This window comes from Aythya ferina, assembly GCF_964211825.1.
Source record: "Aythya ferina genome assembly, chromosome: 2".
In the NCBI taxonomy this organism is placed as follows: domain Eukaryota; kingdom Metazoa; phylum Chordata; class Aves; order Anseriformes; family Anatidae; genus Aythya; species Aythya ferina.
In genome coordinates, this window is record NC_140297.1 from 51,806,625 (window position 1) to 51,914,844 (window position 108,220).

Here is a 108,220-nt window from a genome sequence, read left to right on the forward strand (position 1 = left end):
TTACTAGCTTACGAGTCTTACTTGACTGTCTATAACTAGAACACTCTGTTAAAACTGTTTTATTGAATTTCTTAAATTATCTTACATATAAGTATATCCAAGAAAGCTTCCAGGGGGGTGGAATCCCTAAAATATGGAGACCTACAAGAGAGTCTTTTTTGATGTATAAAATGAAAACATGTATGTAAGTTTTTCCCAGTATATTTCCAAAAAGTCTGCTCAGCAGTAGAAGCATATCCCTTGTGAAACTCAAAAAGCTGTTGGGCTCTAACAAAGCAGTCCTTATTTAGAGATTCCAAGACAACTTCTTAAGTATCAATGAGTTTTTCTAAACAAGCCAAGTTTGAAATTTCTATCTTTGGTCATTATCTAAGCATCGTATTTCTTAATAAAAGCTCTGAGAAAATTGTTGGAAGGTTTTTATCCTCATATAAAGAAATCTACTAATTTCACTCTAGAAATCTTTGGCCTGAGACAGGGGATGAAAAGCACGATCTTAAAAGGATTTTGTATTAGAAAGGAAAAGAATGACTGACAGAGATTACAGTGAAAAACAGATCTCAAATTTTTAAGTGGAAGGGACTGCAACACAACCACCTGCTGCGGTACCAGAGAAGAGAGCAGTCAAAAGCTGGTTTCATTTTCCTGTTGTGGAAACACAGTTGATTTCTGTCCACTTGCCTATCTTCAAGCAAATATGAAGATAATATCCAGTTTCTCTTAAGTTTATTCAAGTAAAAAAATATGTACATTTTAAACTTCTCTTTGGACTTTATTTTCTGCTATGTTACTGGACAGACAACCATACTTATCATTTAGCATCATTAAAGCACTGCAGAAACATCAGTTACTGTAACCCTTAGTGCCTTCCTTTGAGATAAGTAACCCCATGTGCCATTAAAAAATAACCAGTTACTGAAAGGCCACCTTGACCATCTCCCGTAGTTCTATGATAAATACTGCAGAGGAGTACTTATGCTCTAGCGTGAGAGATATTTACTTATTGACAAGTGGTTTTGGAGGCAGGTACTCCCACCCTCACTGTAACACAAGGACAAGAGATGCAGAGTTGGATCCCTAGCTGTATTCGACACAGCTGCCATGACTGCAGAGAAATTACGGTGAGGTATGTGGCCATGGAGATTTGTGGCCAGCTGCAGTAAAAATCCAAATTTCCATCACTTCCTAGAATTTTAGGACTGGATCTTTAGACATTCATAGCCCAATATTCTGAAGGGCTGAACGCCTCTGACTCATAGGGAATAGACAGTTGTGACTTTTGTTCTCCAAAGGAGTCATCTGTAGACACTGTCAATCTAACATTAATAGCCAAAAAAAGCGAAGTTTGTCTCAGTGGTTAAAGGCCACAGGGAGAAGTGGTAACAGAGCCTGGGAGGGTTGTACATGTGCCACACACCCCAGCTCCTGTGCAGCACCCAACCCTGCCAAAGCCTGGTATTCTCCCCTGGGCGCTTCCTGCACACCAGCCACATGCCAACAGAGAACAAGGATGGATGGTGAGAGTGGTGAGGACGAAGGCTGATACTAACATGCACCACATCACATAGATGGAGCTCAAGAGGGTGGACTTACAACTACATTGATTTAGAAGAGTCAAAAGCAGCCAGAGTCCCATTTCTAGTTTTGTTTGTTTGTTTTTCTTCCCTAATTTCTGTTCATATTTTGCACGGCACTTGCCATGCTTGCGCCATGCTTGCAATAAATTTCTTATAAAGTGTGTTGTTGTTGCTTTAAAAAATAATAATAATAAATAAACCCTGTAAAAACATTCTTGCTAAAATGGTTCTTTGGAAACCCCGTGCCTATGACCAGTTGGGGCAAAATAGTTGCTTGCTGGAAAACAAGGCAACAGTACCCTACTGCTCCTGACACTTCAGCACAGGTACAGCTCTACCCTGCAGAGTTAGTGCATCCTTATGAGCTGGCCAGGTCACAGTCTAGTTAGAGCACATGCTCAGGCATCTCAGTAAGTTAATCCTCCTAAGATTTCGAGTTTAAGCTCTAAAGTAGTTCTGGAGCTTCCTTCTTGATCTAATTGCTTCATCTACACAGCCAAAGGAAGGAGTGCCTGTAGTTCATGCTTCTTTATCCAGCTTTTGGGTAAAGACCCCCAGCTAATATCTGGGCACACAGGCTCCTTAAATGCCTAGATTGGCATTCTGGCTCTTAGGTTGCCCAAACATCCAGGTACTAAACTTCTACTGCTTCTGGTACACCCACCAGACACCTAAACTGGCACAAGCAATACAAAGTGCACACAGAAACGGCACATCTTCCTTCTGCTCCATAGATATTAGTCTTTGAAAGAAGTTACGCTGCACTCAAACGGAGAAGTTAATAAAAACAGACAGAAAAGTGTTGCTTTCACAGAGTTTGTAGCTATGCACGTGTGCACTGCTTTTATAAAACATTATCCTTCAAACCACTGAAACAAATTGCTATTTTCTGGAGAGAGCTACATTAACTTCACACAGCATTTAAAGAACTAAACAAGGTGGAATTTGTTTTGAGACACCACGAGACACCTTCATTCCATTGGGCATTTTAGCAAAAACTACAAATGAAAGAGGAAGGTGACAAAGAAAGAAACTGGGCCAGCAGAAGGTGTATTGAAGACCACAAAACATGAGGAAGAAAAAAAAAAAGAAGTTTAACATGCAAAGGGTATTATTACTTGCTGGTTATGGTTAAAGAGACCATACAGCTCCTGTATCTTTTTCCTTGAGGCTTCCATAAAGTAAGACTCTCAACTGCAAGTTCCTCAATAAGCTGGAAATGGCAGTAGGGCCATAAAAAAGTAGGTAGAAAAATAGTATCAAGCCAAGGGCTAGATACCTTGATCTGTCACAAGTGCCCCCAAGCACAACCATTACTGCTGTGAAAGAAAATGCATACAGAAAACATTCTCTACTTATTATAAATCGTAGTTGTCTGCATTGCACTCTGCATTTAAAATGTACTGACTACCTTTCTGCTTCCCTTAGAAGCCGTGGATGGAGAATAAATATAGCCTTTCAAATTGGCAAGCGCTGCCTGCCCTCCAGTCACGACTAGTAGCGAAGTCAGATAGCATTTGTAAGAGAAATCGATTAAAAAGTAAAACAGACAACATCATTTAAGGCCTTTGTCCCTGCTAGTCTGCTCAACAGACCACGCTTTCTTAAAATAAGAAAATCTACCACTTCTGTTACAGTCAACAGAGGGGGAAGTTAAACAAAAAAGGTCACATTTATGGCTGCCAAGAAGGCAAAGTTCCTGAGGCTCAGCCAAACGTAACAGAAAAGAGGTTCTTTGCAGCATTCTTCTGGTGCTTCAAATTGCGTGCATGGAGGAGGGTAGGACCGAGGAGGAAAAGCCTGACATGATGCTCAGGTTGAGCATCCCATTTAAAACTTGCAGCCCTTACTGCAAGGGGGTTGGAATTAAAACTGATTAAATAGTGCAAACTCATATCAGTTCCCACAGATATAAAATGCACTGCAAGTCCAGAACAAAAGCTGGCCAGGGTTTTGAGGATCACCGGCCATTAAGGAAACAAATGCACAGAGCAGAGTCTGAACTCAGCTTCTCCTGGGTGAGCCTGAAGTAACTCCAGCTCTTCAGGGAGGTTTCAGTGAATTTATACAGGTGTAACTGATACCAGGGTCTAAAGCAGTTTAATGGTGAGGCACCAAATGAAAATGAAGGGTGTATTAAATGACAGGCTTTCATATTGAGAGTAACTAAAAATGAGCTGTAACAAAGTTTGTTAACCTTGAGTGGGAAAGAAGAATTAATCACCAATGGATGGAGCCTACATTTAAACAGCATTTCTCAAGTATTCACTTCAGCAGGTCCGTAACATTCAAGAGAGGGTTTTGGTTTAACCTGTTCTGAGTAGCATTTTACAGGGTTCTTGCTGCTACCCCATGTAAACTGCTGAAAAAATATACTGACTGCCTGGAAAATAAATTGTGCATTATGTACTCGGTATATCCACACATGAGGTCACTGTATAAACGCACAGCCAAGATCCCAGTACTGCACAAAATAGGAGCCTTTTCTAAAACACCAGATTCCTGGTGACTTTACTACACACGTGTTACTGACAAAAGGCATGCCCAAGAGCAGGGAAATATGCTTAGTCCTTGTATTTCAAGGTAGGTACATCACGTTTGATCTGAAATAAGCATCTACTTTCCCAAGCTAGTCCAGTCTCTTAAGAGAGAGTTCTGTCTTACAAACAGTTTTGTTGGTTTTTACTTCTGTAATTGAGATCAGTAGTATGAATCCCATTGATTTCAATGCTGAAGGAAATGCCATGGCAGCCAGTTGACAGGAAACTGTCAATATATTTTCTTAACAGTTTTTTACTTCTAATGGGACACAAGCTAGCAGGCAGAAGACCCTTATCAAGCTTTTCCCTGTTATAAAATACCCAAAACTTTCTGAGAAATCCGACAGTCACCAAGAACCAACAGAAAGCATGACAGTAACAGTTGGGTCTGCAAAGGCAGAATGATACTGCAGGATCAACTCATGCAGCTGATGGAAGATGGCAATCTTCTAGCAATCTCAAGAGCTGGCTCATACGTAAGGGTATGAACTACCAAATGGCGTCCTGTTTTTCTTTTAGAAAGCAAAAAACCTATACCATATGTACTGTACTATTATCTAGACTTTTTCCACACTGCAACTTGTAAGTGATAGAGTAGCCTGTAGAGAATAGGCACTTATCCCAAGAATTGGCAAAAAAAAAGGAGCATTATTTGGTAGGTATGGCACCAAAATACAACCATTGTGCTTTCTCACAAACATATGCTGTACAGACAGAGGCTCAAACAGACACAGAGTTAGGTTGCTGGCAGACTGTGTTTTTTCTTTTTGCTTCGGCAAGATTTGCAAATGCAGCAGATGATGCATGGAGATGCCACAAGCAGCAAGGGAGAGGTCACCAATGCTATGATACCTAGTCCAACGAGGATCCCTACAACCTGAAAGACATAGTAGGAAAAAATATGTATTTAGCTAATGTGGAAAATAAAATATATGTGTGCATGCACAAGCATGGAGTAAGCCACAAAAATAGTTGAAAGCATGAGAATAATCATCTTGGTCCTTCACTGAAGGGTAAAATCTCTGCTTAACATATGCATGATTGCTCTGCTCAGCTGGCTAGAAACACACCTGCGTCCTGTTCCACATCACCGAAGCACGTGAGTGGCCTAGCTTGTTTCTGCAAGGGCCTTTGTCGTAATGTCTTAAGAAGATGTCGTTCTGAAAAACAAAAGAAGAAGCTGTAAGAGAAGGTTACAGTATGGGGACACGCAGGGACATGTTCAAGACTGGACTGGAAATACAACTTCCCTGACACTGCTGTAAAATTACCTGCTGCTGGCAGGGAAATCCACCTACCTTCCAAATAATTATCTAGAAAAACTTCTTGCAGTTCCGAAAAGTGTAGTGTATTTGGGATCCAAACTATTGTATAGCATCTTCCCTCCCCCACTTTTAAAAAGCTTTGGACAACTATATCTGCATTGCATTTTTGACAAAATTACCTAGTCTGTAATTTGGTGATGCTAAAGGGGCCTGTAATCAAGACATTTCTGAAAGTTTGCCATGTCAGGTATCATATTCCTGAGGTACTTCTACCTTCTGTTCTGCTGTCCCTTCAGGTCATTTTTCTTCCTAGGCTTAACAGTAAAATTGAAAATAAAGTAAAATAAAGTAAAATAAAGTAAAATAAAGTAAAATAGGAAATCCCTGTTTCTTTTTGTTTTTATAAAAAATAGAAATCGCCATTTCTTTTTGTTTTTCCCAATATTACTAAATTATCCGTTTTTAATTTAGAAAATGACTAATGCTCCACATTACTCTACCCTTGCCAGCTGTGCTGTGACCTAATGCTGCTTCCTCTTTCATTCTTCAGCCTTACTCTTCAGCTCTGCAGTTATTACCTACAACCAAATCTGGATTTCCTTTAACCCTGCTCATTCAGAAAAACAACATTTGAATCGGACAGCTATGGTTTCTTTTTCCTTTGTCCTCTTGAACAGACTAAAACTTTGTAAGGACATGTCTGCAGAAAGGGAGAATCTGATAGTCTTCCAGTTCAGCAAAGTTTTAAGCATTCATTGTGTACTCTGAGGCAAGCCATAAGGCTGATGTCGAAAAAGCTCACTCCTGCATCCAAAAATGGGACATAACGTTAAGTGAAACTTGCTACGCATTCTGAAAAAAGGAAGGCTGAAGAATGAGGAAGTCTCATTGTTTGCTAGCTGATGAGTACAAAAAAAAAAAGAAGAAAAGTCGTGCGTCTTCGGATATTTTATTTCAAGTGCTGGTGAAGTTATTTTCAAATTCTCACCATTGTTATTAATGACTATGCCAAAAAGGGAAGCAGTCATATGCACGAGTACGTTACTTCTTGTACTCTTAATCCTACTAGAAAACTTAAGGTCCACAAAAGTTGAGACTAGTTGGTATCACATGAGAGATAATTAGCCACATGCATTTCATAACCCATGTTGATAACACAATAGTTTTACCCTCAAGCCTACTAACTAATCATTCTCTTCAGCAACACAGCACTAGAGATGGACTAGTAAAGAAGACCAAGTTTATAAGAGCTCTTAATGCACCCTCCTACGAAACAACTGCCTTCACCCAGTACCATACCATTTTTTGGACAGGCTGTGATCCTTGCAGTTGGAGCAGGCACAAGAAACTTATTTCCCTAACTCCCAAACAAACTATTTTGGGCTTCTGCATGGGAAGAGGGAATCAGTGAAAGTCAGTTCTATAATGGACCTCCAGAAAGTAACCAATCTGTCCCAGTTCCCTCAAAGAGCTACCGTGGGACCTCTGGATATGGCTATAATCCTTTATGGAAGAAGGATGTTGATATAAATAAAAGCAGTATTAGTGAGAAGAAAATAATGAAGTGAATGAAGTTCCTTTGACTGGTGGAAGGGGTCCCTGCCCATGGCAGGGGGGTTGGAATTAGATGATCTTTAAGGTCTTTTCCAACCCAAAGCATTCTACGTTTCTAAGTTACAATCTGAAATGAGCCAAGAAATTCACTAGAATATCAAGGAGTTGTTGGGAAGCTTCTATGAGGCCTCAGACTAACCTCAGCTCCCAGTTACCCTTTATCTAATTTTAATCTGCAGCACTTACATCCAAGTTCTGTAGACAGTACCAGCAAAATGTGTGTTTGCAGTTCTTGCACATCATCTGAGCACAGCCCTCGTTCCTCTCAATGTAGATCCGACAAACTGGGCACTGCTTAATTGGTGCCTCTGTCTCTGTTCCAATAAGTGATCTAGAAGAGTAGGGAAACATTAGAATCGCATGTAAATATAATTATAGGTGATGTTCAGATTCACTGCCTAATGTGTATTGTACTTACTATTCAGAGCATCTAATGTTATTGTCTTAATGCACTTAATGTGTGAGGCTTATTATATTCAGAATACACCAAAGTATAAGCAGTAATAAGTGAAGGATTTTATAGCATGTAAAGTTGAAAGGCTATTCTCTTGGTCTTTTATGCTAAATAAAGCCAACACTGACTACACCCACCAACATATCACCTACAGCATTAAATATCAGCACTTGGTAAGAATGCTTTCACAACGTATTAACAGAACTGGGTTATGCAACTCATGGCATTGTCCTTGCCTAAACAGAATAACTTAAACTCCACCAAAGCCAAGGATCAAACCTGGGTGAGAGAAATTATGGTGAGACATCTTTGGCAACTCGTATCTGATGAAGTCTCTAGCAAGCAGAATCTTTAGGTTTTAAGTCTTTAATTTCTTACAAAAAGCAAAAGGAAACTTTGAACATACACGACTGAATTTTATCTGATGCAGAAAACAAAGACGGATGGCCACAGACATTATATAATCTAAGCAAGTAAGTGTTTTCCTTCCGTAGATTGATGCCTTATGCAACCTGACCTGTAGGTTGTTTGCACCTATGTAAAATTAACATAAATCATATTTCTCCCACCAAATGGGACACTGCACACCCACTCTTCATAGAAGTTAAGATTTTTCTATGTAGAAATTCTGTAAATATAAAGCAGAGGTAATTCCTTAATCACAGTACAAGCAAAGTTTGGACCCCAGAATACTACTGTACTGGATGTTTTGTACAGGTACACGTTATAATTCTAGCATGAAAACAAGGCCTTTAGGAGGAGTGAAAGCCCCGGTGGATTTCATGTTTCAGAAGTGTCAGTGGCATCCCAAAATTTGGTAAGAACCCAAATAACATTAAGAATCTTTTTAAAAAGAAAATGTATAATTTAAAGTAATCATTAGATTGGAATTATATTTAGGGAACACCAGCAGAGATGGACCTAAGAAACCAGACGGAAACAGTTCCATGAAACTGATGTTAGACACAGAGTGCGCACTTCATGCCAAAACGAACTAAAAGATCACGCAGCTCCTGTGGCTTCCCCTCTTACCCCTGCTCGGTTGGTACCAGAGTAGTTTGGTTTTCTGGGCACAGGCGCTGTGGGTGCCACGTCTCCTTGCAAGAGGAGCAGAACGTCAGGTGGCAAGCCGGACACTCCACCGGCACCGGCACTCCTGGCTCGCTCGGCCCAATGTAGCACACCGTCTGGCAGTCAGCCGCAGGGCACCATGTTCTCTTGGGGTCCAAATGGACTTCTGAAACACAACAAAGGCAGAAATAAACCAGTCATATGGTCCCCTTCTCATTCCAGTGACACGTCTAGGTATGCAAGACCCAGTTCTGCATGGGCATGGGGAAGTTGAGGCCCTCTGCACCTGTGCTTGTGGGCTTTTGGGCCTATTTTTCTTCAGGCAGGTCTGAAATGGTATTCTGCAACAGCAGCTGCACTGGAAGCATCACAATAACAGCAACACACTACAAGGGACATATTCTTTGCCTTTATAGGAGGGTACAAAAGATGAAGACAACTAATGCTTTCTGAGAAGCATGTACCATTTTGTCTTTCACATGTGGAAACCATGTCACATCTCTCATGTAAATTGCAGGAGAACTGTCATTAATTTAACATCAAGTCATTTTCTGTGCCTTATTTCCCCCACGCACTTTTAAGTGATTAATATTCACCTTATTATATGATGAGCGTTTGTCAGGTGTCCAACTATAACAATAGTTAATGTAAGGTCACGAGTGGAAGCATTGGCACATGGTAGCAAATGATAAATGTTGATTCTTTCTCTTGCTCCCCAGCCTTTATCTGAGGACTTTGGACTTGCAGCAGAAACCCAGATGGATCACATCCACTGTTAGGGTTGTCCACTGTGTGGACACTTTACACTGCCCGAGTCAATGCAGCCCAGCCAAACACTCCCACCCTGCATCTCCTCCCTCCCTGGGAGCTCTCTGGGACCACGAATGAAAATGGATGGAGGGATGCCTCAGTACAGCGTGGAAATCCCTGACTGTGAGATCTCAAAAGCCATTACAGAGTTCATCTCTATTTCCAGCAGGTAAAAGCAAACAAAAGGCCACACAAGGGCCCCTGACATATGTTCTCTGGCAAATTTTGCTGAAACAGTTGAAGGCATTTCCTGCTATGCACGCTGCTGTCTGCATTGCTTCTTTGCAGGAGGTTGCTGGTAGCCCACATTGCAGGGGGCTGGTGGATGGATATCTAGCAGATGCTCCAGCCAGCATGATAAACAATAGTATCAATTCAGCATCCAGACATCTAGAAACTAGAAACCATACAACTAGAATTGTGTTCAAAGAAGTAAAACAGTAGATACATAAACAGTAGAAAAATAAAACATAAGCAGTAAATAGATAAAAGTACATGTGCATCAACGCCTGGGGAAGACATCCCACAACCTTCATAACCTAATGTACTTTAGAAACTGAGTTCTTTTCTAGTTTGCCAAACATCTGTGTTCGGCTTGAAAACTTCCAGCTTCTTCACAGGTGGCCTGTGTGAACCACATGAAGTTCAGGAAGGCCAAGTACAAGATCCTGCACTTGGGTTGGGGCAATCCCGAACACAAATACAGGCTGGGCAGAGAATGGATTGAGAGCAGCCCTGAGGAGAAGGACCTGGGGGTGTTGAGGGAGGTGATTCTCCCCCTCTACTCTAGTGAGACCCCAGCCTGAGCACTGCATTCAGCTCTGGGGACCCCAGCACAAGAAGGACATGGACATATTAGAACAAGTCCAGAGGAGGGCCACAAAGATGATCAAGGGGCTGGAGCACCTCTCCTATGAAGACAGGCTGAGGGAGTTCACACTGTCCAGCCTGGAGAAGAGAAGGCTCCAGGGAGACCTTACAGTGGCCTTCCAGTGCCTAAAGGGGGCCTACAGGAAAGCTGGGGAGGGACTCTCTGTCAGGGGGTGCAGTGATAGGACAAGGGGGAATGGCTTTAAACTAGAAGAGGGTAGGTTTAGATTAGATATAAGGAATAAATTCTTTACTCAGAGGTTGGTGAGGCACTGGAGCAAGTTGCCCAGAGAAGCAGTGGACGCCCCATCCCTGGAGGTGTTTAAGACCAGGTTGGATGGGGCTTTGGGCAACCTCCCTACCTGACTGAAACAAACTAACTTCAGCATAATCCACTGGTAGCTGAGAGTTTCCTGCTAGTTTTGGAAGTGTCATTTGGGGTGAACAGTAAACTCACATCAAAATACAAGTTGGTTTATCCTAAAACTATTCACACATTCAGGGTGATTCTTGACAGATACTTAGAGAAAAAGCCACTTTTTAATGATCGTGATAGGAAAGCCACCAGCAGAGGAGTAACCACTAACACCTTTTTTCTATTTAATATTTGAGAGCAAGCATGTAGGAGAGAGTTTCATTCAACTCCACTGCTCAAGACAAGCTGAGCCCCTTTCCTTTCTGAAGGTGTCCACTGGGTCAGGCTATCACACAGTCCTGTGTTTGGCTTTCAGTTTCCATTGATGCTACTTCAATCTGGATGCACAGTGGTGGCAGGGATACTCACCTGGGCCATGAGCTGACTACCAGGCAAGGCGGTCAAGAGACATGCGTTTGAACCTCTTTCAACAAAGACTAGCACATAGTCTCCCATATTTAAAGTAGGCATATTGGTCACTGTCATACAGGAGACTGTCAGGGGCTTTGCTATGTTCACCTATTTTCCATCCCTCCATGTAGTTACTGCAACTGCAGGTAATATATTAATCTGTGTCAGACGACTCTGACAGATGGGGAAACTTTCCGCACCCATAGCAAAGGCTTTAATCTATAATTTAGGCAGTGCCAGACACCTGTATCATCTACCTTCTTTTCCATCCATTTCATGAATCTAGTTCCCTTCTTTCCCCTTATTATCTTACACATGCTTTCTCTACCACCAAAAGCAAATAAACATTTTGCTTTAATTGAATAAAAGCCAGAAAAAAGACAGTTCGTAGCTTCATTTGTGAGGAGAAGAAAGAGACGGATGGACAAGCCATCCAAGCATTTTTAAATAGCATCCTGGCTGAGAAATCATTATTTCTGTAGCTTCCTTCAGAGATGATGCTCTGAGCTGGGTAAGACCATGCCCTATTATTGACTATTGCATTTAAGTCTTCCCACAGTAGGTTCCACACGTTTTCTGTTGATAAACAACAGCTAAAATGAGAAAAAAAAATGCAGTTCCTGCAGATAGCACACTCAACTTTGGAAACCTAAATTCTCCTATCCTTGTTTTGGATGAAAGACAGGATGTCTGGTTTTGACATCCACTGGGCAAAGGGTTGTAAGTCTTATTGATTTTTACAAGTTTTTTTGCAGTAAGATGTGATGCATAAAATGAAACTCCCTCCTCTCCCACTTCCTCCATTTTACAAAGAACCTACAGATGGTGTTTTGCAATCCATGCTGTCTCATACTGTTTGCTTTACCATGGAGTACAAGTGAAACCAGAAAAAAATAAAAATAAAAAAGGAGCAGCCAAAAAAAAAAAGGAAAGAAGCTATTATTTTACTCTGATGATGTTCAATCTTTTGGTTAGGGCTATTTCTCTCTTGAGCCTTTTCCCTGCTTCCTCACAGCCAGTTCAGTCACGCTCACTCCACTCTCAGGAGGAAAGCTTCCCCAGACCGTGCCAGTAACAGGCAGGGATCTGGCCAGTTTTCACAAAACACACAAGCAAGCAGGTGAGATGTGGGATGCAAGCAGGGGAAATGCAGAACTCTGAAGAATGAAGAATTTCTGGCTTAGAAGAGGTACCTACCGAAAAGGTGGCCCCGTGCACTCCACAAAATATTAGGAACACCTATCTTTTAATGCACTGCTTTTCAGTCAGGCAGAAAAAGGAGGTTCTCACCATCTTTCACTAGGCCTATTGGGCAACTGTCAGAGAAACAGAAATACACTGCGTGTGTCCTAACCACATCCTATCCCACTATTTTGTTATTTCTGATGGCCACAACAACCCCATCCTAAGCAGACATACATCAATTCCTGTTTCTTCTATTAAGACAGATTGCACAGAAGCCCTGTGACTAGGTCCAGATAAGTTATAGATGTAGGAAAGCTTGGTTTAAAGCCTGGAAACATTTGCATATTAAGAACACAAAGAACACAAGAGGACTGAATATTTTCAGTGCTTTCATTATCAGACTATGCAATTGCATATAGACATTAAATTGTATGCCGGTTACTTCTCACAGCCTTTTAACTCAATATTATCTGTCCAATTTCTTAGAAATAAGGTAATAGGATATATATTGTATTAAAGCAGCTAGCAAAGATGGAGAAAACAGCTTTTGGAGGTCTAAGTTCATCTCTTCAAAATTTTTCTCAAAATTAATCTCTTAACAAAAAATATCTGTAAGGATGAGAAGCACTGGCTTTAGCAATCACTTGAAGACTGTTGAGAAAAGACTACAGAGTAGGAGCAGAAAGGCTTGCCCATGCAGGTGGTTACTTATGTCCAGCATTTCTAGTAAAGCAGAGGGGAAACCGAAGCAAGACGGAGGACGGACAGCCCATATCTCAACAGAATACAGCTGAGAGCAGAAGGGTCTAAATACAGCAAGTGGGAGGGTTTGAATATTGGGTTTTGTTGATCAGAACAAAAGTAACAAAGGACCGTCTAGTACCTGCCTATTTTAAGAATCAGAATTTGGCCTATTGTATTTGCAAATGTGGAAAAGAGGACAGCACACTTCAGACAGCAACATCTGGAAAACACATTTCTTTCTCTTTCTTTCCCTTACCATGCAGCAAAAAACAACCCTAGCTAACTCCAGCTAGCCTTCCCCGAGTGCCTGATATGAAGAAAAGAACTGAGAACTGGGAAGAAAAGGGAGCTCAAAATATTTCATATGTAAAGTTTTTCTTCGTTTTTAAATGAACTTGAAAGGCTGACTACAGTAATGCTACTATTACACTGTATTTCAGTTCTTTGAGGTATTCTCTGTCATCACATAGCTCCAATGAATCTGTGGTCCTCTGAAGGTGTACTTGGCTTGGCTGACATCAGCTCTGGCCATTGAGCTGCATCCTGGCTGGAGTTCACATGTTTTTAGGGAAAGGCCGACGTCTGAAAGCAAAGACCGATGGACTACATTTGCTGTTAGGTCAAGGAGCTGCAGCTGAGTTTGCCTTAGGGCTGGTGTGAAAATAGATTGTGAGGCTATGCAGTGGTTGTGGTTGGCAGGAGTCTGTGGGAGAGGCAAGAGCGAGGCAGTTGCAGCCTGGGCTTTGTGTAGCACGAGGTTTGGAAAGGGCTGGGTTGCACTTATGCTGACAGAGGCACAAGCTGTGCATCAGATCTCATTCGTCAGGAGTCCCTGAGTAGTCCCTGGTTAGAAATTGGACCCAGCAGCTGCCATCATCAAGGTTTATTGCTAGACTCACAAAAGGACCATCAAGCCGGCATTGCTGCTGGTCTGGGCAGGGAAGCATTGCTGGGCTGTGGTCAGGTCTGAGAACAGAGCTTGAGCCAGTAGAGGCCCACAAGCCAGGTTCAACCGGTAAGCGTGGAAAGGTCAGCCTTAGGGGGCAATGCTAACCCTGGGACAGGCGAAAGGTCCTGGCTGGGGTGGCATTAGTGCTGGTGTCCAGGACACCACTTGAGTTAGCAGGTTGTGTTCCCGGGCTTCGGTAAGTTCACTTTATTGCTGGGGCACGCGAGGTCAAAAGTCTCAGTTTAAGCCTGCTGCCTGGATGCCAGTTTTACTCATCATAGAGGAGAAAGGACAGATCTAAAAATATCATGAAAAAAGGCAGTGGAGGTGGAGGAGGATTTGCAAGACTTAGGCAAGAAGGAAAAGGGAAGGAGGACTTAAAAACAGACAAGTTCCAGGTTTCTGTGAGTGGGAGGCAGTAAAAAAAAAAGTAACAGGGAGTTGGACAAAAGATCATGAGTTCAGCTTTGGCTACTTGTAGAGGAAGAGATACCAGGAAATCATTAGTTTCACAGTCTTCAGTTAAAAAAAGGTTTTTATGTAAAAGAGATTAATGTATTGCAAGAATGCCTCACTTTCTTGACCCCTTAATATGTTATTTAACAAGCTGTGATTTCTACTTTCTAGGACTGTAGACAAGCCACTGCTTGGGTTATGAACTCGAGGGACTTCCTAAGGAATTAAGGCTAAGCAAGAAGAAGGTAGAATAGGAGAAAGAAATCAAAAATGAAAGCCGAGTTTGAGATTTTTTTGTTTTCTTTGTCCTGAGTACCTGCAAACCACAGCTACAATCTGCATCTGCCCATGACCTCGGGGGCACACTTGGGTGTACTGATTTTGTTGGTTTTGTACTTCATGGTCATCTCACTGAACTTCAGTCCAGATGAGATTCAGTAAAAACCCATATATTCTTCTATCTGACCATTTTTTTAAGTGCATTAATAAACCTAACTTTTATAAACCTCTGCATTTTCATTCTTATTCCCAATTCCTCTGCATCTAAGCATGCATATAAAGCAGAGCACAAATACAGACTTCAGAGGAAAGCTTGAAGACAGAGTTAGAGCTGATCAGTCCCAGATACCCTACTCTGCAAGCTACCACAATGCAAATTCTTTGACAAATACTACAACTTCCAGCTGGGCTTTCAAGTTGGTGTCAGTCTTCAAAATCAGCATGGGATCTCATCTTTCTGACTATCAAGTGTCTTCTTCAGCCTTGGCAAGGAATCATCTCCTGAAGAAGAATGCTGACCTCTGACATACCAAGGCTTGGCACCAGTAAGATCTTCAGTTTCAAGCTTCCTTACTACTATGCCTTACTCAGTAATGAGGGGTCCAATTATCCCTCAGGAAAAAAAAAATATACTAGAAGAATACACACAAGAAAAAAAAATAAATATAATAGAAGAATACACACAAGGCTTCTCCGTGAGAAAAACTCTCTTCTAGGGATGCTTGCAGAAGTTTCTATCAGACAGCATGGTCAGTATCTCCTAGAAGTTTTGAAGATCCTTATGGATGTATATTTCAAAACAATGACATCTTCTCCATCTCTTCCTTAACTCACCCAGCACGCTTTGTCTTAAGGCAGAGTGCTCTGCAATATGTAATATTGCTGCCTCTACTGACACTTTAAAAATTGAGGTAATAGAAACCAAAAGGGCTCATACCGCGTTCAAACTTCAGCCTCTTGTATAACTGAAACTGGTCAACAGGCACCAAACAGGCAATCTGAAATGAGAAATAAAAAGAAAAATCATTAGGAACAATTAGAGACTTGAGGAAATTTAATAAGCACCCTGCTCTACTTGTCTGTTCTCCTAAGCCAGCTCTCAAATCCACCTTCTTTTTCTGCATACCACCGCATACACCACCGCATTTCTCCATACCTAGACTTCCTTCTCCAAAGTTTAAAGTAGTTCCTGGTCTCTCCTATTTCGACCACATGGCAGAGTAGTTCAGCCCAAGTCCTTCTTACCATGCAGAGAAAAGCCTTCTTTTGGGGTTCTGTATTTACTTCAACCTCTTTGTTTTATTTCATGTTTGTTTAATGTAATGAAGGGTGACAGCTAGCCAAGCTTGGAAACTGAAGTCTGTTGTTCATGCAAAAGAATACAGTCCAAACAAACGATTGCTCATTCATGTCTCCCAGTCTTTACGGTAGGAGCCAGTTAGCTCTCGGGAACAAAAAAGCCAGTCTGGTTTCCATTTTTTATTCATGTAAGAAATGCATTATTCTTCCTTTTTTTTTGTTTTTCTGGACTAAGATGGTTAATGCCACTGCTATTGGAATTTGCCTTAGACATGCACAAGGCCACTGGGAACAGAAGTTAACAATCTAGTTGGCATAGACAATCAGGCTTTGTCAATACATTTTGGGCATTACCATAATTAAGCTAACTTAGTCTAAATGGATAAATGCTCTGCTCTCCAGTCCTTGTAAAATAACCAAGTATTTAAAACTAATAACCAAACCTGCATACAGTGTAAGGAGGGGTTCAAATGAAACTTGTCAGATAGCTGAGAAGCCAAATGTTTGTTGAATTCAAAATATGAGATAATTCTCTTATTTGATCCATTCATAACATTGCAGAGCGTAGATCAGATCAGCACTGAAAAAATTTCTATGCCTACCGAAAAAACTTACTCTTTTCCTAAAAATAAACCTGGACTAATACCAGTAGAAGACCTGATCATTCGAAGCCCTGTGAGACAACACAGAACTGACAGCTTTGAAATGAAGGTGTTCTCAACCCTTATATCCAGGAGACCACCGTGGACCTTCAGATTACTGTAAAGGCAAAATTTTGCTCTCACTGGAGTAGAAGTTGGCCCTTGCTACCCTTCTGGGTTGTGTTGCAAGGCACTCATGGGAAGAAATACAAAGACAGAAAAATTCAATATATATTCAGCCTCATGTTGCAAATACCTCTGCTTTTGCAGTTGGAAAAAATAATAGCAGAGAATATATCCATTTGGAAGATAACGAATCGCTTTATTAAGATCTCAAATCAAATGAAATTAACATTGCATTTTGAAGCAGATTTTTGGATCAATTTTTGAGCTAAACAAATGTCATACAAAAAACAATGCCACTGTTGTCCAGATGTAAGTGTTTGAAGGTACTTAAAAGACTTAAAGGTGCTTTTAATTGAAGAAATCAGAGGATTTTTCAGCTAACTGGGAAACACTGACAAATCTTTACAAAGCATACTCATAATCTAGTGAATCAGTTCTGTGGTTAAAGTACTGTCCTCATTCAGCTTCTGAATTCAGGGTGTTAAGTATTTTTAATATGAAAGTAATTTCATGGAATACACAATACTTTAGTATGACCGTTACACAGCGAGTTTCCTGGAAAACTCTTCACCTGTTGATCAGAAGTTAGCTGAAACACTCTTGGAAAACAAATAACAACTTAATCAAACGAGTCAAAAAGAGTGAAGTTCAGCAGCTTCAGCAAAGAATGAAGCCAACCAACAGAATTACACAAAACCCACAAGACATCATTTCAGTATTGCCCAGTCTCCCCAAGGCAGCTTAAAATCTAAACAGAGTTCTGAAAACAAAGAGAGTCATCTGCTTTTCTCTAGCTGGGTGAGCATTGGCAACTACTTTAAATTTTACTTCATTATGACTAAATTAAAACAGCGAGTCTCAATGCTGTAAGGGTAAGAGCCACTTGAGTGAATTGTGTTATTGTCTGAGGCCTTTTTGTGCCTGCTCTTGCTTTTAACAAACCATTTTTCAAGAGCAGCTCTATTGAGCCCAGAATTTCCCATGTATTAAAAATCGGCCTTTTTGATGACAGTGGGAGCAAAGTTAGGAGTTTTATCGCAGATTTCAATAGACAGCAGAGTTGGTGCTGAAAGCATCCCTTTCTTCTATTGAAAACCTGACCTCACCGTGCCAGCCTTCCCCACTGGCTTCCTCCAGCCCTGCTCTTCCTCCTTTGCAGCCTCTTTGCAGCCCAGGTCCGGCACCCTGCACACAGCTCCAGGCACACGCAGCCTGCCCCTTTTGCTGCTAATTTCATTTATGCTCAATGGTAAGACAGCTTTTGGACAGCATGGTTGGGCAATAAGGTGCTTATCTCCTCCTACCTGGCATCAGAGTCTAAATGCTCATCACCATGCAATTTTTTTAGCCCCATCTGGGAGCCCATCCCAAACATCCCTGTCCTGCCCGACCGCACACACCCATGGGTTTGGCACAGGATGGAGACCTGGGGAGGAAGCAAACTGGCAACACGGCAGGTGGCAAAGGGCCAAAAGAGAAAGAGCACAGGCATGCCAGAAAGCAAGACATTTCTTACTCTAGGGTAAGAAACTGTTCAATTATTCAATGCAACAAGAAATGCTACGGGACAAGTTTGGGGTGTTTTTTCTTTTTTAAAAAAACACCAGGTTAAGGTTACAATAAAAACCTCTGAACAAAATGAGAATCTAGGACTCTCCTCTCATGAAAAGACATTGGTTTGAGACTTATCAGACTGGTAGGAGTTGAAGTAAGTCTTCTGGTTTTCTATGCATCACAGGCAACTACTTCATTTAAAGTACTCTTGTCGTAGAGCACATGAATACTGGCAGGTCTCACTAAGAACAGCAGCTTTCACCTGAAGTAAAAAAATCCATAGAAAAAAAAAATTTTTTTGAAAGCTCGCTACCACAAAAGGCTCCAGCAGGAGCCTTGCCAAGTGTCCCAAAAGATTGCCCACTGTGGTACAATAACCGGGGGTGCTATTGCTATGCGAGACAAAAGAGCAAAGGAAGGAAAATGAAAGAGTTGGAAATAATTGAGTTCAGTTTACACAGGGGCAGACTGTTCCTTGTAACTTGGGCAGTGCAGTAACCAGGAGCCAAGGAAGAACAACTCCCCTGTTTTTAAACACTGGCTACCACAGTGGAAAGGGAAAATCACCGCTCCACCTATTCTCAGGCTTTCAAAGGAGATGCAAGGAGGCAATCAGGAGAACTGAATAGGCCTTACTTCCTTTCACACCCATATGAATCAAGTCTTGATACCGCCTGGAGAGGAAAGTTCATCAGCACAAGTCCTTCTCCCTTTCTCTCTTCAGCAGACACACAGCAAGCGGAGGTCCTGCACTGGCAGCACCAATAGCAAAGGGTTGCGCTGCCTGGCTCTGCTGAAGTCCCAGTCACAGAGGCAGTGCCTGATTTTGCAAGCAGTGCAAAGCAGTTTTAACTTGGGCTGTGCTTTGTTATGCTCAGTAGTTTAATCACGAAACATTAATGTATTAGTTTTCTCTATCAGGGAGCTCTTCCCTTATTTAATCACACACACAAACACACACAAAAGACTTGCATTTATTTGCCTCAGATTTAAGAACAAGTAAATAACAAGAACTTTTTTAATTTTGAACCTGAAAAAAGTAGGTTGGCCTGCAACATGTTCCCACCTTCCTCCCCATTTTACCATTTCAATCTGCCCCTAGCAAAATGTAAACCAATTTTCAAATTAAAAATAAAACCAGTATTTTAAAACAACTCCCCGAGGGCTTTTTGCTCAGCTATGTATGGAATACAACACAGTAAAGAATTCGAAGATCTGGGTCACTGTCCCATTTCATCAGCTCTTTGCAAAGTGCTGACAACCCTCTGCCAGGTTAGCACTGGTGCAGATCAGGTATTTACACAGACGGAGGGGGCAATAAGCAGAAACCGCACGGAGTGCAAAGGGAAACTTCTTGCTGAACTCCGGAGGCATAAGGAAAGCCCAAATGATGCTCGCTCTTCGTGCTCCCTGCACAACTGTAATTCAAATCAGATTACATACATCACTGTGCCTCGTTGGCATCAGCTCTACAAGCTTCAGAACAATGCAGACATTAGAAACAGCACAGCACAACCCCCTAGAAATCATCCAAGCGAGTACTACATTGGAAGTCCTTATATGCACTTGAGACTTACCCCGATTCACAGCTTACACTGGTGATTGCATTTGCACCACGTAAAACCATTTCGAATCATAATAAATTACCCTCTATTTAGGTTAGGGATATTAACTGTTCCAATTAAATCAATGGAGCAAATCCCCAAGAGAGACAGGAATATTCTAGACGGGAGAAGTCTGCACAGTTGAAGAGAGCTGCATTAGCATAAGATGTTCCTTCTACCTTCTGCTACCAGGAACAAATCCAAAGCGTTTTTGTTTATTGTACTATTAGAGTGCGAAAGGACAAACATCTTGTTTAATGAGATGGCTTTTAAACTTTCCTTTTCTGTGTAACCAGCTATTTGAAACAGAGCCTGTAGCCAAAAACATTGCCTTCTCATCACTAACATCCATTTATTTCTGTTTTAAAACAAGCTACACTTAAAGCAGCTGATATCTTGATGTAACAGGTCAAGATATGATCTAGGCTTAGACTTGATTTCATGCACTGTAGTTGAACAGTTCCTTCTATTCAAGTACGCTGCTTGTCAAAACCAAAAACAAGCAGGGAAAGTACCAGTTTCAACTAGCTTTTGTTAATGTAAAAACAAAAAAGGGGGGGGTCAGAAAACATATTTGTACTGAAAGGTACAATTTTCTAGTTCCAATTACCTATGTTAATTTTTTTTAAGAATACAAAACCTGTAACATTTTCTTCTGAGGTCCAGAGAGACACAATGTTCTAGTTCACCTAAGTTAAGCCTTAACTCCCAACATCTCCTGTGCTCTGTGAATAAGCAGTTTACTCCCCAAACACCAATGAAATATTTAGAGACAAATGCCTACTATTCAGACTTGCTAATTTCTTAATGACAAATATAGGAAGAAATTCTATCACACATTTACAATGTTAACCTGAGTTTTTGCCCTCCCCACTGCCAAAAGCAACACAGGAAGCACATGTGTCAGAATCGAGTCCAGAGCAGTGAAAAAGCTCTAATAATTTAGTACCGAACAGCAGTAACACTGAGGGGTTTTACTGAGAAGACAAAACATACTTTCTTCACAGAGAAGACAAGTAGGTCACTGGTAAGTACCGAAGAAATGTTACACACCTTGAATAAAGACCTTGACAGAAGTAGATGAACTTTCATCAATGTTACATATCCTAAGTTACTTATAAGCTTTATTATTAATTGTTCAGGTCTCCTATTGAACAGGACCCAATCCAAAATGCACCGAAGTCAATGGCAAGGCTTTTCTTCACTTCAAATTATGTCTAAGTTCACCTTATCTCCCCTGTGCAGGCTAGGGCAAAAGGCATTTAAAAAGCAAACAAGACAACTGTGCTAGCTAACGTAATTAGACACAATTTAGCCCAAAGTAGAGGAACCTATTTAACACCACATTCGTGAGAAAGACAGTTCGAACTGCTGCTTTTTTCTCCAAACCCTAACAGTGCCTGCTAAACATTAGTTACAGCAGGGTCTGAAATGGACATGACCTGAAAAATACACTATTTCAAAATCCTGATGCCAAAAAAGGACCGATGTATTTTTCCCCCCAGGAGAGGTAGCACTTACATAATTTTCAGAAAAAAAATAAAAATATAAATAAAAACATGAAAAAGTCTACACGCCTATTTTATTGAATGTTTACCAGAAGACAAATTTTTAAATGCACAAGCATAAATATCTTTAAGTTAGATGCTACTGAATGGTTGAGAAAGTGTTGCCAGAGGTATGACATTTCTCATGGCGCTGTTGTGGTGAGGAACATTTTCCTGCTGGAGGCCAGAGAGCAAACAACCAGCCCTCCTGGAGGCGAGGAGGCTGATGTTTCCACACCTGGAGTTTCAGAGCGTGTAATGAATAAACTGTAAGGCTAAATAGTACTTCCATGCCAAACAATAGTCATATGTAAGGACATTCTCTCCCATCTGAATAAGGTTCTATTTTTTAAATAGTAGCTTTTAAAGGCCACATTTTCACATGGAACAGCCTTTATAGAAAAGAAAAGAAAAATAGAATACAGAGTGCTCATACATAATCTGTGGTTTATTTACTAATCCTACAGATTATTAATAGAGACAGGCTATTAATTCTATTGTTCATGTTTTGTTTTGACTTATTTTTTTCATTAAAAAAAATAAGTATTTGGTAAAATACACAAGCAGTTCATTTTAATGAGGTTGGGAGCTTGTCTGCTTTTCAAGCAGAGGGTTTGTGTTTTAAGTGCATCACCAAGAGGGAGTGTCAGAATATTCATTCATCCACCAGACACTAATGCACATCTTGGGCTGTTTAGTCATTCTGCCTTTAGCCCCAAAAAGCACACAAGGATTAAGTTAATGGTCCATTAATACATGCCCTCCAGTGCCCTTTTGCTTACTAATGGGAAATACATCCTTACAGTTCCTATAGCATCATAACCCGAATTTAACAGTGCAGAATTCTTCCTGCTATTTGCTAATTTTCTTTTAAAACAGCATTTTCAATAAATGTTATTTGTCTTCAGTCTGGTGCTACAGGTGGGAGGGACAGCGCTACACCTTCTCTGCATCTATGCAGAAGAAAAGAGGAAAGGAAACAGCTAACTTCTTTCCACAACGGCTGGATTCAGCCAAAGAAAAGCTCCACCATATCCCATATATTAAAAATAATAATAATTGCAACTCCCAGACCCTGATTCAGCTAAGCACTGTGTCTCAAATTCATGCTGGAGAGGAGATCATGATTTTTTGGGGCAGAAATGTAATTCTTGGTAACTCTCTCCAGTTCTGTGTGAGGTGTTTTATATCTGCTTTCCCTTATGCAAGCAGAGCCACTGCAACTCAGTTGCACTCCTTCCCCGGTTAGAGGTGATCTGTGATTAGAGGTGATCCCCTCAATGAATGCCATCTTCCCAGCCCTGTGGCAGAGCAGAGAGGAGAAGTACAGTTGCCAGTGTCAGTGGAACAAAGGAGGTCCCTCATTTTCAGTCAAAACTTTTGCCTCCCAGTGAGTCCATCTCTCACATGCCTGCTTGGAGGAAAATCCCATTCCATAATGAATGGAATTGAGTTTACTTCTTAATACAGAGTTAATATTGAGTTTACTCCTTTCTCCCCAGCAGAAAATAACCACACACAAAAAATTTGTGACAAATGGCATGACTGCATTTGAATACGATTACACACCTCTAGCACAGTTATGTCATCTGTATAAACAGGGGTTAAGGAAAGCCAGAAGATAAATAAATAAACTGCTTTTCTGTAGTTCCGGATGGAGGTCTGATTCTCCTTGACATTGTTCCTGCACACAAACGCTAAGAGAATGCGCTGAATGAGCCAAAATCCTTTAGCCACCTTTTTTTTTTTTTTTTTTTTTTTTATCTCTGCTTATGTTCCTGTGCCCAGCAGTGGCTCACCTGGCTCACAGAGGGAGCAAGCAAGCAAGAATAGCCTCAGGGTGAAATTGGATTTGCCCACGGTTTTCCATGGCTTTCTAGATGCACAGAATAGCTGGCATGCATAAAGGTTCCAGCCACGCTGCCAGCAGCTCCTCCCCGTGTCATGGGTTTGGAGCTAAGCCCAATTCAGAAACTTTACACCAGCCCTAGGTCAGCCTGGAGGCTGCTGGAGCTCTGCTGGGAGGCCACCAGGCAGCCTGGTGGGAGCCACTGACAGCCCCCTTGAGCCCCTTTGTCCCAGGCAGTGTAAGGAGGTCTAGGAGCTACATTTTCCCTCTGGTTTCTCTGCTTCCAGCTTTCAAATTGAACATTCATGTTACTCTGGGGGATTGTGCATGTGCCAGATGTGCAAACAGCTGTGCCCAAGCCTCGTTTAGCTTCTGAGTTCTCAATCTCTCCCATCTCTGCCCTGGGAACTAAGCCACTTTTCTCTTAAGACCTACTTCCACCCAGTGCTGTGCAGATACCTTTCTTTGAATACAATTATATGGTCTCATATGTTTACACAGGCTGCAAATTGGTTGCTGAAGCCCAATATAAACATGGAGGAAGAAGTTCTGGCTTTGCATACAATCAGTTTGTGTTCTTGCTCTTGGGTTTAAAGAGGTGCTGGAATTTCAGTGTTTATAGTCATATCAAAGCTGTTTTAATTGACAGCACTAAGGGAGGCTCAGCAATTCTAGGATACAAGGTGTTCTGGTTAAGTCACCTGCACGGGTAATTCAGAAGTTGTCTGGATGCCAAGTAAGCCCTTCCTCAAGGCACAGAGAAGGAAAAAAGGAGCAAAACCCTTGAAAAACATCTGCTTATTTCTAGTTCCTCTTGTTAGTCAGGCTTCTTGCCAAAAGCTCATTAAAGGTAATTAAAGGGAGGAAAAAGTACATGATCATATTTATTATGTAGATGAAGAAAAGTACTTGGGGGGTTTTATGTTAAAAAAGAGGAAGAAAGAAGTGTTGATACCTCTGCTTCTTGTAGGGTCCCATGGTTCAAGCATACCATGTCTGGACAAGTGATAGGAGATCCACAACCTTCTTGAATTGCCAGCTGCATGTACTGTTTTAGGCACTAGGAAGAAGGAAAGAAAAAAAAAAGTTACAGCCCACATGTTGGGAACACACAGACGCTGAAGATACTACACAGCTACCACCTCCACTGCCTTAATTGGCTGTCCTGAAGCTCCAGCACACAGAAAACATCAATTATTGCAAGCGTGAATGTTACAAGTCATTACATTGGAAAGAATGCAACAAAGAACAATTAATTATGCATGACTTCATCTGCTGAGCATTGTGTTTACCCGAGTCAGCAAGTCAGACCCTTCAGTGCTAACAGCCCCTATGCTCTGCTCAACTGGCTTGGGTAGATTATGGGGAGGGGGGGGACGACATCTTTCATCCTAATTAAACAGGCTTCTTTCTTTTGTCTTTCCTTCTGCATTCTTAATTCAGACTCTGAGGCAGCAGTCCCCATTGTAGGAGACCTCATTTACGAGAAGGAGGCTACTGTTCTCGGCTCCATAAAAAGGGGAGGGCTAGGAGGTTAGAGGAGGTTATAATCTGTCCTACAAGATGTGCAGCTATCAGGGCTCTCCTCCCTCTCAAGGCCCCACAGAGATCAGGTAATTTCCACGATTTACCTTAATTTATGATCAGCCTCTAGGCTATTGAGCAAGAGTTCAAGGTCCATTTCCAGCATGGAAACCTTCTTACGAATGTTTCCGAATTGTTTCATCACCCAAAAATGGCAGGCCTCTCCTTTCCAAAAAATAAGCCCTTTGCTCCCCCTCACATTTTATTTAGCATGCCGGTTTCAAATGTATCTGGCTTGGATTTTAGGGATCCACAATTCTTTCGTCTATTTAACACTTACTACGCAGTCTTCAGTAAAGTCATGAAATAAAACTGGGGCAATGGACTGAAGAGCACTGTTCTAATTTTAACTCCAAAGTACACAGGCAAGTAAGTGGACTCACTCCTAAATAAAATAAAGCAAACCTTGAAAAGGTAAAGCAAACCTCCTTGAAAACGCTCAAAAAGCATACAGTAAATTGCAAATCACTCTAAAAAATAAAAAGACATGGATTTCTGGCAGATTTTGGTATCAGCTTGCATAGTTTACTGTAAATGAAAAGCAACACATTTTATGAGCAGCAGGACTAAGGAAGCTTTTTTCTCTTCAGCTTTGTATTACGTGCCCACATGGTAAGCCTGTCCTCCTCCTCAGTGCTGCTGACTGCTTCCCCTGATGCCCCCGCTCCCCTTCTCCTCCCTGCTCCCAGCCCCAAAGGCCAGCAGCAGCACTGGGTGCCTCTGAGGACAGCTAACAGGTTAAACACTACCTGCCCATCCCTCATTTGGGCATCTAATTTGGGTTTCCCTGGCTAAATGCCTGTCAGTTTTCAAGAAGTATGTCAAAGTGTGAGGTCCCCGAGACCTCTGCCTCTCTGCCAGCCTCAGGAACGGGCGCCGAGTCCAGAAGCCACCAAGTGGGATATGGGGAAATCAGAGCGTGAAGTCCCAGGCCCCTTCACAAAGTGCTTTTCCAGTATTTATGGGCATTTAACATTCAAGCTTGCATTAGTCTGGGCTGTTCTGAGAAGCTTTGCGTAACGGGCTCCAATTAAAAGAAATTTCCTCGTTTGTATTTTTATTGGAAAGCTGGTATCCTCCTAAATGTCAGGCTACCCAGGAGTTCAAAAAACGGAAACGAGGTTTCCTCCTCATTCTGTCCCTCCACTGAAATGTCCCCGTCCACACCTTCCTGGTTAATTCGGATGAACTACACACTTCAAGCAAGTAGAAGCACATTAACTTAGTGGCATTTTAAGCAAATTTACATCTGATTTCTAAATATCTCAGTAGTATTCATTTAGAAGAATACAGGGACATAACCTACTGGCAAGCTTTAAATATCTAGCCCATTAAGCACTAATGGGTTCAGATCCAGCACACATTCCTGTAAGAAAGCAGCAGAGCAGGCTGTAAGGAAGAGATGGTACACAAGCAATACGTGGGAGGTGAGGGAGATATTCACAGGTCAAGGGGGAAAAAGAAATCAGTAATTGAAGATGCTATGAACCACCTAAAAAGCATCAGTCCAGATTTACCCGGGAGCTACTCTTTTGTTATTCAAACAGCAGACTCCGTGCCTGCTCCCATCCACTTGTCCACCTTCCCTGAAGGCATTTAGGTACAGTGCTCATGAACAGTCAGTGTAACCACCACACCAGTCACCCCGTTAAAACCCACAGCTCCACCACAGAGCGGTAAGCAGAAAACCAGGCACAGCCACGGCGGTGCCAAAACAGTGTCCCCAGATCCCAGGGCAGCTCCCAGCCCCACTGCTGATGTGGATGGAGACCAGGGGCCCACACCCTTCAGATCATACAGCAGGAGAAACGGGGCACCAGGCATCGACTCCCGACACGGCTTCCCTCCTGATTTGTGCCCGTGCTCTCCACCATGAGCGATGCTCAGCCCTCTGAGCCCCATCCCCAAAGCCTGCATGAGCTGCAACGTGCAACATTTGAAGAAGGGGGAAAGTTCCCCTCCTGCCAAAAACTTTCGTCCGCCTTAGTTTATCAGCAAGCATGGGAGAACAACCTTTTACTTTCGCTGAGATCCTGGCTGCTGTCTCCTCGGTGGTGCTGCCTGATATTTAGTAATTTGTTTTGACAGCGTGGTACAGAGGATTTGTATGCTGGGGGCAGCTCAGGTCAGCCAGTTACAGAGTGAGGACAAAGCCTGAGAAGTTCCTGCAGGCCTAGCAGCAGCCCAGAGGCTTGTTCTTAATTTAGACTTCCAGGACAGAAGCTCAGAGAGCTGGCAATTGCCCTCCCCTGACACCATGGGCAGGGAGCGCTTAAGGAGCTTCCATCCACAGCACAGATTTTGATTTCAGCTTTTACATGCACTAGCTGAACCATTAGGGATACCGAGGCAGGAGAGCAGAGGTTGCTGAGGATTATTAATGCATCTGGATTCTCCTTCTCGTCTCACTCACCACCTGATCATGGGTGAGGACAGCGAGTTGAGCCTTTCCACGGTACTTTTAGAGGGCACTGTGCTTTTAGGGGGTGACCCAGGGAGATTTTGTAATAGGTTTGTGCAGTGCCACAGAGCTTCAAATGCTTCACCACCTCCATGTTAAACAGCTTTGATAGCTATTAAACATTTTGCCTTGATTTTCTGAGCTTGGAGAATGTGTTCTGGGTGCAATTCAAGAAAGTGATAGAAGGACTTAAAGGAAGCCTTTACATTTATCGCTGAAGGATTAAGCTTTTTACCTCAGTCTGTACATGAATGAAGATGTGAACTTCTTGTTCCCTCTTTCACAAGTTAGCAGCAAAGAAGAGATTGTGGAAAATTATTAAAATTTTCAAATACACCTCCACATTAACAGCAAGACTGTTTTTAAAGAAGTTTTACTATTATTTACAGCTCAGCTACTAATCTAGCTACTTCCTTTAAAAGTGGCAAATAAAAGTATCTGAAGAGATGTAAAAGCTGCAAATGTGACAAGAAGAGGATTCACTGTTTACACAATGCATCATGATTCATTTTCCCAGCAGTATGTTCTCCTACACAATAAAGAATTCATTATAAAGACATAAGACTTTTTTTTTCTCTATGATTTTTGTCTACACAAAATCAAGAATATCTCAGTAAGGAAAATCGCTATTTGTTTATTACACATGCTATTTAGTCACTCTGCAAAGTGAAGGCAAGATCAAGATATTCAGCATTTTGTGACACCAAAGTTCCTTGAAAGGATCTTAACTTTGACACCTAATAAACCACCAGGCTGTGACACCCGTGGGCTTCACAACACCTTCCAATTTCCCCCAGTGCAGTGATTTACAAGCATGGGGAGCAGTCAGTGGCTGCAAAAGCTGCACCAGAGGACCAGTGGCTTTCAGTGGCAGCCATAGCACAGGCTTGCTCTCCAGAGTCATCAACAGTGCCCTTCCTAGCAGCAAGCGAGGTGTCCACAAATGCCTCACCCAGTCGAGGCACAACGATCAAGACAACGGACTAAAAACCTTCTGAGGTCTCCCTCAATGGGTCTGAATCCTGCTGCCTACAAATGAAATCAGAGGATTAGCTCCCCTACATTTGCTCCTCAAATAAATGGTAGAAGTCAACCAAGGGAATTTTAACTACCATGCCTGCAACTGTACCCTGAACACTTTACACTCAACTGAGGTTCTGCCCACCAAGCAGCTATACCACGTAGCTAGTTGTGTTCTGGAAGGCATTGGGTAATCCTGATGCAACCAAGGAAGAGAGATACATTACAATGTGGCAATACCACTCCACTAGTAAAAATCAGTACACCTGACAGAAGGTTTTGGTGCCAATCTAACGTCGACAAACAACTTTTGCTCCTGCTGGACTACTGTCAACTTCAGTGAAAATAGTACTGCAAATATTTTTTTCTTCTACCTGAGATTCAAAATGCATAATGAGACTTTTTCTTCAAATAATTTTCTTTCTATGCATTCGGGGTCAACAATTTGTTTTTGACAATAACATGTTTTTGTCTTTCAAGCCATCACCTTCTGCTGTTTAATAAAGACAGGTGTCTCTTTACCTACTTCAGAAAATGCTACTCATGAGTATCTAATAAGTTAAGGCCTGTAAAGTATTCGGATCATATTCTCATAGAACATGCAATATATATGCATTTATTTTTGGTTTACAGGACTTGTAAAAGAGGTTACGATTTAGGCAAATATTTGCATATACCCAAGCACACATTCCTCTCCTGGAGCTAAAGCTTTGTTAAAAGTGTAAGTTGCAACGTGAAAGAAGACTCTTTAAAAAAAGCACTGAAAATCCCAACCCAGCAATGCACAAATGAGTAACAACAAATCCTTTTTTCAGTAATAAACACTTCCTGTATTTTTCAAGAGTGTTTGCTATGGTCAGCTGTGAACTCCAGGAACTGAAAATTCTGTTCAGACTACTCACGGATTCTTCATTTCAGCACTTCTTGGACACATTGCACTAACTTCAACTTTTTTTCTCTCTCTTTTCCCAAATCATATTGTATGGCGGGGATTTTTAATATGCTGACCCAAAAAAAAAAAAAAAAAGGAAGTCTGTTTGGTTTGGCAACATCTTTAATCTGCAGAAGGACCATAACAGTTCTGCATTTCAATTTAAGAATGAGTTCAAAGTATAATTTTGGTATTATGTTGCTGGGTAATGATGTAACAAAGGCATTATATCCTTCTCCCTGGGAAATCTTATGCTTCTGGTCAAAGGCATTTTCAGGTCATCTCTATACCAGAGAGAAAAGATGGATCCCAGTCATTCCTACATGATGCCTTTCCAAGTACTTTGACATATTCCATTACCCTGCTCTTTAGCTCCCTAAATTCAGCCTCATAGTTTTGGATGTGAAAGCATAAAAAGGAATCTACAAATGTGATACAGCAAATTTGAACAGGTAATATTCAAGAGAGGTGGAGGGCTGGCTAGGAAAAAAGGAGGAAACTGAAGGAGCTGGCCTATTTTCCTTTCAAGTGCTACAGGTAGTGCTGCTGACTGACCACTGTGTAGCAGTTGATCCAGAACAAGTAAGGGTATCTTTCTTTAATTAAACATGATAACTGTGGAAATTAGGGGAAAAAAACAGGTCCACACTATTTCCCAACCACTCCTAGAGTATGATCTACATTAAACAAAATATGTTTTAAAGTATTCTGCCAAAGAAGAAAGTCTTTCTTCCTAGTGTGTAACTTGAAGACAATTTCCATTTCAGAAAATTTAAGAAAACCTCAGGCCCACATTTTAATATCCACATTAAAACGTTAAATCTCTTTCTCAAAGTCCTCAAAACTGTATTGAGTTTGGGGTCATTTTTTTTCAGTGTTTATTTTTTTAGCCCTAGCCTTTCACAAACTCAAAATCTGAGGGTTGAAATAAACAGACTACATATGGAGAGAAGACAACTTTTTGATTGGCATTCCAGAGGCCACGTGCCTCTCTGTCTTACGATCCAGAACAGATTAAGTTTAGTTTTCACTTCAGTTCTCTGTAGTGTTCATGTACTTTTTATTATGTAAGACATGTCTCTCATTACTTTCTTATTTACAAATGTTCCCTGCTCTTCAGTGCATATACATCACAAGGTAGTAGCTGTGAAGTTTTATATGTAGTATTAGTAACTTGTCAGAACACTACATTTTCACTCCAGTGGCTGCCAGATCCACTCAATAATTAATCAATTGTGTACTCAATTAAATGTAAAAAAAAAAAAAAAAATTGAAATAGGGAACAGTACCCAGCAGTTATGGCAGATCTGCATCATTCAATGTGTAGTAACTGAACTCCTGGAATGTGTCAAGCATTTCCCAGCAGGTCTTAAAACCAGATGAATTAAGCCTACTGTCGATTAGCTTGGAGGTATCTGCACTTTGCCTGAAGAAAAATGTGGGGCTTTTCCAACCCAAAAAAAAAGAAGTTTTCTTAAAAGAACAACAAAAGCACACCAATAAAACATGTACTTGTATTGCCTGATCTGTATTTTAACTGCTAAGGACCAGATGCAGTGATAAATGAAGTTACCTTTAAATGGATAAAAGATCAGACCACACAAAAGCCTTAAGGAGGAAGATGCTTAAAAGAAAGTGAAAAAATTCCCTTAGCCTCAGATGACAAATTGTAGCTGAGTAGATGGGGAGGAGAAACATGACTAACAAGCATCTTCCTTTGTTATGACCAAGTGAAAATATCAACAAGGAAAGATGACAGTGGACTAGAATAAGTGGCCTCTTGCTGCTCCCCAAGCCAGGATTTTTAAGGGATCTTTTAAGGAAGACTGAGAAATCTGTCAGCTTTGTCTCAACAGATCTACATCCAATGGTGCTAGAAGCTGCTCAGGTGCACAGTCTAAAACCAATTTACACATGGCCCTGCACATGATGGATGCCTTTCAGAAAAGTCAGGGTAGGTTCCTGGCAATCTTTGCCATGAAATGGCACCACAAAACTAAAAATGACCAGAAATGCATGTGAGAAGTTTTCAAACCCTCTAAATTACTATAAAATTGCTACGTGTTCAGTACCGCTCTTAGCAGGCGTGGGAATTTTCTTTTTTATAACTTTAAAACAAAGCTATTCTGCAACATTTCAAATGTCAAGCTGGGGGGAAAAAAAAAATCTGAAACGTCAAAATTTGACAGGTTTCTACCTGTGGGTGGAAACAGAAAACAGTCTGAGGTGAGCTTACATAAAGTAAGTGGGGCATCGCAGCACAAGGGCTATTTAGGAAAAGGAGAACAGAGTGTTCTGGTGCAGCCACGAGCACATACAGATGTCTCCTAGGATGGAGAAAAGAGGTGGAAGAGAGGATCAAGAAATCTCCTCCTGAAAATTAGCAGAAAGAAACAGAAGAGAGATTAAAACCCAGAGTTTGCTAGACAAAGGCAAATCCAAATTTTCCCTTACTCCTAAGTTTTACTAAGTAGTCTTTCACTGTAGTATTTGTGCATATTTGCTTTATTTCGCAGACATCCCACGTTCTTTGTCATCTGCCTTCCCCTTGTCTTTGATCTGCTCAATCTCCTCAGCTCTGCGGCTTTCCTTCAAATGCTTTTTGCTGATGCTGATCCTTCACATCAGTTTGTCTACAGTTCTCCAACTCTCCCCTGCACAAGCAGCCAAAGACTGCACAGTACTAAGGACAGAATGTCAATATTTGGCCACCCGAAGAAGGAAGTAGGGCAGCGCACAGCTGCTCCTGAAAGGCACAAGGAAAGCAGAGGAGCCTTAGAGCGTCTTGCTGGCCAAGCACAACAGAAACTCCTGTTTCTGTGGAAGGGTTTTCCCTTCCCCTCTAGCAAAAATAGCTGGCAGCAGCACGCAAGCTCCTCTTTCACAGGCTGCAGCTTCCTCACCAGGCAGGCAAGAGCTGCCCAGGGCACTAGGCTGTCAACAGCAGGAAAAAAACCTTTTTTGCCCATGCCTACAGCCCTGGCCTTGCTGTCACACATAGCTACAGCAGAAAATCTTGTTCTCCCAAACACCATGGGATCACCTTCTACTTGTAGAATACTCAAGGCAGAAGCTACCTGTGCTCCTATTCAACGTTGCACGTTGACTTCTCCTTTTAAGGTTGCAGGAAGTTTAATCTCACTTAGACTGGGTTCTGTGGACCAAAATAACAAACAGGTGATCATCACGGTATTTGTTTTGTATGTTTTGTAACTCAGTTACCTCACATGCTTCTCAGAAATACAAGACCTAACAAAGAATTTGCTTGGAAAAAAAAACGAAGGGTGATTCATGCTGGTCCTGCATAAACATGTGCTGACAACACAGGAGCAAAGACATAGAAGTATCTTTTGTGTTCAGAGTTTGTTGTATGTTGTTTTTTGCATCTCAAACCCTATTCCAGTAAACAACACACAAGATGGATAAAAGCTGCTGCTTGACGTAAATAGCAGCGCCGCTATAGTGAGTGATTGCTCGCCTGGCTCATGTCAGGGACCTGAAATGCCCAGAAAGTGGGGGGGAAAAAGAGCAAAGGCAAAACCAAGCAGAACTGGTGTGGGGGAAAAAGCCGATACCAGCATGCTCACACATTTAAAGGACCCCCCAAACCATGTTCTCCTTAACAGCAATGTTGTTAACAGTAAGTAACCCAGCAGAGCACTCCTGATGTTTGCCCAAGTAAGGCAAAATAAAACTTTGTAAGTGTATTAATCAGGGTATAATAAATATTAGTTTGCTTTGGACCCAGAGAGAAGTGCACTAAAATACCATATTTCTTAACACTCTGATGGCTTAGCCAGACATGGAATATAATCATTTTATATATATATATGAGCAGTGTGACCACCTGTGTAGAGGCACATGTGTGTGCCATCCAAGGACAAAGAGGTTGCAAGACAAAGCAAGCACAAGGTACTGCAGATAAGAAGGACATCTTGCCAAATATGTGTGAATGATGACTGGAGAGATGAAAAAAACAAGATAAACAGCATAGGGAACAGACAAGACACTCCCTACCCCCCTTTTCTGAATGGGACAAGTAGCATAAAACCATGTGGTACAAGCAACACATATTGTTGAATGTCTATACATATTTTCATTTACAATACTGTACATCACTGCAAAGGTTTTATGGATATAGTCAATGACCAGAGTCACATGAAGTACAGTCAACCAAAGTTTTGCAGAGAAAATATACCTCACCATTTCCCTGCCCAGCCCTCTTCAGAGATCAGTCTTTCATTTGAAACTAATATAAACCAAACACATCAAACCCAAGCCATGATGTGCATTACAGCCATTTCCAAATTCTTGGGATGTGTAAATGTGTGCTTCATCTCACATCTCAGTGGAGTCTTATGCCAACCACAGCAAATGTGGAGAAATACAAGGTTGATGACTCTTCAGACCTGACTGGGCTACCAAATAAGACATCAAGCGTGTTCCACAAAGCCATCTGCTATTCCTTCTCTGAACAGACAGAGTAAAACTCTGTAGTAGTTGAAAAGCTCCTGTCTTAACAGCAACTTTCCACCAAAATTCAAGCACACACCTTCTTAAACAGAGTTTACTTACTTTGGCTAGAATGCAGCTTTTAGGAGATATATAAGGTGAGTATCTTAAGCTGAAAACACAGCTGTATACAATCTGAATGAAAAGGAGATATGATCTCCCCCTGCACATGCCTAAACAGTAACAATTTCCAGTTATTTCCACAGCTAAAAATGCTGTAGTAAAAAAGAGTCACAGAGAAGCATCATTACAGCTGTCATGTAAAAAGGCCTCACACATGTAATAGAACAAAAAGTTAGCCAAACCAGTGGCTTCAACTTAGAATACACTATGCCCATGTCAAGTCCTTTTCTATTAAATTTCAAATGTAATACTGCTCTTGAATCTATAGAATTAACCTTAGTGATAAAAGATAAGAATAAGCTATGCAAGCTGAAAGCATTGCTAGCTCAAAAACTAATATGGGCTTGATCCCATAGCTCAAGGTTGACATTCTCACTGCAATCTCTGTCTTAAAGGCAGCATGAAGGTATCTAAGAGCCTTATCATGGGTGGGAAGAAAGTTATGGTGTTGCATACCAGAGCAGTTAACTGCAGGTTCTGCCCTGAGCAATGCCCAGTGCAAGCCCTGGCACCGAGGCACTCTGTGGTGAGGTGCTTCTGCCACTGCTCTTTGGAGGCTGCCTAAAGGTATTGGTGCAACTTAGCTTCCCAGAAACTGCTCTGGGTTCGAGATGGAAAAGCATTTAGGCAGGTTAAAAGTTTGCAGAGCCCTCTTTGTTACAGGATGGAAGATCCACGTGTTTGTAATGCATCAGCACAGAAGCGTATTGGGAGGGTGCTCAGACACAGATTACCATTCAGATCTGTGCTACAGGTACCAATCAACCTTCCTCTGTTACATATCTCACCTTTAAAAGAAGTGCCTTATAACTCCCTTTCTCTTTATAACCACCACAAAACGTCTCAGTGCTTTTTGAGACCCTTGATCTCCAGAGGAGCCTTCCTGAGCCCACGCCACAGCAGCAGTAGGTAGAACTGAGCTTCGTCGTGGGCACAGAGGGACCACAGGGAGCAAAGACGTGTAGAAAGCTGTGCTGCTGCCAGCCCTGCTCGTATTTGTTTCCATCTCAGCACACGTGGTGAGCAACAGGAAAGGGAGCAGGAAAGTGCAGAGGACTCTGCAGGCAGTGACTCAGCCCCTGTCCAACCTTTCACACTGGCAGCTGCAGAAATAAGGAGATGGCAGCCTCTCCTCACAGACAGCCTGGTGAGAAAGGAGCTGTTCCTTACCTGCCCCTGATATCACAGCCAGGCAAGGCGCTTGCAGGACAAGTGAGAAGTGACCGTGAAAGACAGAGGTAAGCAGGCAACAACAGCCAAAGGGTAGACACAGAGCATAAGCACAACCGAGGCATATTAGGCACACTGAGATAAATAGAGCTTGTTGAAAGACTTCTCCCAGCTGCATTCAGTACTCACCCAAGGCTGGCTCTAGCCTTAGACAAAGGCAGCAAAGATGCACAGATGCAAAGCACCCATGACTGCACTTCCCAATTTTTTGCAGTGGCACTAGAGAGCCAAGCTCAGAGCAGATGCTTGTCATGCTGCTGGCCAGGTAAGGGCCGTACACAGGACCACAACCACACACAGGCATCGCTGACATCTCCCTTTAGCCAGGGCCCTGGCGGATTGGAGAGCACAGCTCTGCCTGGCACAGTCCTCAGCAGTCCTCCCTTCCCCAGGGGGAAAGGAATTACTCTGCCCAGCTAACACTGAAGTCAGAGTCATGTGCTATGAATGATACTAAATCAGTCATTGAATTCTTGGAGAAGAGTGGGACCACTTTAAATGAATCCACGTTTCCAAATTTTTAAATCTGAAGTTGTATCCTTCATATCTACCTGTTAGGCATGTTCTCTTAAAACCTACGTTACAAACTAAAGAGTGGAAATGTTTTGTGGAAGTCATCAAGGAAAAGACACTACATGAAGTTCAGGTTGAAAATGCCATTAGCCAATCTTACGCTACTTTCTTGAAACACATAACTACATTCTTGTCCCTCTTAAGCTGCCCTTAACTCAGTGTAAATGAGGATACTCTGACTCAAGCAGGCTTGACAAATATCTCATTTTTTCCATGAGTTCAAACAATCAAGCACAAAACTTAAAAGTACAAAACTTAAAAGTACTTGTTTGATGCTCATCCACAAGTTGTTAAAAAAAAAAAAAAAAACACATATATGTAATGTTTATTCTGGAATTTTTAAAAAAGCAAAACAAAACAAAAAAACGCTCTGTACACTGGCTTCTGACCTACTTCCAATGTCTGTTAGTCAAGTACATCAGTCACTATTGCCAGAGAGTCTGGGTTCATTTTCCCATGCTGACAAAGAAACCAGAAGAGCACTAATATCTGTAGGGCTTTCATGAGCTCACTCAACCTCAGCCTTTATCACTTCCAGCAGCTTTATTTGATCTGAATTTGCAGGATAGAAAGTCCTCACTGACAACTATAGGCAATGCATGACCTGGGCAATTTCTCTGCAGCGTAGACTGCAGAGACAAAGGTTAATAGGCCAAGGTTAATTTTTGTTTAGGTTTTCAGATTGCCTTGAAAAATACATACAAGACTTAAAAAAAAAAAAAAAAAAAAAAAAAAAAAAGGCCTCTAACTACTCAGAAAATAACAGGGAAACAAAACCTAACAAAATCTCACAGTCACTGAGACTGTATATAGATGGCTTATGTTCTCTAACAGTCTTAAAATGCATATTTTCCCCATTTAATACTAGAATTTATTATTATTTGCTATGTAAATATCTCTTAGAGTTACACATTATCAAAAACCGAATGGCAGATAAGTCTCTAGATAAGGCAAGATAGACTAATATCAAATGTTCTTTAGGAAAGCATCCTATATCAATGTGGATAACATCCTTCAAGCAATCCCAAGCAACCCTATCTCACAGCTCTGTCTATCCCCCATTACTGTAACCTAAAGGTGCTGCTAGATCTTACCGATGTACAAAAGATGCAGCTGCATTCCTGAAGAGTGGTCATCTTATCCAGGGAATATTCACAGAGACATAGCTTGCAAGTGAGCAGCGGCTCCAGAGCCAAGTCTCCAGCTTCTGACTTGTCAGCTGCCATGGTGAGGGGGCAAGCCTTCCCAGCAGAGCCCATCCTCTCACCAATTGTCCACTCTGCCTGAAAAGAGAAATCAACAGCTGAAACATCCCACAGGCCACATATTCACTTCTCACTGATCTAAGAATTTACAGCTCGGATCCATAAAAGCCCCCGCACACCCAAATGTACCACTTCAGCATCTCAGTGCCAGTCTCGTGCTTCAGGATGTTCAAAATTTACCAAGAAGATGCTTGAGAGCTCAGCTTCCCAAAAGGCCTGAACTGGATTGCATTCTCAGTGAATATTTACCTCATTGGCATGAAACACGTCAGTCAGGCCACTTATCAAATTTAAAAAAAAAAATAAAAAAATCACATAGATGAGATATTATCTATGTTGTATGCAACAGAACACCAGTCAAAGCCCTCACCAAAGTCCTAGGAGCAGGGATCTGACTTGGGACAATGAATTCTATATTTGAAAAAATGCTTATATATGTACACATCACTTTGCTCCCTCAAAGGAGTTTCAGAGCCATACCCCTCCCGTCCCTGTGAATCCCGCAGTCATTGATGCACCCACACAGTTTCAGCTCCACTCCCACCTTCCATTTGACCTGGGGGCTCTCCTGGGCAGTGCAAGACGACTGCAAGTACAGACTCCCACTCCATAGGCGAGCACTTCAAACATTTAGCCTCTAATATAAGCGGCAGGTACCATGAACTGCACCTTCTCTTTGAGTTGTCACTGAGACAGTGAGCTAGCAGTCCCTACCAAGACGGGTAGCAAAGGCATCTAAACCCAGGAAAGCCTTTCACATTGCATGTCCTACGTGATACAGGGCTGAAACTTAAACCCAAAGAAGTAAGAGTGCTTCATGGATAGTTCTTTCTGAATTCCCTTGACTATGGTGGACAGCTGCCTGCTCAGGTCTGTAGCTTTTTGGTATCCCGCTCCCTGGCATCCAACTCTTCAATCTACATCACAGGGTTCTTAGGCATATAAACGAGGTTTGTGAACCGTAAACTAAGTGCACTAGCACTTTGACATAGGGATACTCAAAATAGTCATGTTTCTACCACGCGTTGTGTCACACCAGTGCTTGGTGAAGAAATGTTTATCCCTTGAGAAGGAGCAATGGATTGGAATCTGATTCCATTATACGTCGAGATAACAAGCTCATATATATAATGTTCTCTGACCTAAGCATTTGAAAACACTGCACCATAACCATTAAAAAAAAATCAAGATCCCCATTCTTACCCACTTACACTGAAAGAGAAATTAAAGAAAATGATCTCATGCTTAAACTGAAATAACAGTGAGCAAGTTTGCAGATTTTGTTCACCTCAAAATAGACAGTGGGTTTTGGTGCAGTATTTAGGGCACAGGAAAATCCATCGCCATCTCCAAGAAACATGGCCTGAATTCCAGACTTGCTTCTGAATATACTTTGCTGATGCCAAGAGGACCTTCCCACACATTTCTTTTAAGGAGAGACACGGTGGCCAGCCGCACATGGCCACTTGCACCAGCACAAAGCGAGAGCACGGCACTACTAAATCTAAAAGGCCTCATTACAAACGGAGGCTACAGGACCGTGAAAACTGCAGGGGATCAAGACCTGTCACCTGTCCCTTTGCATGTCTTTCCTTTAAGCACCCAGTCTGAGAGACACAAAAGTCACAGCCAAGATTCCAGCAACCAACTTCCTTGTGGCTAACCCAAAGCAAATTCTGCTGTTAATGGCTTGCTATCTCTTCTTCAAAACATATGCCACGCCTGCATTATTCTTGGCTCAGTCCCCGCCGGCTGCCACGCAGACCCCCACGACTCGCCCCATATGGCTGCTGAGCTGGGCCGCCCGCATGGCCAAGAGCCTTGGAGCAAAGCCTCCCTCTGAGTCAGAAACTGCAACACTCTTCTGTAATTACTGCAACAGGGGGAAAAAGGGAGTGAGTCACTGGAAACGCTGCGGCAGATCAAGAACTACCTGTTATTTAGAACATGCTAGACATGATCTCAATATTTAGCAGGATTATAACGCATTTACTCAGGTATGCTTTTCAACATCAGCTGCATCCGTAGGGGTAAGCTACTCAGCTCCATGAGCAGTGCACCCAGCAGACAGCACCACACGAACCTGGCTGACCAGAGAATCCTGCCCCCAGTGCAGGCTGGGCTGCCTCACCTCACCACAACCTCGTTCACCCCAGTGGGGTTCAGCAAAAAAAAGCAGCCGTGACCACAGCCGTGGGCACAGCACACAGAGGAGGCACCATGGCTACCACAGGCAGCGCTCTCGCCATGCCCCCTGAGGAGCTGGCTTGTCCATAAGCACTTCTCCAGGTCAGGTGCAGGTAAAACCACCCTGTTAGTACCTGACAACCTGCCCATCAAAGAGGAAGAGGGTGCATGGCCTGCTTCTTTTCCTGGAGCAACCCAACCCACTGGTCTCTGCTTCTGCCCACCGGAACAGCTACTTGTGCTGCCAGTGCCAAGGAAAGCACACAGGGAGAAGAGTTAATGGTCATGGAGAGGGATAGCCCCAGCCAGTGGGGAGAGAAACTGGGCCGGGGAAACACAGTAGGGGTTGGAAGGGACCTCAAGAGCTCATCGGGTCCAACCCCCTGCCAAAGCAGGTTCCCTAGAGCAGGCTGCTCAGGTAGGCGTCCAGACGTCCTTCTACTCCTTTCCCAACACTTCAAGGTCCATTGTCCTCTCACGAGCTCTCAAGCCATCTCCTCAACTTTACTCCCCCTGGCAGAACTGCCTTTTCCATCCACTGCAGAGCAGCTGTGAACTTCCAACTCATACGCTCCAAATTTTTATGGCTTTCACTTTGCCTGGCCTAGTCCCACCGACTGTCATTAGTTAATTATATATCCATTAGCTCTCTTTATAGTGGATTAGAATTCCTACTTTAATTACAAGTTGCCAAGAGTTTAGGCTGAAAACAAAACATCTTGGATGTATGCGTCCTGCAGGGGAAGAGGGAATCACTGAAGAACGAGTTGGGGACAAAGAGGACGGTATTCCATATCTGATGGTGCTAGTAAAAATGACCTAAAAAAAAGGAACCTCATATAGGCAGGATACATCTGTAAGCACTGAGATCTTCCTTTTCTTCTTTTTCATACTCACACACACAGATACCCCAATTATGACAGAATCCCATATAAAGCAATATATGCCTCATGGAAACCCAAATACAGCACATAATTTCTCACAAAATCCTCCACTGAACAACAACAAAGGTTGCATGAGATGTTGTAGCACAAGGATACACACATCTCAGGGATGCTCAAACCCGGAGGAACACATTAGACTAAATTCTGTACCAGCATAAATCAGTCAAACTGGGTCAAACTGGCCAAACTGGCCCCAGTCAGCACAAACACTCCTGTCTAAGGGCCCAAGATGCAAGTCTTTTTACTTGCATCTGTCAGCCAACGTACTCACATGCACACACACGCAGACTGTGTTCCTTTTACATGATATGGAATTTCCAGGAAATGGGATGTATTTCCGCAAATTGTGTGCTGCAAGGCTTATAAGGAAGAGGACCTGTTGGGGACATTCATCCTTCCCCGGCTCTGACGCTAGTGGTGTCAGTGCTCTAGGATAAGGCATGATGAGAAAGCCTGAACGAATGTGAGTGAGCTGGATGGGGTCAGTGCTAGGAGGGGGTAAACTGCACAGTCACCAGGAGCACAGTTTGCTGACCCGTCCACCCTGCTGCTTCCTTCAGCAGCCTGCCGGCACTTTTGCTATGCCTTACGGAGGTGACAAAGCTTCCACGTAGAACTGAAATGTCTCAACGCCTTCCATAAGCAAGAAAACATACAGGCACGCTCAAAGTGAGTGAGAAGGGACTCAAGAGGGGCAGGAGGATAAGTAAAAACAGAAACACTAACACAAAACCGGTGGAGGGTTTGAGCAAAGTAAGAAAAACACAACAGCAAAAGCACAGGAGGAAAGTGTACAGAACTCGTCTGCCTTCAGGGCCTCCTGACACCACAGACCACCAGCATCTGGCTTTGAAAACTACTTCACTACAGCAAATATCCACTTTACCTACTCCTGGACAGGTACCATTGCAAATCTTGATATTAACAAGATTTAGATCGGTATTTCCTGAAGTGGAAACTATTAACCACCACAGTATGCTGAATTGGCTATGTTTACTCCTGTGGGTATGGAGCAGAACAGATTATAGCATTTATCACGTTTTGTGGCCTCCAGATCAAGAGCCAGGGCAGACTCTGCAGACACATCTCCCCTGGGAAGGTTGTCCAGGGTCTATACCATTAGATCCCATCAAGGTGTTCTCCTCACACATCTACAGGATAGACATTTCAAATTGCGCCCTCAAGTGTGTATTGCAGAAGGTTAAAAAAAGCATGAGAAGCAACCCAGTAAGCACCGAGGTCAGAGGAGAAGGAAAGAGAAGAGGCACTCCAGGCACTGGAGCAGAGATTCCCCTACAGCCCCTGGAAAGACCACCATGGAGCAGGAATTTCCCTGCAGCTTGTGACAAGGACCACACCAGGTTTGTCCTGAAGGGCTGCAGCTTGCAGAGAGTCCACGCAGGAGCAGGGGAAACCATGGGGAGGGAGGAGCTGGTACGGGCTGGCCATAACACCTCCGTTCCCCAACCCTTGTACCATTTGTGGGAAGAGGCAGGGGATCTGGGAATGAAGGCCTGAAGTTGAGCCTAGGAAAAATGGGAGGCTGGGGAGGTGTTGTGTTAATTTGGGGGTCAGTTTTTCACCATCCAAATCTATTCTAATTGCCAAGAAACTAATCTTCCCCGAGTAGAGTCTGTTTTGCCTGTGCTGGTACCTGGCAAGCGATCTCCTTGCCTTTACCTTAACCCGTTGAGTTTTCCCTCTGACGTCCCTCCGTGTCCTGTTGAGGAGGGGGAGTGAGAGCACAGCTGGGTGGGCGTCGGGCAGCCAGCCAAGGTCAAGCCAGCACAGCTCCACAGAGGTGTTAAAAATCGATGCAAGCGAGGGCTGAAACTTTCCCCTGTGAGCACGCACTGTAAGGTAACATCCTTGTCACGGTCATACAAAGGCTCGCTTAAGCCTGCCCAGGTGCCTCAAACCCAGATTACCGGGCTCAAGGAACAAAAGTTGCTCTGTGTATGTGACAGAGCAAACAAGCCAGGCAGTCTGCTAAGCTGCAACATCAGAAGGACATTGTCTGTGTGCCTGCAATCAACTCACTGTATTTAGCTTAAAAAAAAAATGTGTCTGGGTGTGACTTTCACCTCTTAGAAACATCACATAAAATCATGAAAGCCTTCTGCGCTGATGCTGGAGGAGAATGAATGGATTACATTCAGCACCATAAGTCATCCTTTCATTTCTCCCACGCTGCATCCAATAACAACAGGGTTCTTAGAGAAGCCACGTCGAGCCTCCTGTTTACAAACAATTCTGCTGGAGTTAGTAGTTCTACGCTTTTAGCTCAATTCTGAGTTTAAAAGGAGTCAAGAAATGTATAAAAATGTACAAACTACTCCAAGAAATACTTACAGGATAAAAGGGGCCCTTCATGTGTTTTTTGGGCAGGTGGCCCATCCTGTGGGACAGGGTAAGCCCTCATGTCCCCTCTACCCCAGCATCCTCCCATGGCTTACGACCGACCAGCACCCAGGCATGGACCTGCATGAACATGGGATCATGAACAGGTCTGGGATTAGGCTTATGGTCATGTGCTGCCCTAACACATAACATAGCACCTTCCCATTTTACAAAAAAAACTTTCAGTATCAGAATGAACGTACTGACAGCACCTGCCCGAAGTTCCCATTTAGTGTACCAGGTAATCACCAAGCTTTGCTAAAGAAGAACTTGCAAAGAAGAATTTGCAAGTGCTGTATTGTTTCTCATGCCCTAGAGATTTTTGAACTACTCCACCCATTACAAAATTACCTCAATGCCACATAAAAACCTGTTTTGACGTTGTTAACTCAGCATTTGGTTGTTTCCTGTAACTAAGGTTCTCCTCCTAAATAATAATAGTAATTCCTGAAAAATACAAGTGTGCAAAAGCAATCCTAAAAATCAGGCCCTTGGGGAAAAAGAGTAATTATAGAAATATGTCAAAAATATAACAGAGTGGTATTAAGGTAATGGGGTAAGATCACAGCAGATAAAAACCCAGCTGTGAAATTAGGACACGTGAAGGCAGACGTCAGAAACCTATGTGTTTGTAAGATCAGCTTCAACAACACTCTATCCTCTTTACCAGCTTTGGTTACAACTCCTGAGACAACTGTCCCAGTTCTCTCAGGACAATGTTATTCAAATCACAGAAAGGCTTGGGTTGGAAGGGACTTTAAAGACCTTAAAGACTACCCAGTGCCAACCCCCTGCCACGGGCAGGGACACCTCCCACCAGACCAGGCTGCCCAAAGCCCCATCCAACCTGGCCTTGGGCACCTTCAGGGATGGGGTTTTATTTTTTTAGTTTAAAGCCATTCCCCCTCATCCTATCATTATCTGCCAAAGCAAAAAGTTGCTCTCCATCTTTTTTATAAGCCCCCTTGAAGTACTGAGAAGCTGCAGTGAGGTCTCCCCAGAGCCTTCAATTCTGCAGGCTGAACAGCCCCAGCTCTCTCAGCCTTTCTTCACAGGAGAGGTGCTCCAGCCCTCTGAGCATCTTCTGGACCTCCTCTGGACCTGCTCTAACAGCCCCACATCCCTCTTGTGCTGTTCTTCAAAATCCACGTTTAAGGCAGGTTTTATAAACTCAACGGTTCTGCACAAGGTATTGGTGTGAATCAAGCCAGCTATTATTCCTGTGGTCTATTAAACTCGCCACTAACCCACAATGCATTAATTTCTTCTTTTGACATGCACTGCCTACTCAGAGCTGCCAATCTCGTCCATACGGCATTACTTACGAAGTACTGGTTCGGTAAGGCTGTAAAACATGTGATTAAAGCTCCCGTTCAGGAAAGCCTTCATCTTCAAGGAGGACACTTAATCATATGCTTAAGTGTTCCCATGTATCAAAGCCTAGGTATTTTGCTTTATTACGATGAGATTATTAACAAGTTAAACAAGTACTTAGATTTTTCGAAATTCTGCTGTCCAAAAAAGCAACCATGAATGAAATGTCTAATTTAAAATCAATGTTAATATATTCAGGATTACTGTATTACACCTGTGCCTTAATGCAAGCAAGCCGATGACTTGATTACATGTCTAAGGAAAAGCCATTTTTGGACTACCATAATATGCCACCAAGCTGAAGTATCAGAAATTATATCAATATCTGTTCTGTTTGAGCAGAGCTTAAGAAAAATAGATGTGTAATACTTCATGCACTGTAAAAATTGTATTTTAAGAAAACATCTTTAAGGAACCAGCAGTTGAAGTAAACGTGCTGTCTGGTACATGAGAACACACTGAAGGCAATTTCTCTCACTTGTTTTTGGAGTATTTGCATATCATGCTAGCAACCAAGAAATAAATATATAAAATATTTTGGAAATGAATGTAGTAATCAGGAAGCCTCTTGCACAGACACACAACAAAAAAAGTAAGGGACAGAGTGCATTAATTAAGAATATCATCCAGCTTCCTGCCAGGTATTTTTATACCAGCATTTTAGGACGACTAAAGCACACGTCGAACAGCTTCCCAAATCCCACATGAACCCAGTAATATCAAATCATTTTAATAAATCAAACCGTCATTAGGGCACTGTAAATCATGACACTCCACAACTCTTCGTGGGCATATTTTTTGGGGTAACACTGCATCTCTACTGTAATACTCTACTGTAAAACTGTAAGGTAAGAATAACTTGGAGATTTTAGAACAGTTTTTCACTGTAACTTTTAGCAACCCTATATTGGTATGTCCTCAGGGAATTCTTTTGTGCTACAGGCTGGGAGAGGAATGGTTGGAAAGCTGCCAGGCAGAGAAGGACCTGGGAGTGATGGTGGACAGTCGGCTGAATATGAGCCAGCAGTGTGCTCAGGTGGCCAAGAAGGCCAACGGCATCCTGGCTTGTATTAGGAACAGCGTGACCAGCAGGGCTAGGGAGGTGATCGTCCCCCTGTACTCAGCTCTGGTGAGGCCGCACCTCGAGTACTGTGTTCAGTTTTGGGCCCCTCGCTACAAGAAGGACATCGAGGTGCTTGAGCGGGTGCAGAGAAGGGCGACGAAGCTGGTGAGGGGCCTGGAGAACAAGTCCTACGAGGAGCGGCTTAGGGAGCTGGGCTTGTTCAGCCTGGAGAAGAGGAGGCTCAGGGGTGACCTTATTGCTCTTTACAGATACCTTAAAGGAGGCTGTAGAGAGGTGGGGGTTGGCCTGTTCTCCCACGTGCGTGGTGACAGGACGAGGGGGAATGGGCTTAAGTTGAGCCAGGGGAGTTTTAGGTTAGATGTTAGAAAGAACTTCTTTACAGAAAGGGTTGTGAGGCATTGGAACAGGCTGCCCAGGGAAGTGGTGGAGTCACCATCCCTGGAAGTCTTCAAAAGATGCTTAGATGTACAGCTTAGGGATATGGTTTAGTGGAGGGCTGTTAGCGTTAGGTTGGAGGTTGGACTCGATGACCTTGAGGTCTCTTCCAACCTAGAAAATTCTGTGATTCTGTGATTCTGTGATGATTGTGGATATTAATTGAATATAACAAACCTCTATTTTTTTCCAAAATATATGTGATTCATTGCACTTCTGGGAATTCTTTGTGTTTTCTTGTAATGCTGCTTTAGAATAAGGTAGGGGGAAAAACGTGGGCTTTTCCCCCTTCCATTCCTAAAAAGCTGAGGAGTCCAAGAAAAGGGAATCCAACAGCTAACAGTGAAATAATCACTGCTACTCCTAGCTGATAGGCAGCTAGGAAAAGCATTTTCCAAACACTTATAAAGACTGAAACAGAAACAATGCACCCTGATGCTAAACTGCAGTGCACAATCCAAGCAGGGTCTTCATCTCTCCTCAGCACTGACAGCAGCCACAGCACAGCAGTATTGACCGACTCCATGAGGACAGACGGGAGCCTTTCTGGGAAGCCGTCAGATCATTGTATCACAGAAGCCACCACCTTCAGACAGTTCTGCTGGAACTGGACTTGAACTGGGACATCCCGACACTCAGGATGCAGCTCCGTCAATGTCAGCAGATCTACTGCCCACAGGTCCTGTGGGCATCACGTTGGGGACGAGCCAGATGAACCAAGCTTGCTCTGCCCGAGCAGCGTGGTGGTGCTCCGGTCCTGCAGATGGTCAGTATCTGGATTCTCTTAAAGTTTTATGTTCACCCTGGCAGTCACGGAGCTGTAGGAAGTTATCAGCACAAAATGCAGTGGAACTGGCAAACTGCAGCTAGATGATAGCACCGGTGTATTTTGACATCAAACATTTCCAAATATTTCCACAACACATCCAAACAACAAAATTGTACCAACTGGAATTTCAAGTATTAGTTACCAAGGTGAGATTAGACTCTAAAGCTTATCTAAATAACACTCCCTTTTCTTAATGATACCATGCAATGCCTGCCAATGCTAAGCTACGAGGAATTTCCATCCTAACTAGTTTGGTGTACTTTATTTTTAACTTCCTGTTGACAAGAGGTAATATACCACTACTAAAAAAAACTCCACTCTTCGTGACATTAATGGCAAAAGCAAATGATAGGTCTTCCTCTTTGATCACATGAAGGCTTTTGGTAACTGCAGCATAGTAAGTAAAAAGGAATTAAGCCCTTGGGATGTCAAGTGGGTTGATAACTCAGCTAGCTGTCTCAGCCGAAACAGGAATAGGAAGTGAAATGTAACAATTTGCCTTTGACATAGAAAAAAAATGTTTGTTTTTGCTAATCAGATAACAAAACCTTGGGATCTGTTAACTCCTTGAACTAGATTGTTTGTAGTTTAGATAGGATATTTTCAGAACATATTTGTGACATTGGCCTGTTCCAGCGTCAAGGATTTCTGGAACGTATTTGTAAACTCACGTCGTTAAAGTGAAAGCGGTGGCACTGTACTTGACAGAGGGGCCAACTTGATCTGTTTGCTCAGGAGACACTAACTGGGCCAGCGGGCTCCTCTGGCTGCTCATGCTTCCTTCTTCAGAGCAGCGTCCCAACTGCAAGGCAAGCAGTCGAAGGCAAGCAGAGACATGACCCAGAGCCAGGCCTCGAACGTGACAGCAAAACACTTCTTACTGCCAAGATAAGCATGCAGAACTTTCCAGAAGCCAAAAACCAACCGAGCTGACCAAAACAATGAAAGAGATCCTCCACTGACTTCTGTAAAAACACCGTATACTACAGAAATTAACTGAACTCCATATATTGAAGAAAACAACACCCATTTAGTTGTTTATTTTTAGAAGAGATTATCTGAGTAACATTTTTTTCAGAGTTTACAATAACATCTCCTTTAACATCTCTGTCCTTTCATTCTGCCAGGCCAAGGAGTCTGCAAACTTGCAAGATTGTGGTCCTACGGTCCTGTTTCCTGCAAGCATCAAGAAGCACTTTCACACAATTTTGGACTGACATCAACAGGAATCAAAGAACAAGTTCATTTTCCTTTTACAACAGTTTTTGCGTGGCTGCTCAGTGAATAAAACTAACAAGTACAATGGTTTAGGTTGCCCTTATCTCATCTTTCAGTCAAATATGCTGCCCATTATTATTATTAAAACATGCTGTTCAAGGTAATCAAGATAAAAAAGGCAAAATATTGAAAAATGCCTTTGATCCAAACAAGTCTCAATGACTTCGAATGCTGGGAGGGGTGACCCTGGGGTAAGGCTGAGAGTCAAGTCTGAAGATGAGACCTTGGGGAAGTCACTGTAGCTAATGTAACACTTTGCATTACACAAACGACGTGGATAACTACTGACAGTGCTAGAGCTCAGTAAGAAATAATACAGAGTCATTAAGAAGCAAGAGCAGAGGTTTGGACCCTGACATGAGCAGCTTGTTTTGAAACGAACACTTGCATTTATTGAAGCAACTGCCACCGCTTCTCACAGCTGGCTATGAAACTAGTATCCCTAAACTGTATCCCTAAACTCCTCTGCCAGGTCCTCAGATGAGGAAAGGGCAGAGCGCTGTACTTGATCCGAGCCATAAAATCAAAGCCCTGCCAAAAGGAGTGCTTCCAAGGGCTCCAAGGGGGTCTGCTTATGTGTGCATAGACACCAGAAATAATTAAAGGAAGCTGCCCTTCCAAAGCCTCCCGAACACTCAGAAAAATGAACATCTGGAGCACAGGACTGATGGACCTCGTAGCCTTGCTATAATGACGATCTCACAGAAGTCTTTCTAAGGATGTCTTTCTGGAGGCTGGTCTCTTAATTATGACCACGAGAACCAACACCTCTCAAAGAGTAATGAGGAAAAAGAACTACAGTAAGTATTCTCAAGTCCTTGTCTACTCCTCTCCCCACAAGTGCTTGTGTCCTTCATTTGTTGGCCCATCATGTCAAAATGTGGGAAGCCAGGTCAACAAGGGGGCTGAAAATGGTCAAGCCATGTATGCTACTTGGGTATTTGCAATAAAAACATTGACCAGTCCAAAAAACACATGTCCTTAAAGTAGCATCAGCTAAATTATATGTATACATATGACTTTTACTCCACTTCAGGCAAAGGCTATGATTTTCTTTCCCACAAATCCTCCCTGGAGAGCATGATGGAGACTCCCCAGCACCGAACTCATCGATACAACTGCAAAGAGGTCAGGAGGGTGCAAGATTGCATCCTCTCAGTTGTGCAAACCTTCACCAAGCAAGTCCTTGCTGGCCCTGTGCATGTTATCTTAGCCCTATACTGGGGAACCTCCACCAGGAAAGGCTCCAGGATCAGTGATCAGCCAACAGCCCACTGCTTGAGGAAGCTTCAAGTGAGTGCACCGTCAGATAGCCCACAAGCTCAGCTAGTTTTCCCCACTGACATCTTTGTAACTTTTCCTTTTGGGGACAAGACAGGACAGGGGAACACACCAGCTATTTTTCCATCGTCTTCTCCCCACCTCCACCCATCAAATGCTTCCAAAATTAAGCAGAGCCATGATCATTCCCATCTACAGCTCAGACGTAACCAGTGTCAGCCTGCACGTCACAGCCTCTAGTTAACGCTGGAATTTTCTTTGCATGCAAATGATTAGCCTATTTGCTAGCTGTCATGAAATGTGTTTTTCCTTCTATGTACACAGGGCTTTAGAGCATTTAATTTTGACTGATTTCTGGCTATATATTCATGAGCAAGGAATTCTGCTCTAAGCCACAGTAATATATAATACATAAAAGTGCAAGTAAACATGGCCATGAAGGACCTGTTTCAGCCCCTGAACGCAGGGAGATAGCTCTTCTGTTGCAATGTTTTTTCCTTTTTGTAGACACACAGAGCACATAAAGGTTCTCAGATCTGCACATTTACTTGCTGGAAGTCTGGGGATACAACATTTTGTATAATCTAGCCCGAATATCAAAGCTGCTGTTAGACACCCAGACAGCGTCCATGCTTTGAATGACTCGTGTCTTATATTTGCCCTTCTCTCCTCATTATTGCAGCAAAGCAAAAGCCAGAAAAGCTTGCAACAGACACAAATAAATAGCAATGTTCTCAATTAAAGGGGAGGAAGATGTGCATGATGGTAAAATGCGTTGTTTTTTTTTCCCTTCCAGTAAAAAGTAATTCTGTACTCTGTCTCTTAATCAGCATCTCTTGTCTCTCCATCAGGCAAAAAGCATGTAGGACGACTCTCCATGACTGCTGTGTCTACAACAAGAAACCCCATACAAGAGATGTGCTCTAGCACGCACAAAACCCCCCACACAAGCTGGAGTTTTGCACAGTAATACACTGGCCAAGGTTTTCATGACCAGCACATCATGACTTCATCTCCTTCACTGGTTACAGCTCCAGACCAAAATCAAAGCACACTCTTATCAAGTCCCAGTTCTGGAGCCACGCTTCGGTCCCACCCTGACTCACTTAACTGCCCTTGTTTATGGGTTTTGAAGTCTGTCAGAAGGGTACAGAATTTCTCATTAGGTTTTACACAAACATAATTTAATAGGCAGTCCCTTGGCTACGGTGTGTCTGAGACTGCCTCAGTTGAGGGAGGTTAGCTATTCTGCAGCAAAAGCCAACCTCCAGCAGCCCAGATTGCTGTGTCTGGTGCTGGCAGGGACTGCAGAGATCTCAACCAAGGGAAACCTGAGGCACAAGGATGCTCACAGGTCCCAGGACTGTGTGGCCCAAACTCCACCGAAGCCAAAACTACACTTGTGGGCACTAGGGACATTCAGAGAATCAGATGGCATTTATAACCGATGCACCATCTGACTCCAATCTGTGTTTAAGCATAGGGGTGCTTAAACAATGCATTTTACTGTGGAGCCTGAGCAAATTCCCCTAGAAATACAGCAAAAAACACCCAGACCTTGGGCAACCCACCTCTTTTCTGTATTAAAATAGAATAAGAGGAACCAGAAATGGGGAACACATGTCATTGTGTGCAAGCAGCTACACATACAAAGAGATCTAGGAAACAGCATCAACAAAATATTATTTTATACAGCTACATTTTATATTTGAAAGTGTGTTTGCAATGCAGTTAACCTAGTCATGCTATCAAGCCTTCACTCAGCACCTCTGCTCCTCCCTGGAAGATGAGGAGTTGGAAAAGTCCCACTTCAGTAGGAAGTACAATTTGAGATGCTATCTTTTTTATTTTTTTAAAAGAGCATTTTAATATCTGCCAGTAATGATCTACTTCATGAATGTAATGCCCACTCAGTTCCCACCAAGTTGAAAACGTTTACGAGACAGAAAAAAGATTACTGAACACTATTTTCTTACTGATCAGCACAATGCTATTTGGCACAGGCACCTCTGTAAATATTTGTCCAGCACTGGGTAAATTTGCAGTGTATGATGGCCCTCCGACCCGTACTTCTCTCTGTCAGGTTAGAAGGCTCACAGTCGAGCACCGGAGCTCAGCTTGGGCAGAAATACAACACGATGGAGGCAGACCTTAGTGTCACTGCTGTCCTTCCCTTACGATCTGTTCCTTTTGGGTTCGTTCAGCGTTCCCCTTCACAAGCAAAAAGATTAATTTTGAGGTGGAGTGATTATAAGGTTATTCCTGGGTGTTGTGTAATGAAGGGAATTTGTTCAGTGCATTACACCGGGCCAGCCTTTGGCACGGGGAAGCCAGAGGAGGGAACTGTACCCATCCTCCGTGAGCATGTGGAAGAGAAGGGCAGACCCAGCCTCACCAAGCTGGAGGCAGTGTCTCCTCTGCTGTGTGCCAGGAGGTCCGATGGACTCGGTTCACGGCGACACTGGCAGCCCGCCACGGTATTTTGTTCACATGTGCTTGTGATCATGGGCCTGGAGCTGTAATTACAGTCTCAGATTTCACAATACTACCAGCCCAGGAGATATTTATGGATCTGATATGTAGGATCTATCAGCATCGTGGAGTCTCACAAATATTCAGGAAAACTCCCCGCTCACAAAGAGGGTCAGCAAGTCTGCCACAGTTTCTTTAAACCACACATTCAAGCAATACCCTTCACTGGCTCACACCACTAAAAGGCACTGCAACATCTGGACCAAGCAGATTACAGGCACAGGGCTCCTATGACAGATATTATCACCAGTGTACTAATGAACGGGGAACCAGGTTAAGTATTAGTGCTGCTTGTTCTGCTGTAAAGCGACTTGCTGCTTTCCATAGTTGCATTTTAAACTGAAGATGTTAATAAGGTCAAGTACATACTTTCCCCCTCCAACAGAAGAGAAAGGTCAGATAGCCACTTCCACATTGTTCATTTGTTTTTACAAAGCTTATGCAGCATTTAGAGAACAGTGTAATCCAAGAACTGAGCTAAAGAGGAACAACTCCGTATCGCTGGCTATTTATATTATTCACTTCTGCTCCAAAGTACACCACTGCACAGACAAAATCACCAAAATGTCACCATATGCAGGGAAGAAGAGTGCCTGTCGGCGAGGAGTGCACAGGATACAGTGAGACATGGGGAACAGAAACAATCAAGTTGCCAAATGCTGTTCCTACATGAAGCGTAGGGAGGTTTCCATGTCCTTATGTAAGTCAACAGTGCCGTGTGTTAAATACCCCCACCAGACAGTAAGAAGCCTGGCAGAAAAGGAGTCTGAGTCTCATCATCCTGGCTTGGCTCTGGAATAGCTCCAGCTTCTTCTGAAGGAATACTTCCCACTTCACCACGGCTCTAGATGCTCTGCAAACACATCCTCCCTAATCCATAACGTAAAGCATTGCTTTCAGGATCATCACTACAGCCATCCCCTTTCCAGCGTGCTGTATTTTTTCCAAGGCTCCCTGTGAGAAGGGCTTCAGCCACTTTCATGCTGTGACAACAACCCGTACACCCACTCACATTTTCAGGCATGGACAAGCCCTAAACAGGAGGAGGATCAGGCCAATATATTTGTTCTGGAAAATATTTAAGGACAAGGTTTTGAAACTTCTGTTTCCAGACTTAATGCTATTCCAGCCCCTGTGCTTGCCCTTAACAAAGACCACTTGCCCTTCAGGCTGAGGGCAGCAAAACAGATCACGTTACTGTGCCTGCTCATGGCCAGCTCCAAAGCGGCACCGGGGTATTTCAGTCACAGCCTCTCTCTCTGCTCAAATGTACTTCTTAAAAGCATTTGCTGTTTTTACAGAGGATAGGAAGTCACCCTGTAATGTTTCCTTAACTATCGCCATCCTAAATATTTTACTACTTGCAGTACTCTCTACAAGGAGCATATTTGATATTGCCATACAGAGTTGGGAAGCAGAGTGCCTTTTTATTACAGAAAATACAGAGCCTTATAATAAGCCTGAGTGAAACATCTTCATTACCAAAGCAGCTTTGTACCGAGAAAGCCTGCCACTGGAAAAGAGAAAGCACTACAAACATACTAAGAAATGCTATTTGCTGTTTAGTGCAAAAGAAAAAGAAACAGAAAAACTTAATGCATACTAGCAAACAGATCTATTGCACATTTAGTATATGTTTACCTAAACTACATAACCCTAGACCCTGAACAGTTTAGACCTGTACATTAAAATACAGATAAGTATATTTTTTCCTTCCTGACAGCAGCCGTACCATACTGTGACATAAGGAACAGCTTTAAACCAGGAGGAAACCTGAATTTTAAACTCGGGCTCCCTCCGACCTAATCTGATGTGTCTTCAGCATGAAGTGAGTTCTTGTATGTAAGGTACAGCCGATATGACACGGTGTGCCATCTTAGCAACTGCTTCCCACACAGCTACATGTCCTAATACTGCTGCATTTTCAACCTCCTCGTAGAGATATTCCTTTAAAAGTTCCACGGTCAGAAGTAATTTCACCCTCCTGGGCAGTACCTCACATCTATTTCGTTTTCTGTGCCTTTAATCGTCCAGACTCCAAGACTGCCTTTTTGCCTCAGTCCTATGCACCACACAGCTCAGTTTTAGCCAAACCAGGAATAATATTTATTCTAGCTCTTCAATCATTCTATTCCTCACCTTTTCTGCCAGCTAGACCTTTTCTGTCTTCTACAAGCAAATGTCAGTTTTCTGTTCCTTCATTATTTTTGCTAAGGAAAAAAAAAAAAGAGGCAGAAAGCTATATTCCAACATACCTTGAAAGCAGAGCAGTCTTCACTCCCAGCTCTTTGACTTTTCAATAGCTTCACTCACACTTCAGCGCTCCCAAGAATCATAATGTCACAACCACTGTAGCTCGCAATCAGAGGCAGAGGCAGATCTCTCTCTCTCGCACACCCTTCCTCCCCTCCGTCTCTCTGACAGCTGTGCACTTTTTAGGACCGCAGCAGGACTTGCCTCCCGCTCCCTTTGCCACTCTGATAGCTAATCCCCTCCCTGCTATTAGGAGCACGCTGCCATTATATCTTAAAAGCACGCCACAGCTTGCATGCAGTAGCTGTGGGAAAGCTGCATTTATTTATACAGGAAGCTTGAGCACAGCACTTCCTACTTCCCATCCCAGCCTCAATGCAACTGCAGGTGACTGCTTACACCCTGCCAGTGCATACCCCGTGTTCTCATCTGGATACCCGTGCCGCTTTTAACTCCCATCTGCGCCCTGACAAGATCAAGCCGAAGGAGATAAAGCATCAGAGGTGAGACCCCGCTTGCCATTTAACCTGCTTCAGGATAGCAGTTCGTGCAGCAGCCCACCTACCGGCAGGCGATGTCTGAGGCGCTGCTCCTCCTGCTTATCTCCAGATGTGAAGAACGTGGGTCTAAAAGCAAAGTGATTGCTTCACGAGCAAAAAAATCCAAACTCCCCAGCAGCAGGGTAATTTCAACTCCCGAGTGCCTGCGCTCAGCTCGCCGTGGCAATGCTACATTTCAGCTCTGAGCTGAGCTTGTGTGCAAGAGGGGTGGGAAATTCTGCAATTCCCTTCCCTAATCCTGCAGGTGTGATTTACGCCCGCGAAGAAGCAGGAGAAGGTACAGTGGTGCCACATGACACCAAGTGCTCAGGAACTTTTCCTGCTGTAGGAAAGGTACCACACCTGCAGATACGAAGGACAGATACATCCGAGTGCAGCGGGTGCAGAAAAACAGGGGGAGAAACAAGCCCAGATGCTAATCTCTAATTTTATTTTTATGGCGAAATAAATTTACTTTATGCTTCGTGCAATTATTGCTGGCAGTTTGCCTTCTGTACTTTACTGGGAAGACTGAGGCACAGGCATTTCCTCAGGAGTTTACAGAAGCTCAGAACTGAGCTTTTGCCTATTTTCAGACAATTTTACTGCATCAGGCGAATTTAAGGAAAAGGCAGGAAGCTCATGGCACCTTAATTCAGCTTACTGGCACCTCTGTGATACAGCTTTATTTAACAGCACGGACTATTTTCCCCTTGAAATAAGCAGAAATTTTATCAGTCTATTTGACATTCCATCACCCAGGTACCTGTTCAGCAACAGATGAAGTGCAGCAAGGAAAACCTCCCTGCTCAGCCCCTGCGCCCAGCACCACAGCACTTCCACAGCAGAAGGACAATCAGCTCCAGGAGGAGAGTGGTGCTGCAGGGAGGATGAAGGAAGTCACTCAAGCTGCTGTGGGGAAAATGGTAGGGTGGGAGATGCAGAGGTAGAGCAGGGAAGCAGCAAGTAGCAGCATCTGGTTGGTACTCTCTCCTTGCTGGCACAATAAAACTGAACCAGGCTTCACTGCAATAGCATCCACCAGTCAAGAGAAACAACTGCAAATAAAGGCTAATCATCTTTTCAGATTTATTATTAGTCCTGCTCATATCTAGGGGAGCTGTTCTTCTGAATTAAGAAAACTTGATTAGCCTATTGAAATGCGGATAAATTCTGGAAAGATCCAGTTTCCTCCTGCATCTCTCTCTGCATGGATACAGGACAATCACTTCCTGATGCTGGGTGGGCAGCTGGCTGTTCCCCTGCTCCCACCTTCAGTCCTGTGCCTACCCAGGACTGCTGCAGCAACGCGGAGCTGAAGGCGACGTGGCACCGTGCCAGGGCTATCAGGACTTGGGATGATCAATACCGATGATTCTTTCCCTCACCAAAGGTCCTGAGCTGGACTGTTATGAGCTCTGCCATCAAAATGATTTCTCCTCCAGCTGCACCTCGAGCCCAGGTACCTGAGAGTTTTATAGAAGCACATTTTCTTGGCAAGCTAATTTTGTGAAGTGTTATGAGTCATGCTGAAATTGCTACCCAGCTGAAATCCCTGAATCTCTTAACCCGGATTGATTGATTTCCTTCCCGAGCCAACAAATAAATAAAAAACACAAGTAGGGAATGTCACACAGTGCCAGTCACGGCAGAAGCTGAGCCCTCCCCATTCGCTGTCTTCTTCAATGACAGTAACACAAAGCACAAACCAGAGAGGGTCTGCCTAAATTTTTGGCTGTTATAACTGACACTTTTCCAGCTCAGGGCTGGGGCAATCTGTGAGCCCCTGAGGTGGTACATGCCAAAGCACAGCATCACAGGGCATTTTCAGCTGAGTTAACAGCCAGAGTAAGAGTAAAGGTTGGCATAGTTAATTGGTAACATTGCTGTGTCATCCCAGCAGCTACTTGAAATACTTACAAAATGACTAAGCCGCCCTGGCATTAACTAAAATTACTAATTAATTTATGAGGTAGTTGGGTAAAAAAGTGATAGCATGACCCCTGAAATGCTCTCTCATACCCCACAAACAGAATGCCATTAACAGCAAATGTAAACACCAAGTTAGCGTAAAACTCAGTTTCATTGTATTTCTAGGTAAGGAACCAGAATTAGCCTATCTGGAAAAAAAAAAAAAAAAAAAAAACATCACTACCCTGATTCAGTTTTTCAACTAATTAAAAAGAAATATCCTGAAAAATAACTGCTAGCCATAGGTGTAAAATAAAAACAGGTTTTGTAACAAACTTCCTAAAACCAGAGCGTAACTCTCAGTAAAATGTCCTTATTCATTTCACTTATTGTGCATGCAGATTATCCATTCTCCTATGCACAAAAATGTATTTTTATATGCAAGAGAAACAGTTTCACAAGAAGAATAGATACTGATGTGTAACATAAACAATGCTGAAAAAAAAAAAAAAGAAGAAGAAAGTTTTTTTACACAATGGGTATAAATATATTATCTGAAGTTGACAAGCATGACACCCCTCAGCTCATGGGCTATGGATAGTTTTCTTCAAGGGGAACTACTTCAAAGGAAGATTCCACCCTCAAAAGTCATTTGTGCTAGCTTCATGAAGTTACTACTTGAAAAAAAGCATCTCTATTCAACGTATATAGATTTATCACATAAGCAATGCCAGAAATTAGATGTCAGTGCAAAAACACAGAGCTGTGTAATATTTTGCGTGCAGACCAGCTTTTCTCAGAACAGCTGCAAGAAAGTCAGGATCCCATCTTTTTCTGTTTAAATAACCCTTTTGTTCTACAACTCAGGCTCAGTATGCAAGTCACTCTCTGACAAGCCAGGCTTGAAATCTTCATTATTCCCTTCGGCTAAAAGATACTAAAACTTTATTATAAGGTGTTTTGCGGTGGAGTGAAATAAATCGAGTTCAATCGTTTTGAAAGAATAGTGGGTATAAACCTAAAGAGCTTTTTATTTTACAGCAAAAAAAGTGAGTGGGACGGTGCGCTCTCTGCTGAACGTTCACGATGATGACCTCAAAGCACGTGGATTTGTCTCAGACAGACACAGAGAAAAGCGGTAAGCTGACTGACAGTCATCCTGCTCTATGAATAAAACAAAATGCAAGTCATTACAACATGCTGGCACAGCCGACCCTCTCCAAAGAAAACACAACCACATGTCTTCCACAAATATCCCTATTTCTTCTCCACTGATACTTTCTCCTGTGTCTGTAATTTGAAATACTTCCTGGGATGCTGGAAATGAGCTGCAAGCATTTGTCCCACACAGAACAGTGCTGTATGAAAGAAGCCCAGCCTCACCAGAGGACAGTGGGAAGACAGCCTGGTACCCCAGCTAAACAGCTGTGCTTGGGGTGCTCAAAAATCCTGGTTTATGGGGCAGGGCTGATGGCTTTGACAGTACGTTACTGGAGTGCCAGGTCCCAACTTGTCTTCTTGGGACCTGCAAGTATTAAGGGTATGTGTATTTTCCCCCACAAAAGATCCTGCTGATAGCGTAGGTCAGTTGGTGATGTTGGCTTTTTTCCCCAGCAGCAGCTCTGCGTGCATTTTTAACTTCTACCAACTCCTGCCTGTTCACTAGGTGCGTGAAGAGCCAGCCTGTAAAAAGAAAACCGGACGAGTCTGCCACAACTAAAACGCTGATGAATTTTTACTGAATGGCAAATATCCAGCCCAGGAACAGCCAGCGCAACACCCTCAGCCTAGGGCTCATCCTCAGCCCCCTCTCCATACTCAGACACGAGGAAGAGACAGGCTACTGTCACCCTTCCCCCTGGGACAAGAGACATGCAATAAGCACAGCCCCAAACCCTCCAGATGGGAAGCAGAGCTGGCACCTCGGTGACGTGATGACACTGCTTCACATGGCAGCAGAGGACGCAGGACACCTCGTGGGCTCGGAGGTGACCCTGAGCAAACAGGGTGGCACACGTCGCTTCCCACACACCAGCACCACCTCATGAGTTGCTGGAAAAAAAAAAAAAATCAAACTAAACAGCTTGCCTTGCTCTCGAGCTCAGGGATAACACATGCAGATATGGAGTTGCTCTGTTCCTCTGAGGGCCAGGAAACAGGTGAGAATTTATAGCTGCAAAAAGAGTAATTTATAAGGCCGTACTGAGAGGACCACATTGCATGCACACAAAGAGGAGACAGTGAAGTTGTCCTCCTGCTCTTCCTTAAAGTAAGCAGGCATTTTCGACAAGAGATTGTACGGGGAAAAGTCAAGGCTTGGTTAAACGAATTTATTTTCTACCAGCTGTGCTCACAGATAGCTTCAGAGCATGGCACAGAATAAATTATGCAGTCAGTTTTGTTTTATTTTTTTCCTTTTGACTGCGTGCCCAAAGTGACACAATTTGTTGACTTCTGACCAAGTGTTTTGGTAATGTACCTGGAATTGCAGCCATTCCAGACACTGGAATCACAATCGCTTTAAAAACGGAGAGGGCAAAACCATACCGGCAGCCAGCACAGGAAGCTTCCTCTGCATCAGAGGGGGTCACCAACCTGTCCTTGTCATGAGAAAAAAATGTGCACGCTGTTTTCTCGGTTTCTACTGCTTCTCCTGTCCTGCCTCAAGTTGTTAGCTGCCCTTTTTTGGAAATGCTAAAAGGCAGATTTATTCCTTTCAACCCAAAACCAGTGGAGCGCCTGGTGTGGCTCTGTCTCCAGGCTTAAAAGACAACTGGGATTGGAGGGAGTGGGGGGAAGCTTAATAATACATCTCAGCCCAGACCTTCCTGTTTTACCCATACCTTTGGAGCCAGGGGCAGGCAGGTCTGAGGTGAGATATGATTGAGGCACCTCATTTTATGGCCGTCACAGCCCTGTTACCAACTTGAGAGGGGTTACTCCAGTGGACTGAATATGCAGGGAAATGCTCAGCTGAAACACTCCCATACAGGAAAATCAAGAACTTGTCCCTCTTGCCCAGTCTCCCTCCTCTTACCCAGCTTCCAGGGAGGGCTGCCCACCCCATTTCCCTCCCTCACCACCCCTCTGAGCAAGTGGTTAAATTCAGCAAGTATAGTGGGAACTCAAAAACAAGCAAACTGCTTACTTGCAGCAAATGACATGAGGATTTTTTTTCAGGTGCCCTGAAATAATTTTGTAGCTTTTAGCTCTATGTTGTTTATTTTTGCGTCTGTTCCCTTCAAGTGCCAGATAAATTTATTAAAAATATGTGTTTTTTACCACGTAATATTTACAAATCTCTTATAAAACTAGGCACATCCTTTTGGGCAGAGATTCTCTAGGACCAGAAAGGCAAGCTGTATAAGACAGCCGGGGCTGAAGGGCAGGAGGCATACCAAAACCTTTGCTTTTCTAAACACTGCTGAAACCCAAGCAAATAGTGCTTTCTGCTTCACTACTATCTGCAGGCACTGAAGAGCCGACAAGGAACTCATCTTTTTGTTAAGCATGACCGCTGTGAAAATAGACTGGCTCTGCTCACCTCCCCTGCACTTCTCAGGCAGAAAGTTAAACAGAATTTAGGTATATTCTCTAATTTTTATGTTACACATACGTAGACGTTTCCTGTGACATAACAAGACAAACTGGTCAGGGGCAAAATGTGTTCCCACAGAGAATCCCTTTGCACTGTACGCTGTAAGCAAAGCTTTGAAGTGTGAGCTCTGAGGCTGCTCTCAGTTCTGTCTTTCTGCAGCCAGGGCATACGAATGTAAGGTGGGGAAAACGTGCTCGGTGAACTCTGTCTGCTAGTCAATAACTAACTTGTTCTCCTTACATTATCCTTAGGACAACTGTCTCCACGCTTGTATTTGCAGATCCGGAGAAAAGGCAATTTGCCGAGTTATAGGGCAGTCACGGGAGCAGAGACACTGCCTTCTGGAGTAAGAAAAGGAGGACAAGAGTAGAGACAAGTGGCCTACTTACAGGGACGAAGTCCTGACAATTCTCTGGCTTCCCATTAGTTAGGTCAGCTCCCTCTGTGGGAGGCTGACAGTAAGAAACCTCCAGGATCTTGAAGTCTGCCAAGGAGATCTGAGAGAACATGAAATTTAGGGAGAAACGGGGGCCAAAGGGAAACCATTTGACTCCCTGAATATGAGACTAACATCATGAAAAGGCTGAGGAGAACTTTCTCCTGTCCCTCCCTGCTTTTGGCTCACACATAGAGTACATTTGCTATATGGAAAAAAAGCATGTGAAAGGGAGGAAAAATTTTACACTCTCAGGATAATTCTAACAATGCATTAAAAATATACAGAAACGGAAAATGTTATTTTGATGTAATATATTTTGCTCTTTTTTTTACTCTTTCTAAGACCAGCTCTTCCAGCTCTTAAATAATCTTTTACATTATTGTCTAAAGTCATAGTTTTTTGAGCAATGTAACTTAAAAGCTGATAAACAGCATTTCCCAGCAGCCTTGCAGTGGCAGACTCCAGCCCTGTAGCATCTCCAGCATCCTCCCTGGCGATCACAAAAATCTCACCAGTTTCTGGGTATCCCAGGGCACAAGCTGCCACAGGTTTCAGCTGTGAACGCGGCAGGAGCACCTCACTGGGCTGCCAAGAACTAGAACAAATATGCTCCTTCCTACCGAGCAAACCTCAAAGAAATTATCCAGCACAGCTTAGGAAGAACTGGAAGGCTCCATCTGAGATGCTTCTGAAATCTGGTCATTATCAGAATATGCCACAGAAACAGTGTTTATAGTAATGGATTGTCTTTGGGATAAAAAAGTATGAAATCATGATGTCATGTAGCACAAACTTTGTACGTGAAAAGAGAATTTGGAGAGCAGAGGATAGGAAATTGATTTTCACTGTGGTTTTAACCTTGATCATATTTGTTTAAAGAACTGAAGAGTTCTCAGCAGTTTGACTGTTTTGAAGAGTTTCCAGCAGTTTTACTGGGTTTCGGTTTTGTTTTTCCTTTTTCTTTTTTTTGAGGAATAGTCATTTCTCTTTCCCCAAGCAAAATGACAGGAAGCATGAATCAAGACTGTTTAAAAAGTCACATAACAACTTCCTTTGTCCTTATTGATAACGTTTTTGTTTTTGTGACCTGAGTGGATATTTCTGTGTGTGTGTTCACTGGGGGAAATCTTTTTCCAGTGACTAATCATTTTGATGCAGTATCTTACATAAAGCCAACAGTTCATCTTCTGTGTCATTCCTTCTGGTGTTAATAGGCTTATGAGAGAAGGAAACTGAAACACACGTAGAAAGAATAAATTAAATTAATGTTTTACAGGAAATTAAATGGATGTTCTGATGCAGGCAATTTCCACAAAACACAGCACAGTATGGAGTGAATGTAGATAGAGATGGCCAAGGAAAAATTCCAAGGATCGGCTTTAGTCCTTTGACTCTCTTTCCAGGAAACACCAACATCCTTTCAGCCTGCTTCAGCCAGCAACAGGTCCCCAAGAAATCTGTTGTCATTTAGTAAAAATCAGAATGCAAACACCCCACCAAGTTTTATGTTTGGATATCACCTGAGCCTACATCACTCTGTTGTGATCCAGACCACCTGAAGCTTGTCACTGTCATTGCATCAAGGTTTAAGATTCCTTCACGTCAAAGGGTCCCCATACTAATGACCAAAGAGATCTCTGCTGTTTCTGTACCATCAGTTGCCCCCAAAAATATCTTTTCAACTGGAAGTTCTATTACAAAAGGATTACAAAATGCTGTTGAAGTTAAAATAATGAAGGATTTGATTGTTGAACAACTGTTTCCAAGCATGCTGCTGAGAAAAAGACAACGAGAAAAGGACTTCATTTATTCAGAAGGTATTATAAACCATTGATTTCCTCAGGAATAAAGATGTATTAAATAGGCAGATTTTATGCTCCTAACTTGTATGTGAAAAAATCATTTGGTGAGCAGCAAAGCTAATGAAGCGCGGTTTCTAAAGATTTGCATGCCTTAAACACGACTGAACTTTACCACTAAAACAGTAACCCTCGTCTTCCTGACATCACTTACAACGTGCCCCTGGACCAAGGGGATGCAAATTATGATTTACATCAAGCCACATGCGTGATGATTTGTGAGGCCTGTACGTGATAACTGTTTTTCTGACTGGATGCTACCAGAAAATGGAGCGCTGCCTTGAAAAGTTGTCAGAGGTACTGGCAGAGAACTAGTGGGATCCTCGCAGGCTCTATTTCCTAGCACAACACTTAACTCGGATTCAAAGCTCAAAGGACTGGACTGATGATTTTACAGAAATGTGGCAGAAGTCATTGAATTCAACAAATCTGAGGAGTACCCTAAGCACAAAGCTTATGTTTTGAGGTTACCTTTGGGTTTCATTGCACACAGTGAGAAGCGAAGAGGGAAAGCCTTCATTTGACAATCTGGTTTTGGCTGAGGGAAGCCAATTTCAGGACCTCCGGAACAGGTTTTCCACCTCCTTAACAAAACAAACAAACCTGCAGCAGAGATACACGATTTATATTTTATTCTGGGCCTTGCCAGAAACATCCTCTGACCTTGGAAGAGTAACTGAACCTCAACATGTGCTAATTTTAATATTTGTAACTCCCCAGAAAACTTACTTGCTTGTGCCCCAGGTGTCTTGCATATCCTGTTACTGACTGCACAGTGTACTGCGTTTCCAGGCTAGTTGGGTTCAAGCACAAAGCAGAGGAACATAAATACTCAACAGGGAAGTCAGACATGAGTGAAAAGAATGAAAAGTCAGTCATGACAGAAAAAGCTTTTTTTTTTTTTTTTTTTTTGTGAGCATCAGTGATCTGATGAAACGGATGGTATTTGCTTGGAAGGTAATGCAAATGATCGTTCACACAATACAAAGCGTGTGTAGCCTATTTCAATCTTACCTAGCTAAGGAAGATGGGTAGAAGAGATAAATGCCTCACACACCGTAACTGCTTGAACGCTAAATGCTAATATGAAGCGAACGCTAAATGCCTGCAGAGAAGCCATGGGGCCACAGGGGGCCACTCTACATCTCATTGCTGAATCATGCCCTGATTTCTTCCTCCTGACTTCACACCTTCTGCCATTTGACTCTTCAGGGTATGGGGTGCATGTCTTGTTATCTCAGCCACACAAAGACTTGGGCAGGCAATTCCTAAAACCTCCTGGCTGGCTGACCCTGCACTACCCGTGTTAAACCTGCGTAAATCTACTCGAAGTCCAAATCTTCTCACCTTTTCATTAGAATACGTATTTTACCCAGTCAGCAAAAGCTCAGCTATCTGACTGTGAATACGGCAGTAATTCATGATTTTTTTTGTATCTATACAAGTATGTTTGATGTTGTTTCTGCCTTAAAGGCTTTCTCTGTGAAATGTGTTGAACCAACAGTTTTTCTGTTAGTATATACATCTTGGTTCCTGTTTTACTGGAAATGTAGTATGCGTGACCTCATGGTTTTGTTTGTCATTAACATGTGCAGAAGTTTATCAGAAGGTAACTTCTTCAGGCAACACCAGTTTGACAGTTTCTAACCTACTATTAAAATGCAAGGAATGCTAAAAAGCTGTATTTTGTGAGTTTGGTAACTAGGTAGCCTGGTATAATTACATTTCATGGTATAGATTTGCTGTATCCCACCCCAGACGGGTCCCCTTGCAAGGCAACGGGCAGGAAGCTGCAGCATCATGAAGAGCTCATAGCCTGAGCTGCAATCAGAGGCAACAAGGAAGAGCTGTAAAACAATACGAAAAGAAAAGCAAGGGGGAGAAGTGTGACTGAAACAAAGATACAAGCTACCTTTGCATCTAAAGAAGTTATTTGGGATGTTTGACATTTCTTCGTCAGCCTCCTTTCCTCCTCCTCAAGGAAATAAATAACCAAACACACAAATTCTTGCCCGATACGAGTCCCCACTATTCACTGAGCACAGAAGACAAGGGGGAAGCTGGGAGCTGTGGAGGAGCTGGAAAGCAGAGGGCAGCCAGAGGGCTCTAGGAGAGAGGGCATGGGGCCACCGGGCAGCCAAAGGGCCACACACACACAGCTGAGCAGCTGCGGCCACCGGGTGCTGGGTGGTGACACCCAGCACCTGAGAAATGCTAACTCAGAGCACACGTTTCCTTTCGCTATTTCCAGAATCACTCATCTTGTCCCTTAACAAAAGAAAAAAGAAATCACAATTGCCCTTACAAGCAGATTTTATGGACTGAGGCAGCACGCTCCTCCGGACCTGAGCACCACAACAAACACTGCAGCATCAGATGCTCTCAAAGACCTCTCACTCACCTGATTTCATTCCAAAATTATTCATTACTTTCATTACAAATCTGAAAGCTCCTGCATGGGGGTAACTAGAGCATAATTACTGGATGATTATTATTTTTTTCCCTTTTCACCTTTTTTCAGTTCAGTCACCAGCCACTTCCTCGCTGGTCCTCTCCCCCTGGAAACTCCTCGCTGTTTCCAATGGGTTAATGAAGAACCTGTTTTGGTAATCAGTGGGCGCTCTGCTTGCTTAATCATGGCACAGATACTGTCAGCACCTCACTGCGGAGGTGTTTCTGGCAGGCTTTATGTTTGGCTTTGTAGCCTTCCTCCACAATGCGAGCCATCTCTTAATAAAGAAGCTGGTTTATTGACACTAACAACTGAGAGGGACTTTCCCTGGTATCTGTAATTAGAGCTTTGGTAAATGATTCTCCTGAAAAATGATAGGAATAAACTATTCTAGAAAGGATTAGCTCTCCTTTAGTGCTGGTAAGAAGCTAGAAACAAAGCCAGGTGTTGCAACACCACCAGATCAAGCTGTGCCCCACCAATCATTCTGAAAACCAGCTCTGTGCAGATCAGTTTCCTGAAACAGAGACGAGGAGGATGCTGAGAGCAGGCTCTGGAAAGCTGTCTGTCTGTCCGTCTTTCTGCTGGGGGGCTTGGCAGCAGCTACCAACAGCAGGACTCAGGCCTGGGGCAGGCACACAAAGCTCCCCCTTTCCTCAGTCCCAAATCCCACTAACACAATCAGCGAGGGGACAACTGCCCTTGGCTTTGGGTACACGTTTCTACTTCTCAAAGCACACATCAGCCATTCAAGTAGCAGATTCTCAACACCACCAGGCAGAACAACTGCTGCCCAAGGTGCACAGGGGATACTCTGCTCCCTGTGTCCTCACACCCTGAGCATTGCCTTCCATGTTTTTTGGCTCTGGGAAAACCTTTTACCTTTGAGAAGTGTCACAGCCTCCAGAGCTCCTCCTCCATTCCTGACTCTTCTTTCCAAGCAAGAACGATTTAGCTTTTTCCCAGCCATCCCCATTTGAATCAGCTTTATTTTATTTTATTTTATTTTATTTTATTTTATTTTATTTTATTTTATTTTATTTTATTTTATTTTATTTTATTTTTCATCCCCTCCCCACCATGCTGACACCTGCCTCAAGAACACAGGACAAGCCCATTCGTGCTCCCCATGGCTCTTCAGCCTCTACTGGACTGTGGTACATTTGTAGGCTTCCCCACAGGAAAACTGCCCCATCTAGGGTAAAACTACAGTAAGGCAGCAACAGTTGACAGCAGGGTCCAGCCTGAAAGTTTAAAGGATGTTGCCAACATTTGGGGTGCTAACCAGCCTTTAGTCAAGCGTATCTGCCATGTTCCATGATTGTACAGTTGCATTATTTGTTTTAATACCATGCCTCCAAACAACTCTGACTGCTGGTAATGAACTTTTCAACCTCTGTTAACACAAAAAGCACTCATGTTCCTAATGCTGTCTGGGTAGTTACAAGGAAATTTGGAAGTAGGCTTTCCAAGGGAAAAAAAAAAAAAAAAAAAAAAAAAAAAAAGCTGTACCCCATCTCTTTTAGAAGGCTGCTGAGCAAAGTGCTAAACTAACATGGTAAGGTCACCTGAAAACCACCTCTTAGCAGATATCAAATGGCTCTTAAAGAACAAAATAAATACTGAACGCTTTCAAGCACTGTTTATATTTCATATTTACTCTAACATAAAAGAGGAATAGTCAATAAGATATGAGAATACCTAGTCTGCACTCCCACAGAAAAGAACCAGAAAATATTAAAGAAAAAAGGAAAATTAAAAGCCATCGTGATACCTGGATAGTGTCTGGCATCGTAAGATTGAAGAAAAACACACAGCCGTGTAAAGGGGGCCTAACACCTGAAAACGATGTGTAACTAGGACCAACCATCAGGGGGATTCACACATTAGATCTTCAGTCTCCACCAAACTGATTCATGAGGACCCTTAACTGGAAGCAGAGACACAGCTGGAAGAGGAAGTTGCTGGTGTTCCCGACTACTCTCTTGTGGAGTAAATGCCTCTGAGAGGCTGAGCACCAACAATGCACCAAAACACGGTTTGCCTTTTCGTTGTAGCTTGCTCACAGAGTCTCATTCATCCATCCTGCTGCCTTCCTTTTATTTACTTCTCTTCCTCTGTAGTACAAGGTGCATTACGATGTTATTAAACCTTTCTGAATGGAAGAAAAAATACCTTTTCTAATTCGTTCTAGAAGAACAGCAGAGGAGTTGCATACACGGACCAAAGACGATTCTCTCCATCCACTCTGAAGCTGTGGCTCTTCACAAGCACATGACAGGCTTGATTTTGAAACTCCCTTTTGATGCAGCTCCACACCAGCCTCAACTTTGAAGCTCCCTTTCAGTAAAACTACTGCCTAAGTTTCCCCTTTAACCACTGTGAAGAAATATGAACATGTAAAGCCATCCTTTTATTCCAATACTACAGATGCACATAAAAGGGGATCTAGCTTTGAGCTCTGCCTGCATGATTTATACTGCCAATAGAAGCCTTTAACTAAGTTACAGTAACATTATTCAGTTGAATTTAGCTTGTTGTATAACAAATATACATGAGCTATAAATTTCAAGAAACAAAAGATCTGTTGAGCTGCAGGCACTTTTACACCACCAGTGGGCTTAGGTATGCTTTCAGCATTTTGCCTATTCCATGGCAATGTCAGTGGATCAGGCAGACTCGATGTGCCTACCGGTGCAGCTCCCCGATAAATGACGGGCTTTCCATCCACAGCGGGCCCTCAGTAACTCCACCCCTGTGGAGATGAAAATGTTCCTTTGGAACAACACAAAGCACTCCACTATTGAGCTGCTGACTGGAAGTTTTGTTAGTGAAGAGCACAGCCCTAGCTAGAGGCATGCCTGCCCTTCTCCAAGCCACTGTGGGCACAGCAGGACGAATGGTGCCCACTTTCCTCTGGAATGATGGCCTGCATTTAGCACCCACAGCCTGACTGTGGCTATGCTGGATCTAGAGAGCATGCCTGTAGGTTTTGTACCGGAGCAAAGGCTGTTTTTTACCTCAGCCCACATAATGCTTCCCACCTCCAGCTGAACCACACAGCAGAAAACTTGTAGCAATCACCTTTAGATACTGGGAAGAGAGACTCCTACCTGTATGTAGATCCATCACAGTATTCAGTAGTAGTTATAGTAATACAGGAGTAGTTATAATGTCAAAGTGTTCAGCTGCAGCTCTAGTGGCCAGCACCCACTTTCTCAGATGATCAGCAAACTACATTTCTGTGAAAATGGGTTAGCACTGATGCTTGTCTGGCTTTGTAGGTATCAGTGGGCTTGATAAACTTAATCAAAACCACAGAGGCACAGACCTCAGCAGTGCTTCCAGCCCTACTGGCCCAGCACAGTAACAGGAATTGGGGTTAGATCATTACCACCAGTTTTTACTGGCAGAAGTTGGGGCCTAACACAAACACCCTGCCTGCACAGCGTTTTCTTCCCTTCATTTTTTCCCCCTCTCTCTACAACCCAGGAATACACTACCTCTTCCTCTAGAAAAAGTCATGCCTTTGAAGGACAACATTAATGTGACTTAATATGAGGTGTTAAGGCAAATAAGGCCATACATGAGAAAGGATTCCCCACATCTGTAAGACTCCCCCTTGGATTTCCTCCATCATAAAGAAAGAGCTCCGAATGTGCTTTTAATTCCTGGTTTCTAGTTGATGATTAAGCCTGGCACAATCTTTTCATTGTTTACTAAATGTCAAAGGGATACATTTACTTTCTCAGGATGTTCTGAACAGAAAAGCAGTCGGATGTTCCTTGTCTGGAACCAGTTTCTGTTTCAAGATTTCTGTAACGCAGAATGCAAACACCCTCCTTCTGAGGGTCCTGCATCTCAATGCTCAGGAGTTATAGTCGTGTGTACTGTATGCTCAAATTCACACTTCAGAGTTATTTGACTCTCTTAAACATAAGCCTTTATCTTCTCATAATTTGAAATGCCTTGATCTTTCCTGACTCGGCACAATTTAGCTTTGTCCTGAAATGTTGCGATTCTCAGCATTATTTGAATCTTGCTCTGAGACCTAGAATTGCAAAAGCTAAAACCATTAAAATCCGCTATTTCAAGTCAGAAGCACAGACATTAATTCACACTAGCAAGAATGGAGTGGAGTTAATGTGAGCTCAAGCCTTCCAAAATCACTACATTTTGTATTTCATTTTGTAGTCAAACAAAGCCTAGCCAAATACAACTAACCACAATGCAGAAGACTGAAATAGTTTTTAAATCTATTATGTTCTTTTCACTGAGCATCCAAGTCTGTTCAGCTTAGTGCCAACAGCGGCTCTCCTTAAATCCTAGGCTGCATTCACGGGATGAGCTGACAGTGACACCAAAGGAACCTCCTCCTTGCTGAAGTGTTTGATACCTGGCTGGTATTTTCACTAGCCAGGTCCGTTTTGCCAGCTTTACGAACTGTGCTGTAGCCCATGCTATTTTGGTTCTGTGATAGCTACAGGCAGCAGCTGAAGCAGATCCAAGCCTGTCATTTTCTAATCTCAGTCACCACATGCATCATGCTTCATCAGTGATGAAAAATAGAAATGTAACAGCCACCCATATCTTAGGATGGACACTGTCTTTGGCCATACAGTGTCCAGAAGACATTTTAATAAAGTCTTGTGTCTGTAGCTGTAATTCGTTTCGTGTGCTGCAAACCAAGCTACGCACATACACTCAAGGCAGACCATGGATTTATCCTCAAAGACACCTGAAAGCACTTTGATTCTGGTAATAGATGAGTATAACATCAACAGTGTTTAGGGAAAGAGAGCTGTGCCCCATGGCATCGCTTCAGTGCTTCTCAGCAAGACAGACAAAACTGAATCCTCCTGCCCTAAGGATGAGAAGAAACAAGCAATTTTGTCCTCATACCTGGGGTAGAAACATATAACTTAGTAATGACAGCAGAGCAGAGAGAAAGGTGAGATGGAGGTGCTAGGAGGAGAGTTACAGGGGCTGGTGAAATTACTGGAATCCATGGGGGGTGAGCATCAAGGCTTGGAAGAAGTCTGAAGGGACTCCCAAATATCCCTAAGGAGTGGGTACTGCAACCGCCAGTACTATTTAACACACTAAAAAAAATTCCTCTGCTTTTTAGGACATCAGCCCCACAAAACAAGTATCTCTCAAACTATCTTTCAAGTCTCATTTGCTTCTTCAATGATTGAATCGCCACAAGGAAAAAATGCCCTTCATTTTTCTAAACGAGAAACCTACACGTTGTTCTCCACAAACTCCTCTTGAAAATGAGTATGTGCACTTGTATGTATATTTCAAAGCACAGTTGTATTAATTTTGGGGCACAATTTTGGTCTTCTTTCTGCCAATATGAAATTATGCTGCCCAGAGTGATGTAAATTGGGTACCCCAATAACAAATTCGATTTGTATTGTCTCTCCCTTTCTCTAATATCAATTATCTTCTACAACACCACGGTGTCATTTGAAAAACACTAGAACAAATTATGCACAAGAACCAGTTTACAAGGAAAAAATCAAGAGGATGTATGAAATATATATATATCTGATTACAAGGACTGTGCAAACTGGGACAAGGAAATCACTGTTCTCCTACAGCTTATAGAGCAGTGCTATTTAATGTTTCTTCCTCATCAACATACAGCAGGTTTTTCAGCTTTTTATTTTATTTATTTATTTACTTCTCCCCAAATGGTATCAGCTAACCCTGGAATAAACCCGCTGGGTGTGAGTTTCAGTCAGTGTAAGATGACAAAGCCTTTCCAGGCTGCACTAGAAATTCACACCAGCTAAGAATCACTCCTGACATCCACAAAATGTGTGATGTTTGGCCCTTTTCTGAAAGGCATGCATAAAGGAATTGAAAAACACTTCCAAACAAGCCCAGCTACGTTTTACACTCATTTCTTCCTACAGTGATCATGTATAGTAAAATGCCATGCAGCCTTGGGCTTCACAATACAAGGGCTTCTATCAATTAATGCCCAGGGAAGGAGAGAAATTTGAAGGTAGGGAGAACAGACAAGCAGAAAAAATATAGACCAGGTAGTTAGTTTAAAATAAAGCACTTGGAATGGGAACATGAAAAAAAAAAAAAAAAAAGTATAAAAAATTAAACCAATCAGACTGCAACATCCAACAGCCCCACCTCTCAAAATCACAAAAACTTGCTACATAACAGGCTGTATTTCTCTTCTTTCAAAGACACCAATTTCATTTTTTATTGAAAAGAAAAGCTTTATTCTAATGAAAATAATAACTTTCATTATTTAATTCACGATACAAACTGACTCGGACTTGTCTTCAATTCTAAGGACAACGCTATTATTTTGCATTAGTCTAAAAGAGCCCTCTAGTGCTCACCCAGTGAAGGCATAAAAAACTTTTAAATGACTGAAGAGCCTCCTTGCGAATTTCTACCTATCAGCTCCACCCAACTGCTGTAGCTAGCAGAAAGAAAGTAAATTTTAGACGCTGGGTGATACATCTGCATGAAGAAAGTTATTTTGGTTAATGGGGTTAAGCAGCATTTCAGCCAATCATTTATACAAATAAATATGTATTAATGAGTATTAATATTGAGAGCCTTCAGCCTTCAAAATGGACTAATTCTCTCATTCAGTCACCACTGCTGATAGTCTGCAACTAACGGGTAATGCTGCTAGCATCTCCAGAGTCATTTTTTCACTGGGGTCCCGTTCAGTTCACTTCATGAAGGGCCATCCCATTCCAGTTTGAAAAGGTAAAATCAGCTTAAGATTTGTTACTTATCCACATGTCCCACTCCCTCCGCTGGGCCAACAAATCTTCTGCCTGTGAAGATAAGCTATGGGGCACGGTGTGTCCCAGGACTATCAAGAGACTGCAGGTGTTACTGGTCATTCAGACACCCCAAAATACATCCAGCCTCCCACATGAGCTATGTCTCTCTCTTGTGGATCTCCTGTCTGAGTTACCAAGCATCTGAATCCCTCTGTTCTCACCTGCTGCTGCAGCCCCTGTCCATGGGCCAGCAAGATTTAGGAACTTTCCGGCTGAAAACCAACCACCTGTTAGATCAGGCCCGTAGTTTCTCTTATCACATGGCCACACGAGGGCCAATGCTTGCACAACGCAGAGGCCAGCCTCCATGAGGAAGGAAAAAGGGCATAACCACCTCATTTGGTGGCACGCAGTCCCACAGGCTCCACCACCGCTATCCTGACCTGCAATCACTTCTGTAGGACATTTGCTCTCAGCAAGAGAGGTAATTCTTCATCTAAACCAAAGAGGGGTGTGTTGTTTGTTTTTTCCTTTATGGAAGTAATGCAGTTAATACCAGTAAAAGTATCTTGACATTTTATTCCTGCTTCTTTCATAATTGATAGTGGCTTCTTATACACATTTCAGTTACAATTGAAAAAGAACTGTATTGACACAATGAAATAAAACACATTCAATCCATCTGTAAAGACCAACGTTACTTCTGTAACGACCTTTTGATTTTTAGAAAGCATGTGCAGAAGTTTTGAGAACAAAGTTTGATGGCAAAGACATCCCTTCTGCCAAGACTGATATGCTCGAGATGTGTCAGACTGCCACTCCAGCGTCCCTCAGACCCACAGCCTAGCGATACGCTGTGTACAAACAGAAATATTGCTAAAATAATGGGACTGGGAAGCATAACATCAGCCTTCGCCTCTTCAGACTCAGTCTTAGCTCTCACACATTTATTTGAAGGATTCTTCAGGGATTTGAGCGGATATTTTTGTGTTGCAGTTACTTTAAGTTCAAAAAGTGTGATTTTTTTTTTAATGGGGACTGAAAATGTCCATTCCCTGACCTCAGTTACCTGTACGTAAGGTTTACAAGAGCTGCTTTTAGCTTGCTAGCAGTAGCACAAGTTTCTTATCTAAATGTAAATGAAATTTATGTTTCCCATCAGTATCAATAAAATTATCAAGGGATAACAAGCAAAAGGAAAATACATAAACCCTGCAGTGATTTAAGTGTATGATATGACTCTGTTGAGGTCATTAACTGCAAGGTCAAAGCATATACAATTTTATGAGGAACAGCAGTACCAAAGAAGAAAACCTCGTTTTCCCAGAGGAAATTCAGTGCTTCTTTACTATTATTATATTTTCCCATCTAAATGAGTTCCATTCTCTGTGTCCTGTTATGATTTCTCTCTTCCTGTAACCTTTGATAGAAAATGAGAAAGCAGCATGAAAGAAAGCAGACTGACACGAGAACAAATTAATTATGATGCTCCGACACAGGGGTTTCGATTTTTTTCTTATATTAATGATAATATAGATTCATTTCAAAGAACCCTACCAGCCCCACTTCACAGAGATTACAGAGGTGAGAAGAACAGTTTGTTAAAACAAGCAATGATTTCCAAGGTCAGCAAAGAACTGTGTATATGATTATTTGACAGAAATATTTTCAAATATTTTTCACGACTCAAAATCATGTTTGACAGCTTCGATCAAGTCCACTGTTACAAAACCAAGGTTTTGTTTTCACCCTGACATAGCCAAAACTATTCATTAGTCTATCCCCTGAGAAAGGCATGATATTATGTATCCGATTTCTTTGATATTCTCCACCCACTGCCCACCACCCCAAAAAAAGTCAAGCTAAGGATAAATACATGCCCAGCAGATCTCTGTTCAGAGGTGACAGCAGAGGGCAGCTCAAGTAAGCAACCACATTTCCCTCATCTGGAAAGGGAAGAAGTTCTGCAAACACGTTAAGGAGAACTGCAGTTCTGTAGTTACAACGGTTACAATACTCCTGCCCTTCTCTGTTAAAAGTACATTGAACAGAGATCATGGGTGAGATATAAATGCAGTATTTCAGACCAGACAGTAATAGCAAACCAGCAGAAATCTGGCACCCAAGGACTTGGGCCTCCAGAGACAGATGGGGTGGACACCGCTAAGCAGTGGCTGCCCGCCTGGTCCAGCTGCCCGTACTCCTGCACAAACTGCCAGCAAATGGGGTTCTAATTCCTGACGTTATCATTGTCCTTTTACAAAAATACAAACCTTTGTGTCCATGGCTCCAAAGCACACATTTACCAACACTTGCATAATCAAAAAGAAAAAAAAAAAAGTGCTAAAATTCAAAATAATACATTAAAAAGCAAAAAATTTTGTCTTATTAAAAAAAAGAAGAAAAAAAAAGGAGGGGGGAGAGCAATAGGATTATAGGATTTGGGAACTTTTAATAGTATTCTCAATGTAAGTATTTGCTCAAAATTTAATAATAAATAGGGAAGGAAAAAAATGTTCTGGAAAGTTGTCTAGTTCCACAGTACTTCACTACGTACTTTAATATCTCTGGATATTTCTGGACTTACAATGATATATTGTACAAGCAGCAGGCTTAAACCTCCAAAAATAATGCAAGCGAACAAGCAGCTCGCTATTTCCTCAGGAGTTTCCCTAGCTGTTATGCTCTCAGGCTATCTGAGTTGAGCTGGAAGTAACAGCCTCACATCCCAAGCTCCTCTGTCAGAGGACCAAGGTGGAGAAGAAAGGACAGTGAAATGGCAGCAATGAGTCCATGCTCAGCTGGGCACCGAGAGGCAATAGCTCAGTGAATCCATAGACAGCAGTGAGCAGGATGAGGGCATTGCTTAGGGCCCCAAATCCCTGCAGCCAACCCAAGCTCACCGTCACACAGATGCTCTCGGTCACGCTGTACCAGCCCAGCTTCTCCCTTCAACAAATGCTTGAATTGACTCCTGCACACCCTCCTGTACCAGTGGGATCTCGTGTGCTGATGGAAGACGACCCTCAGAGCTCCACTGATGGCCAGGCTGCAGCTCAGAGCAAAGCCGTACACACGTGTGTCTTCTGAGGACAAGGAGCCAGGAGATAAACCGAATGAGGGGACTGGGAGCTAATGAGCATGCAATCAGTGCTGAAGGGCACGCTGAGCAGTCTGTGACTTTTTTTTTAATGCCTGCATTTTAGAGCATTTGCAAATTAACACACTCGGCAGGCTGGTGGGAATCTGAGTCATCTAAGGCGTAAAAATAAATGTATTCAGATGGCAAAACAACCAAGTCTAAGTTCCAGTTTTTAAGAGCCAAATTTCTAATGACAAAATAAAAGAAATCCCAATTCTAATATGTCCATTTTGACTCTGTCAAAAATGTAATGTTTTATTCAACAAATGAAATGTAGAGTTATTATTCAAACTACTTTACATTTGGTTTTAAACCCTCTAACTCAGCTAATCTTTGTGGATATTTCAAAGTCCTATCATTAAGACTGACTTTATATATAATGAAAAAGTGACATTTAATACCAGCTAAAAACAAGTTAGCAAAGGAATGAAAAGATTCAGTTTTGTTTTGTTCCTGACAAAAAACTTCTGATTTTTACTGCGTTTTCCTTTGATGAGAAAGAAAACTCATTGATTCAAAAGTAATTACAACTGTGAGGAAAGAAAAAAATCACCACTGAACTGAAACTTAACTCACACTGTAATTTATGATTGTAAATGTTTAGATGTGGTGCAATATCCCTCTAGGATCTTCCACTATGGTGCAACTGTGGGTTTCCCCGGGAAGAAGAGCCCCAGTTTGCCTCCGTTCCCTCATCCCTCTGCTGCCTGCCCACCACATCCACTGACCTAACCTTACCTTGTCCCCAAAAGGGATGGTACCAACTTCTCACTTGTGCCATAATAGCGGCAGCAGATGGGCTGCAAGGTCTGGGAGATGCTCAGAGCTTAAACCACTCCAGCTGGACCACGTCTCTTATCCAGCTATTGCCCCTCATGCTAAACTCGAGCAGTAGCAAAGGGCAGGGGAGGACAGGGAGCCAGGGACACCCCTTCTGGCAGCAGCACGGCCTCCGGCTGGCTTCAGTACCAAGGGGCACAGCCGAGGACAGCGATTCCCCTGGCTGCCCGGAGCTGAGGCAAGCAAGGAGAGGAGCTCCATCTAGCGAGAGCAGCAGGCACAGACCTGCTTGCTCGCTGCTAACCTCACCGAGTGTCCCACTGCACTGGATGGACAGGCAGGCGGCTGTGAAACCCTCCTGGTTTGGGCTGGAGGTGATGGTTTTGGCATCCTTCGCTCTGAGGAGACCGCTCCATGCTGCTCTTGTCCTTCCAGCTGCCTACGGGATGAACGCGCAGAACGGTCCCGCCAGGGCAGCAAAATTGCACGGAGAAACACGAGTTCTCTTCCCAGGTCCAGCACTACCTACTAACCAAGAGCAGTCACTGCATTCCTCTGCTTTCCTCCTCCCAGCCTCACCATACTGTACGCTGAAAGCATCTGGAAGCGTACCGCCATTTGAAGGCACAACTTCATGTGCCACATTTGTCCCTTCACTCCTCTCCTCGTAAGCTACAACTGAGCATCAGTTGTTAAAATAACCTCTAAAACATCCCGAAACACTTGAGTTTTGTTGGACTTCTTCAAATGCATATGAAAATGTCAATAGACATAAACAGATACACGCTTACATATTATAAACTATTTGCTAGAATAAAATGCAACATGCAAAGGAAACATGGGACGGTTCTCAGCTTTGCAAGGACAGAGCAAACAGAAAACAAGCATAAAGAAAAAAACACATTCAAAAAAAAAATATTTAGAAGTCCTAGTATATTGTGAGGATGAAACATTTCACATTCTGCCTTTTGGAAATAGGTGATTAAAGGTCTATGAACATACTCACATCAGCCCTGACACAAGAACGCGAGGCACAGGACCAGGTATCCCCCGAAGGGAGCAGAAACCAGTATCTAGCAGCACTTCCCAAAAAGCTGTTTCCAGCTGCTCTGAACTGTTTGAATTCATTTTCAAGACTGTTTTTCTGAGGTCAGGAGCAGAACCCACGCCAAAGAATGTGTTCTGTTTGGTTACTCAAAAGGGAGTATTTAGTTTGGGAAGCATCAGGAATGTTTAAGGGGACATATTTTCTAGCTTTTTGCAAGTTATTGCCTGGACAAATTCCAGGTTATTGGGCCTAAATTAGAGGAGAATGAAGTGATGTGTAACTATATAAAGGTTATAAAGACGTTTAATATTCATTATTGCACACCGGCTTTGAAAAGCAGTGTTCCTAGCCAGAACCACGTAGACTAGAGAGATTCCATATGTCCATCCAACTCGACCTATGCAGAAATTAATCGTAATTCCAGAGAAGGAAGAGACTGCCTCGTCCCTCCACTAACTGCATTCAAAATCTCCTCTTGCACAGCTTTTGCAGGATGGCCTTACTGTACGAGGCATCAGGGATGTCCACATGAGGAAGAGACCCTTGTGCTTCTTAGTGAATGTGGAAAGCTAGAAACACACATACCTGGGTGAACGACAAAGGTCTCTCACAGTTTACCGACACAGAAAAACATACCGTCAGCTACTGCAGAGAAGAGATTACAACACAAAATTCCGCTGCTCAATAGCTCCTGCCATGTGCAAGAAATTGAACAATCCGGGACAGCAAACTACTTCACATTCAACAAGAAAATTCAGGAATACCCAAAGCAGAAGCCAGAGTGGCACGCCAGGCATTCTGCACATCCTACCTTATTCCATGGGACCTTCTGTGGGAAGATACACCTTCAGTATCACGAAAATAACAACTTCAAAATATATATATCTAACCAATTGAACTTCACGTCTTCGCTCTCCACGGATTTCCAGGAAAAAAGCACGTTTCCACTCCACCGTTTGCAGAAAGAACGCTTGTTTACGCAGAGGCACTCGTGCTACTGACGCAAGGCTTGCCAGATCCTGCAGCTGAAGATGCCGTCGCCTCTTCTTGCTGCCTGCCCCACGTACCACCACCACCGACGGCCACTGCTGCAGCACAGCAAGCAACCTGCTCCTGCCTTACGACGCCGCAGTTCACGGTTTGCTTGCTCTGAATGTAAATCTGTGCTGGATGCCACTCGCGAGCTACCCTGGCTGCCCAGCTGCCGTACGTGCTGCCCTGAGCATCTTTGTCCGGCAGCGTAAGGAGAGGGGAGCAGAGAGCTGGGCGTCACAGCCTCATCAATCACCCTACCAAAACTTCGCAGGGTTTGTTGGCCAGAGCCCTCAGGAAGATTAATTTGAATCGGCTTTTATGAAGCAATAATTAAACCATCAATAGAATTTAAAAGTGACCGTAAGGCGCTTTTGTTTAATTTCTTTCGAAGTTAGCTAAATAAACAAAAGCCACTGCCAAAGAAGAGGATCCATAACAGATTTGAATGAGATTTAACTAGCACGCCTTAGAAGTTAGCTCATATTAACATTTCAGACTGTCCATGCAGTTAGCTTGGAATATTTCTTCTGAATGTTCCTATGTATACAAGCCCAGAAACTGCTACTCATTTTTCCTGAGACACCAAAATGCAGAGAAGACAGAGGGCTGTGTTTAGCCCTGGGCAGGAAGGTGGCTGTGAAGAAGTGTGAAGTGAGAGCATGCCAAGCAAGTATTTTTGAAAGTTACTCACAAAAATGACAAAAATGGCTCTGTTGCTTAGCTCATTTTTCAACTGAATTACTTAACCAGATGGAAAGCCAAGATATGTGACCTTCTGTGCCAAGTAAGGTCACCCTCCTTTTTTTTTTTTTTTCCTTTAATAGACTTTAAAAGTAGAAACTACTCTGAAAAGACAAGCAAAACTTTTGGTGAAAACTCAAGGTGAACACATTTTCTAAAGCGTGCTTGCAAAGGCAATTAGACTCACAAAACAAAATTATTCTAACGGTGCTCAGATTTCTGGGGGAAAAACACATAGATGTATTTATACCACCCTGATACTATTGATCATTCTGATGCTGGAAGTACACGTCACAGGCCAAATTCTTCTCTGGTAAGTCACCTCTTCAGCACACCAGAAAAAAAAAAAAAAAAATATATATATATATATATATGGCTACAGATTTTAAGGGAAAAAGAAATGACAGAGCTCAAGTCCTGCTCTAATGAGAACCATGGCATTTGTTTTTAAGATCTCATTTCTGCATTTCTGTAGTTTAACTCTGCTGTACTTTTCAGTGTCTGTACTCCCTCCCAGCAAGGCAGCTACACAGGCTCCAGCTGACAAACTGAACTGACATTTCCATCTCAGCAGTGATGCAGAAACTCTGCACAACTAAATCACTCAAGCTCCATCCTTCCCTTGCTGACTTTAATAGCAGGATATACCAGCTCCCAGGTTACTGTGGGCAAAAAAACCTTTCTCTGAGTACCTTCATTCAGAACTCATTTAAACCACTGGAAAGACCTCAGCAGGCTTTAGGACACAACAGATCTTATACACCATTTTAACTGAATTTAAGCAAATTTTTAAAGTTAAGTATGTTTACTTTTTGAGACCAAAATAGGGAGTTTTACAAACAAGCAGATTTAATAAAGCTGTAATTTTCTATAAAGCTTTAAAACCTGTTACAGCAATATCAGCTGTGTTACATTATTAGCTAAGCCTACGCTCCTGCACACATCTGTACAAACCTTGGGCTATGTGAATAGTCTACCTTTATTCCAGTAGGCAAATTAGGCAACTACTCTCAGAGGTATTTATAGCATTGGGATTTGAGGACCTATTTCTGAGAGGTGACAGGCAACCGCTTCTTCCAGCGTAGCAGAACGCTCAGGTTACAGGGCTCATGTGTGATCAAGGATCTTGTAACCAGCGCTGCAACCCACCTCCAAAAAGTCCAGTTCTCATCAATAATGAAAGCTGCTTTACACGGTGGCTGTAACTATCTCCTTAAAGCCTAACTAAGCATCCGAGAAGCCTTATCCCAGTAAAGGTAGCAGCAAATGTAGAAAGTGTTTACTCATGCTGATTTACAGCAGTTTAAATGCAGCAATGCACAAAGCCTCACCACTAGCAACCAGGGCACAGGTCTTTCATGAAACAAATGGTATAAATCAACTAAGAATAAATTAGAAAAAAGCAACAGATATATCTATTTTTTAAGTATTTGTTCATTGTTTTATCTCCAAAGTGATTAAACTCTCAGAGAGAAATAGCCAGGATAATAATATCAAATTATATATTTTTGTTTGTTTGCTTGTTTTATATATATACATGTATATGATAGCAACCTCCTTCATTTGCTACATTTTAAATAGGAAAATAACTGTTTTCTTTTTTTTTAATCAAAAGCAGGCAAAGGATTTTCCCATAAGCTTACCAGGAAAGTTAACCTCTGGACTAAAACCAAATAGAAAAATTCCATCAGGAAAGGAGAATAATTCATTAAGCTGCAAAGCCCACATTCAGCCGCAAGACCATGGTGAAAATTCTTATGTAGCTTTCAATTTCGCAGAGCACTACGGACTAGCAGCTAGTATATAACAAAAACGTACCAACATATTTCAGAGAAACCCAACTGAATTCAAAGCACAAGCGTTATGCAAAGTATCATACTTTGCTCTCAACCTTCATCTGATTTTCATGTATTAATCTTCAATATCCAGAACAAATGCTTAAAAATAGTAAGAATGTGGTCTGTCCCACAAAGACGTCCATGAAGTTATGCACGACTTGCTCCAAAAAGCAGCAGAAAATTTCCCTGAATCACAGGATTTGCTGGAAGTTTGACAGTTACATTTTTTGTCAAAAGTAAGCAGTTTCAATTTATTTCTAAAATAACTACGTGAGGAAGCTATGATGTTTATTTTGTAATTTCATATGCTGTAACACCTTCTTGAAAGCCGAAGCACTGTAGCAAATACCTGTAACAACAAAGATTCTGTATCCAGAAAAATGATGAAGTGTCACGTGAAACTATTTTTATAAAAGCCGGGAAGAGCAGTATCTGAAACCCTCCAAAAGCTTTTGAAAAATATGAAGAAAACCAAGACCCATTTTATGAATTCTGAAATCCTTTACAATTACTGGGAGCCACACATCTCTGTGCATACTGGACCATTCATAAGATTTACGAGAGACGGTTGCTCAGCATATGCCTAAAAAAAATCATCACCTTAACCAACACATGGAACAAACACCAGTTTTTAGGTTCTTTTGGCATTTCAAAGTCTTCCTTAAAATCTGCCTGCAATGTACCTAGAAGCACGGAGGGAGGACGCAAGAGACATCAGACCTGTGGATCATTTTACTCACTACCACCTCTTCGCCCTGACAACAGGGTACCAGCAGCAGCAGTTGGTTGACTGCTGGCTTGTTGCTGAAATCCTGAAAAGCACAGACGACGCACGTTCTGAAGTCACTTGCATAATAAAATGCATAGACATGCACAAACATAGATGGGAATATTTGGAATTAGAAGTAGGTCACCTTACATAGAATACACGTATATACAACATATGCTTGGTTTCCTGTCCAACAACTGTCACAGGTCACAACCTCTAACATCACGGAAGACAAAACTGGTGGTGTTTCACCTTGATGCATCAAGCACAGTGAGGCTGCTGCTCCATGGACAGCAAAACCACTCAGGGAGCTGGAAAAGGCATCATAAGCGTTTCTCTAGATAAACGTCCCTGTTAGTCCCATGGGGCTGTAGACTTTGCTAAGTTTACTTTGCTCTTTATAGGAAAGATGTATATTTACATTTTTCTTCCACTGTCTAGGCAGTGTGAACGGGAATTAATCAGCATTAATCAGCAGACCTGCAGCCTATCCCCAGTTCTGCTATTAAATGACAGTAAAAAAAAAGCAATAACATAGTCTGAATGAGTCTCAAAGTGGGGAAAAAAAATAAGACTACCTGAGTACCTAAGCAGATATCCCAAATTTGGGGTCTTCAAGGTTGTTTCACTTAAAACTGACAAATAGGTGGAGAAATCCAGTATTCCATTAATAGCAATTTCTTTATTTACAGCAAATGTACATGGGGCAGAAGAGGACAGGATATTGGAAAAGGTGAGACAAAAATAAATAAATAAATAAATAAACTCTTCTTCCAAGAGAATTATGATCTCTTCTGTTAATCAGTCTACACAGTTTATATATATATAATCAAGAGATGAATATTAACTAGCTAGCCTGTGAAGTTTCTGAGAAACTTTGACCAACTACCCACAGATGTGTGTGGGTAGTGATGTGACGTTATTCCTGGAAGGTCTATTTGTAATGTCCACATTCTAGAAGTGGTATCACACATCCTCAGGCAATCAAGCTCTGCCTTCTCTGGCATCCTTGCAACAGTTTTGACTTGTACAGGGATTACAGGAACCAGAGTGTTTTGCAGAACAGTCTAATTTGGGGAATTACATTGAGTAATAGAGTGGCCTGATATTGCCTAAAAAATAAGCAAAATAACTAAAGTACTGATTTGCATTTAAGTAACTACATACTTTTGTGTTTGGATATTTTCACCAAGGAGAAAGTCCAACTTTGTAGGAATTACTCAAAATGCACGTACATACACAATTCCACTGAACATTTGAAGATCCTATAGCTTCCATTCACTAGCCATCACGTAGTGTTGCATTTTTCAAGCATGCTTCAGAATATTCCTGTTAAGTATTTTCTCCACAGTATACCTGCAAAACCCAGGCAGGGAGACCTTCACAAACTTGTCTTTGATGACACAGAAAGTGACTCTTAGATTCACACACACACAAGACTGAAAACTTGTCTTCTAGCTCCATACTCCAAAAGCCTTTCTACTTTTCTTTTTCAAAGATGAGAATTTAAGCAATAAACAATACTTTGGTATAAAACAACTTAAATCTTGACCAAGTGTTTTCTAAAAGTCTTCAACGCAAGCAAACATTCTGTTTCCAGTAGGAAGACTTCAGAATCTATTTCTGTTATGGCCATGAAATAAAGACTGAAATATGAAAAAGTCTTTCTCTTTAAAGAAGCAATAACATTTGCAAAGACTACAAGCTTCTCTTCTGCACAGAAAGCTAAAAAAGGCAGAGCAGCTGCTCAAGATCAGTGAGTTTAAATCAGTGTCTTCCTCCATGAAGAACAGATGAAGTCCTTGTAACAAAATTAGGGGGAACTTGAATTCTGCATGACTGTGGCCTTCCCAGTAAATATCCAGTCACCATCCCCTTACAGTATTTCTAATCACTCCTACACCAGCGTCTTTGTTCCTTTATACCGTATTAAGGTACTGAATGCCCTCGAATTTCATTCGGGCACGTTGTGAGGGAAATCTTCCTTGTGTCAAAACATCAGGTGGACTCTTCACTTACCCACCTTAATTCCCGTAATCCAGATTGCTTTATCTGGCAATTACCAGGGTGCAGTCTTTATTTTAACCTCAGTGAAGGAAGACATTTTTATCAGTATGGCCACAGCTGCTAGGCAGGCATGATTAGTTTCACAGCTTTCAAACCTTTCCACATCATTTAAATGCACTATACAACAGCACTTTTCAAAACGATGGGCTTCAGCCAGCTAAATCCATTGGAGGAAGCAGGCGCAATTCAGTCCTCTCAGCCTAAATGTACTCCTCCTTTTACACTCCTTCTTAATCATCCCTGTGTATGGATGCCTCTTGGAACTATGTAATGAATGCATGTCAAAGCAAATCTACCACGCTCCAAACTTTAAATGAGAGGAATCAACTGAGATTTAGCTGGAAAAAAAATTATAAATGAAAAAGAAACATGGTGAAGAAGCATAGCCACAGAAGTCACAATGAAAGACTTTTTACCTTTGTACAACATTTAGCTTAGGGCTGCAGCTCAGCAGAGACTTTAGGATATTTACCTTAACTTTCCCCTTCAGATGACAAGCAGTTCTTTCAGCCTCACACTCCCAGTTAAGCCTTAAACCATCTTTCCTCTTCAAAACAAGAATACCGCTATCAAAAGTGGTACTTCAAATAAGCATTATCAATTTTTTTTTCCACTTAAAGCAGTATGGCAATGTTTAAGTAAGCTTTTGCCAAGCTATTTCTAATAACCAACACCTAAATGTCACATATCTGTTATATAATATGTTGGCACATTTTTCCCTTCACAGCCTTCAGTAAGTTAAAATGTCTTTCTAGGTTCTTACACTGCAGACAGACTTTACCTAAATACCCCCTAAGATGCATTTACACAGAACAAGGTCAAACCAGGAACCTGCTTTACGAAACTGTAAATCTTCTGGCCCCTGCAGCTCTATACCAGCCTCCTCTAACTTTCCTTGGGGTCCTAGACCACAGTGGAGCCCACCTCACTTTAAGGGGATGCTAGACACAGAAATCTGCAACGCCTTTGAGGTCCAGCCACCAGAGCGGAAAATATGAGCTTCCTATATTTAAGTTGTCTCTATTTCAGAATGTCATTACTGGAATTCTTTAAGACTTTTTTTTTTTTTTTTAAACTTTAAAAGTCCTTCTCATCTTGGCATTGCTATTTATGTGTGCGCATAAAATAGTTTCCCTAAAGCTTTTAGTTCTGTCATACCAGGATTTCCACAAAGAAGGCCATCAGTACCGAATGCTTACGGCTTTTAGCCACACAAAACACCATTGTAGTTTCTTGCCTCTACTAAAATCACGTGTTATATCTTTACTTCCAATTCTGCAAGTCCTGTTAAAGGGAATTATCAGTTAAAGTGTGTATTGTCCGATTTATAAATAAATCCTGTGCTAGAAGTCTGGCTTAAGCTGACAAAATCCACAAAATATGACACAAAAATTCACAAAATATTGAACAAATTCAGTATCCAGTGGCAGCCCTGCAAAGCCAGAATAACAGCACTGAACCAAACGGAACCACCACGGCGTAAAGTCAGGGCTGGGAGCAGAACTTGGCCACCTGGTGTTTACTCACTTCACTAAACCTAAAGCCCTGGTCAAACAATGAATAACTATATAATCTAGGAGGAGAAATGTCTGGAAACCCCGGGCGCGGAGGTGAAATGAGGATAAATGTTTCGCTCCCGTGCTGGACTTTCTGGATTTTGTTAAGTCTAAGCCAGACCATCGATGCTACTTAGACATTTTACCGTGAATAATCTCGGTGTGAAATTCCGCTTATTTTAAAATAAGGCACGATTCCTGGAGAGGAATCTCCACAGAGGAGGAATTTTGAAGCCGCTGGGCTGTCACATGCAGATGCACACACGTTTATAGGAGGTAGGATTTCCTTCTCTAGACGGTCAATAGAGTTGTTACAGCTCCGGACTGTAAATCCTTAGAACTTTAAATATTTATTGATGAGCCCAGTTCACCTATTCGGCGATAAATCCGCCGAACAGCGGGGAGGTTTCTCCCAGCAGCAGCCTCCCCCTGCCCTGGCAGCTTGCGCACCTCAGGCGTGGCGAAGCACGCCCCACGCCCGGGGATGTGCCACGGGCTCTTCGCACCCCGGCAAAACCGCGACAACCCCGCGTTTAAACACAAGCTCCCGGGGCCGGGACGGGACCGTCCCTGAGGAGAAGCGACCCTGAGGGGACCGTGCCGGGGCCCTACCTTCACCCGGGGGCTGGGGGGTGCGAGCCCGGCGGCGGCTCCGTCCTGCTCGGCGCCTCCCCTCGCCTCGCTTCGCCCTGCGCGCCCTCCCCGCGGGCGGGGAGCGGCGGGACCGGGGCGGGGGGAGCCCCCAGGGCCGGGCCGGGCCGGGCCGGGCCGTTCGGGGCGGCTGTGACAGCAGCGGCCGCCCGGAGCCCCCCGCTGCGGCCGCCCCGGGGCTGCGGGTCCCGTGTAATGAGAGGAGCGCCTGGGGATGGCGCGCTGCCTACTGCGTGCCTGGGGCTTCTGTAATTACGTGTTATCAGTAAATATCTATTTTGTTTTATTGTATTTTATTTTATTTTGTTTTACTGAAGTGCCACCAGCTTTGACTGCACACCCTTAAAAACTTTTGAGCGTGGGAAGTAAGCTTGTGTCCTCGGAACTGGGGGGGGGGGTGTGTCCAGGCTCGCTCCCCACCCAGCCCCGTTTTTTTGGGGGGCGAAGCGCACGAACGGCAGCGCTCCCTCCCGTGGGTTTTAATTACCGAGCCCACGCCGATCGCCGCAAGGCAAACAGCTGTAACGAGCTCATTTATTTATTTGTTTGTTTGTTTGTTTGTTTTTATTAACCCCCTTCCTCCCCACAAGCCGCTGCCTCCCTCTCTCCCCCTCCAACGGCCGCTTTCACCCCTTAACCGCCGCCCTGAGGCGATTAACACCCTCCCCTCCCCTCCCTCTCCCCTTCCCCTCCCTCCCCGTCCCGTCCCGTCCCCTCAGCCGCCCGCCCGCCCGCCGCGCGCGCCCTGCCCTGACGTCACCGTCGGCGGCGCGGGCGCTGATTGGCCGCCGCCTTCCCGCTTCCTCCTGGCCGGCCGAGAGCCCGCCATTTTGAAAAGCTCGCCGCCGCCGCCGCCTCCCCGCCGGCCCCCGGCACCGGCACCGGCCCCGGGGCTGCAGCCGGAGCTGAGGTGGGTCCGCGCCGCCGCCCCCGCCGGGGGAGGCCCCTCCGGTGCTGAGGGAGCGGCACCGAGGCTCCCGTCCCGCTGCGGGGCCGCCCCGCCGCCGGGCCGCCCGCCGCAGGGCTCCTGAGGCGCTCCCTGTGCCGCCGCCGCCGCCGCGCCTCACGCTGAGGGGGCACGAAGCGTTCGGCTTCCCTCAGCGCCCCCTGCCTGCCTGGGGAGGGGAGGGGAGGGCAGCCAGTGCCGGGTGTTGGCAGAGCACCGCCCCGAGTACCCCCAAATTGAGCTCTCGCCCCCAGAGATGCCTTTTCTACGGGTGGGTTAACGCAGAGGGCTAGGCTTACGTTGTCCTCTCGGTAATAAAGCTCGTGGTCTCACTGCCACCTGCGAGCCTCCACCCGTCTGCCTGTTTTAGTTGTTGTTCCTTGAGTTTGACCTCTTGCAGGTATACTGACTTTAATTTTGGAAAAGAAAAAAAAAAAAGGTTATATTTTTCCTCAGGACCTCAAACGAGTGATGTATGGTGTTCCAGAAGCGTGAACAGTGAATGAATTTGAAAGTTAGAGTCTTATAAACAGAAGAGGTGGGGTGTCGTCCTTTGTTAGGTAGGCGTTCTCTGTCACGAGGGAAATGGCACTCACTAGACTGAGGTATTTAACTTAAAACTTAAGCCATTTGAAGTGCTAGAAAAAGACTCCTGAATATGTTAAATGTGACACGTTAATTAGTTTCTGTTGTGGACTTGCATGTTAAAGCCAAAAAGCATCTCTGAGCCCAAAGTTGTCTCATAGCTATTTGAATTCTGAAAGCAGCATTTACTTTGCCAAATTGCTCGTAACTTTTTTTTTCTCACTTTTCCAATTTCTCATATAAATACCCAGCTTGCTGAATTTATCAGGGGAGTTGTATGCGTAGTTAACTATGATCAGAAATAACTGATAACATGGTGCACTAAAGTTGTGACGTCTTAAAATTTTACTGTTCTTTCTAGTACAGCGCCACTTGCTTTGAGTGGGTGTTTCTGAAAATTTCACCAAGCACGCTTGCAGACACGTGTGTGGAAAGAGCTGATAAACTTTTAAACTTCTTAACCAGGCTAGTTGCAGGATGGATGACAACTTCTGAAACTTATCCCATTGTGTATCTGCAGAATGGTCTAGTTTGTGTCTTAAAGTATGTAACCAGTCTCCGTAGAAGCACTGTGACATTAATTGTACTATACTTAAAAAAAAAAAAAAAAAAAAAGTGTTTTATTTTTGTTTTTAATGTTTGTTTGTTTTTTTTACAGAAACATACACCATGTCTTCTGTTGCTTCATCCAAAGAAGATACAATGTCGTCTGAGAAAGCAGACGAGAAACAACCTGAAGCTGAAAACAAAGCTGAGGAAAGTGATGAAGATGAAGAGGAGGAAGAAGAGGAGGAAGAAGAAAAGGGTACTTGTTTTTTTCTACTGAATAATTTGTGTTTTAGAAATTCTGAGCTTATTGAATGCAGTTGTATGTGTTCTCAGCTAATGTTACAAGAAATATTAAAAGATTCTACAGTGCATCTTTCTCTTGGATCATAAATAATTTCCCAGTAGACTAAAACAGACAAACCTGGAAGCAGCAACACTGATATTCCTCACGCAAGAATGAAGGAATTGCTGGCATCTTGGATTCACACACTAGTGTGTTGTTTTTTTTTGTGGCTGGAAAAACTTTTAGGTGATTGTAAGGTGCAGCATCCTGTATCAAATTATTCACGCAAAAAAAAAAAAAAACATATCCAAGAAAGAATCCTTTTTCTGCCAGTAACACCGTTGGAATAATACAGATATTTTGCCTAACTGCTGTGAATTATTTTATTTGGTACCAAAGCTTATTTATAGTGGTGGGAGAATTCTGTGCAACTAATTTTACCAGTAAAAATTGTGGTATCGGAGTGACAAGGTGGGATTTGTGTTGCAGCATGTAATTGCAGAGGGTAGTCAAGGAATGCCAGCTGTGATGGAGGAGCTACCATGCAATAACATTGGTGTGAAATCCCTAGGCAACTATTTTGCAAATGAAAGCATCCGTGTAAGCAGAGCTGCAGCACTGCATAGTGAAAAGCAAGTCACTGGTGGCCTTAGGTTCCTAAAGGAGCGGAGCTTCGTCTTCTGGAGAGGAAGCAGAAAAATTGTGCTGTTTGGGGAACAACAGAGTAATTAAGTTTTTACAAACAGCTCTTTCTTGTATATGCAAAAGTATGCTCTGCTATGTTGTCAGCAGGTAACTGTCCAGTTTTGATTATGTACATACACGTTATGAAGCTGCTTTTTGTTATGAAGGCTAGAACAGCACTATCTGCTAAAAATAGTGTGACAGGTGCTTTGAGGTCAAGTGTTTTAATATGAAATGTTTAGGTTTGTGAAGCCTTGGGGCTTTTGTCCTTGTTTGGTACTGTTAAAGTAGTGATATGCAATGTATAGATAAAACAATCTAAACATATTCATAGAATCATAGAACAGTTTGGGTTGAAAAGGACCTTAAAGATCATCTAGTTCTAACACCCCTCCAGTAGGAAGGGACACTTTCCAATAGAAGGATTGATCAGTACCAGAATCATTGTGAATAATATCCTTGTAGTAGTGGTGACACTAGTTTTGTGCTCTGCACAGTGTTAGCGCAGCACAGCTGTGTGGGGATTAGTACAGTCCCAGTGTCCTTGTGGGAGGGTTCTGTTTTTGCTGCTGATATGATACTACTTTGTAGGTCCCTGTGCAGCAAGTGGGAAAAGGCTGCAGGCAAGATGGATTCCCCTTTTGCCTATCTGGTAGCATTGTTCTCCCACAAAGAGTGCAACTGTGCCTGTGGGGGCCAGGGGTGGTGCAAGGGGACTGGGAAAAAAAAAAAAAAAAAAAAAGAAAAAAAAAAAAAAACAGCTTTATACCTAAGAAAGGTGATGAAAGGACAGAAGGCTAGGATTCTGAAAATGAATGGTGTTGTCATCTCCATCACGAGGTGCAGTTCTCTTTAGGAAATGTCTTGTCAGTGAGGTTAGGTTGGATGTAGGGTTGTAATTAAGAACTAGAGACTGATACATGGATCTACAAAACCCCCTTGACCTTGTAGCCAAAGGTTTTAAAGTGTAATAGTACTTGGTTATATCATTATCTTTTTTTTTTGAGGGTTTGCCATTGCAATGATTCAGAGTTTTATTGCCTATCACTACAGTGGAATCTGGTCATGTCATGAAAAACACTGTGTTTAAGGAAACCGTATTTTGCAGAAAAGAGCCTTATTGTTGAAGGAAAAAGGGAGAAGAAGAAGGTAGACCGGTTGACCATGCAAGTGTCCTCATTACAAAAAGAACCTTTTACAATTACACCAGGTAAGTTTGACCTCTCACATAAGAATTGTGAGTATTGGGAATTATGACGGAACCTCTCAAATGATAAAACTGTTAATTTGTTGTAGATGAGACCTAACAATCATGATATGTTTTAAAATAGTAAGGCCATTATAGTTATATGAAAACTACCTTTTATTCTCTAATATCCTCTTAAACCATGGGAGTTGCGTAATAATTAAACTTAACCTTGAATAGGTTCTTCAGTATCTAGCCACCACTAAAAACTACAGGAGCATCTAGAATAAAAAGAAATGCCAAGTCTGTGAACCCTGGTATAGGTAGTATCAAATAGGAAAGAGAAAAAATATCACTATTGTGGTGCCTATTTGATAGGAAAAGCCTTCTCTAATGTTTGACCTATTATGTCTGATGCTGTACTGAAATAACTTCTTCATTTTTAAAAAAAATTATAGCTGTTTGAAGTTGTAAATACATACATAAGTATAAATGTGATGATTCACAACTGATTTTTAACTGTTTCAGGAAAAGGACAAAAACTTTGCGAAATTGAAAGGATACAATTCTTTTTGAGTAAAAAGAAGACAGATGAACTTCGGAACCTGCACAAACTCCTCTACAACAGGCCAGGCACTGTAAGAACTTGATATCAATCTTGTATATTTATTAGTTCTCATGCATTGTGAAAAGGTTTGTAGTAAAGTTTTTTGCGTTTGCACATGTGGGTCTGCTTCTTAAGTGTCATTTCTTACAAACTACTTAGAAAACAAATGTTACAGGAATAGTTAATCAAGCCCACAATTTCTCTAACTTCTGTGAACTACTCTCTAAAAATCCCGTGAAAAGATATACTGAATTATAAGCCTGTTTGAACGGAGATTTATTTTTTCCCCCTCTTTGGGTGCAGGGGAGTGGTTCCTTTACTAGGATGAATTGGAAATAATTTGAGTCACATAGTAAAACTGCTGATGTGCAAATCATAGTCAAAGTATTCCATGTCTAGTTACTTTGTTCAATATAGCTTTCTCTCAGTACTACAGTTTCTTTTGTTTGATACCTGTTAGTGCTTTCCACTACATTGTTACCTACCTCATCATTTTCTCCTTTAACATGCACAAAGCAAGAGAAAGTAAAACCACATTAATATGTAAAGACTTTATAGTCATTTTTTCATTTATTTAAAATAAGATTCAACAAAAATATTAGTTAAAAATTGATATGCTTGCATATATATATATCTTAAAATTGAGACCTAAACATATAACAGCAAATCTTTCTTGGAGCCTTTTAAGTACCATTGATCTTGCCTTAAATTTCAGAGTAAGTATGACCCAGTTTCTTTCCTAAAAGGAATGAAATGGACATTGGGAAATTAAGGCAGATTAAACTTTACCATTTCAATGCACTTACTGTATTTAGAGGAATTTATTTTTAAGCTGCTCTTATCTTCTGGAAACTTAAATAGCTAGCACAGAAATCAAGAACTGAGTAGTACAAGTGCATGCTAGTTATAGTGTCTTGGACCACTGCTGCAAATGCAATGCTTGTTTAAATGGCAAAGCAAAGATCCATTATCTGAAGTACTCAGAAAAAAGAACAATATATATTCATTAAAAGCTATTTCTGTGAATTATGGTATTTATTCAGTGTGGCAATAAACAAGAGAACTTCTAGCTCAGTGCATGCAGAGGTTTGCAAACATTTGGATTGTTCTGCAGTGGAATTTAATTTTGGTTTGAAAGGTGGAATGACAGAACCAGGTAACTTCCTGATTTAACTAGCTTTATTTATAGTGGAAGGTTTGAAACTGCATCCATTTATCCTTCTTGAAACCATTAACACTTTTACATTACACTTGATACATTAACACATTAACCTTCTTCCAGTGGTGGTACTGGGATACCATTACCTCAGAGTCCCTCTCTCCCACTTTAACTCACAGGTCTGAGGCATGACTCATTGAAGGGACTATAAAGTTTATTGTTTTGCAGCGAGCTACTAAGAAACTAACAACTCCATTATACTGTTTTATTGGTTACTAAATCAATTATTAATGTATAATGTAATCAACTGACAGACACATGACTATTAGCAGTTTCACAGTTATGTGCAAAATGATATAAATTGCTATTTAACACACTTAAATCTTACTAGCTAGACACAACTGCAATTGAAATACAGCTCTCACTGTTCCCTCCCAAACTGCATTTGGATGCAATTCCACCCCACCTTGCTCTGCCCTCTCACATACAGTCTTATGGGCATTAGTGCTGGAGAACCCAACCAGTTGCTTAAAAAGGATTGCTCTAGAGTCCCTGTGGTCTCAGTCTTTAGGGCACCCTCGCTACATTCAGTAGGTGTCCACGTTCCTGCTACCCAAAGCGTGGGGTTTCTGATGCAGTCACCTGAGCAATTTCTGCCTTGTACACTACCGATATGGTTCCCTAGGTACAAGTGGCCCTGCAAAGTTCTGCTCTCCAGCAGGTCACCTAAACACCCGTTCAGTTGTCTGGTTCATTCTGATTACGCGTGGCTTATGTGTAACAAACCTATTTAAGGTAAACTGGTTTGCTTAACCTCCAGTTGCTCTATCTACTTCATGCCACTGAAGTACAAGTACTTTTCTTAGCTTATACACAGTCCACATAGCATGAAAAATCCTGCTTTGTTGTTTTTGAGCTTACACAGCATCCTGCTGCCTTAGTTGCTTGGTTACAAATCATTGCCCTTGATGTATTCTTAGAACAATCTTCTGATTTCCTGCGAAGTTTTGATACACCTGCAGGATGTTTTGTTTGTGGATATCCAGTAGCATCGTCTGTTGAAGTGACTGAGATAGAACTCTGTCATGTCACAGTGTATATCTTCCACCTATTAATCATCACCTGTTTATCATGGAAAGTTTCTCTCTTAAATAACTGTATCTGTTCTGTTTCTCTACTCATTTTTCAGTAACGCTTGTTTTCTAACATAAAACGTGATAGGTTGCAACCTTGTGTTGAAAGCTTATGTTATAACACAAAGTATGCCCCATCGCTCATTGACCAGAGTCAGTATTTTACGAACTATTTAATACTGCTTTTATTGCCTTCAGTTACAGTTATATTATAAGAATATTCCTAGTCCTAGAAAAATTCTCAAATATGTTGAAGATTTACTGTATTTCCATTAATTTTTGTGAAAGCAATGCCTCTGACCTAAAAGATGAGAATATATTTAGTTGCTTCAAAATAGATTCCATTCGACTATATATCAGCACAGTTTCATCCAAAGCTATAATCAGAACAGTAGGAAGCTCAGAAAGATCTTTAAGGTCATGAAAGATCAGGTGTTGTTTTGTATGCACAGTCTGTATGTGCTCTGGAAAGTAATTAACATTTTCAGTAAAACATACCGGTATCATCCCTTTGTTTTCTTAAGGTGCTGGGTAAAGATTATTTTCTTGGGAAAAGGAGCTTAGCTTTGGTAAAATTTTAAACTAATGGAGTAACACCAGAAACAAAACTTATAATCCAGTTGAAAGTGATTTCAAGTTATTCTTGATGATGTTAAAAAATCTCAGAAGAATAAGATCTGGGGATTCTTTTAAATTGCTTTTTTGTTTAGAGGAGTTGGAGAAAAATCGAAGCACGTAATATAGTTTAGGATCTAAATGGGAGTCATTTCCAACTGTAAGGGCTATTGCAATGAAGGTTCAGTCCTGTTCAGACTGAAGGTTTAATGGTCAACCTAGTAAATTGGGTGGTATGTAAATGTGAAAATTGGTCATGCTAGGGAAGAGGTTCAAATATACGATCACAATCCTATGAAGACTAAAAAAGCAAATAAAGCAAATCTCCCTAGTAGGTCATATAGTAAAAGCCAAACTCACTATTCTATAACAAAATACATGGTATAAATCATGTGACAGGCTTCCAGTGATCATAGTTGTGCAAACGTAAATAATAATGCAGTGCATTCTAAACAAGCTCAAAATGGCAGGTGATTTTACCAGGTAAGTTATTAAAATGAATCAAGGCCTCTGGAACTTAATTGTTGTAGTTATCAGTCATAGGCTGTCATGAGGTAAACGAAAGCATAAACTGTATAAATATTTTTTGAAAGCAGATATAAGCTTTCATCAACAGAAAGCTAAATGCTAGAACGGATTTTTCTTGTATGAAAAGTTAACAAACATAATTGGATGACATATTTTAAGGTACCCCTAAAGGAAAGTAATCTGTGTGTTCTGTTCTAGGTTGCTTCCCTAAAGAAGAATGTGGGTCAGTTCAGTGGGTTTCCATTTGAAAAAGGAAGTGACCAATACAAAAAAAAGGAGGAAATGTTAAAAAAGTAATAATCTCTATTGCTACTTAATATAGTCTGACTCATACTCTACATTCTTTCTATTTTCAAAATTTTGCTTCACAAAGTTTATGTTGCACTCCATTCATGGTGCAAACTTTCATCCCTTTCACCCCTCTGTGTCTCACAACCTGTCTTCTTCAAACTCTAAACCATTTCTGCTCGTTGTATATTAAAAGTATGGTATTATTCCTAGAACTGTTGTCAAATAAATGTAGTGATTTGTAGCAACTAACATAACAAATAGGTGGTTTTTTGTTTTGTTTATTTGTTTTTAAGTGTTTCCACTGCAAAAACACCTATTTCAAAAATACAACTTTTTCCTCACATAAGCACCTTCTCTATCAACAGAAGTGGCTGCAGCTTGGTTGTTATGGACTGAAAGGGTTTAAAAATGTAAGCCAGTATAGCCAGTCATAACAAATGGAAGAATTTCAGGTTGCAGACATAAGCCAGGCAGCAGCTTCCAGCAGTCAAATGTTGATCTATCATTTATGAAGTGATACTGAATCCTTTTTTTTCCCCTCTTACTCCTACCTCCAGATTTAGAAATGCGATGTTGAAAAGTATCTGTGAAGTTCTTGATTTGGAAAGATCGGGAGTTAACAGTGAACTGGTAACCAGGATCTTAAACTTCTTGATGCACCCAAAATCTTCAGGCAAGGTGAGATACAGATTGCTACACTTGTTTTTATAGCTCTATTCTAGTGAAAAATGCAGCTGTCTCCATTCTTGAAAGTGCGTAGTACTACTACTGCAGACATCCTAAATGTACCTGCTCAAGCTTGCTAAGGATCTTAAGGGTGAGAACTTTGATAGAAGATGCTTACATGTAGGAGCACTTGTCATACACTGTTACCACTGAAAAGCATGTGTGAAGCTAATTAGGAACATCCATACCTAAAGCCCATAAGTGGCTTCTGCCTTGTGGGTGGATGGGACAGAATGCACATAATACATAATCAGGAAAGAAAAAAAAAGTGTCAGAGCAAAGAAATAAAACATGAAAACACAGGAAAATAAACAGATGTACCTGGGCACACCACATGTTGACAAGTGTGTGTAATCACACTCAAAATGGAATTTATTGCAGGGCTGGGAATATTTGCTTTATATATTCTAATGCACTGCATTCAGCTGCCAAGACTACTAAACTATCAGTAATCTTCTTCAACACCCAGTTTTCAATCTAAAATCAATACTGAACTAGTCAGACTATTGCTCAGGAAATTTAAATTTATTCCCAGCATACAGTGGTAACTAATAGGAACAAGTCAGCATATTGCCTTAGGCACGCTGGTACCAAGTGACGACAAAATGCAATTTTGTATGACCTGGAAAGTTGTCATCTAACTTGTTGCTAGAAGAAAAAGTTTGCCTTTGTGGGTAATGTAAAAGATTCCTTCTAAATTGTTCTTTCTTGTTTCCCTTCCCTAGTCCTTGACAGTGGAAGATTTGTTCCATTATGGGAGTAAAAGGGATGCTTAGTTTATAAGTGAACTTAAGTTTCATTTTACTCTGATTTACCCCTGTACTATGAATTTCTGCTTATGGTATAAAAGTCGCATGTACAATTGGTCTTTTTTTTGTTATGACAACGTAAAGACCTCTGTACTTAGCATTCTTTCACATGATTTGGAGGTATTTATACATTTCAAAACTCACTTTTGTATTCCTACTTGAATAACACATCCCTGTCTCTCAGCCATTGCCAAAGTCCAAAAAAACACCAAGTAAAGGTGGCAAAAAGGAGCGCAGTAGCACTGGAACAACAAGAAAAGCAAAACGCACCAAGTGTCCAGAGATCTTGTCAGATGAATCTAGCAGTGAGGAAGATGAAAAGAAGGAAAAGGATGAGTCTTCAGAGGAAAAAGAAAGTGAAGAGGAGGTAATGAGGATTTTTGTTGTTGTTTTTCAACATAGGGCTAAAAATACTTGTCTGCAATTTGTCACTGTGGTTGTTATCAACTGGTAATTCTTGGAACACCCAAGGTTGGGAGGTAAGTGATGTTTTACTGAATGAATGGCTTGAAAGTGAAACATTGAAAAGGGACCACATCTTCAGTTTTTGAGGGATTGTCATGATTTCTTTGTGCATTAAAATTGGAGAATCAATAAGGCAAAGGTTCTGATTTTTGTATATATATACACACTGTACAAACCATTTGCTCTATGTCGTTTAGGAGCAGTCAGGGTTTCAAGTGCAATTGAAACTTATTCTTAATTGTTAACTTAATTCTTACATCATTTTGTGAAGATTTTATTAATATGATTTTCATTTAAAAGAGAGAAAATTCTAGGATTTTTTGTGTGTGTCTATGTGTGTAGGGTTTGATTGGTTATCTAGGAGTTAACTTTGAACTTAGTAGATGTCCCTAAGCTACTCAGCTGCATTGTTTCCAGATCTGGGTTCCACATTTCCTCTGGATTGTGTCATAATTTCTCTTTTAAGAGTTCTGTGTCTTGGATCACAAAGGTAAAGGGAGCAACATAGTAAGCAGCCTTACAGAGATCCCTGCAGTCTCCAGAGTGTTCTCACCTCGCTATTTGTAGTTCTTCTGTATTTTCTTTGAAATTTATTTCGGTTTTCCATAGAAGGAGAGAAATTAAATGAACTTTATATTTAAATTCAAGCTATCTATCTATGTGCATTCCCTTTCAGGCCAGTACTTACAGAATAGGCACACGGAGAGCCAGTGTAAGTGTACAGATGCCACTGATTTGTCCTTGTGCCTGAAGCATGGTAAAAAGAAATGAGAAGGAACTACAGTCTCCATCTTATGCTGTATTTTGATTTAGACAGTACTGCCTTTTTAGCTGTAATCAAAGCCCTGAAACAAACAGCAATTAGTCAACTAGTGTCAAAGAAAATTCTTTATGTAAGCTACAGAGCCTTTGGCTGTAAAGTGTGACCATTATTTACTTGGGTTGCATTCCCTCTACTGCAGTGCAAGTGTAACCCTAAGTAAATAGTCTGAGTTGTAGAAAATAGTAACAAAAGTCTTTTGTTAGAAAGCTGATGTATGTAACTTCAACTGTTGATGCAAACACTGTCATTTTGACAGGTGCTCATTTTAACTTTAAAGTTTGTTCAAGGAAATTCCTCACATCTCCGTAAAACAAACTTAATTTCTAAATTTCTTCCCCCAGAAATAGTAAGTCAAAGGAGGGCTGAAATGCTAAAAGTTAATTTTATATTTGTTCATCTCTTCAGCAGTACAGTCTTCCTGCTGTGAGGAAAGGAACGTGGCTTTCAGAGCCAGGAGTCTGCTTTTAGAAACTTTTTCAAGAACTCGAGTATTTAAGGAAAAAAAAGTAAACCCTATTGATCTAACTGGGTCTTCTTTGTCTTCTTTCAAAAGGTAGGAGTTAGATGTCTGCCAGGCAATAGCTGAGTGCACTGTAGTCTTTGGAAAATGAAGCTGATTTGCATGAAACAAAAGCTTAATTACTACAAAAAGACTGTTGTGTCAGATCAGTTTGGATATAGGAAATGGTGAAGTAGTAAATGTGTACCTTTGTACAACTTTGAGATGACAGCATTTTAAAAATGCTAGGTTTATGATACTCCTTCACATACTACAGGTTGAAGGATGCAGGTAAGGTATTTGCTTTGTAACCCCATTTCTGTTGGATTCTGGGGCATGGAGTGGCTGAAATAGAGTTAAGAGCCTCTCTTGATTGCAGTTTGTTTTGTTTTTGTTTTTTTTTTTAAATCTTACCTGGAAGTAGAAAATGTCTGAAATACTTTTGTGTGCTGAGGGAGCATAATTTTGTAAAAGCTTAAATGTGAGTGCTGGTTTTAACCTTTGACTTTGTAGCTAGTGATAGAACTTCAACAGAAACTCAGAAGTTAATGGGGTGATTATTGATTGTATTTCCTGAATTTCAACAACGAAGGTCTGAATTCTTTACTTAATCACTGTTGTGTAGTTATATAGTTGCAAGTGTGATTATAAGCAAGCAAGCTGATATAAATAGACATATTCCGGTTTATTGAATACTAGTTTCATGGGTTGTATCAGGTACTAATGGGAAAAGTGGTTGAAAGTTGTATGAACTAATCGTAATTTTTTTAGGTGTGATAGTTTGCTCAGTTGACTACACTGCCATTTAAAATGTTAATTACTTATGAATTTAGTAACTTTAGTTGATTGGTTTTGTTTTATGATGTTCCTTCTCTGTACTCCTGCTCAAGGTTTTCTATTTGTTTCTGTGAGGAAAGTTTTCAGCCTTGTCAGAAATACTATGTAAAGATTTTTGTGTGTTAAGCACGCAGTTTTGTGCCAAAAATGCAATGCACTGATAGTGTCTATATGTATAAAGACATCAGTATGTATTAATGTTCCCAATTTCCCCTGCTGGTAGTAACTTAATGCAGTAACTTTTTGAGTTTATTAATCACAATAACTGGTCAAATTAAGTATTAGCACATGCAGTTCTTCTCAACTAGTGCGAAAAGAATTAGTCGCATGTAGTCCTAGGGAGTGATAGGATCTAGAAATTAATTGAACACAATGTGCTGGTTTTTGTGTGTAAGAAGTTTTATAAGCTAGTTACAGCTAACTATGACTTTGAGCAACCTGATCTAAAAGAAAGTGTCCCCGCCTATGTCAGAGGGGTTGGAGCTAGGTGTTTGTTTTGTTTTTTTTTAAAGTTCTTTCCAACCCAAACCATTCTGTGCTAGTGAATTGCAAATGGTACGTTGTAGCACAACTAAATTACTGATATCATCAAAAAGTTCTAGCTGTTTGAGTCTGTGTAGAGGAACAACGTGAAATTTAAAAAAATTTGAACATATTCCCTCTATGGTGTAGAGGTAGAAATTGAGTTACTACATTTTACTAGCAATCTGTTGATTCAGTTTGTATCAACAATGGAAATCATCCCTTCTGTTGAAAAGGGGAATGGATTGTTCAGTTAGAAACCACGATTTTAATCTTCCGTTTTCCTTCTTTATAGGCCCCTAGAAAAGCATCCAAAAGAGAAAAGTCTAAAAAGATGACTTCCAAACCCAAGAAAGCTGTGAAGGGTGCTAACGTCAAGAAGGCAGACAGCAGCACTACTAAAAAGAATCAGAACAGTTCTAGAAAAGGTAAATGCTTTAAATCTTTCCTGGTGTGTTGTCTTATAGCTTAACGGAGATGTTTATTAGAAGGCAGGTTTCTTTACCTGGTTATGAAGGAAAACGTAATCTGGTAAATAATGGACTTGCTGCTTGATGTGTCTTTCCTTGAAATGGTAATATTTTAAAAATGTTCTGTTCTGGGTATACCTTTATATAACTTATGTGCATACATATTTTACTTGCCTAATCATTGAAAGTATCAACCTAGTTCTGTCTTCTGCTGGAAGAATATTAGTGAAATTCTGTTAGTGCCTCTATAGGGACTTTAATCTTATAATTGATACTTTATTGTATATCCCGCTGCGTGTGCCTCTTACTCAGCAGCCCAATGTGGTTTTGGTAACATAGGTAGGGGTTGTATGTGCATCCTGTTGCTCTTAGTTTTCTCATATCTGACAATGTACATAGAAGGTACACATGCAGTATACCATGTAGAGGTTCCAGCAGTGTTATCAGGGACAGACTGGTTTCTTTCGAAGCAACTTGTCAGAAAAGGACCTGTGGTAGGGGGAAATGGTTCCTACAGGCACTGAGCTGAGCCCTAGTGAGCAGTGTGCCCCTGTGACAAGGAAAGCCAACGACACTCTGGGCTGGTTCAGCAAGTGTGTAGCCAGCTGGCTGAGGGAATTAGTGCAATTAATTATTGCCCCGTGTTGAGCACTTGTCAGCCTGCCCTGGGAGTGCTGTGCCCAGCTTTGGGCTCCCTTGTACAAGGTGGGTGCGGACAGCCTGGAGTGGAGGGAGGGCCAGCAAGGTGACAGGGCTGGAGCACATGCTGCAGGGGGTGCTGAGCAAGCTGGGCTCCTCCAGCCTTCGGAAGAGCTGGGTAAATGGGGACCGTGCTGCAGCCTGCGGCTGCTGAGTGGGAGAGGAAAGGCAAGGCAGGGCCAGGCTCTGATCAGAGGTGTGCGGTGAGAGGATGGGAAGCACAGGCATGAGCTGCCATCAGGGACGTTGCAGTTGAATGTTAGGAGAAGCAAAGCCTCACCATGAGGGTGTTCCCCCAGAAGAGGGGCCTGGAGCAGTTGTAGCATTGCCCTTTGTTGGAGGTGTTCTTGCAGGAAGCCAAGCAAGCCACTCCACTGTCCCCATTCCCAGAGGCAGCTTAAACCAGATCATCTCCAGAGGTCCCTCCCAGCCTTAAATGCTCTGACCTGCTATGAGTAAACAGCCGTGCCTCTGTCCCAGTTGCTCTGTGTTACTAATCCAGCACGTATCCGGATGCTGCTGACAGTTCACTTAATGCCAGCACCAGCACACGTATGGTACAGAACACGCAGCAATTCAGACCGACTGCCCTGTTTGTCAGTGTGTTGACAGTCACAACTCCCAGTCATAGAGCTATGCTAAACTTCTTTCATAGCCTAATTTCTCAGCAGTTACCTAGCCTGTGCTGAACTCAGTTTTTGTTTGTCTGCCGGCAGTAATAATGTGATTCTGTGTCTGTGTACATTTCATTTTGCCGTCACAAATACATGTTATAGATGTGCTTTACATATAGCTGTACATTACATAAAGTAAGCATCATTTCTTCTTTATTCCTACTCTATTTCTGTTTTGAGTGTATGTTCACCCTACAAAAACTAAAATGTTAAGTACATCTTTCTGAATGCTCATTCAGTAGAAGTGTTGGCATCTGCTCTGACGATCTGTGCCTCCTCTGGGAGTAGAGGAACTGAGTGGAAGTTAGAGTCACTCAATCTCATTTTTTTTGTTTCTGGAAAGGATTGTAGGAGTCTTATCTGTACTTCCTCTTGGCATAGTTTTTCTGATGGCATGTTTATTTTTACAACATTACAAAATTACAAGACCTTAATGGGCAGCACTGCTGGGGAAAAATAAATCAAAACTCCTTTTTGAAGCAGATAAGTACTGTTAGGTACATAAAGCCTCGTTATAATAAACTTCTTTCTAGTTTGATAGATGAGTGTAATTGGTCCCATACTTCCTAGAGTACATACTGATTTGTAAACTAGTAGTTCATGGACAGTGATGCAGAGTCCTAAATAAAGGTAATACTGACAGCACTAGCTTTGATTTTAAAGCAATGGTCTGGCAAGATAAGCATTTTGAGGAGATCATCTGCATCAGTTGTTTGGGAAAAGTTCTGGTGACTTCTGTTTTGGGAGAAGAAGGCAGGCAAATTTAAAATCTTGTATTACAACTCAAATTATTCTTCATATTTAGAAAGTGAGTCCGAGGATAGTTCAGATGATGAACCTTTAATTAAAAAGCTGAAGAAACCACCCACAGATGAAGAACTAAAGGAAACTGTCAAGAAATTGCTGGCCAATGCAAACTTGGAGGAGGTCACAATGAAACAAATTTGCAAGGAGGTAAGCAAATGATTTTGCAATCTTTTTTTTTCTTTTAGATAGTGAGTTGTCTATAAACAAACTTTTGTGATCGTTTTTTAATCAATTGTGGCTTGTGCTCTGCATAATTTTTTTCTGAAACAGTGTTTTTGCATTGATTTATTTACTTACCAACAGCTACAGCAAGGTGATCCTTAATTTTAAGTTATGCAGCACTGATGCTCCACACAAGAATGGAAATCTCTAAATCAAAATGAGCTATGTGGAAAGTAGCAGTATTACCTCCAAAACTGCTGTGTACAAAACTGCAAGTGTTAGAGCTGTTGACATAGTGCAGCAGTTTTCTACTGTCAAAGGGGGAGGGCTGTGTCCTGCTCTGTGCACATTTTTCCTGCTCACCTTGCTCTTCCTCTATTCTCTTTGAGTCCATTCAGTGCTAACCTGCCACCAAAAGATGAATAGTTGTCAGCTGAGTTAGTGAATTCAATGGGTTCAGCAAAGGAGTCATTAAGCGTCAGAACAGGAGCCAGGAAGGAACGTGGATGGAAAAGGGAAGCGACCACCAAGCAGACAATACCGTTAGTTTGGCACTTCTACAGTCATTTAACTCACATGTTTGTTTTCTTGGTACTTCCACAAAGTTATCTTAAGAAAACTAAACCAGCAGTTCATCTTAGGAGAAAGCTGTACATTTGTATCCTGTACAAACGTCTGTTCATGTCTACAGTCATTCCAGAATGTCTGAAACTTGTAGTGGAATAAAGTATTCTGCATTGATTGTCAGTATTGGCATCTAGTTTTTGTTTCTGTGGTATCTCTCCACACCCTAATCCTGGTGGTTAGCCAAAGAGTAGTTGTAATGTAGCACTTAAATATTTTGACTGTTATGTTAGTGACTTTGAGGATCACAATTTCACTTTTTTACCAAAAACAAATAAAAACTTTGGGTTTTGTTTTTTCCTATTATTATTTTTAGCTTCCAACCCTAATGCAGGAGGCATCTGTCTACTTAGACAGCATGTAAGACAAAACCTGGAAAATTCTTAATTTTCCTGACATGGCAAGATAGGCATTCCCATTCGTTTATCTGTTGTGATAATAGAACCAATTTATTTGGTGACCAAACATAAAAAAAAAAAAAAAAATACATGCATTTAATTTTTGTGATGAAAATTAGAGCAGGAAAATCGCTTACTATAATTAACAGAGGGAATTTTGACAGTTGTACTACTGTCAATTAAAACACCAATTTTTGTCCTAATTTCATTTAAGCTTCTTCTATTCATACAACACATTGAATTCAAGTAACTTGAGGTTGTATTTTTTTATTCTTTTATTTTTAGGTGTACGAGAACTATCCTAGTTATGATTTATCTGACAGAAAAGACTTCATTAAAAAAACAGTCAAAGAGGTAAAGACCCTTATTGTTTAGAAAAGTTTCTATATTTTTTTGCAGTCTGTTAAAAATTGGCATGGCATCCTTTTACACTGGTTTTAATAGCCTCCTGTATAGTATTGGAGGTACCCCAAACTTCAGTTTCTGATAAATGTGAATAGTTCTGGGGGGGGCAGAGTGTTTTCCTGTATTCCTCTTCCTAAAATAACTGGTCCACACCTTTTTTTGGATAGCATTTCAGTACTACTTCATGAGTTTCTTTCATAAGCAGAACTAAAACTATAGTTACAGTATTTTTGATGACTTCTGACTGTCTGAAAGCCATGCATTTTCTTTTAATTGCAGCCTTGGCTGCAGGTTGCCACACAAGTCATGCACTGATCATGTACATTTATAGATAACACAGGAGGTTGTATAAGCTCTGCAGATGAGAAAGCTCTGGCAATAAGAGAAAGCAAAAAGGATAAAGATAAATAGGTTTTCTTTGCATGTGCCTGTCTTCACATGCTTCTGAGAGCACAGTATGATGCTGCCTTTGAGTTTTTCTTTTTTCATGTGGCTTTATTTGCAGATGTTGAAATAATTCATGGCTGTCTAGAACATAGCTGTACCTGTGTGCTGTGCATATATATGTACGTCATTACCACCAAAAGGCATAAATAAGAGCAATCTGTCTGATGCAGGGATGTTCTTGTTTGTTTTTTGTGTTTCTTTTTTTTTTTTGTGATAGCAAAAGTAGAGTATTTTCTTCATAGTCTGATGCTAAAGGAGAGGCTATATGTAATTGGTTTTAGAGAAAGGAGAAAACTAATACACTTCTCATTTCAGTTGATTTCATGATCTGGTTTGACTGGGAAATGGAAGATTCCTGATTTTATGTTCCCATGGATTTGAAGATCTGATAGGCACCAGCAAAAGGAAAGTGTCTTACCCTTGTGGTATTTAGTCAGAGCTGATTCTGCTGATCTAATACAAAGAGTGTTGATGTAAATCATGTTGTGTATCTTTTTTTTTTTTTTAAACTAAACATGCATTTGATGCAGTTTTTAGTTGAACATACTTAAGTTTTGTGCATGGCAATAAGCGTTCCCTTTTTATAGTTTTTGTACATTTTGAATTGCTTTGTATAATTAGATTCATTAGACATCATAGTTTAGTCTGCCTTACTAGCTTGCAGAAGATTTTAAGATGAAGATGAGAGCTGTTTATCTGTGGATATACATGCAGAGACTGGAATATCGCAGTATTGGTTATTAAAAACTATTTTGAATACATATCCATTCTGAAAATACCAAGAGTTAATCACATGTTAATGTCTTTTATATTCTGATACATTCTACAGATGCAGAGTTATTCTAAATCTGGATTACTGTCTTGCATGTGTAGGCACTGAGACAACTGTTAGAGCATGGTAACTAATTCGCATATAGATGTTATTTTTGTACTTTTAAAAGGCTTTCTGTTGTGTATATAAAGTTATTTCAGATTTCTTTTGTGCAAATCAGTTTTTTAATCTTGTAATCTTGGAGGATTTATGACATGAAATGTCACTGTTCAGCAGTGAGGCTGTGATGAAGAGTGGGATACAGAAGTTTTGTGAAACTACAAATGAGTTGAGGTTTTACAGTGTTTTTCCCATCTTACCTTGTACAGAAATGAAACTGTAGTTTTATACTTAAGCTTTTCAGCATTTAACTTTGTACAAAGACTACAGGTACATTTGTTTCAATGGTTTGACATACTAAATAAAATCCCTCTAAAGTCTACATGGGAAACTTTCAAATTTCACTTTGTACAAAATCTTTTATTTTAGTGTCTTGATTTAATGGCCTAACGTCTCAGAAGTGGGTGTCCAGGACGTGCAGCTGGGAGGCTTGAGAGCTTTGGAAGCCCACAGTGGGGCTTCTGCACCAGGCATCGCTAAGTGTGTGGTTAAGCTCTGTTCCGTGTGTGAAAGCTCTTCTGAACCTGAGCCCTGGTGCCTCAACACGTGCAATGGTACTTTTAAGTCTGCAGTCTTGAACTTTGGCCCACAGCTTTTTGGATCAAGGTGAACTCCTTGCATAAGTTTCTGTTCTTTAGGTTTCTGTTCTCCGTACACCATGTTGTTAATATGGAAAGTCCTACACTTAAAATTATGAACTACCAACAGACGCCAAAGTGTGGGCTGCCATTAACGCCATGAGCAAAGAATCCCTCTGACTACAGTATTGCTGGAAAGACAAAGCATATTTTTGAATTTTATTATTGTACAGTTGGGAAATAAAGGTTCATAAGTGATCTAAATTCTGAAAATGTTCAGCCAGTTAGATTGTTAATTATCATACACTTTGAATTTCTTTGCATATAATCATTTATAAGAAGGCTGAATGCAATGGGGGTTTTTTGTATTCAATAAATGTCTTTCACAAAAATGTAAATCAATTTTGATGATACAACATTTGCTTAAATGTATAGTAAAAATTACACAAACAAAGTTGTTGTCTCTATCTCATTTGGTAGAAATACTCAAGCCTGATTCAGCAGGCTTCTCTAAAGATATTTTTCCTGAAGTATGTGTCCTTGCAGCAAGTTATGATTTTATATCTTCTGTGATTTTTTTTCTCTGAAATATTTCAGCATAAAGAAAACTTTGTAAATTTTAATTAAAAATGCCAGAAGTTTCTACTTCTACTAGAAGTCCTGCCTAAAAGTGGTAAGTTACTTGTGTCAAGTTCTGTTGTGATTTCAGATGGATTTTCTACAAATAATTTACCTTCCTTGTGATTGTTATGTAAATACACCAGTCAGTTTTAATTATGTGGGTCAGGAAGTGTTTTTAAGGTGAATAACTTCCAAGTATAAACATTTCTTACAGTGTAAATTATAACAAAAACTTACAAAGGGATAGCGTACTTCTATTTATTGTATATGTGCATTACTTGCCATCTTGGAGTTGTGATGAAGGACTGGAAATTAACTTAGCAACCTTCAAAGGCTGTGTTTATATCTCTTAATTACAGCTAAGTGTAGCTCTCAGCTGAGAAGAAATGTCTGAGCTGTTTCTCTGCTAATTCGTTCCAGTCTGGCTGCAGCTGATAAAAGATTCCAGTTCTTTCTACAACAGCATGGAAGGCTGCAAGACAGTACTAAAAGGTACATAAAATGTCCTGGTTATCCTGATGCTGTTGGATTAAAAACACAGATGATCAGGGCTCTAGATGGTCTACAGAGATGCTGATTTAAAAAACAGTTACTGGCTAATTGCATAAAATTTAACAGAGTACAGTGTTCAGGCATGTACCTTGCAGAAGTATAAGATCATATCCTGACCATGTGTGAGCTTGGCACTTAAAGTTCATGGGACCTGCAGAAGAAGGGGGATGGAGGCAATGAGGTGAGGAAAGGGAGGAGTAGAAATTTGCAGGGTGAGGGGAGAGAGATAGGGGTGTTGCATGTCTTCAGACAAACAGCTGGGTTGGAGTTATGGGGTGACCAACCCATGGGATACTGCTCAGTCATGTCTAACCAAAACTAACTTGGGAGGACAGCTGTAAGTGCTGTCCTACTTTCTCCAGATGCTGTAGACTAACAGCCTTCTTGGACCTGAACAGGCTGTTCATGGTATCTGTGTTCTTTCTGCATTTTCCTGTTAACAAGATACATGACAAAACAAGATGTATGAATGCCTGCGTTTAGATTAGGCACTGCTAAGCAGGGCTTAAATAAGCTTTTTGGAGCCCAGTGCTTAATCTGGCCAAGTAATGCAGTCAGCGCAGGGATTGCAGGAAGGTTTATTAGATCTGTTGCTGTTTTGGAGAGAGGGTTCCTCATAACCACTCAGTCAGAACTAATTATTCCTCCTTTCAAATCAGTTGTGTGGTAAATGTGTTGGTCATGGAATGGTTTCAGTTGGAAGGGACCTCTGGAGGTCATCCGATCCAACTCACCTGCTCAAGGTGACTTTAATCAAGTAGCTCCTACTGAGTCAGATTGAAAGCATTCCTGAAATGATTGCTTTTTTTTTTTTTTTACATTGTTATTTCTATTATTGTTATTTTGGTTCCTATCACTTAGGGAGGACAGTGGAAAAATCTGTAAGGTACCAGAACACTTTGTCTGAAAACTTGCAGTAAGAAACTTGGTTTAAAAAAAAAAAAAAAGGAGTTTTCTCTTGCTGAAGAATGTGAAGAAACATCTTGAGTGTTACTGAGTGTGTTGTTCCTCTTCAGAGAAATATCTCCTTGCCTTTGAATTCAGAAATGATTATAAAAGTGAGTAGCTGAAAGCTGTATGTCAAGAAGTCTGTTCAGTTGGACCTTGACTTGCAGGAGAAAGGGACAGACAGGAGCCTCGTAAGGATCAACAGAAGCAGATGCAGCATCTGGGACGTAATAATGCCTTGTAACAGTGTGGGTGGGGACAGACTGGTTTCTTTCTAAGCAACCTGGCAGAAAAGGACCTGAGTTGGGGCAAGTGGTTCTCAGAGGCACCGAGCTGAGCCCTAGTGAGCAGTGTGTCCCTGTAACAAGGAAAGCCAATGACACTCTGGGCTGGTTCAGCAAGTGTGTAGCCACAGGCTGAGGGACTTACTGCAATTAATTGTTGCCCCATGTTGAACACTTGTCAGCCTGCCCTAGAAGCAAAGCTGCACTGTGAGGGTGTTCCTCCAGAAGAGGGGCCTGCAGTTGTGGAATTGCCCTTTGTTGGAGGTGTTCAGGCAGGAAGCCAAGCAAGCCACTCCACTGTCCCCGTTCTGAGAAGCAGCTTAAACCAGATCATCTCCAGAGGTTAGATCTCCCTTCTCACTATGATTCTATGAGAACAGATGAAATATTTCTCCTTTAATGAGAAATTTACTATTGGAGCAGCTTGCTAGTGCAAAAGTAATTAAGTGTTGCTCTGAAACATCCCAGTAGGTGTAGGGTGGCAAAGTAAAAGAGTAATAGGCTCATGCAGGTGCAGTTTTGCTGAAATTCAAGGGTGTTAGACAAAGCAATGAGCTTAATGTTCTTTGCCTAATGAAAGAAAAACAGTCTTTTGAAAACAAAGAAGAAGAATGCCCTCTTAGCTATTCATAAAACATTCATGGTAGTACTAGTACTTTTTATAGTAATAAAATATGCTGTCCTGGGGGAATCTTACCATCTCAAGCCCACACTTGGTAAAAAACCTAGCACCTTACCTGTTCAGTGTGTAGGAGGATGGCAGCATTAACAGATTTGCCTCTCTTTTTCACCTGACATTGTTCATGGGACTGCAGGCAGTCCTAATCTCACTACTTATTTCACTCTCATTTCTGAGATAGCTCAGCTGCCTAAACCTAACATGGAAAAAAAAATCCCTTACACCAGCTATTTTATTTGAAGGACAGTCATAGGAGGTGAAGGGGGAACTGTGGTGAAATCTACTAATTATACTTAAATACTAGTGCTACTTTTAAAATTTTCTTATGTCTTAAAGATTGTCTTTCTTAGAATGAAGCTACCATTCTTCAAGACCAGTGTCATGCATAAAGAAAATAATTTCCTGGAAGGGACTCAGCATTAGGAGAAATAAACAGGTCATCAAGGTACATGTTGAACTGTGAGGGCAAAGCAGTGAACCTGCCATGCAGTAGTGCTTTCACTGTGTCAGAGCTACAGGTGTTACTGCTTGAAATAAGCTTTTAAAGAGGACAGGATTTTTTTTGTCTCTTGTTTGTTTGAAGTCAGTTTTACCCCCAAACAAACATCTAACCCCGCCCCCCTTCAAGCAGAACAAGGTAGGTAACTGTTATCAGCATTTTTCACTGGGCAAACATTTTGGGGATGCCTTGTTTGTATTTTAAAGGCTTATAATGCGTAGTCAGGCTTCCACAGCTGTATGTATGCTTCTAGTGATCTGAGCTAGTAGGAATGTTTCAGGACCGTGACTTCACAAAGCATTCATGCTAGTTATTCAATGAAAAGCAGTAAGTGTTTCTCTGGTGATCGTGTAGCTATTTTAATATCATAGTCACTGCTTCTGAAAAGTTGTCCTTTTACCCCAAATTTTGGAATTATAAGGGAAATAATTTGATATGAGCTTA

The 108,220-nt window shown here is 41.9% G+C and overlaps 2 protein-coding genes and 1 long non-coding RNA gene across 11 annotated transcripts; 2 read left to right on the forward strand and 1 right to left on the reverse strand.

Annotated features, from left to right (window-relative positions):
* Positions 1 to 4,332: 4,332 nt before the first annotated feature.
* RNF144B (ring finger protein 144B) lies at positions 4,333 to 84,761 on the reverse strand. Of its 8 annotated transcripts, none has more exons than XM_084508196.1 (9): positions 55,386 to 55,411; positions 54,862 to 54,974; positions 36,789 to 36,977; positions 24,216 to 24,320; positions 15,578 to 15,638; positions 8,483 to 8,687; positions 7,183 to 7,327; positions 5,188 to 5,277; positions 4,333 to 4,994 (listed from the first exon to the last, which is right to left on the reverse strand). In XM_084508196.1, exons 3-9 carry the CDS (start codon positions 36,951 to 36,953, stop codon positions 4,854 to 4,856), a joined length of 912 nt encoding a protein of 303 aa, XP_084364322.1. In that variant the 5' UTR covers positions 36,954 to 36,977; positions 54,862 to 54,974; positions 55,386 to 55,411; the 3' UTR covers positions 4,333 to 4,853. The 8 variants fall into 8 exon arrangements, with proteins under 8 accessions (XP_084364322.1, XP_084364323.1, XP_084364327.1 ...); XM_084508197.1 differs by lacking the exon at positions 55,386 to 55,411 and adding an exon at positions 54,122 to 54,182 and having other exon boundaries at positions 54,862 to 54,968; XM_084508201.1 differs by lacking the exons at positions 54,862 to 54,974; positions 55,386 to 55,411 and adding an exon at positions 84,713 to 84,761.
* LOC311431049 lies at positions 53,942 to 59,591 on the forward strand. The gene is made up of 5 exons (XR_014689206.1): positions 53,942 to 54,059; positions 54,858 to 55,557; positions 57,048 to 57,144; positions 57,673 to 58,165; positions 59,477 to 59,591. It is a non-coding gene; the product is annotated as an uncharacterized lncRNA (long non-coding RNA).
* A 748-nt stretch (positions 84,762 to 85,509) lies between the features above and the next one.
* On the forward strand, positions 85,510 to 103,954 carry DEK (DEK proto-oncogene). 2 transcript variants are annotated; one of them, XM_084507449.1, is made up of 11 exons: positions 85,510 to 85,661; positions 86,941 to 87,087; positions 88,907 to 89,008; positions 89,513 to 89,622; positions 93,225 to 93,319; positions 93,875 to 93,995; positions 95,037 to 95,219; positions 98,294 to 98,426; positions 100,647 to 100,795; positions 102,118 to 102,186; positions 103,000 to 103,954. In XM_084507449.1, the coding sequence occupies exons 2-11, from the start codon at positions 86,952 to 86,954 to the stop codon at positions 103,009 to 103,011; spliced, it is 1,110 nt and encodes a 369-aa protein (XP_084363575.1). In that variant the 5' UTR covers positions 85,510 to 85,661; positions 86,941 to 86,951; the 3' UTR covers positions 103,012 to 103,954. The 2 variants fall into 2 exon arrangements, with proteins under 2 accessions (XP_084363575.1, XP_084363576.1); XM_084507450.1 differs by lacking the exons at positions 102,118 to 102,186; positions 103,000 to 103,954 and adding an exon at positions 101,200 to 101,557.
* Positions 103,955 to 108,220: the final 4,266 nt, after the last annotated feature.

Excerpts from the sequence above, each read along its gene's own strand:
- DEK (XM_084507449.1), top strand. The coding sequence starts at position 86,952 with ATGTCTTCTGTTGCTTCATCCAAAGAAGATACAATGTCGTCTGAGAAA. Across the intron at positions 89,623-93,224 it reads TCTACAACAGGCCAGGCACT|GTTGCTTCCCTAAAGAAGAA; the intron begins GTAAGAACTTGA and ends GTTCTGTTCTAG. Across the intron at positions 93,996-95,036 it reads ACCCAAAATCTTCAGGCAAG|CCATTGCCAAAGTCCAAAAA; the intron begins GTGAGATACAGA and ends CCTGTCTCTCAG.
- RNF144B (XM_084508201.1), bottom strand. The coding sequence starts at position 36,953 with ATGGGCTCTGCTGGGAAGGCTTGCCCCCTCACCATGGCAGCTGACAAG. Across the intron at positions 15,639-24,215 it reads GGACCCTACAAGAAGCAGAG|ATTGCCTGTTTGGTGCCTGT; the intron begins GTATCAACACTT and ends TTCTCATTTCAG. Across the intron at positions 5,278-7,182 it reads ACTGTCTACAGAACTTGGAT|AACGACATCTTCTTAAGACA; the intron begins GTAAGTGCTGCA and ends TTTGTTTTTCAG.